The sequence below is a fragment of the Lissotriton helveticus genome, chromosome 11 (assembly GCF_964261635.1).
Source record: "Lissotriton helveticus chromosome 11, aLisHel1.1, whole genome shotgun sequence".
Taxonomy (NCBI): domain Eukaryota; kingdom Metazoa; phylum Chordata; class Amphibia; order Caudata; family Salamandridae; genus Lissotriton; species Lissotriton helveticus.
The window spans coordinates 981,387,337-981,531,515 of record NC_136072.1 but is presented as its reverse complement, the minus strand read 5'-3'; the positions used below and the strand labels follow the sequence as shown (position 1 = coordinate 981,531,515).

Sequence of the window (144,179 nt, the reverse complement as noted above, 5' to 3'; positions counted from 1 at the left end):
CCTCCGTGCCAGTCTAGAGCTCTCAGGCCAGCAACCCGCCATACTGCAGGGGATGCGGGGTGATTGTTACGCCGCTGTCACCAATACAGCCATTATAAGTAACACTGGATGGTGGAGTCAAAGGTTGGGCTTAGCCTGCCAGCAGACTGTCATAGGTGGTGGTCCATTCATTACAGGGCCCCTGCCATCGTTACGTCGGGGAAGTTTGCCCAATATTAGGTGGGTTTCCTGATGCAGACTCCTGTCATGATATACAACACCGGGCCCACTCATCGCTCAGTTTTGAAAAAAGTGCATCCACTGCTCCTTCTCGTTTCTGTTTTAAATCATTACACAATGCGACAATGCAGTATTTCAAAAGCAGATGTAACTACAAAGAGCACATTTTGATAATACATTTTTATTAGTAGACAATAGCAATCTTAAGAGGCATTGCATAGCTTTATGCACACTGTGACCCCATTTCCATCACAGTCTCTCTCTCTCTCTCTCGCTCAGTCAGTCAGTCTCTCTCTTTCAGTCTCTCTCTCTCTCTCTGTCAGTCAGTCTCTCTCTTTCAGTCAGTCAGTCTCTTTCTCTCAGTCAGTCAGTCTCTCTCTGACCATCAGTCGGTCTTTCTCTCTCTCTGTCAGTCTCTCTAGCTCTCTCTTTCTGTCAGTCTGTCAGTCAGTCAGTCTCTCTCTGTCAGTCAGTCAGTCTCTCTCTCTCAGTCAGTCAGTCTATCTCTCTCTGTCATTCAGTCTCTCTCAGTCAGTCAGTCTCTGTCAGTCAGTCAGTCTGTCAGTCAGTCGGTCTCTCTCTCTCTCAGTCTCTCTCAGTCTCTCTCCCTGTCAGTCCCTCTGTCTGTCAGTCTCTCTCGCAGTCTCTCTCTCTCTGTCAGTCTCTCTATCTCTCTCTTTCTGTCAGTCTCTCTCAGTGAGTCAGTCTCTCTCTCAGTCAGTCTCTCTGTCTGTCAGTCTCTCTCTCAGTCTCTCTCTCTCTGTCAGTCAGTCTTCCAGACAGTCTCTCTCCCTCTGTCAGTCTCTCTCAGTTAGGCATTCTCTCTCTCACAGTCAGCCAGTCTCTCAGTCAGTCTCTCTCTCCCTTAGTCAGTGACTCTCTCTGTCAGTCTCTCTCTGTGTGAGTCAGTCTCTCTGTCAGTCAGTCTCTCTCTGTGAGTCTCTCTCAGTCAGTCTCTCTCTGTCAGTCAGTCTCTCTCTCTGTCAGTCAGTCTCTCTTTCTCTGTCAGTCTCTGTCTCTCTGTGTCAGTCTCTGTCAGTCAATCTCTCTCTTAGTCAGTCTCTCTCTCTGTCAGTCTCTCTCTCTGTCATTCTCTCTCTCTCTGCTAGTCTCTCTCTCAGCCAGTAAGTCTCCCAGTCTCTCTCTCTCTCTCTTAGTCTCTCTCTCTGTCAGTCAGTCTCGCTCTCTCCCAGTCAGTCTCTCTCTCTCCCAGTCAGTCAGTCTCTCTTAGTCAGTCATTCTCTCTCTACCTCAGTCAGTCTCTCTCTCTCTCCCTGTCAGTCCCCCTCTCAGTCAGTCTCTCTCTTTGTCAGTCTCTCTCAGTCAGTCAGTCTCTCTCAGCCAGTCAGTCTCTCTCGCAGTCAATCAGTCTATCTCTCTGTCAGTCAGTCTCTGCCTCTCTCTCTGTCAGTCAGTATCTCTCTACCTCAGTCAGTCAGTATCTCTCTACCTCAGTCAGTCTCTCTCTCTGCCAGTCAGTCTCACTCTCAATCAGTCTCTCTCTCTGTTAGTCAGTCAGTCACTATCTTAGTCAGCCAGTCATTCTCTCTCTCTCTGTCAGTTTCTCAGCCAGTCAGTCTCTCAGTCAGTCAGTATTTAGTCTCTGAGTCAGTCAGTCAGTCTCTACTCTCTCTCCACTCTCTCTCTCTCTCTCCATTCTCTCTCTCAACTCTGTCCACTCCATCTCCACTGTCTCTCCACTCTCTCTCCACTGTCTCTCTCTCCACTGCCTCTCTCTCCACTTTCTCTCTCTCTACTCTCTCTCCACTTTCTCACTCTCTCTCCACTGTCTCCCTCCACTGTCTCCCTCCACTCTCTCTACTCTCTCTCCACTCTCTCTCCACTCTCTCTCCACTCTCTCCACCCTCTCTCCCTTCACACTCTCTCTCTACTTTCTCTCCACTCTCTCTTTCTCTCCACTCTCTCTCTCCACTCTCTAACTCAACTCTCTCACTCTCTCTCTCTCACTCTCTGTCTCACTCTCTCTCCACCCTCTCTCCACCCTCTATCTACTCTCTCTCCACCCTCTTTCTACTCTCTCTCCACACTCTCTCTGCACTGTCTCCACACTCTCTCTGCACTGTCTCCTCCACTGTCTCCCTCCACTATACCTCCACTCTCTCTCCACTCTCTATCCACTCTCTCTCCACTCTCTCTCTCTTCTCTCTCTCTTCTCTCTCTCTCCTCTCTCTCTTTCTCCACTCTCTCTCTCTCTTCTCTCTCTCTCTCCACTGTCTCTCTCCACTGTCTCTCTCCACTCTCTCTCCACTCTCTCTCTCCTCTCTCTCCTCTCTCTCTCCTCTCTCTCTCTCTCTCCTCTCTCTCTCTCCTCTCTCTCCTCTCTCTCTCCCTCCTCTCTCTCTCCTCTCTCTCGCTCTCTCTCTCTCCACTCTCTCTCTTCCCTCTCTCTCTCTCCACTCTCTCTCTCCACTCTCTCTCTCCACTCTCTCTCTCCACTCTCCCTCTCCACTCTCTCTCCACTGTCTAGCTCCACTCTCTCTCAACTCTCTCGCTCTCTCTCCACTCTCTCGCTCTCTCTCCACTCTCTCTCTCCACACTCTCTCTCCACTCTCTCTCCCTCCACTCTCTCTCCACTCTCTCTCTCTCTACTCTCTCTCCACTCTCTCTCTACTCTCTCTCTACTGTCTTTCTCTCCACTCTCTCTCCACTGTTTCCCTCCACTCTCTCTACTCTCTCTCCACTCTCTCGCTCACTCTCTCCACTGACTGTCTCCATGCTCTCTCCACTCTCTCTCTCTCCACTGTCTAGCTCCACTCTCTCTCTCTACTATCTCTCCACTCTCTCTCTCTCTACTCTCTCTCCACGCTCTCTCTCCACTCTCTCTCTCCACCCTCTCTCCCTCCACTCTCTCTCTCTACTCTCTCTCCACTCTCTCTCTCCACTCTCTCTCTACTCTCTCTCCATTGTCTTTCTCGCCACTCTCTCTCCACTGTCTCTCTCTCTCTCTACTCTCTCGCTACTCTCTCTCTTTCCACTCTCTCTCCACTCTCTCTCCACTGCCTCATCCCACTCTCTCTCCACTCTCTCTCTCTCTCCATCCTCTCTCTCCACCCTCACTCTCTCTCCACTCTCTCTACTCTCGCTCTCTCCTCTCTCTCTCCTCTCTCTCTCTCCACTCTCTCCCACTCTCTCTCACAAAGTAGTGTGCGTTCCATGGGCATCCGCTGAAATGTTTCTGGGGGGCATATTTTTAACTTCATCTCCATCCCCCTTGCACCCTTCTCGCCCTCCCCCTTGCACCCTTCGCCCCCTCCCCCTTGCACACTTCTCCCCTCCGCCTTGCACCCTTCTCCCCCCTCCCCGTTGCACCATTCTCCCCTCTGCCTTGCACCCTTCTCCGCTCCACCTTGCACCCTTCTCCTCTCTGCCTTGCACCCTTCTGCCCTCCGCCTTGCACCCATCTCTACCTTGCACCCTTCTCCCCTCTGCCTTGCACCCTTCTCCCCTCTGCCTTGCACACTTCTCCCCTCCGCCTTGCACCCATCTCTACCTTGCACCCTTCTCCCCTCTGCCTTGCACCCTTCTCCCCTCTGCCTTGCACCCTTCTCCTCTCTGCCTTGCATCCTGCTCCCCTCGGCCTTGCACCCTTCTCCTCTCTGCCTTGCACCCTTCTCCTCTCTGCCTTGCACCCATCTCATCTCTACCTTGCACCCTTCTCCCCTCTGCCTTGCACCCTTCTCCCCTCTGCCTTGCACCCTTCTCCTCTCTGCCTTGCATCCTGCTCCCCTCTGCCTTGCAACCTTCTCCCTCTCTGCCTTGCACCCTTCTCTACTGTGCACCCTTCTTCTCTCTGCACCCTTCTCCTCTCTGCCTTGCACCCTACTCCCCTCTGCCTTGCACCCTTCTCCCCTCCGCCTTGCACCCTTCTCCCCTCTGCCTTGCACCCTTCTCTCCTCTGCCTTGCACCCTTCTCCCCACCGCCTTGCACCCTTCTCCCCTCTGCCTTGCACCCTTCTCCCCTCTGCCTTGCACCCTTCTCCCCTCCGCCTTGCACCCTTCTCCTCTCTGCCGTGCACCCTTCTCCTCTCTGCCTTGCGCCCTTCTCCCCTCTGCCTTGCACCCTTCCCCCCCTCCGCCTGGACTACAAAACGTAAGCTGATCACTTTCTTCAAACAAAATAATTTTGACCTAATAGACAAGCTTTTTATTTTTAGTAAATGCATGGCAGGTGCTCTACTATCAGTTTGCAGTTTTCATCCAGTATCCATATGTACTCTGGCTATACAAGGAAAGTGCCACCACCCCAAGCCAAGGATACACACTAAGGGCCCGATGTAGGTAAATCCCATTTACCGATTTTGAAATACCGAATCCTACCGATTCGGTATTCCAAAATCGGTAAATGGGATGTAGGTCCCAACATCTGGATTCGTTACCGAATCCTTAACAATTCTTAAATTACCGATTCGGTAAATACCGAATCGGTAATGCCCATTCATTCCTATGGGCTTTGAAGCCCATAGGAATGATTAGGCATTACCGATTCGGTATTTACCGAATCGGTAATTTAAGAATTCACAAGGGTGCAGGGGGTGTCACTTTGACACCCTCTAGCACCCCCAAAACGGGCATGTGTGCAATGTGGCACACAGACATGCCCTAAGGGCACGTCTGTCTGTCACATGGCACATGTGTACATGCACAGATGTGCATGTACACAGGAATCGGTTTTTTACCATGGATTTGTATTCCATGGTAAAATACCGATTCTGTAGGCCATGTGCTGATGGAACATTGGCTACCTACATTGCATTTTCGGTAGTACTACCGAATCGTTATCATTACAGAATCGGTAAATATTACCGATTAGGTAACTTTACCGATTCGGAAATGATAACGATTCGGTACAATTACCGAAAATGTGCCCCTACATCTCGATAGCCCTTTACCGATCGGAAACGGCCGAAAATCGGTATTTTCGGCTGATTCCGATCGGTAAAGGGCTACCTACATCGGGCCCTAAATACTAAGAACTACCAACAATATATCACCCAAACAAGGGTGGGCAGAGAGCACATCACCCTCACATGCATTCATGTTTTAATGCGGATGCTTTTCTCTGACAATAAAATAAATGTTTGTACAAATGCCATGTTGACACCTCTATGTGCTGTACATAACGATTGTCACTGTAACTCAGCTTACCGAACTCAGAGGGAAGGTTGACATGGTATACCGAGAGAATAACAAATGACTTGGAGGACTTAAACAGATGTCAGGGTGAGTGTGAAACTGACTACGATAAAGCAAGCAATTAAAATTGTATTTTGTTTAAAAGAACCATGACTTGTCGGAAAACACAATTTCTATTATGTATAAAAGTTCTTAAAAATGTCACAGTGATTACAAACTATATTACACAGACACGTATGTTGGAGAAAGGACCTACAGGCTGTCTGAACAGAGATAATCTTCCCTTGCTTGCAGGCCCGTTATCCCATTCCACCGAGACCTCTGTTTCACCTTTCAGCAATAAAATGAAACGTACTCACTGTCTCGTTCCTTGTCCCAAACTTGGTGGCTGAGGAAGTGCTTCTGCATCTGGAGCGTTCTTTCTTATAATTATAATTCACCATGGGCCAACCTGTGCACAAGCACATAGCAGAACACTGCGTATTCGCCATATGCCAGCATGCCAGCTCTCCACATTTACCGAGGCCCACTCAAGAGGGGTGTGCAAATCGCTTTCACTTTCGCATGTAAGACATGCGTAGTCGAGCCGGCTGAAATCATTCAGAAAAGGTAAGCATGCTTTTAAAATGCTGATGTGGAAACACAGAGCCATCTTCAGCATTGTAATTGTGTATTTAGATAACTTGTAGGGAGGAGGCAGGGAAGCAGTTTTTTTTTAAGGGTGCCACAATAGTTTTTTTAAGGGTGCCACAATCACATTAAGAGGTCCCCAGTCCATGTAGGCCCCCAAACCCTGACAACCCCTCCTCCCCCACCCCTCACCCATCACAGCCCTGGCCGCCTCCCTTCTCAAAGGAATAGTGCCCTGGGGAGAATGCACTATCTTAGGGCCTCCACCCCCTCCTCTTTCCGGGCCTGGCTCGTGGCTTTGACTGAAGAGAAACAATGGAAGTTGATACTTTGTTTCTCTTCAGTCAAAGGTCAGCAGCGCGAGGAGCGAGGAGCAGGCTGCGACAGCAGCAGCTGCTTTAGAGAGAGAGAGACACAGCTCTCTACCGGAGAGCTTAGCTGGGGGGCCCCCTTCATCTACTGGAGACTGGGGGCCCCCCCGCACCGCGGGGCCTGCGGGGGTGCTTGTTACGCCCCTGAGTCCACCGTCTGAGCAGATAAGAGCGATGTTTGATTGTTTCATTTTACTTCTCCCCTTGTAAGTGCACTCTGCACGCTTGGGGCATATAGCCTTCTTTTACCCGCATATCGATCGCCCGTTCTTGGATAATTTTCCCATTCATGGGGCCCCTTGAGGAACAGGCATATCATAAAGTGATGTGTGCGTGCGACATTTATACCTTGTAGGATGCTCGTGTGACTTCCATCAATTTAAACTCTGAGCACGTTCTCCATTCCAGAGACAGATTTGCTTATGTAACCACACACCATGTTTTTTTTAAACACTACCTGCAGATCACTGCTAGTTATTGGGGTCCTTCTTGGGTCGCTCTATCGCTATACACATGGTAATCGTGACCCATTGATCAACCAACCACAATATCTATGTTATGGAGGTTGAGAGCAACAGCCCCATTACACAATTAATTAAGACGTGCACCCTCTTGCACGTCGATCTCCATTTCTTTCTTTGAGCTTGTCAAATCCGCCAATACTGGGTATTACTCATTTTTAACGCAATAACCATAACTCTACAGGTTGGAACAACGTGTGTATCTAGGGCTAACAGCCCAGGACAGATGTGTCACTCTGCCTGATTTTTGCAGGTGAGTGACGCCATTCGCAGACATTTCGCCACAAGGGCACAGCATGTCTGAACAAACTACACATCTTTTTGTGATATGATAAACTTGTGATTATTTCTTATAACAAATTGATGCTGATGAAGTATTTTAAATTGTTCATTCTGCTAACTTTGGTACGTCACTTATGGGCTATATGTATAGTACATTTTCAAACTGATGTAACTACACGGTCTGTTGTTTATTTCTCATTCACAGGTTCAACCAGTGAATCTGTTCTTTCAAATTTCTTGGATCACTGGTTTAGTATCTGAATATCAAAAATCTGATGCTTTGTTATCATGTTTAATTTTATTACCTTTTTCACACAGCAGTAGCTATAATAGAGATCCTGGTGAAAGCCACGAGACTTGCTAGGTCTTAGGCTGAAACATGTTGATCACTACTCAGTCTGCCTGCATCTAATGTTTGCAGCCGTACTCTGTCTTCTGTTTTTAACCCTGGCACAGGGTAGCAAGAATAAAACTAGTCAGGCTAACCCTGTAGCTAGTTTTACTCACTCACTTTTTTGCACTGCACTTATCCCATCACTCTATTTGCTCTCATTGTATTTTAGGAATACCCTATATACCTGAAAACATCTGGTGTGTGAGGGAAACCTTCCTTAAAAGGGAACCGCCCCCCTGTAAGTCAGTTTGTTTCCTGTCTGTGACATCACTCAGGTTTACGGACCAGAGGGACTTTTTGTGTATTGATTGGGTCTGTACCTCCAATCTTGATGGGACCATGATGACAATTAATAAAAAAATCTCTCTAAAAGTATGCACTGTCTGGACCAAAATAAATAATGAATAGATGTTTTACTGGTTTACTGTTTTTTGATAAATTCTAAGCAATGTTTTTATCTCACATAGACTCACTGTGATCTAATAAGTAAAATGTGAGATTTTTTTATCTATATATGTTCTATGTTTTATGCAGGAAAATATTGTTTAAATTATTAGGAGGGAAATATTGTTGTCCTGAAGAAGGTGGTTTTATCCTGCTATAGCCACCCAAATGCGTCAATGCCTAGTTTTGTTAAATTTGAGGAACGAAGTTTTAAATGTTGAGAAAAAATTTGTTTACAACGTGTTATCCTTAAGGATTCATACAAATTAACATAATTTTATTAAAAAATGTGCATGTCTGTTGTGTTGTCACCTTTTAACTTGTGCACCTATGCTATAATTTTCAATGATTTTTTTTTACCTGTTTATATATTGAATTGTTAATTCTGGATGAATTTATTGAACATATTCTTCATATTCAATTTGATAATTGATAGTTGTCTTTTTGGCTCTTTCAAGACTGGTGTGTACGAGTGTGTGGTATTGAAGTAGTTTCTAAATAATTGAGGTGATTGAATTTAGGTCTCCAAGAGGACATAGCTGTTTGCTGTGGCTTGGTGGGAGCTTTACCGCTCCCGCCATATGACAGCAAAATCTCCACTTCCAGCAAGTGAGAACATTAAAAATGCTCTCACTTGCTGGAAGTGGAGCAGAATTGCTTTTAGACAGATGGAGCTGCATGTTTAGCAGCTCCCTTTGTCTAAAAGCAATGTCACCTCCTGCAGGAGGCAGTAAGTGGAAGGGACTGTGTGGGGGAACTCAGGCTCCCCTGGCGGTCCCCAATGAAATTCAATGGGTGCCCATGGTGGGACCAGGGCACACAGAATAGAGGCCGGGCCCCAGGATATGGGGTCCCCAGGGCTGAAACTGGCAGCCCCCCCTACTTTAAAAAAAATAAAAGGGATGGGCCCTGGGTGATAGGGGATGGGGTCCCCGGGGCCAAGATCGGCCTGGGATGGGGGGCTACGTGGCCGTGCACACTTTCTAAATGCTGTCAACTGATATAATAGATCTTCTGTAGGAGCCATCTCGTGAACTAAATGGGGTATGTGCATTTCTTTTTCCCATTTTCAGTACATATATTAACTCTACAAATCTCTGAGTTAGTGCAAAAGGCTGCAGGCGGCAGAGGTAGGACACATAAGGCAGTAAGGCAGTAATTGCCTCCTCATGTTTTTTAGGTCTTCTGCCTGCTGCACACGCACTAACTTGGAACTTTTTGAGTTCATGTATGAGCTAAAGGTGGAAAAAAGAAATACACTGATACCTTCTGCAGCAACACAACACAAATAATGAGATCATGTTATAGCCCCAGAAATGATTCAGGCTTCACCAGACCATGCTGCTGGAGCTTTTCTGTGGAAGGTGCTATGGTGCCGGCTAGAGGTTGTAGTGCACCAGGCCATAGGAGGAGCACAGAGAAAGGGGCCAACAGGAGTAGACGGTAGGGGCTATCTTTGTCTATTAGAATGCAATATACATATGAGGAGATAAAAAAATATCCAAACACATCTTCATGACTGAAAAGCCTGCACACCTTCTGGGTGGCTTGAAAATGCGAGACTAACAAAGTATCAATTGTACTCTAAAGCCCAAAGGACAGGGCAAAACTGGTTATCTGCAAGGCAGGTCTGGTTTTAAAATGACATCAGACACCACAGCAGTGCTCACTTATGCGTATCAAGGCCACTGGACTCTCTGCACCCATACATGTCCTACCATTTACTAGGACTCACAGGAAAGCAATTTTAGGTCGATCCTAGACAGCGCATACTCTGTCGCAAGACCTGAAGTATTCAGTAAATTGATGTGGCTCCCGCCTTCTGCTTACTATTTGTTCTGGGCAGAGTCGGTTCTTCTTTGCTACTGTGTAATTGGATTAGACATCTAACGTCACTTCCGTTTTTTTATCCCTGCAGCACCAACCAAGTACAGGTTTGTTACGCTTAGACAGTATAACTGTTATATTGGGAACTCTTTTTTGTACGTATTGCATTGCTTCATGCTTGATGCACGTCTGTGTCTTTGCCACCATCGTCACCCCACGCACTGTCACCCGCCCTCTTTGCCACCATCATCCCCCTGCACAGCCACCCGCCCTCTGTGTGCCACCCGTCGCTCCTTGTTTTACATTCTGTAGCGCTAGTGTGCTAAACTTTAACTGTGAGCGCAGCGCTATTGGAACATACTTTAATGTATTTTGTGATGATGGGGGCTCCCTCCCATGCTACCGTCACATCTTTGCGGCGGCCGTTTCTGGAGAGCTTCACTTAATCTTACAAATTGTTTTCTCTTTATTTATTTTGGTTTTAATCGCCGCACTCGCGCTTTAACTGTAAACATCTTAAGCTAAAGCGCAGTGCCACGATGCGTCAAAAGAAAAGAAATAGAAAATAACTTTTTTTTTCAATTTCTTTACTTTTAAACCATTTGCGGCACCCACTTTAGCTTAAGATATTTACAGTTAAAGTGTGAGTGCGGCGGGGCGTGGCTTGGACGGCAATGAGGACGGGCGCCTAGGTCCGATACCTCTGCTTCCCCGAGGGGAACAAAGGCGAATTTTAATAGCGAAACGAGCGCCGTCCAGAAATCCAAGGTGCCACAGGGACGTCGGAACATCTGGGGCGCAAACCAAGAGCACGTACAGTAAAGACACCGAAGGAGTTACCAACTTTGTTCCTCACAGAGGGAGAGAGGGCGAGTGTCCGACAAAATGGCGCCCACACAATAACAGGAGTTCGGCGCGAAGTGGCTGGAGGCTCGGGGACACTGGCAGGAACACGGAGCGTAGCCACGGAACCACCGGACGCGACAAAAACCCCAAGTAACCCCTAGTGAGTGCCAAAAAGCTGAAAGGGGAGGTGGCAGCACTGCAGTAACGCAGCAAGCAAGAACGAAACCGAACAGAAACTGAAGCGCGCATATGGGGGCTGCCATTTTGTCATAGCCACACCCCGCTCCCTCAATCAAACACCGCCGAGCATACACCAGTGCTGCAGAGGAGACGGAATAGAGGCAAAGAAGGTGCACAAGAAGCGCTAACAGGGAGCACAGGGCGAACGAAGGGGAGCCCTCACCAGTGGAAGACCCCATGCGCAACACCGCTAAAAACGAAAATGAAACTAAAGGTGCCGGGGGGGGGGTGGTGCCATCATGTCCCAGAGCCAGACCGCGGCAAACAGCGGTGACAACGATTAGAGTCAGGAAAACCCACCCAAGCATTGCCATGCCGGGAGCCACTAATGCCGGTTAGCGCCGAAGTGCTACTCCTGAGGGGAAGACACCAGAGCATAGCGAACACAGCCCGATAAAGGCAGCACCAAAAGGAGGCACAAACCGATCAGGCCAGAGCCAAGCAACACTAGGGGCCCAGCCTCCTCCAGTGGCCAAACCACCACAGGCAACCGAGCCCCAACTGCGGCAAGAACCCTGTCCCGAGCGCAGACACAAGCCACACAGCGGAGCCCACAAGCACCGACTATTTGCCTAACGAGGATCACAAGCAAGTGAAGCGGGGCCGACGGAAATGGTCGAGCAAGCAAAACGATCACTGCAGGCTGGCTAGTAGACCAGGGGAGGCCGCCCCCTGCCAAACAAAGCGATCCACATCCCAGTCAACTGCAGGCAGTGACCATAGCTTCGACGTAACAACCAAGTACTGACCACGGAAGAGGGGCCTCACTGCGGAGAGTGGCGACACAAGTACGGAGCTGGCAGGAGCAAAGACAAGGACAAGGTCCATCCGGGAGCCAAGCAGGTACAGGCTAGACCGCCAAGTCACAGGGAGAGGACAGCAAGAACTGAGAGGAGAAACAACCATCCCTTAGCCAGACAGCAGAAAGTCGGCAGACTAGATAGCTACCTAGCCAGAAGAGGCTTCGCAACGATGGCAGGACATGAGGGCAAAATATCTAATGAGAGTAAGAAATACAGAAAAGACCCACCAGACTCGCCACTAAAGCAAAGTAAGAAGTTAACTCTGGACTTGATCTTAAAAAAAATTAACGAAGGTAACGACCTGTCCAAATCAACGAAACAGACAATAGACAATATGCAACTGGAGCTGGCAGCCATAAGGGTGGACCAGCACAAAACGAATAGCAGGATAGACGTCGCGGAGAAGCGCATTAGCGACATCGAGGACAAAAATGCCCAATCAAATAAATCTCTGCAATCTATCGCTAAGGTCTCCAGCACCCTCCAGAAACAACTAGCGGATCAGGACGATCGCAGCAGAAGAGGGAACATAAGACTACTTGGGATTCCTGAGGGGGAAGAAGACAAACCTGGCTCCTGCTCAGCCCTCATAGAAGAGCTAATACCGCTGCTAACAGGTATCAAGTTTGACAGGCAATTTGAAGTGGACAAGGCGTACAGAGTGCCAGCAGTTAAACCGCCACAAGGCCGCAACCGACGGCCAATCATCTGCAAGCCCCTAAGAGCAAACAAACTGAGGTGATCTTCGCAGTGGCGCGGAAAAACCCGAACCTAAGATGGAACGGCAACAAAATAATAATTACGCAAGACTTCTCAAGGCAAACGGTAGAGACTAGGAAGGGATTCCTAGCACTAAGAGAAAGAATGCGGAGAGATAACGTTACCTTCAGCTTTATGGGACCAGCAAGACTGAGAATCACAGACAAATGGCGTACACTGGTTTTTGACGATCCTAGCGAATTGAGAAGGTACCTCCAAGGCCCTGCATCAGAGGATATGGAAGCCCAAAGCCAGGGGCGGCAATGAGGAGAGCATTGCCAGACAACCCAGAGGCTGGAGGTGTTGGAGACTAAAGCAACTGAGTCAGGAGAGATGACGGTTGGGGGCAACACACCTAACAGATCAACCTTACGATCAACCACCCAATCCACGGACAAACCGTGGGCATAGGCCCACAAAAAGACCACCAAACCTGCCGTTTGATGCACTGCTAAACGACAGCTATAAGGCTTCCGAACGCATGTATATGTGCTGTCCAACTAACTGACCTACCTCAAGACACGACAATTACCTCAACCAAACATACGCACCGCGCCGGTCCGCGGTCAGGAGGAACTAAGCGCAGCAGGAACAATTATATATCCTTTATGTCTTTTGTGCTCCCCGGTGTTCAAAGGCCACAAACTGAGCTTTAGAAGCATCACCCTTAAAGATGGCCTGGACTCTTCTCACCACAAGCCCTCGGGGGGAATGGGGGGAGGGAACTTTGCTGTTGCACGCCCGTATTGCAATTTATGGGGGGGGGGGGGGTCTCCAAGTACAGTATTCTCTGCTTTCTATGCTTTCCTTTTTTCCTTTTTCCCTATCTGGCGCTATCCTTGCCTTCTCCACGGACAGAGGCAAACGACGACTAAGCCATCCAGCACGTGCAAACATGCACCATGGGGAGGAAATAGTAAAGGGCGGTTTTGAGCCTTATATAGGGCAGCTAGACACACACAAGAGCTTCTCAACAATGAGCGAGACCCACGTTGAGAGATGACACAGCCAACGCAAAACCAACTACTTTCAAACATGAAAGTAGTCTCATTGAATGTTAAGAGAAGGAAAGTGATTGAGTACCTAACCAAACTTAAGAGCGATGTGTGCATGCTCCAGGAAACTAAACTGTCAGCAGAGGACGCACATCGGCTGAGGGCGAACTGGATAGGGCAATCGCTTTGCTCACCAGCAGTGCACAAAAAGAGAGGGGTAATCACACTGATAAACAAGAAGGCCAGGCTAGCAGTGCATGAGAGCTACGCCGATGAGGAAGGGAGAATCCTAATAACCAGCCTCAAATGGGGGAGGAGATGATACACATTGCCAATATTTATGGGCCCAACACAGAGGACAATGCTTTTTGGGCAGATGTTGAGAACAGACTGAGTAAGCTCCCCCAAGATGACCTCCTGATCGTAGTGGGTGACCTCAATCAAGTACTAGATCATGCCACAGACAGGCACCCACAAAGAATCAGCCACTGCTCTCAGGGGCAGAATACCCTGAAGAATCTGTGCGCCAAGGTCCAACTCAGGGACCCATGGAGACTCCAACACCCAGATGCCAGGGACAACACCTTCTACTCTCACCCTCACAACTCCTATAGCAGGATCGATTACATCCTCATTTCAGCCTCACACACACACCTGATAGATCACACAGAAATCGTACCAAGAACAATATCAAACAGCTCACAGATCAGTCTAAAACTTAGTGGGCGGCACAATGAGCGCGTTACCCGCAGGTGGAGATTCAACTGCGACATCCTCAAAAACCCTACTAATGTAGCTGAAATAGAAGAGACAATAAAAGAATACCTAGAGTTCAATGATAAATTCCAGACACAGACAAAGGCACCCTTTGGGACGTCATGAAGGCCACAGTCAGGGGTAAAGTACTTAGCATCAAATCCAGAATGAACAAAGAAAGAAATAAAAAAGTGCTAGAGCTCGAAGTGCAGATTAAAGACATAGAAAGGTGTAATTGTACCAACCTAACAGACAAAAACACCCTTACAGACCTAACTAAGAAAAAATATAAACTCAACAAGATTTTAAGTGAGAGGGCGGGTACGTGGATAAATAAATACAAAGCTATAAACCTATGTACAGCGAACAAAGCAGGTAAAGCACTAGCCTCATATCTTAAGAGCAAACAGAGACAACACACAATTGCAGCAATAACAGACGCTAATAAGAACTCGCAAACGTCAAACAAAGAAATCCTCAAGGTCTTCAAAGACTTCTATGAGGGCCTATACAGAGAGGACAAAAACTTAAACCAGACGGGGGGCAGCCTCCTAGACAAGCTAAACCTACCCAAATTGACGGACGTACAAAGATTATCTCTAGAACAAGACATAACTGGGGCAGAGATAGAGAAAGCAGTAGCTGCCCTCAAGGGTAACAAAGCTCCTGGGCCGGACGGGTACACAGCAGGGCTCTATAAGCACTTCCTCTGCCTAATCAAGCCCACAATGGAAGAGGTCTTCACACACTGTATTAAAAGGGGGAAAATGACGAGTTCAATGGCAGAGGCCAATATAATAGTCAGACTGCAAGATCTATGCAAAGGTCCTAGCGGCAAGATTAAACACGCAGCTCCCAAACCTAATCCACAACTCCCAGATGGGATTCCTCAAAAACAGGATGTCCCAAGACAATACGAGACTCCTATGTCACTTAATAAACCACGCCTCCACCAACAATGAACTAGCAGTCATAATCGCACTCTACGCCGAAAAAGTGTTTGACAGAGTGTCATGGCCCTTCCTTGACCAAGGCATGCAAAAGTTCGGCCTAGGAGAAAACTACAGGAAAATGGTGATGGCGCTCTATAACGAGCCGAAGGCCCGTGTTGTAGTCAACGGGGGCTCTTCCGAGCCGCTAACCCTGGGAAGAGGTACGAGACAGGGCTGCCCGCTCTCACCAGCACTTTTTCTACTATGCCTGGAAACACTACTGTCCATGATCAGGAATAACACTGAAATAAAAGGAATTCCAATCATGGGGAATACGGTTAAGCTAGCGGCATATGCAGATGACGTACTCATTGCAACAGAGAACCCGGGCCCCTCTATAGCAGACCTAATGTCTACCATTGAGGAATATGCGCAGGTGTCGGGCTACAAACTCAACCAGGACAAGTCTGAATGCAAACCTCTTAATGTCCACACAACTAGGGCAGTATTACGAGACTCAGGGTTAACTTGGCAGAAGAATTTCTTGAAATATCTTGGTCTCTACTTCGGTAGAGACCTCAAATCAACACTCAACCACAATGAAAAAACAATACTAAACAAGCTGAAAGAGAAACTAGACTCATGGTCGCCAAAGTTTATCAGCTGGTGGGGCAGGGTGGAAACAATAAAAATGATGCTAACTCCCATGGTTAACTACCTGCTCAGTATGCTCCCACTCATAACCACAGAGGACTTCCACATAAAGCTGGATATCCTGACAAATAAATTCCTCTGGAGGGACAGGAAACCCAGGATCAGCCTTCAGAAATTAAAACTTAGCAAAACCTTAGGAGGCCTCAACCTAACCAACTTCAAAACATTCCAGACAGCTTGCCTAGCCAAACAGGGATACACTGGCTCTCGCCAGAGCAGAAGTACCCACCGGTATGGTTAGAGCTAGAGAGAGTAATCCTTAAAGGTCTCGACCCCGTAGCCCTACTCACAGCTATTAAACACCCCGAGGCCAACAACACCATACTCAAGAACACCAAGAACGCCCTCCTTAAAGTCGACAAAAGAATGGAGAGGAGCATTAAAGATACAAGATGGGAATCTATTTGGTTCAACACTAAAATAAAGAACACAGACAAAATACTTAATATTAAATCCTGGTACGAACGGGGGATATCCACTCCCAACCAGCTAAAAAGCTAGAAAGGCTCAGTACCCCGCTAACATTCGACAACCTAAAACGCTTGCACAACCTACCAGACATCGCATTCTATAGCTTTCTAAGAATAAGGGCGGCGCTCACGAGAGCAGATCTTAACAAGGATACTCCATCAATTCTGCAATACACGGCGAACCTAAACAAAATTGGCCACCAAACGTCGCACCCATACAAACTCCTGTGCCCGGTAGAGACAAGAATAAACAACAAAACATTAGAGTTCTGGGAATCCCAAGCCCAACACAATAGGCACTTCAGTGAGATGGAAAAGCTTTGTCTTTGGACCTCAGCAACCAAAAATAAAGTCATCCCAACCTTAGCACAAACTAAATACCGGCTCCTCCATAAGGCGTACTGGACCCCAAGCCGCCTGGCGGCCGTTGGGCTCCACGATACCGACCTATGCTGGAACTGCCATAAACAAAAAGGAGACCTAGCACACCTTATCTTCTACTGCACCAAGGTCGAAACATTCTGGGGTAAAATAAGGGAATTCATAAACTGCATAATGGGGTACTCACTACAACCAGTCTTCCTAGGGGTAGTCGCCGCCTTCATGGCTCCAGAAATTAAGTCCAAAAATGATAGTGAGCTGATCGACCTCCTACTAACAGCGGCTGTTAAAACTATCCTAGCGAACTGGAAAGACACACGGAAGGCATCCTTCAAAAGCTGGCTCAATTGGATCACCTTCCTAAGAGGGGCGGACAACATAACAGCAAAACACTCAGCCAACCCCACCCCAAAGGGCGAGATGTGGCACTCCCTGGAAAACTACCTGAGCTCGCACAAACCTCCATAGCCAGGCTAAGGGGCTCGGTGCCTCACTCCCAACCTCCTCACACCGCAAACTCTGGAAATATGGCGGCTAACTAACTCGCTAACCAGCCGGTCCTCTTTTCCTTTCTCTCTTTTCCCACTTCCGTTTCCTCCCTTTGAGGGTAATACATAAGACCACCAATGGCAACATACGCCAAGATCGTGATTACCTACTCAAATGTACGCGTGACCAACCTTGCTAAAGATACTGTAACCCCAACGGCGTATAACGACACCAGTATTGCCTTCACTATATCTGTACTGTATATAAAAAAATTCTCTAATCAAATCTTTTTGAAATATTAAATAAATAAATAAATAAAGTGTGAGTGCGGCAATTGTAACCAAAGTAAATAAAGAGGAAAAAACGTGTGTCAGCCATTTTTTTCTCTTTATTTACTTTGGTTTCATTCGTGGCACTCGTGCTTTAGCTGTAAATATTTTTACTTTTCTATTCCTTTACTGTTGAAGCAATTGAGACACTTGTGTTTTAGTTTAAGATGTTTACAGCTAAAGCACGAGTGCCGCGATTGCTTGCAAATGCTAGTTTCTTTTAATCACTCTTTCTCGAGTAGTGCTTGAGCTAAATGTACGATGTATATAGTAAATTGGCAGCATACTAAAAAACAGGAATGTTGCCTAACGAGCGTGGTTTCTGTTAATTGGATTAAGAGGGAAATATTTTTAAATTCTTCAAAAGTTGTGTTCCAGTATCTTGCAAGCATGCAAAAAGACAATCTATGATAACAGAGGGAATTCCCGGTGAAGAAGTTACTGCATCCTGTAGTTTTCCCCCCTCTGTGATTGTATCTCCCGATTCCAAGGTTTGCAGGGATAACTTGTGTCTTTGGTTTTTACAATGTGGTAAAACTAGGTGCTGTTGCTCTTTCTGGCATATTTCCCCATGCAAATCCCTCCTGGGATTTCCTTGAACCCATTTTCAGACCAACCGCTGCTGACTCAGCGACGTGGGCATCAGATATCATGGTGTTGGCAGAGTGGGACGAAAGGTTTGTGTATTCAATAAGGAGCTGTTATTTTTTTACTGTGATTTTGGCCTTTCAAGTGGGCTCTCAAAGACACGGACCAAGGTTCTCAACACATTGTGAGCATGCAGGCAGCAAGATAACAGATGCTAACCACGGAACATAGCTAGATTCGGGTCCCTACAAACCAGTGGTAGTTTTCATTGTTTTAAGAAAATGTGTCAAAAATTCAAGCACTAAACACAAGGCAGCAGCTGCTTACAGATTCCTTCATGCAGATCAGCAGCAGAAAAGTGGTTTCTAACGCATTACACTGATGAAGCCTTGTGTGGAGCTCGTCAATCGGAAAAATAACTGCAGAACATAATAGTATATCTAACAGAAAATGAAAAAAGGAGACATCGAAGACTCATGAACTTATCTGCTGTGGTGAACCCTGGAAAAACAGTGCAGTTTTTATGGGCAGCATGTAGGGGTCAGAGGGGTATGCGTTAAAGGTCACATTTCATCAGTTGTGCTCAATAAATATCAGACCCTTCTCTGAGTCAACCATAAGAAGGGTTTTAGCGGTTAAGGGATACATTTAAACCATATTATGGCAGTAGCATTTGTCAAAGCATGGTTGGAGCTTGGAAGGGGCCAGGTGGTTATCCCAAAGGGTGTTCTATTAAATCTAGATGAAAGCAGTCCATTAAAATTGGCCAAAATATCCTAAGATATATAAAACACTTTAAATTAGGTGGTATATTTAGGGAGGAACCATAGAAAATAGAGCATTTTATTACATAATAATCTGAAAGCTTCATAAACGAGCATTTGCAATGCAATAGGTTTCTCATTTGCGAGAGTTTAAGCTATTGGCATTGTGAACAATAGTGCCTATTATTTATCTGTTTTGAAATCCCACACATTAATGAAAGGCTTTGTCATTTACAACGCCAATAGCTCAAGCTCTCGCAAATGCGAGACCTATTGCATTGCAAATGCTTGTTTTCGGTGGAAGTGGAAAATAAATATTGTAATCCTTCCTAGGCCTGTTAAGAAAAATATAGCATGCTCTGTATAGTGAAATAGCTGTTGAGTGTAAGGGCACAATACATCAAATTTGTAGTTTGGCTTATTTTTATATATGAGCACCCTGCCCAATAGGCTTAAAAGGTACATTGTAGGGGTGATGAATATGTAAAAAACTGCTTTTGATACATGGTAAACGTGTTTTATCTGCAATCTTTCACTGCAGTATATTGAAACTGCCGCACAGCACGAGCAGTATATCTCCTGGCGGACAAATATGTTAGTCATATATGTTGGTGGTGTAAATACACACCACAACTCACATATTACATATAACTTATTTGCCATAGGTGCATTTTTTATGCCATCTACAGTTTCTACAATAAAGTTAAACCAACCAATTGGGTGAAAGCAATTTACTACTGCCTTTTTAAGGCCAGAGCACACACTGTGCAGGAAAGTGGGTTATTAGTTGGTGGGTCGTTCCTCTTTAACTTGCATCTAGCAGAATTGACAATAACTCTCAGCAAAGTAAATACTCATACCCCCAAACTGTCTAGCTTTATTAGCTCACATTTGATGTACACTGACGACATAGTGCTGCTAAGTCACTCTAAGGTAGGCCTGCGGAGGTTAATTTAGATTTTTCACAGCCTGCTGGGCAGAAAATCTGGATTTTATTAAGGACACGGAGGCTAATATTATGCAAATCTCCTTTATTACCACAGCTCAGTAGCAACAATAGAATGTAGAACATCAATGAACATTCTTAGTAGGAATAAAGTCCCTTAGAAACCATCTCCCATCCTTCTTTGTTAGGACTGCGAGGAAAGATCAACTAGAGACAAACTGGAGGATCCAAAAAACTTGAAGATCCAAAATCCATAGTTAAAATCCAGAATCCCATTATTCTGAAAGAAAAAAGTAAACATCATAAATGGGAGGGTATAACAAGGAGGTGGGATAATATTAGCCTCCGTGTCCTTAATAAAATCCAGATTTTCTGCCCAGCAGGCTGTGAAAAATCTAAATTTTATGGCACGACACGGAGGCCATATTATGCAAGTTTAAAGTGCATTAAGAACATTATCAATCACATTAGAAATTGGTTTGAAATAACATGCTCTAAACATAGTATCATTAGACCAATCTGCAGCCCTAAGGATGTCTTGTAATCCTCCTCCTAAACAGAAGGCTTTAGAGGCTGAAGCACCTCTTAAAGAATGAGCACCAAAAACAGAAATATCAACACCACTTTCATGCATGACATTCTTAACCCACCTGGCTAAAGTAGGGGAAGAGACTCCTTTATGAGGAGATCTATAAGAAATTATTAGTTGTGATTCATTCATTCTAAGATATTTAGTTCTTTTTTCATATTCCTTTAAACATTTAACCACACAAAGTCTATCATTTTCAGGGAAAAGGGGATAGAAAATTGAAGAGGATAAGGTCTTCGTTCTTTTCTTAAGGAAGAAACAAACTCCTTCGGGTTGAAAGGCCCTACTAGTAATGTCTAAAGCCTTAACGTCAGAAGTTCTACGAAAAGACACCAGACACAATAAGACAGTAACTTTAAAAGAGATGCGTTTGAGCGATAGAGAAGAGTTATCTCCCCATGACGCTAAAGTCCTAAGAACAAGAGTGACGTCCCACAGGGTGGTATATTTAGGGCCAGGAGGGTTTAAAACCCTCATGCTTCTCATTATCTTTTTAGTAAGAAGATTTTGTCCAACTGATGTTTCGTTAATTAAAGAATGACCGGCTGAAATTGCGGATCTATAAACGTTAACAGTTCTGTAAGAGAGACCTGAAGTAAAAAGGTCCGAAAGGTAGTTGATAACATTGACTAGATCAGTTGAAACGGGATCGTAACGTCGTTGAAGGCACCAGCGAACCCATTTGTTCCATGCCAGTCTATAAGCTTTCCTTGTTCCGGGTGCCCAGGACTCTGAAATGAGTCTGAAAGCATTTGACGAAAGTCCAGGGACATTCCACTGTCTCCTGAAATCTTCCATGCCGTCAGAATTAGAAGGCCCTGCTCGATCAGGGGATGTGTATGACCTTCTGGATCTAGAAGGATTTCCGTGAAGGAAGGAATTAAAATTGGGAAATCTATGCTCATTTCTAGGATGATGGGAAACCATGCTTGGGATCTCCAGAGAGGGGCTATCACTACCATGCTCTGACTGTAACGTCGAGCGTGGAGAAGGAGATGAGGGAGCATTGAAAAAGGGGGGAAGGCATAAGGTGCTAGGTTTGTCCAGTCTTGTAGAAAGGCATCTACTTTCATGGATTGAGGGTCCGGCCTCCAACTGAAGAATTGTTTCAGTTGGGTGTTTATACGGTCTGCAAATAGATCTGTTTTGAATGGACCCCATTTCGCTTGAATGGACAGAAATACATCTCTGTTCAATTTCCAGTTGCTGGAGTCCTTGAAATTCCTGGAACACCAATCTGCAACTTCGTTTTTCAGTCCGGGAATGTGTTCCGCTACAACTGAAATACCTTTGTTCAAACAGTAGTTCCATAGGCCTTTCGCCAAGTCTGTCAGGTCTTTGGAGTGAGGGCCGCCCAGTTTACTGACATAGCGAACTGCAGACACATTGTCCATTCGTAAAGTTACGCAGCATTTCATTGAGTTTTGAGTAAAACAGCGAACCGCAAACGAGCCTGCTAGTAACTCTAAGCAATTGATGTGCAATTCTTTTTCTTGTTGGGTCCAGCGACCCCCAGTGGATAAGTTCCCGCATCTTGCACCCCAGCCTTCTAAACTCGCATCGGATTCTATTATTAGATCTGGCAGATCTCCGAAGATGGCTCTGCCATTCCAAGCTTCTAAATTTTTGAGCCACCAGAGTAGCTCGGTTTTGGATTCTTGATCTAGTGAAATTAGTTGGGAGTACGAGCCGTTGGCTCTCAGATGTCTCGATTTCAGTCTCTGTAGAGCCCGATAATGGAGGGGACCTGGGAATATAGCTTGAATTGTGGAGGAAAGAAGGCCCAGGATTTTGGCTAGGTATCTCAGGGGAAAGACTTTCATAAGAAGTGTTTTCCTCAGTTCTTTACTGACTTTCCTCACTTTGTCGCTGGGGAGGCGGAGTTCTGTCTTTATAGTATCTACCAAGAACCCTAGGAATTGGGTCTGTTGAGAAGGAATTGTACAAGACTTTTTTAGGTTTATGATAAAACCTAGGTGTTGTAGAAGACGTATCGTGAGATCTGTATGAGAGGAGACAGTCTTTCTTGACTGTGCCATTATAAGGATATCGTCGAGATAAATGATCATCCTGATTCCCCTTTGTCTCAACCAGGATGCGATGGGTCGGAGTACTTTGGTGAAGCACCAGGGGGAGGACGAGAGGCCGAAAGGTAGGCTGCAAAATTGGTATAGGTGGCCTTGCCATGTGAATTGTAGAAACCTTTGATGAGGTTCCCAAATAGGTATCGTTAGGTAGGCGTCTTTTAGGTCGAGTCTCGTCAACCAGTCTCCTTTCCCTAACACGTCCCTTAGGAGGTGAATTCCCTCCATTTTGAAGTGTTGATAAATCACCCACTGATTTAGTTCCTTCAGATTTATCACTGGTCTTTGCTCTTTGTTTTTCTTTTCTACCAGAAATATATTGCTGAGGAACCCTGGGGAAAAAGATTCGACTATTGCGCCTTGTTTTAGGAGTTCTTGGACTTCCTGAGAGACTAGCATTTTGTCTTTGCCCGAGAATGTTATTTCTCTTGGGGCTTTCCTCTGAAAAGGAGTAGCTATAAAATCTATTTTGTAGCCCTTTACTGTATTGAGTACCCACGGGTCTTTTGTCACCAATTTCCAGTTTCCAGCAAATTGGAGTAGTCTCCCTCCCACCTTTGGAGGGGTATCTGAAGGGTCTGGTAAGGTTCTTACCTGTGGAAAAGGAGCGTTGTCTCCTCTCGCCTCTGAAGTTTCTTCCACGGGGTCTTTGTCTTTGGGGATAAAATTGTCCAAAGCTGTTGGAGTTGTTAAAGTTGAATCTGCCACCACCACGAGACATGAAGGGTCTTGAGTTTGAGTTTCCTCAGCCGGGAAAACGACCCCGCATTCTCCCGGCCCGGGTAAAAACACAATCTTGGAACACTCTCTTTATATCTTTTTGAGATTTTTGAATGGAGTTAAAGGCTCCTACGTATCTAGCCATATCTTTGATGAATTCCTCTCCAAAGAGGAAACCTTGAGTAGTTTGACCGCCATCGTTCTTAGCTAGTTCGATTAATTTAGGGTCGATTTTGAAGAGGACTCCCTTTTTTCTCTCGATAGATAAGGCGGTATTGGCATTTCCAATTAAACATATAGCCCTTTGGACCCATTCCCTCAGTTCCTTAGGGTCGACCTGTCGGTCCTCGAGAGTAAGCTGTTTCTGCCATCTCAAAATTTTTTGTTATAGGACCAATAGAATCTAGTAGGCGATCCTGGCAAGATCTAAGGCCCTTATCTAGTCCTTTTCTAGGGTCTCGAGAGGTTTTAGATATAAAAGCCACCACTTTGGGGTCAAGTTCGGGGGTTGTGGTTATTTTATTAGGTAGGGAGGGTCTAGGGCATTCAGATCGAAGTCTTGCCCTGACTTCCTGTGGAATCTCCCTCCGAAGCCAGAAAGTTAGGTAATCAGCGACGTGTTGGGAGGGGGTCCACTCGGGTGACAAAGGGTGTTTAATTAGGAGTGGGTCGAACATAGGGTCTCCAAAGGGGTCTAGTAGGGCTATGTTTTTCTCTGGGACCTTAGGTGTCCCTTCTGAGCTCCCTGTTCCTCTTTTTTGGTATTCATCTTCATCGGTGTCGAATTCAGATGAATAGGACAGGTCTATTTCAGGTTCTGAGATATCCTCGATATCCATATTAGTAGGGGGCTCTGGGCCTTCATTTTGCCCATATGGGGTGCCCGAGGCACCATTCTTGTCACCACCCCGAGGGCGTGAAGGGGCGGAGGTTGCCTTATGCTTCTTTGGATCTTTGTGATCTATACCTCCTAATGCCCTTTTTTTGGGAGCCTTTCCTTTTGCTCCGGATTGAGTACCGCTGGTAGATGGGAGGGGGGAATGTAAGGCCTCAAGCCTTTTATTAATATTTTCGTCAATTGAGGCAAGGACCTTTTCAAAGGCCTTATTGACTAGTTTCTCTAATTGACCCTCGATGTTTGGGATAGGTTCTGACATGCTTACCAGAGAAAGAGGGTAGTAATAATGATTATGGTGGAATAAGGTTAGATATTAGGCGGATCGGTAAAGGGATCTCTCGTAGTAAAAGCGCTGTGAAAAACGCTGTTGATTCTGTGAAGGGCACGTTATGTGTGTCGGTAAACTGTCACTTCGTCGACAGTAGAGTAAACCAACGTTTTAAGATGGTTGTTTAATGTAAAAGAATAGGACTTGCCCAAGGTCCTAAAATGGCCGCCACGCACGTTTACGCGTGCGTCTGCCGTTTGTAAGCGTAATTCCTCTAATCCGGCCCCTCTCGAGTAACGTTAGCGAGGGGGCCGGCAAAGTCCGTGAAAAGAATGCAGAGCGGATTGCGAGCGGAGGCGGAGAGGTGTCTACGAGTGGAAGGGGAGCTGGGGGAATCACGGAGGTGAGCCCATGTAGTTTAGATTTACACGTTGTGAGCGGCGCGTGCGTGCATCCAAACAATAACAGTGATTGGAAAGCGGTAAAAGGTATGAAACCGGTCCGAAATAGAACCGGAGGGGGACATAGTGAAAGGTGAAGAAAGATACAAGCTACCAAGGAGGTAAAGCGTAATAGGGGTACATATCTATACAAATCTAGTGTTATATCAAAAGACAAACCCAAAGTATATGAGAATCAATAAAAAACATGTAGTAAAGTCTACAAAGGTATTATAATAATTCCTGATAATAGTACAATAAAAGGGAAAGGTCACTAGTTAAAATCACCAAGTAAGTCAGAGGATAAGGAAGAGCTACTTATCTTTCTGAGCAGCAGCAACAAAGAAGGATGGGAGATGGTTTCTAAGGGACTTTATTCCTTAATCAACACCATGGCAACATATGCGGAAGCATACGGGCTAACTTTCCACATTAAAAAAATTACAATTATGTTGATCAGCACAAGGAGAACTTTAGCGCCTATGTATTATGTGGAGAATGCGGCACTGGAATCAGTGTCTGAATACAAATGCCAGGGGCAATCTTCGACACAAGAGGTTCATTTATAACACATAATCGTTCAAAAGCATGAAAAGGTAATACATTGACAGCCGCTTTTTGTATACTAAGGAACACCGTAAAAGGTCTGTCCATCCAACTTCTATTACAAGTGATTGCAGCACAACTTGCTCCTTCCTTAGTATGGCTTGAAAGCATTAAGGGGGAGGTGAGATGGAATAATTGAAAGTGCAATTATCTGCACCTACCAGTGGATGTTTTGACTGCTGCGACACATTTCTCCAGCCAAATAAACTTAGATGTTGGTCTGCAGAGGCAGGATCTGGCCAGTTTGAGAGTATTTACCACAAAATGAAAAGAAAGCAGGAAGGTTCACTAAATAACGCCCTGTGGAAAGCAATATCTGATACAGGCAATATTCATGCAAATGAATACACGAAACTGGCAATGCAAAGGCTGCAGATTGAGCCACTATGGGGACTTTCTCCTAGCCAGTCGTCTTTTAATAAGGCTGTGAACTTAGTGGTTAGAAAGCATTAGGTGAAGACAAACAAGACCTTGTTGGCGAAAAGGCAACATGCATGGATATCCATTGGATCTTATAGTTTCCTGAAGCCACAAGCCTATTTAGGCGGACGTTTTGGCTCACGGGTAAACTAGTGCTACTGTGCCTTTGTCTGGGCAGTTTTACCACTTTATGGAATGCCCTTGCCTGGTTAAGGCCAGCCACTGTAACTGCCTGACGACTGTGGCAATATGTTAGCGAGGACATAACTAGTTGCGGCCAGTGCAGGTAGGCGTGGTGGAGCGGCGCGGGGCAGGGGTTGGGGTAAGTGACAGATGACACAATAGGCAAAGTAAATAAATAAATAAAACCACATATCTTGCGCTTGCTGCATCAAAGAGTGGGTGATGCGGCGAGTGCAAGGTATGTGGTTTTATTTATTTATTTTATTTTGCCTATTCCGTAATCCATCACTTCCTCCCTTGCCCCACCCCATGTGCTTACCTGCACCGGCCGCCACTGGACATAACACACATTTTATGCACATGTCCAACACTGGGAGAAGTGTGGCTCAATGGTTAGAGCGGCAGACCCTGATGCAGAGGTCTAGCCCGGGACCAGGGTTCAATCCCCTGCCTCCGCGGGTCTAGGGCTCAAAATTCCACGGACCTGATAATTCTCGCCACCGTGCCTATTCCAATCATGGAGTCCCACTCTGCAACTCTGGGCAATAGCTTGCTTAATCTCCACAACGGCCCCCACAATGCTAAGGATGCCTGGCCTCCACCTTGGGGGTGCCCAGGAGTGGACACCTCACAGGGAAAGCCAGGATGGGTTCCACAGCGGTATTCGTACAAGCGCCTTGAGACCCTTGCGGGTGAGTAGTGCGCTATACAAGTATCAATTTACTGGTGGAAGAGAGAAACGGTTTCTAAGGTTCCCCAAGATAAGACTTTCCCATATGGGCGGTCGGTCCTTTTCATTCTTGGGCCCTGTATTGTGGAATGCTCTTTCTCTTTCTCTACGCATGCAATCCGACCTTCTCCTGTTTCGAAAGTCACTTAAAACCTGGCTATTTGGCCAGTAGATTGTTTTTACTCTGCTGCTCCTTTGATAGCGCCGGGAAACCCTTGTTGGGTAGCTGTTGCGCTCATACAAATTTAATAGTAAATAAATAAATAAGGTTCCATTTGATAAGAAAAGGAATACACACCTATCAGCAGGCAGTAATAACTTGCCTCAATAAGAGCACTTAGTGCTCAGTGGAAAAAATTCTGAAGATCATGGTGCTAGCAGAAAATAAATTGACAATGTAACGCCCTCAATTACAACAACAAAGAAATCTGACTATATAAGAAACGTTTTGCATTTTGATGAAAATAGATAAGCTGGAAGGCCGAAGGAGCAAATTTGAGGACAAGTTCGGCATGCAGTTCAATTTATATCCAGCTTACAAACTACTAACACCTGAGAGATTGTGCTCCTAAGGTGGAACTCATGTTTTTATTATTTATGTTTGTTTTCTTTCTTGACGATTGTTAAATTCAATTTTAGAATAACACAACTTAAATTTACTGTCTCTGATTTAGCACTTATTTGCCTATTTAGCTCTTTAAAACTGTGAGCCCAGTATAATCCCTATAAAGTGGGATATACTTAATGTCCTATGATGCATTTGCACAGAACACATTTACAAAATGGTGCATTTACTGTTTATTATGATGTATGCTCTGAACAAGGGCACTGCTAAGCTGTTTCAAGGTGCTTTTCGCACAGCTAAATGATGGTTTTGTGCTCTCTCCAATTTTAAACTTAATTATTGGGTGCTTCTATTAACAATTGATATAGTAGCACTATTTTAGGACTGATGAGTTTGCTAATTAAGAACTTTAAAACTGAGAGCCATTCATAATCCCTGTTAACCAGGACATAAAGAATAAGTCTGGCCGGTGAACTCTGCTCCGCCAGTGGAGTTTGCAGAGTTTTCCGCACTCCACGTTACGCGGAGCGGAGTTTTTTTCCTTGCTCACGTTCGTCAATGTCAAGTTGGCAAGAGTGTGCAAGGAAAATCCACCTCATTGCAAGATTTTTCCTCATTTGCGATTGTCAACATCAAGTTGGCGAGCACAAGCTTAGAAAATCAACCTGCAGGCAAGACGTGGTGATCAGATTTCTCATTGCAAGTGGTCGCGTATGCTCGTGGTGCTCGTGTTGAGAAGCTGTCCGTTCGCGTTGAGAAAGCTACAGTTTGAGTAAAAATCTACTTGAACGGCAGAAAGGACGCAGCACCCTCTTGCACTGTGCATGATGCCATTCGTGATGGTTGCACAGTGTGGACAAGTACCTGGCACTGAAAATCACTGCAAACTGCATTTATCTAATGCACTCCATTGCTTGCAGAGCGCCGTGTAGCGCGGCTGAGTTTTCTTTGCACTTCTCTGCGTACTCCGGCCAGGCCTAATAAACAATGTCGTTAAGGGCATTTAAACAGAACATGCTTACAAAATGGGGCATGTGCTGTTTATCTTGCTGCACTCACCAGGGCACAGCACTCTTATGATTTTTTAAGACGCATCTCGCACACGGCAAAATGACTGTCTTGAGTTCTCTCTAATTTTAAACAGAAGTATTTGATGTTCCTATTAATATTTTTTATAGTAACAGTATATTAAGTATTGATGAGTACTACTGTGTTTTTTAGCTGATGAGATGTAAGTAATGGATTTTAATTGTTAAAGTTGTAATTAACTGATCAATAAATGTATATATTCATTAAAACTGGGTGAAAGCAATTTTACCACTGCCTTTTTAAGGCCAGATCACACACACTGTGTAGCAAAGTGGGTTATTAGCAGGTGGGAGCATTCACCCTCAGCCAATATTAATATCACAATCACTTATAGATCCAGTGAAGACTCAGTAAATTAATCATTGCTCAACCCTTGATTGCATGGCCAATAAGCAGTCAGGGTTAAATTAAGAGATAGTCGAAAGGGAAAAACAAGGGGACCCTACTCACAACGGAACCAGGTTATCACGACCGCGGAGGACGGACATACGCAGTTCCTCAGAGAAGCCCCTTGTACTTAAAAGAAAGAACTCTACGCAGACTGCGGTAACTGCTATCAGCGCCCGCAGAAACAAGGGCTACGACTTCAAGGCAAGCTACACCTGGAAGCAAAAAGGACAGCCATTGACCTTTGCATTGGAATTAACTCAACCCACATATTCACTAGGGAACCCGGCTGGGTTTCTTAGTGAGTATCTTTAATTTTATCTTCACCTGCACATGGTTCCCACGCACTTCACCACCATTGAGCAATTCTTACAACACATGTCCCACACATCTTAAGTCCTGAAGGGACCCAATATCCTTGCTAGGGTCGAAACGCCGTCGACAACTGAGAAAAGTGAACTAATAGAACTGACATTCTATCACTCTATAGATGTTATGTATTTGAAAAAGGAATTGGTCGCTTTCTGTATATAACAAAAATTAACTGAAACCTTGCACATATTGTTTCACAAATGTTTCTGTATGTCTTGGTTCATAAATTCACTTGGGACACAAACTCACAACTGTAAATATAATTATTGCAGACTGTTTTGAATGCATTATTAGTATTATTTTTGTATTTCTTAATTTTGCTTGATCCAATACAAATTACTGTATAAACAAAACCAGTGTACTTGAGTCTCTTCCTATCTGACATCCCACTTGATCCCTGCCTATACATGCGATTCTCGCTATTGGTATTATTAGTAAATAATAAATATTGTTCCACAGGAACCATTGTTTTTTTAACACTTAAATTAAGAAAAAGGCATGTATAATACCACCAAAACGGTATTTAAATAAAAGACACAGCAAAATAAAAATCCAACACCCATTTATAAAAAAATAGGAAATATTTAATTTACTTTAAAGTCACACCAACATGACAAACATCCAATGTAAGTAAACAGAGATATGAGTTTCTAAAGATTAGATAACGAAAGTGTACTTTATAGCGCCCAAAACCTAAAGCGCCAATCGCAATCACAATTACTGGGCTAGGTCCTGGTCAAAGTTTTATCTTGGGACTTCAAATTTTTCTTGAACCCTTTCTTTTGTCCACAATCTCGTTGGTGGGTCCTCGGGCAGGTTTGATCCAAAGTTCAAGTCAACAACAGGAGCCTGCTGCAACTCGGTATGAAGCCGGTAGTTTTCTCCTTTACATCTACCATTGAGCAGATGAAATGAAATGAAAATTGCACTTGTATAGCGCATAGCTACCCGGAGGCCTCGCAGCGCTTGAAGTCAGATGAAGTCAGAGGTTGTGGTAGGTGTCATTGACAGCAGCTTTCTTCTCCAACTAGGTCTCAGTCTTTTCTATCACCTTCGGTCTGAGAAACTTTTCTGGATCTCTGAAGTTTTTCAGCAGGACAAATCTGCTCGGTCAGCCCAACCAGCGAGCTGAGGTCAGCGGCTTCACTCTTAGCATGGAGCCATTCTTCTCCTGGAGCTTTAACACAAAGCTTTGCTGAAAGTGTCAGAGTTTCCAGATCTTGATGCGTCTTGGGTCCTTTGGGGACATAAGTGGGCTCTAGCACTAGCCAAGGGTTATGAGGCTCTGCGATGCCATTTGGGGTCTAGGACTCAATCTTCCACAATGCACTAGGCAATCCTGAGCAAATCCAGTTACAACCGGTCAGCTGAGGTGTCCTCTCTTTGGTTTTCAAGGAACTTCTTCAGCTTTTTTGTACACATTGCTGGTCAGGGAGCCCAGTCTTTTCCTTTTGGAGACAAGCACAGTCCTTTCACAGTGCAATCCTTTATTTGTTGCAGTCAGGGATCCAGCAGGGCAGTCCTTTTTCTCTTCTTATTTTCCAGGCAGTGATCTGGTAAGCTCTGCAGAGCTGCCTTATTTATCCTTCATTTCTCTGCTTGAGGTGGGGGGCACCCTAACCATTAGACACTAAGCTACCTCCCTCTAGTAGGACCACTTCCTGTGATTTGTTCCAGACTTCTGCCTGAGAATGAAACATTCTTCCAAAAATCAAAATGGAGAAAATCTCTCCTTGGAGTGTGTGTCTGTGTAATCCAACCCAGAGGTGTGGTTAAAAACTGTCTACGCTCTTCTTCCACCCTTCTCCTAATCTAATTAGAGGGGGCTCCTCTATGACTAGAAATCAAGGACGTGGAAGTGCTTTGGATACTGTGACATCTGTTTTTCACAGAGGCCCTGTCTTGGAAAGCGAGCTTACTTACCTAGCCCCTTCCTCTCCCTGGCTTCTTCAGGAAGCAAATCTTCTCCCACCAAATGACTGTATTTATAACCCCATGCCTCTTCACACCTACTCAGTAGCAGCTTGACTCAGGCTGTCAAAGGCTGAACAATCAGAAGAGGCTGCTACAGGGCTGCTTTAGGTAACTTCAGGACAGTAAGTTCTACAAAGTTGTGGGGTTTAATGTACCCATCAGTTTGATACTTTAAATGATATGCCTAGCTAGCTCTGATCCAAAATGTGACTTTATTATATTTAATAAAGGCTTCCCACTTGTTAGCCTATGGTGCTAGCAACAATACAATGGGGAAAACTGACTTTGGCTGTTTTTCCTTACCAGAGCATATGAAACATCTTTTCTATTGTCCCTGATTTTTAGAACTATGCACCCTACCTTTGGGGGCCCCATTGAATTTTGGGTTCAGAAAAATGGCATCAAATCTGGGGTGACTAGATACATTTGCCAAAATAAGTTAACACAGAACTTAGTTAGAGGGAAGAACATTTGGTGTCAGAGTGACATATTGGGAGACATCTATAGTTTTATTCCTATAGTGTACTTCAAAAAACTGAATACAATTAGAATGTAATCATTTTTACAATACTTACACCATCAGATTATATAATTTAATAAATAGATTTACAATGCCTCTCCAAACAAACCTCCACCATACAAGGACATCACAGAACTGCGACATTCACAGGACTTGCCATTTGCCAAGTACTGCTGTGTCTGGATTGAGATACCCAGCAACTTTCATGATGCATTGATCTTTGTGTGATAAGAAATCTACCATGCTCCTCTGTACGCATTGGTTTCCTACTACTTTATTTTAGTTCCCCTATTCAATGATGCTTCCAAATTGAAAATTCCAAAATGTAAGTCATATTTAACACTGAACCAATCTTTTGCTGGTGCTGCATCCCGGTAATGGAGGTTCCGACCATTCCAACTGAGGACCTAATTTGATCTCGTCTCATTAAGGAAACAATTGAAAAAAAACACATGTATTCTGATCTGCTCTGAAGGTACTTCTCTTCATGTTTAAGTGGCCCCATCTATCTGACTCCTTCAACTATGCTGTTCTTACGATTCTCACCATTTGTCAATACATTTTAGCACAAAAGTATTTAATTACTGTTAATTGTAGGGCATGCCTAACAACTTTTAAGTGTAGCAGCGGTAGAGAAATATGAAAATATAATATGCACTGATATTCCAGTTTTAAGATATTAACAAGGGTCTCACAATACAGTTCTACACAGACAAGCAGTATAAGTGCACTCAAAGGGGTTTCATATTGAATGACACCCAAATCTCCTACACATTTATTTAAGAAACATATTTAACATCCAAGTGAAATAACTAAAATGGAGTCAGCAAAGAAACACAGTGAAGATTGTGTTCTTCTTATGGTTTTTCAGTAGGCATAGGTACCATAAAGACATTTTAGTTAAAAGCTCTTCAAAGGGAGTTACAATGATTTATATGGATTCACACACTTTTTGGTTCTGTGCCAGAGCCAAGATTTGAATTTATAATCTATTGATTCTAGGGTGAACAAAATAGCCACAATACTGTATCTCAATTTTAAAGTCTGGCAGAAAGGAAACCTTGTCTCTTCAAAACAGAGAACACAGCCTTTGGTCAAGCCCAATTAAAACTACTGATTTGCTTGGGAAAGCCCCGTTCAACTATTTGCTTGAGACATTGTAAATCACATCTTGGATTAGCCCAGAGAAATACTTTAGTCTCACCAGCATGCTATTGGATGTTTTGGTGTATCCCACCACCTTCTGTTTGTATTGTGATGCATGGGGGCCTCTTTTACATCTGAAAGGCATGCTCAGTTATCACACTTTTAGCCACAGTCAATTATTTATTTCAAACACAGGTTGTATAAAAACAATCCTTTTGTTATTACTTTTCTCTGGAAGATAAATTTCTTCACTTTACAGCAAAACAAATCAATTACTATGGATGACTAAGGGACGTTTGTACAATAGATTCCATTAGACTCTAATTGTTAGGGATGGTGAAAGAGTGAGTCAGCCCCACAAGGCTTTCATACAGATATCTGCAGCACATGTGTTAAAACAACTGAGCTATACTACCAACTGTATGCTGGTTGTTGAAATGTAACACCATTAAATGGAATATCTTATTATTTTGGCTACAGATGTATATTTTAAGCACATTTAATAACAGTTTGCATATAACTAGGTCAGCCCTTTAGTCTTAGCAGCATGTTATCACAAAGATCTGCTCCTCCTTTTTATACAAATACAATCTTTTGAGGAACTCTATGGTATGTTACTTTTCTTTTTTAAATTATGTAGGCTGTGACGTGAGTGCTGGGGTATGCTGTTTCCCTATCTTTTATCTATTCTTTATTGAGATATGAACAACTCCAAATCACCACTGAAGTGGAGAGGAGCCGCTTGATTAAATGCTGGCATACCCATATTTTTAGATTTACTATGCATATTACAACGAAGGTTCAATCAGGGGGCGTCAATGTGCTTAACAGTTAAGCCACCAGGATGAAGATATCTCAATTCTCTCTCTCTCTCTCTCTCTCTCTCTCTATATATATATATATATATATATATATATATATATATATATATTAACAAGAAAACATATCTCCAAAAGCAGGGGACTGCGATGGGGGCAGCCTTTATACCCACATATGCTAACATCTACAAGGTATGGTGGGAGAAAGAAGTCGCTTGGGCAGAAAGTAATGCAGAGTATACGAACAAGATTGCTATGTGGGTATGCTTTACTGATTATATGTTTATTTTATGGGAGGGAGATGAAGCATCTCTATATGAGTACATTGCGATTCTTCATGCCAACCCATACAATATACAATTGACTGGGAATTGAAGAATGCAAGAGATTGATTTCCTGGATGTAAAATTACAAACGGCGTTTGACTCATTACAAACCAAGGTTTTTCGAGAAAAGACTGCCTATTACTCGATTTTACATGGAAATAGTGGACAGTCCTGTTCTCTTAAGTGCAGTATCCCATACAATCAACTGTGAGGGCCCGAAGAATTTGTTTCACTGATGAATTATTTGAAAATAAAGCCAAGTTGATGATTATGGGATTTGTAGAAAGGGGCTATCTAATGAGGGTCCTCAGAAAAGCTAAACAAAGGGATTTAACAAAAAATAGAGAACAGTTGTTGAACACACAAGCCTCGTCTTCTCCAATAGTTGGGGCAAATGGAGGCCAGGACCAAACTATATATTGTTTTATGGGATACAACATGGAACACAGTGTGATTTGTTTTTTGATAAATAGGAATTGGCACATTTTGAAACAAGATGAACATTTGAAGGATGTAGTTAGTCAGCACCCCAAGATCATATATCGAAAGGCACCCTCCGTGGGGATTTGTTAACTAGATCTATGTATCATTCAGAATCCAACTGGCTGACCGAAAGGAATTTGGGTTTCAGAAAATGTACCACTTGTAAAGCTTGTAAATTTGGACTGAATTGTATGGAGTACGAGACATTTGTGGGTAGGACGATCAAAATCAAAGAACTGATTACCTGTGAAACAGAATACGTTGCATATGTATTGAATGTGGCTGTGGACTGCGCTATGTGGGCAGCATAATCAATCGGATAAAACTTAGGATTTTGCAGCACATCAGGGAAATTAAACATCGAGATCATACCTACCCCATGGGCAAGCATTTTTGGGATCAGCATCAAGGTTTTATGACCTCTCCAATATTAGGGTTTGAAACACATTAAAGCGCATCCTTGCAGAGGTAACAGGGAATTAGAATTGCGCCAATGTGAATCCTGTATGATTATCCTTCTTGGCACCCAAAGACCATGGGGCGAGAGCATTGATGCTAAACTTCATGTCCATTTATGAGTCTGCCTTTATCTTCACTGTGTTCCATTACCCATTACTGATTCTAATTGAGGGTGTGTGACACACATAAATAGTGAGACTCAGATTGTTTTTGTTATTCCCTTGGAGTTTTTTATTTCCCTAGATGTCTTTATTCCCTTAGATGGTTTTTCCTTTTGATTTTACAGAGAAGGGTAGCTGTGTATATGTATAATTTTTTCCAAACTGCACCGCTGGCACCCCCATTAGATGGTAACTTAGAATGCACTTGCACTTTATACAGCAGTAGATTACAATACAATGGATCTTGCAAAATTGTTGGCACACTAATTGAGTCATTATTATGTTATGAGATGTAGCTATATAGTCTATTGGGGGCATTAGAAGCTGTCTCTCTAGTATATTGTTTTAGGGAAACAGGGATGGATTCATTTACACTTATTGGTATTTTAATATTGCATTGAAACATTTATTGTATGTATTTTTGACTGGACTATCGAACACCTTTAATTTCAAGATATTATTTATTTATATCCCGCTCATGGTGGTTTTTATGATAACTATTGCTTGTTTGCACATGCACTTGCACTTTACATTCCTTCAAGCAGTTGAAGGATTCTGTATTGCGTGAGCAATTTGAATAATGGATGTATTCGATACATGTCAGTGCACTTTAGAGGTTTGTGCATTATGTAGCATGAGCACTTTATATACAATTGTCCCATGTTAGAGCGCTTTATGGGTTTTGAGCAATATGATAGAAGCATTAGCAGTTTATATTTTGGATACTGACACTTGCAGGATCAAGATTGACTGTTTTATGTGATATTTAAATAGGAATAATGTGGTGCATTTATGATCTTCATAGTGTCATGTTTACATGGGACCCTTTATACCATTTGTGTTTACAACCTTATCATTTATGTATTTATAATACCAGCTGGTTGATTTATATGAAAGAATATCCGCTTTTCCAGTCATGGTAATTTATTTAGTGGTGTATGTCCTCCCTCTTCCCTTCCTTCCTAATACAATTGAAAATCTGAATATGTACCTATTATTCATTGGGGACCTGTGAGACTGCTATAAGACTGCCCTTGATAATGATAATTTCAATATGGCCGTCAATCATTAACGAGATGTTCTCTTTCAACATTCTAGATATTGCCATTCAGGAAGTGTAGGATGTGGACACATAAGTCCTTTGTTGCTTTTTAAACACTGGTTGTGGGGTTGTTGGGATAGCCCGGTTGAAGGCGCAAGCCGAAATGCAGAGGCTTTCCATTGTGGGGTGTTGCTGAGACATTTTTTGTTATTCAAGAATAAAAATCACCTAGCACTTGGACCTGTGGCCATGCTGTTGTGTATTTCAATTGTGAGGGAAAGTGCGGCTGGACTAACCTGTATGATTGGATAATCGCTGTGGAGGAATATATATGTATATTGACAATGAGTATCTGCTATTTCTGGATCAATTTCAAGTCCCTTCACAGGAGGAATTTAATGCCATTGCAGCTGGCACCACTTCTGGCTCCCCTATGGACCCACTCCCTCATAAATTTTGGAAACTGTTCGGGGATGAACTTTTTCCTTATCTGTATCAAATTTGCTGTCAGTCACTAAATAATGGTGTAGTTCCGGACTGCTGGAAAAAGGTGGTTGTCTCCCCACTACTAAAGAAAGCTACTCTAGATACCCAGTGTCCCTCTAATTACAGGCCTCTATCCTTGCCACCGTATCCGATTAAGATCCTGGAGAAGGTTGTGAGTAAATCCCTCTCCAAATTTGTTCAAGATAATGAGTTGTTGGACGAAGTCCAGTTTGGATTCCGCCCTGCACATGGGACCGAAACTGCCTTGGTGTCAGCCTTGGATGATCTGAGAATGCGGGCTGACAATGGTCAGACAGTATTTTTAGTGCTGCTTGACATGTCAGCAGCGCTTGACACGGTCAACCACCGGATCCTGGTTAAGAGATTGGAGGAGATGGGAGTGGTGGGTAGGGCACGGGACTGGCTGCAATCCTTTCTGTCTAATAGGCAGCAGGCAGTGACCTTATCACCATTTACCTCCCAGAATAGGGACGTTAAAAATGGGGTCCCTTAAGGCTCGGCTATCAGCCCTGTTTTGTTCAAAATCTATTTCCGTCCACTCATTATCTTGATCAAATCCTCTGGCTTGGATATAATTAACTACGCGGACAACACGCAGCTTATTTTCTCTGTTGAGGGTAGTGAAGCAGTGTCTTTAGAAAAATGTCATAGCTGCATGCGTAGAGAACTGCAGACTGGCTGAAAGAAAACTCATTACAATTTAATGGGGAAAAACTGAAGTCCTGTGATGTACTGCAGGAAAAACTCCGCAGCCTCTCCCTGCGGATTTTTGGCCTGGTCCGGCTAATAACACCCTATTGCCGGCTAAGACAGTGCGCAATTTAAGAGTGATGTTAGACAGTAATCTACAATTAGACTCCCAGGTAAATTAAACTGTGAACACCTGTCTATCTCTGCTTCGGGCTCTTCGGAAGATACTCCCTTTTTTACCATCCGCAGCGAGATCTCAGGTGGTACGGAGTATCGTCCTAAGCAGAATGGATTACTGCAACGCACTCCTATTGGGCACTCCTGCCTCCTCGATAAAAAAACTACAAAGAGTGCAGATTATGGTGGATAGGCTGGCACTTCACCGGCCACGCAGAGCCTCCGCATCACTTGCCTTAAAGGATCTACACTGGCTGCCCATTGCACAAAGAGTCCAATTTAAGGCACTCTGTATTGTCTTTAGAGCAATATATAAAATTGGACCAAAGATGCTGCAAAGGAAATTCACATGGTACTCTTCTGTTAGATGGCTGCGTTCCTCCTGAGCTAATTTGATCTGTGTTCCCTGTGTGACTAGGGCCCGTATGGGCGGTAGATCCTTCTCATTCACAGCATCCAGACTTTGGAATGCCCTACCCTTGGAGCTGAGACGAATAAATACCTTGTCAAGTTTCAGAAAAGCACTGAAAACTAGGCTGTTTCCCAAAAATTTGCTCCCTATTGTTGTGGGTAGTATTCGCAATAGCTGATTGGTACCTCTAAGCGGCAGGATACCCTTTGGGTGATAGTGCGCTATATAACTGTACCTACATTACATTACATTACATTATATATATATAAACCAACAACTAAGTTCGCTCTTACCCAAGCCTCTTGTGACGGTGTTTGCGCGGCGGGGTGGCGAGTACCAACAAATCGTCTCAAAGCAGCAGCTTTTGAGAGGATATATATAAATATTTGCTAGTTACTTGTACTGTGAATCAGAACTCAGACGGGTATTCTGTTTTCCATATCCTGCTATGCACTGAGCACTTTAAATGTGGGGAGTAAATGACAGCACATCATGTGATCAAGGCCTTTCTGAGGCTGAAACGTGTCATGGTGGCACAGCGCACGCAATGAGAAAATAAAAAAATGTGCACAAGAAAGTGGAGTCCGTCACGTTTCTGATTCCGCGTCTGCAGGGATCATTGCAGAAAAGGATTGTTTCAATATATATATATACATATATACACTCCACATGGGTGGTCTCGTCACGACCACAAGCAATGAAGTGCACATCAGGAATATCAAATTATTGATTTTTTATTGCCAACATACTAAAAAGACCAGACAGATTCGTTTTGGCACATTCACCTTTCTCAATGTCGGTGTGACATAATTTCATTCCGCCATTTAAAACAAACAAAACAGAAAAGGAGGCAGTTAATTATGCATTAATGATTGAAATCAACAAAGGGCATGTAAGCAGCAGTATGTTTGTATGTCAACTATCTTAGAATTATTAATGTTTGTATATAATTGAACCGGGCTTGGGGGCAAGGGGCCAGCAAAATTTAAATATACTTGATTGTTTTCATCAGCCCTCTCATCAAATCCCCACTCACAATAGTAATGTAATTCAATTAGTTCCCAATACATCAAATGAAGGGTGCCAAAATGCAACAAGATTACGCTTAGGAGGCGGCCATCTTTAAATGGTCAACATTTTCATGAAAAGAGCAAGTGCATCCTTTTTCTACTTCCTTCCATCAAGGCCTGAATAGGCTCAGTAGTTGAAGGAAAACATAATAATGTAAACTCAATTTTTAATATAATATTTAACATTTCTAAAATTAGAATATATTTCATTGAACAGTCACTACTATTGTGAGAATACACATTTGTTTGTATATATATATATATTCAATGAAAAAAAACATAGGTTTTAGACAAGTTATAGTAAGGAATTACCATTTGAAAAACCTTAGAAATTCACTGAAAAAATCATAGGTTTTAGGGTTGTTATAGTTAGTTGGACATGTCACTCGTACAAAACCATTGAAATTCCCCCGTTATAGTTAGTTGTAGTAACTATAACTCGCGCACCCGCAATCCACTACTGATGATGTCACATATTACATCATTCATGACATGGTCAGTGACATCACTGATGACATCTCAAATGACATCACTGATGACATCATCCAGTGAATGTGGTTTTGTTCGATATTTAAATAAGTATTATATATATATAGCAATCTACCTTGAAGACTGAGTGGATGTATAAGTGTCTGAATGGAGGATTTAATAGCAAGGTAATTGACTATCTAAGTGACGAATTTAAAGTGTCTCACAAAAAGTATGGAATAGTCATTAAACTGTGTGAATACCTGTATTACTCTATCTCTTGTTGTGTAAACTACTACATAAGTTGGTTACTAGCTATGTGAAAGTCTATATTAGTTATTAATTAGTTAAGTGAGTATTTGTATGGGATAGTGAATGAATGTGTGTGTGGTTGGGTGAGAGGTGTGTGACTGTCCACAGATGTGTAAATCGTTGATTTAGTAGGTATATGAGGTTACGACTGTATGTGGAAACAGTTGTTTGGGTGAGTGAATCTCTATATAGGTGTGGTGATGAGTAAATATATTTCTCAATGATACATGTCCAAGAAACTAAAAATATACAAGGCAGTGTACATGACAGTTGTTGTATATAAATAAGTATACATAAGACTCAGTGATCGTATGAGTGACGTATGGATAACTGTATACTTGTAATAGTGATTTTATAAGACACAGTATGAGTTACTATCTATATCAATAAATAAAGTGTTGTTTGTGTAAGTGTGTAGCTTAGTAAATATAAGTATGACCAATTGTTTGCATAACTGAGCAGGATAACTGCATAAGTGAATAGGATGTGTGCTGGTGTGCAATGTTGATGTAGTTGTATAAGTATATTTAATAGTGTTCTATTGATCTGTGCTCGCATGTATGAGTGAATATATAGGTAAGTGTTTAGATGTGTGTGTAGATGTAGGAATCACTGAGTGGGTTTTTAGAAACTTATATTGGTGTGTCAATGGTTTCAAATATGGTACTTCATATTTTATAATGAGTGTTGAAAAGTTATACTAGTGTATGATAACATGTATCGGATTGTCACGTGGATGATGTCATCAGTGATGTCATTTGAGATGTCATCAGTGATGTCATCAGTGATGTCACTGACCATGTCATGAATGATGTAATATGCGACATCATCAGCAGTGGATTGTGGGCGCGAGATTTATAGTTAATGCAATTAACTATAACGGGGGAATTTTAATGGTTTTGTACGAGTGAAATGTCCAACTAACTGTAACACCCCTAAAACCTATGGTTTTTTCAGTGAATTTCAAAGGTTTTTTTAAATGCTAATTCCTAATTATAACATGTCTGAAACCTATGGTTTTTTCAGTGAATTTCAAAGGTTTTGTAAATGACAAGTTTTAAATGTATTAATTGTTATTTTTTTTTTATACTGCTTTTCTACATTTTTTTAAACAGTTTATTTTTAGATATTTTATTTTTTAAATTACATTATAAATACATTATACATTACATTACAAAATATACTTTCTCAGAATGAATTACTTTAGTTTAAATACTTTGCAAATAGGCAAAAGAGTTCTAAGTACAATAGTTACAGTTGTAATGAGCAACCCAATTTCAGACACAAGGCAACATTGATGTCAATGTGAATTTCTAGTTAAATGCAATTAGTTACTTTTTGGATTACTTTTCTAACCACAGGACTGGATCCTAAATTCAGTCCTGAGACATCAGCTGTAAACAGTTGAGTAAAAGCGTGTTGGTTACAGTAGTGAATTTTAAGGAATATTATTGTATTTTAAAAGTTAATAGAAACTTTTTCACATAGAGTCACCAATGTTATCCTATTGGAGGAAATTCACTTAACAGGTAAGTATTGTTATCGTTACTTTTTCTTACTCGGTGGTGGATCCTGGATCCAGCACTGGTGCATCTCCTGTGAACAGTTGAAAGAATGCGTTTAAGTCATACAGGCAATTTTTAAAGAATATATTTAGTTTGTGAAAATAGACAGAAACTTTTTAGGTGAAAACCAGACAATGGATTCCTAAGGAAGAAAATACAAGTTACTGGTAAGTACGGTTAGAATTACTTTTCAGAGTCAGTGCTGAGCTAAAAGATGCAGCACTTGGTTCTCTCCTGATAACAGGTGAGTAAATCGGAATTCGTTGTTCGGCTGATTTTGGATGAATATTTAAAAGTTCTAAAACTCCACACTTATAAGAATTTCCAAGGGAAACCAGTCAATGTTAGCCTATGGAAGGAAATTCAAGTTACTGGTAAGTATGGTTAGAATTACTTTTCAGGATCAGTACTGGGCACAAAGATGCAGCACTGAGGTCTCACCTGATAACAGGTGAGTAAATTGGAATTCGTAGTACATCCAGTAAGCGCCACAGAGCTGCGTAGCACAGAGATGTAAAAAGAGACACGGCCTGCACCACCTCGCTGCAACGCAGCACAGTGGCGCTTCCTGGAAGCACCTGGTGTGCTACTTGGCCCTCATGGTCCCTCATGTTTGAAGTGGAATTTTTTCCCCAACTTAAAATGCGCCACAGGGCGTGTTTGCACACATAACGTCAGGCCCCGTCCCCTCCCTTCACCACTGTGTAAAAGCGCCCTGTCACCGTTATAAGTTGAGAGATTAAGTCCCCTTCAATCCTAATGGTCCCTAGGGTCAAACTAACCCACTAGGTCCCTCCAGTAAGCCATGCGCAATAGAAATGCGTATTCATTCATTCTCTCCACTTCAGGAAACTGCTGAAGACCTTTCTTTTCCCATGAGTAATGGAAAAGTTCTAGCTGTCCTAAATGCGCTGGGATGCCCCAGGGTAGCCATGCGCAATATAAAAGATTATTCATTCATTCATTCAGCAAGCGCCACAGAGCTGCGTTGCAGAGAGGTGTAAAAAGGGGCGTGGCCTCTGGACACCTGTCTGCAACACAGCTCCCTGGCGCATACTGGAGATACCTGTTGGGCTATTTGGCCCTCAGGGACCCTCAGTATTGAAAGAGAATTAATCCTCCAACTTAAAACACGCCACAGGGTGCGTTTGCACAGTGCTGAAGATAAGGGACATGGTCTGAGGTGATATGTCTGCAAACACACCCTGTGGCGCATTTTAAGTTAGACATTTAATTCCTCCTCTATCCTGTGGGTGACTGGGGGCCACCTAGCCCACCAGGTACCTCCAGTATGCTCCAGGAGGCTGCGTTGCAGAGAGGTGTTCAGAGGCCACGCCCCTTTTTACAACACTCTGCAACGCAGCTCCGTGGCGCTTACTGGAGGTACCTGGTGGGCTAGTTGGCCCCCAGGGACCCTCAGTATTAACAAGGAATTAATACCCCAACTTAAACCACGCCACAGGGCGTGTTTGCACACATGTGAACTCAGGCCCCTCCCTTCACCACTGTGCAAACGCGCCCAGTGACGTGTTTTAAGTTGGGGGATTAAACACAGCTCCCTGGCGCATAATGGAGCTACCTGGTGGGATAGTTGGCCCCCAGGGACCCCCAAATTCCAGGGGAATTTGTTCCCCATCTGCAAACATGTCAGGGGGCACGTTTGCAGGGTGGTGCAATAAGGGGGAGTGGCCTCCGGCCCGATCTTGTTTGTTTAAAAGTATTTTATTTTTAAAATTAGAAAAAGAAGGGTGGCTACCCAGCCCCCCTTTTTTTTCTAATTTTTTATCCCTGGGGACCCCATCCCCCAGGGCCTGCCCCCAATTTTTTTTAATCTATTTTAAAATTTGGAAGGGGGCCACGTGGCCCCCCTCCTAAAGCCATAATCTGCCCCTGAGACCCCATTCCCCGGGGCATGGGCCTTTTTTATTATTATTTTTGTTTATTTGGAGGGGGGCTGCCTTGCCCCCCTCCTGTGGCCACTTTTGGCCCCGGGGGATGACCGCCGGGAGAAAAAGCAGACCAAAGCATGTGGCGCTCTTCTGATCCCTGGGGACAACTATGTTTGAAGCGTACATATTCAACAAAATCACGCCGGATGGCTAAAGCTGCAAAGTTACCAGGTGAAATACCTAGGAGCGTGGCATCCAGCTTGGGCCACAAAATGCATCAAAAGCATTATAAAGTCCCGCTTCAAACATAGTTGTCCCCAGGGATCAGAAGAGCGCCACATGCTTTGGTCTGCTTTTTCTCCCGGCGGTCATTAATTGGGTATTTCCCCTTGCATTGGCCGGGTCCTCAGCGGCTCCCTCACTGTTCCCTGGCATTTCCATTTTATTTCATTATTCGGACCTTTGTGCCCACATATTGGTATTAACACCTGGTATATGTGTAAGCTGCACTTTGTGCCCCCGCATGCACCACAATGCGTGTATGCACACCAACTGGCTGATTACATTGTCTTTATTAATTTTTGGCACAATACTTATTGTATTTACATGCGATTTCACTTCATTTGCATTACCCGTGTCCCGTTGTACATATCATTAGATTTCCAGCATTTACGTGCCGCTCGTGTTTCTAAAGCCTGTTTGCCACTGAGACGCTGTGCTGCTGAGCTCTGCCTGAGGTCGTTTGGAGGCGGAGGAGCTGACTTTCGACCGACTCGTCGTGGGAGCATTCGTTAACCCCTGGTGACCGCAGCGGAGAGAGAGGCGCCGGCCCCGGGACTGCGAGGACCAGCAATCACCACCTCTCAGCTGGTCCTCTTCCCGCGTGAGCCACGCCCCCTCCCAGAGTCACACCCCCTGCAAACTCAATAACTTCTCGCGGCCCCCGCTTCGCGGGTGCCGCTCGTGTTTCTAAAGCCTGTTTGCCACTGAGACGCTGTGCTGCTGAGCTCTGCCTGAGGTCGTTTGGAGGCGGAGGAGCTGACTTTCGACCGACTCGTCGTGGGAGCATTCGTTAACCCCTGGTGACCGCAGCGGAGAGAGAGGCGCCGGCCCCGGGACTGCGAGGACCAGCAATCACCACCTCTCAGCTGGTCCTCTTCCCGCGTGAGCCGCGCCCCCTCCCAGAGTCACACCCCCTGCAAACTCAATAACTTCTCGCGGCCCCCGCTTCGCGGGTGCCGCTCGTGTTTCTAAAGCCTGTTTGCCACTGAGACGCTGTGCTGCTGAGCTCTGCCTGAGGTCGTTTGGAGGCGGAGGAGCTGACTTTCGACCGACTCGTCGTGGGAGCATTCGTTAACCCCTGGTGACCGCAGCGGAGAGAGAGGCGCCGGCCCCGGGACTGCGAGGACCAGCAATCACCACCTCTCAGCTGGTCCTCTTCCCGCGTGAGCCGCGCCCCCTCCCAGAGTCACACCCCCTGCAAACTCAATAACTTCTCGCGGCCCCCGCTTCGCGGGTGCCGCTCGTGTTTCTAAAGCCTGTTTGCCACTGAGACGCTGTGCTGCTGAGCTCTGCCTGAGGTCGTTTGGAGGCGGAGGAGCTGACTTTCGACCGACTCGTCGTGGGAGCATTCGTTAACCCCTGGTGACCGCAGCGGAGAGAGAGGCGCCGGCCCCGGGACTGCGAGGACCAGCAATCACCACCTCTCAGCTGGTCCTCTTCCCGCGTGAGCCGCGCCCCCTCCCAGAGTCACACCCCCTGCAAACTCAATAACTTCTCGCGGCCCCCGCTTCGCGGGTGCCGCTCGTGTTTCTAAAGCCTGTTTGCCACTGAGACGCTGTGCTGCTGAGCTCTGCCTGAGGTCGTTTGGAGGCGGAGGAGCTGACTTTCGACCGACTCGTCGTGGGAGCATTCGTTAACCCCTGGTGACCGCAGCGGAGAGAGAGGCGCCGGCCCCGGGACTGCGAGGACCAGCAATCACCACCTCTCAGCTGGTCCTCTTCCCGCGTGAGCCGCGCCCCCTCCCAGAGACACACCCACACTTTCACCAATAGGGTGTTACATTATTATCATAAAAGGAAGCCCTATTACGCGCTCAGCGGGACGCGCGCGGGGCAAAGCTCGGGGCTAAGCCCGGGCAAAGGGCGGGCCGTCTGTGGCCGTCCGGGGACGACCGTGGACGGGACGGGCCATAACCCTAACATCTACGACCAAAGTACATACTGTGACCAACTTTGAGACTAAGCATCGGAAAAAGGTAACATTTTCTCTCTTTCTGTAATTTTCTTCTTCCTCTCTTGCGACAAAAGTGGCTCAAGACATCTCTTTAATGGGTTTAAAAAAACTACGCTCAAGAACTATTTTCATGAAACGATTAGGAACAGAGGAAGCTGTTAGAAAATCCACGGATAAAGGTTTAAAGGCCGGCCGTAGCACCCTGACCCCAGCAATCAGTGAATACTTCTCGTCTTTATCAGTAAAAAAGAAACCGGAAAAAACAATGTCTGCTTCTGAAAATAAAATATCTGGGAGTTTGGACGATCGAACCTGTTTATCGGCATCCGCACACTTACTTCAAAATGTCAGCGAAATCGTGTTTGCTAGCAAGTCTCCTAATAAATCAATGGAACAACAACTAGAAAATCCCAATTCTAGTTTGGTGAAATCATCAACGCCTTTAAAAGAACATGAGAGTCTACACAAAATAGAAGACTTGAGTATTTTCAACTTTACACCGGAACAAAAAAGCGCGAACTCCGATCTACTCCTGTTAAAGGGCATTGGGAGCCCACAAACACTAAAGGATCTCAGTATATCCAACAAAAAATCGGTTGTGAATAGACCAGATCAAAGGTCAACAATCACTGACGCAAAAAAACTTTCTACGTATGAACATGATTCCTTTTTGGATCCCTTTTTAATAGATGATAATAATCGAGAAAAATCTACTATTCCTCTTTCAAAGGCTCTATTCACATTACAAGAGATTCTCGAATCAGTTCTCTCCTTTTTAAGTAACATTCTCGAAAATTCTGATCAAACTTTAGATGTCCAAATTGGCATCTTGAAATTTCTAGTAGAAGAGAAAAGGAAAAAGGAGACCTCAAAAACCAAAGAAGGAAAAATAGAAGACAATAATTCGCGTAAAGAAAATGTATACAAGGAAAGGAACTGTCACTCTTCTACTCAGACATCAGATGACGATCTTAAATCAACGGATAAAAGGAAAAAAACGGAACCTTGCAATGAATCCACTATATACTCCTTAAAACGATTGTTTAGGGAAAACCTTCCAAAAAAACAAAAACAATTCCCGATTTTTAATAAAATAACGAAAAAAGAAAGATCTTATATCAACTCAGTTAAAGAAGTCGAGGAACTGCATGAGGAAATTAACCCAGAAATTCTTTCAGGAGCAATAACACCAAACCTAGTTAAGGATGACTTGATCATAGGAAAAAACAAAAAGAGGAAAAAACCTTTAAGAAGGATTCACAAAAAACAATGCCGTAAACTGAAATTTCAAAAAATTATAATATCACAAAAAGATCTACAGGAGGAAAATGACGAGACAAGTAAGCCATGTTGGAGTAAAAAAGGAGAATCCCCTAAAGGAACAAGCACTGACATAAAGAGATCCTTGAACCCAAAGGCGGATGTATATTTCCCATCAAACACGGTTTTAACGCCAAGACAGGAAAATGCTGATAAAATTGTCTGTGAGGAGGGTAAAGACTGGAAGAGGGTCACTCAATCAAACGTCCTACAATTTGAAGAACTATTTCCAACTGACAACACTCCTTTGAATAGAAGCAGGATCCTTCATCTTTTACAAAACATAAAATCTCTTCAATTTATGACAAGTAGTGACATCGATTTAGTCTCCTTTCCAAAGCGAGGTCTGAGCAAAATCGCAGTGGTCTCGTTCTGGTCTTCAGTAATACCAAGTATTATTCTGAAGGAAAAAGAGATAATACATCGATTTGGTTACGATGTCATTGAGAAAATCGAGCTTAAAGGAAATAAAAATAATCCAATACCCAATATCAACACCCAATTTTTCTCCTCACTGCACCTGAATGAGGGGAAACAATCTTTGGGGACTGTAAGAGATCTGGAGGACATCCCAATTAGTGATATACAACAGGGAGAAGAGATTCTAAAAATTCGTATAAAAAAAGGGCAAAGGGAAGTGTGGCACATAGAATCGAAGGCAAAAAATGCAGACGAAAATAAATTTGAGAACTCCTGGACGTGGCTACCTGGGATGTTAAACAATAACAAAGGCTCAAATCAATTAAAGTACCCTGTTTAACCAAGGTCTAAAAGTCATAACGTGGAACATTGCTGGTAGATCAAGGGAAAAAATGAAGGAAGTCCTCGCTCCTCAGCCAGACATATTGACCCTTCAAGAAACTTGGGAAACCGAGCCCTTTGTACAACAAGGTTACTATGTGTATAACATAAGTGCAAAACCCTCATATCGGGGCCATGCCAAAGGGGGATTGGCAATTTTAATGAGAGAGGATCTCCTATGGGCACAAGAGATAGTGGAAACTAATAGTGAAAATGTGCAATGTATTAAACTGTCTCTGATAGCCAACAATTTGACCTCAACGAGAACAATGTTGCTTTTTAACGTTTATGCCCCCCCAGGGAAAAAATACGACACTTTATATGACGATACCCTGCAAATTATTACACAAATAATAGAAGCCCTTATGTTCCCATATTACTTGATACTAGGTGACTTTAACGGGAAGATTTCCAATTTTGAAATAAAAAAGTGGGGAAAAATTCTGGAAGAAGAAAACTTGGAACCTTTAATCCCTCAATTCCCCAGTGATATCCGATCTAACAAAAGAGGGAAAACACTGTTATCAGTACTGCTTACCATAAATGGAACCATTCTCAATGGGAACGTGGAAGGCGACATCCCGGCCTCTTATACAAGGCAGGGTAATGGGAGACCGTCAATAATAGATTACATCATTTGCAGCAAGGACCAGTTCGAAACTATGTCCCATCTCTGCTCCAACTTCACCACTGATAGTGATCATGCTGTCATGCAACTTAGATTCAGTTGGTCGGTTCAGTCCGCAGAAGAAGGTCCGATGATTCTCGAAAGAAAAGAAACTTTGGTAAACAGCTATCGGAGACGTATCTTTTGGAATCCGTCATCCCTGAGTAAAATAACAAATTTGATTGAGCATCAGCACTTCTTAAGGAACCGATATTCTGAAGATCCTATTGAAAATTTTGAGATCATGCTCATTGAACTTAAGGAGGTAATAACTAAAATGAATTCTCATAAAAACAATACTAATTTACAAAGGAAAAATAACAACAAAACAGGGAATTCATTGATAAGGAAGACCTTAAATAATTTGATACGTGCTCAATACCTTCGCCCCTCTCCTACTTTAAAGAAGGAAATAAACAAAGTAAAAAATCAATTGAGAAGAGGAAAAACAAGTGAGAGAAAATCCTTGCAAGACCAAAACTGGGTCGAATTACAAATTGCTGCCAAAGAATCAAATCAGAGAACTTATTGGTCCATAATAGCTAAACTATCGGGGACAAAAAAGAAATTACAAGCAGTACCTGTTCCTCCCAAAGAGTGGGAACTCTACTTGGCAGAACTCTACAAAACAAATGTGGATAAATCACAAATAAACGGTTCAAATAAAGTGGAGGAAAAAGTCAAGGAAAAAGTTATCCCAAAAACAACAAATATAATGGTGGAAACCCACATTAGGAGGGCAAGAAGTACAGGAGCTTTCGGACCTGATCAAATTCCTATAAAGGCCCTGCAGACAAACTCTAAGGAATGGAGCCTTCTATTAACTCCACTTTTTAACCACATTATGTCCTGTGGTCAAGTACCCAAGTCATGGCAAGGGAGCACTATTATCCCAATTCATAAAAAAGGCTCCAAAACGGTAGCAGGAAATTATCGCCAAATAGCACTGCTGGATGCTACTGGGAAAATCTTCGCAGCAGAGATCCTCTTACAACTAAAAAACTGGGCCTTTTCGTTGGGGTTGATACCTATGTTCCAGTCAGGCTTCAGACCCAAACACTCTGTCACAGATAACATGGCAATTATTCAGTTTTTCCTGGACAAATATGTCACAAGAAAAAAACAGACGGTCTACATGGCCTTTATAGATTTCTCGACTGCATTCGACCGAGTGGACCGTCCGACACTATGGAAAAAATTGAGGAGTTTGGGAATTAACGAACATCTGCTACAGGTCATCATCAGCCTCCATACAACTACTTGGTGTCGAGTCCAAATGGGGGGCGAAAAAGGACTCACGAAAGTAATAAATACCGAAAACGGCCTTAAACAGGGCTGTTTATTAGCCCCCATGCTGTTTTCGTTATATTTATACGACTTGCCAAAACAACTAGAAAAGGGCCTTAGCTTGCCCCCAAAAATTAACCAGCAAAGAGTTCATACGCTGCTTTACGCGGACGATATAGTCTTATTCGATCTCACACCATTTGGTCTACAAAATTCCCTTGATATTTTGTTCGGATACTCAAAGGACAATTTCTTAATTCCGAACATAGGGAAAACTAAAGTTGTAGCCTTTTCTGGGAGGAAGAAAAGTGCCAAATACAATTGGAGGCTAGGAGACGAAAAGGTTGAAGAAGAAAAAGAATATATCTATCTTGGCAGGATTCTTACCAAGAATCTCTCAAATATAAAGCATATTGATAAGTTAAAGAAAAAATCTGACTTACATGCAGGAACTCTGTCCAGACTATATAGTGCCACAGGGAGCAGGCATTTCTCCCCATTAATAAAAATATATAAAGTAAAAATACCTGCAGTCCTGTCATACGCTACAGAATACATTCCCATTCAACAATGGGGCTTCATGGACCGTCAAGAGGGGAAAATTCTGAAAAAAATGATGAGGGTTCCAATTGCAACACCAGTTCAGGTTTTACGGCTGGAATTCGGAATCACTAGTGCTTTTGCCACCGCAGTGGCAAATTTAATTAGATGGGCCTACAATCTTCTTCATGCTACGGAGGGTACCCTCAGATTTCTGCTACAAAAAGAGACTTTCGGCCCAGACGTAGATAAACAGACTTTTCCAGTTAACATGTCTGCGGCGTTCCAAATGGCTGATATTTCTATAGAAATCTTAAAGACTTGGTCCGCGTCACAACTAAAACTCTTTCTAAAATGTTTTACTCCTAGGTTAAGTTATGATTTGGACTATGTACACTGCCAGCGGCTTAAAATATTCAAACCCTTTACTACACTTATAGAGTTCAAGAATATACACCCTTATATTTCATTTTGTCTTTCTCATAGTGCAAGGAGGGTGATTTTTATGTTTCGAACTGGGATTTTACCTGTCCAATCTTTTAAATCAAAATGGGCACTTGGAGATCTCTCTCATCTATGTGGGTTATGTCAAGGGGGTGAGCAGACTGTGGAACACTTACTGTTTATTTGCCCCAACTTTAAAGTAGTAGCAGCTCGCGCTCAGTATATTTCGCCGATATACAGATCCTGTAGGTTAGTAAAAGATTCCGAAATATTAATAGCAGGTATCAACCCCCCGAATGAGTTTGTATGTTATAATTTGTACAAATTTTTTAAATCAACACTAGCTTTATATTAATTTGTGATGTACTTTTCTTTTGTTAATTTTTATCTCATTTTCTACATTTGTGGTCCTCGGTTGAGTACCTACACAAATAAAATCTTTTTGACTTTGACTTTGACTCCAGCATTTACGATGTACATATATTTTGACTGTTCCAAGATAGCTGACACATTTTTCCCTTAACAGAGACCTGAGTCCTATGTTTATTTCGTTACCATTTGTGAGATGTATTTAATTTGCACTCTATATGCACAACACTTACGTGATCAAGGCTTCGTGGAAGCCGAAACATGTTGTAGGTGTTAATAAACACCCTTGGACCTGCTGACTTGTGTTGTGTTTCTGGGAACCCGAGAGCGTGATTTACTGCTTTTGGACTTTGTTGAGATATATATATATATATATATATATATATATATATATATATGCACACGCCCACACATATTATAACGATAAAATATACTATATATAACTATAAAAAAATAGCAATGAACAATGAATGAATAACAACTGTTAAAACCGCAATCATATTATTTGTCAGTGTTGCTCAATATCAGGCTTCTCCAATGAGTAACTTGTGTGCTTGTTGTAGCTCTCCAGCTACCTGTAAGTAGCTCTCCTCTGTGCAGCTCAGCCTACTAAACTAGAAGTTTTTCCTTAGTTTAGATCAAAATTGAGAACCGTGTATTCAAGATGGAAAAATGTTATTTTCAGATCATAAACAGAAAAGTAGTTGCATTTCCAAAATATATTTAAAGCTGATATTTGGGTGATGCATCATTTGACATTATTAGTAACATTATTACCTTGATGACAGGTGCATTGCAACTTTGGCTGATATTTGTTAAATATATAGACTAGAGGCATTCCGAATTGACAAAGCCTTTTTTTACATTTGTCATCCCTAGCAGTTTATTTGTTTGGATGTAAAGTGGAGAAATTTGTCTTCCAGAAAAAAACAATAACAAAAGGATTATTTTTCTTCATGTAGGTGTAAATAAACACTTGGGGCCAGATATAGGTAGCCCAATACCGGTCGGTAACGGCCGAAATTACCGAATTTCGGCCGTTACCGACCGGTATTAGGCTTTTGAGATGTAGGTGGCTACATTTCAAATTTGGTAATTTACAGAATCAGTAATTTAAGGAATCGGTAAATTACCGAATCTGAAATGTAGGGAGCACTCAGATGAGTGCATTGCATGGTTAAGGATTCGGAATTTACCACCAAATAGAAGTTGGTGGCAAATATCAAAAACCTTTGATAAAGCAAATTTGTGCTTTTTCAAAAGTGCCATGTGGCAGACATACATGCCCTGAGGGCATGTATGTCTGCCACATGTGCACCCATGCACTATTCAGGGGTGCAACAGGGTGTCAATGTGACACCCTGACACCCTTGAATGTGTTCCCCCATTACCGAATCGGTATTTACCGATTCAGTAATTCCCATTCATACCTATGGGGCTCCAGGCCTTTAGGAATGAATGGGAATTACCGATTCGGTATTTACCGAATCGGTATTTACCGAATATTACCGATTCGGTAAACTTTACCGAATACTTACCTACAAACCATTTACTGATTCTGAAATACCGAATCGGGAAAATTCTGTATTTTAGAATCGGTAAATGGAATTTACCTTACATCTGGCCCTTAATCATGTATTTAATATATTTCTGAATGTTAGTGCTCTCTCAAGAAATTACAGCAGGACAGAGCTGTTGTTCAGCAGGTCAGGAGGGCCTCAAGCTGCACCTGGGCCGTACTTTGAGTACCACTGAATTAGAGGAAGACTATCACTCCAAACAATCATGCTCTGCCACTGGGGTGATAGGTTTCTGCACACCCAGAAACCTTTCTGTTCCTGCTGCCAGGCCGCAGTTGAAATTCAAAATCAGCACTCTTGGCACTTTTGACAAAGCCAATAGGTTGGGCTTATAACTGAAAGTGCAAACATGGCCAAAAGGCTTTTCCAATGCTTGCTTTAGACAAAGAATGGGTTATAGGTTAATCTTTTCCCATAAAATTACCTCACCTGCACAATTTATTGGCATATAAAAAGAGGTACCATTATGTTACTGACATCAACCAAAGAATCTACAGCACGATATAACAACCTGCGCTCTAGTGTACAAATCCAGTTTCCCTTCAGGTCATCTTCTGTAACTGCAACATTAACCTACTGCAACTTGTTTTTAAATATATTTGGAATTATAAAGAAAATAGTATTTGACCTCTTACATTACCTCCTTCAATGACAGGGTTTGTCCTACAGCGGTCATTTATGTGTTTGTACAACTTACAGTGGGATACTAAAGGCAGAAGCTAACATTGTGATTCATTTTTTGGAATGTGCAGACCTGCTCTTCCTTTACCGAAAGAAATTGTCATCCCTATCTGCCTGCAATTGCTGATGACCCTTTGCTACACCAGACTGAATGCTACCTGGTGACACAAACGCAAGCCAGCTTTACCCTGAGGAAGACCCTGTCTGAACTTCCAAATGTATTGGGAGAAACGTTAATGTCTTAAAACCATCAGAAGCGAAAAGTGATCCCTATCCTCCCTGCCCTCCGAACCCCTCTTTTTCTTTTACTTTATTACTTTATACTTAGGGCATACATATAGGGTTGCCCTGCCATGTTTTAAACTATATAACTTCTTCTTAACGCTTTTGCAAAAAGAAGCCTGGGCTCCAATATTGTACAATGTTCAAGTCATTTTTGATGTCACTCAGTGACTTAGATGTGGCTGCCTGATTAATACATGGTTTTGGCTCTGAATCACAGCAGCAGCGCTGGGTGCGGCATTGTGTGACAGTCAGAGCTGTCCCAGGTCTTGGCAGCCAGAGGGCTGATGTATGCAAACTCCAAATCTCCGGGCCCACAGCCCTCACAAAGGCGGCGGACGCTAAATGTGAAAGCTAATGAAATAATTCGACCACTTGGTGTTTCGTCAAACAATGCACTCGGCGCATCAGCTGAACGACGTGTCCAGGGCGCTGTAATCCAGCATTGTCGCGCTGCATCATGCTGGAAGCATCTTGTAAATAGATTTGGCAACGCTCTGCTCCAGGTTTGTATAAATTCACTAGTTCTCCCTTGGGCCTTTCACTGGGACAAGCGGGTACTGGTGCTACTGGTAAGAGACGCCTCAGTTTCTTTTCTTTCATTTTAAACTCTCGTTTTTATTGTTTTGCGACTTCTGAGTCAGATGTTTAGGCTATATACTACAGAAAGTGACGCACCCTTGAGTAAGAGTGGCACTATATAAAAATCCTAACTAAATAAAAAAAAATAGTCATAATACGTTTCCTAGGTTGCATTTAATATATTGTATTATCTTGTATTTTGCCTTTAATAAAGTAGGCTTAAAAATATTGTACCTTCTTTGTAATATGTATATTAGATCTAAAAATATGGGAATGCCAGCATTTAATCAAGCAGCTCCTCTCCAGTTAAGTGGTGGGTTGGAGTGGTTCATATCTTAATAAAGTTGAGATAAAAGATAGTGAAACAGCACACCCTAGAACTTATGCCACAGTTTACACAATTTAACCAAGAAAAGTAACATACCATAGAGTTCCTTGAAAGATTGTATTTGTAGAAAGAAGAGGTGCAGATGTTTGTGATAATATTGCTGCTTAGAATGAAGGGTTGACCCAGGTGTATGCAAACTGTTTTAAAATGGCGCTTGAAATATAGATGTTTAGCCAAAATAAAAAGATACTCAATTTAACGGTGTTAGATTTCAACAAACCAGCATACAGGTGGTAATTTAGCTCACTTGTTTTAACATAGGTGCTGCAGATGTGTTTATGAAACCCTTGAGGGCTGACTCACTCTTTCATCATTTCAAGGATGATAAAATGAGTACATTAACTAAGGTGAAACAGAGCTCTTATTCTTAACAGAAATGCAGTCTGCATGGCTGTGACAGCAAACTATATGTAAAACCAAGATAGTAAAGAATTCATCTGCTTGAAGAATAATACTTTAGGGATGTATGTGGCTCGACTCGACCGTTGCATTGTTAGCTCGGTCAGATTGGTCGCTGTGAGTTTTCTGCGGGTACCATGAGCAAGACGATGTACAGAAGGACAAGCTGCTAGCCTGATGCTGAGCAGCCAGGTCCTCAGCGAGGGGCCACAGTCTCACAGGGGCCAACCTTGTGTGCTGGAGGACCCGTGGCTAATGGCTAGCAGCAGTGGGAGGGGGGGCGTAGTGTTATGCTGGTGTTTTCCTAACCGTAAACAGAAGCCCAGGTCAGAAACTACTATCTGTTTACAAACGATTACATATTACAAACTATTACAGAAACTATTACATTACTATGTGCGCAAAAACAAGGCCAACAACTAAGGAAAGCTCGTGCTACACTATGGTCGCAGAGTGAAATAAAGCGTGGCTAGATGGTTTTAGTACCATTCACTTCCTGCAATGCAAACAGCCCAGCAGAGGTGTGCACATCTGTAAAATGAATATCATGTTTTTATGGTAAAAGGTACCATTTTTAATATAGATCTGTGTTATTATGTGTGCTTTTTATAAGTATACATTGTATGATTTTAAACACAAAAAGTGACGCATCGGAAGCGCAAAACTGACGCAAGGCCTCATAAATGAGGCCCCCTATTTTTGTGAATATGGCGCATTTCTGATGTCTCCCTTTCACTCAACAAAGCACAGCAAGTTGCCTTATTTTGCTGCGTGTGTGAAATGTTAGTTAATCTGCAGCAAAGTGTTCAAATCCACATCACACAATCTATCTCTGGTATACCGTCTATTACCCTTCGATAGCCCACATGATTTGTGCCAGCAGCCTTCAACTATTACTGGCTAGTGTGTAACTGAGGCGTGGCCACATTTCAAAATCTACTGAAAATTTGTTGGCTATTACTTTCAGAATAGTGGCATCCCAAATAGGAGAATGGAAAGGAAGTTCTATACGAATTTAATGATTTATTCAAAATAGTATTTCCTTAGTAAACTCCATGCAAACTCTTATTAATTGAAAATCCTTCTTACCCTGCGTGGTGCCATCTTGGTCAATTAGGATGTCGTCTTTGAAGTGAGCTATTACATTCATGAATTGTATGCCAAAATTGCAAACTACCTGGTCCTTTTTGAGGTTACATATGCTGTTTGTCAGTCAGTTTTTGTCACTGGTCTTCAGTGGGGGGTATGTTGACTCATATGTTTGCTCTGTATCAAATGTGTTCCTTACTCTGTTTTGCTTACTATTGTATCTTCATTGTTTTCACCGTAATTGAAAGCACCCTGATGGGAATGGGTTAGTTGTTGGAATGGGTTAGTAGTATATAAAAATTGATTAAAAAATGGTAAATAATGCGTGTACGGAAGTGAGCAAGCATTGTTATCTAGGGATCAATATATAAGGCCAAACAAGAGTCTCTTTTCAAAAAAAGTATATTTATTAAATGTATTTGTCCATACATTAACAGCATTTGGTGCATTACATTACACACACACTTGGCAATGATAACATTTGTTGTACATTAAGGGCTAGACTTTCTATTTAGCAAATCTTCTCTGGAAACGATTTTAAACGCAGAAAGCAGCAAGTTATAGCTGTCCAGTTGCTGTATTTATCGTGGCAAGCTGTACAGCACAAATTGTCTGGATGCATTGTACACAGCCTTGACAATCATTGTGCACATTCTATGAATGCATCCTATTGATATATAACATACGTATGTATGCACGTATGTAAATATGTATCTATATATTTATGTGGCATTTATATAGCACAAACAGAGGCTAAAGGCGGTGAAGTTCGCTACGGGATCCAATGCCTGTACACAGTTAACATGAGCTTGTAGGAGTAGCTGCTTTCTAAGAGTGAACGTGAACTGATGCTACATCCTGATGTGGTTTTCTATAAAGAGTTGTGTCTTCTGCTCTTTCCTAAATTAAAGTAGGGTTGAGACTGTCATGATGGACACAGGGATGTCAATTCAGATCCTGCATGTATTGATGTAGAAGGCATGGTACCTTGTTTCTTTTTTGCAATTATTTTGATGGTATCTGGCCTAATGGAGTACTGATAACCATCACAGATGGTAAGCCGGTCAGCCCGATAGACAGGTATGGCGCACTAGGCCATCTGAGTTTACTTTAAGGTGTGCCAAAACTGAAAAAATCCTGAAATTGGCAGGTTATGGCATGCAATGCATATCATAACTTGCTCACTACCATATTTTTCATTTTGTTTGCCTTCTCTTTTTTATCACATGCTAACAGCAAGTTACGTATTATGCAAGGTAGGGAGCATGAGCTATGTGAATTGTGAGTTGCATAACATAATTGGTGAATTGTGGGTGTTTTCTTCATTGTTATGCTCACTCAGCCATAACCAACCCTTATCTAGTTTACTGCCACTTCTACTTGACATTTAAAGCTACTTTCCAAGCTTTAAACCTCCCTTTTATTACATATAGGTCACCCCTACACTAACCCTATGGGCAGGGTGCCATGTAAGCAAAAGCTAAGACATATAGGTTTAATATATACATGCCCTGGTAGTGATAAACACCCACATTTGTTTTTAACTACTGTGAGGCCTACCCCTCTCATAGGCGAGCATTGGGAATTCCTTAATACATTTGTAAGCTGTAATTACTAATCAGAGAGGAGTAGCTTTTTCATGTTTCACATCTTTGGAATGGTAATGATAAATCCTCCTTTCTGGTAAAGTTGCATTTAACATTACTGTTGTAGAAATGCCACGTTTAGAAAGTGTAACTGCAACAAATGATGGACGGAATGCTGAATGATTCAATCATTCTCCCCTAGTCTAGAGATCTGGGCTAAATGCATTGTTCTTTTGTCCATTATGCCACCCCAGTTTGGACCCAACCATATGCAAATCAGTCTTTACCCTGTGCCTATGGGAACAGTCCAGACAGAACTGCCAAGCCAGGTCCTCCCTGGACCGGAAAAAAACATCCTGGGACTGGTTTCAGGGTATGTCACCCTTCATCAGCCAGGCTAGCTTGAATCCAGTGGCACACTGAGCAAGGGATCCACGTCTGGGCATACCCGTCCCACTTAGGGCAAAAAGTGTAACTGCAACAAATGATGGAAAGAATGCTGAATGATTCAATCAAAGCGGACATGTGGACATTTCTCTGTACTTACTGTTCTGTGGGCCTGACAGCCTGTCTCCAATACACATCTGGGGTGGGTGACAGCTACACTTTGTGCATTTCCTCTAGACACACACAACACAGGAAGGTTAGGTGTGTCTGAGTACCCATCTACATACATCTGCATTCTGATGGCCTTGCCTGGGCAGGCTGGAAGGAAGTGGGTAACACTTCACCTGAATAGGCAGTACCCTGCCCCCACACAAACAACTGATTAACCCCCACAGATAGACTGGCAGAGAGGACTTGGTTAAAAGGGATACTGGTGCACTTCAGAGAGCTGCTTTGAAATCACCCTCACTTCAAATACACTTTTGAGTATAAGTACTGAGTGTCTGACCCAATACAATCAGACACTACTGGACTTGTAACTGAAGCTCTGCCAGAGTAACTGCTATGCTGCTTAAAGGACTCAACAGAGCTGCTGATCTGGAAGGTTTGAGTTTCTATTTGTTGCCCTGCTTCCTGCTGCTCTCTGACTCTGCTGAAGGAGAGCTGGACTCTGCCTTCACTCCAAGTGATCTCCAAGGGCTTTTTGGCTACCTCCTGTTGCTTAAGACTCAGGGATATCAAAAACTCTGCCCCTGATCCTGTCCCTGGCTCATTGGAAGTGGCCCAGATACTTGCAACACAGATTATGATGCATCTCCTTTCTGCATGTAGCAGAACTGAGGCATCAACAACGTTACAGGAGTAAAATCAATGCATCACCTCGGAACCAGCACTTTGCCTCCAGAGATCGACGCATCAGATAGTGCTTTAACGCCCCTGCAGCTTGGTGAGATCGAAACATCCCATTGCCTACATGGCAAAATCCGGCAAATCGCTCAACACCTCTCAACTCTGCCACCCATCTTTGGAACTGATGCATTGCCTTCACTGCGTGGAGAAGATCGAAGCATCCTGCAGCTGCAGGCCTCAACATTGACGCATCTCGCTGTATGCCACCAGGAAAGGTGCTTTCTTCACAGGGGCCTGTGTGAGTCCCGTAGTTGGCCTGCGCTTCATCAGGGTTGGCGCGGTCTTTGACTTTGCCCCGGTCCATGCAACCTAGAGCAACCTTTTTAGCGCTACGTACCACTAATCGCTTTACTGCATTTCTTCCTCTAAAATTAAATATCTCACCTCTTTATATTGGATTTTTGTTGTTTTGGTCTTGTTTTGTTCAGAATATATGATCTATTTTTGCATAACCTGTGTGGATTTGTTTTGTGGTGTTTCCAATTGTCTTACTGTGTACATGTGTGTTGCACAAATACTTTACACATTCCCTCTTTTTATGAGCCTGACAGCTCTGTGGCAAGCTACCAGAGGATGAGCAAAGGTTACATTTTCGCATGTATCTAGTTTATCCTCACTAGAGTGGTGGTTCCTGCCTTGTCTGGGTGAATAGGTCAGTCAACCACAAATCCCATTTCTAGCAATGAAAATGCCAAGTCTCTGACAAATTTTATTGCACTTACCCCTTCAGGGTTTCCCCTGTCCTGCTGGATTGGCACAAAATGACAATGCAATAGTATGCCACCATGCTCACAACACCACACAGCTAATGACATGTAAAAAAAGAGTCTGCCTACAATGGGCAATTTATGGTAGCGGAGTGAGGTATGGAGTGCATTGCACATAAAAACAGGTGAATTGTCGGGATTTTCAGGTTTGTGTGTTGCTGAGCCATGATTGACCTTTAACAGTGCTTTTTTCCAATGAACATATATATATATATATATATATATATATATATAGAAGCTCCTAAACTCCCTCCCGTCCTGGAAAGAGGAAAAGCACTCCAGGTTTGACAAAAGGTGTTTTTATTTCTCACACGGCAACGAAGAAAACAGACGCGTTTCGGACAATAGTCCTTCATCAGTGTCGCCGGCATTAAGTCAATGACGCTTATTTGAAGCATATCATAGAAACAAAAGGTGGACTATAAATACATACACCATCGAGTTTTAGCGTTATTTCTGGTGTTTCTTACAGTGTTCAAAAATTGGGTTAACTATGGCAGCCATATTGGACCATACATAATAACAAAAGATATATATGCAGAGTAAAATGAATGCATATCGTAATACTCTCCAAACAATGTTGCCATATATAACATTACTAGATCAATAAAACAGTCATTTGTATGCTACAGACTGATTACCATAGCCAGAGACTTTCATGTATATCGCCGTGGATCGGCTTTGCACTGGCAGTAAAACCCAAAAGAAATAGTTCTTGTTGCTCAATTACCACAGCGGCTTCCAAAAACATAGGAGATGCAGACAATCTAGCCGTGGATCGGCGTAGCTCCGGTAACATTTAAAATGTTATCCGGAGAATAACATGTAAGATAGCACATCAGATAATGTTCGTAAATCCACATTAAAATTGATCAAACAAATTCATGATATTTGTGCATAAATTCATACTCTACACAAAGCAATAAATCTGTAAGTGTACACATTCTGATTCATGTATTAATTCAAATAACATCGTTCTATTTCATTCGTTATTCTAGTCACCACAAATCAATGTGAATTATTTACTAAAGTGCTAAAGTACAACAACAAATAAAACCCAGAATTTAGTTTTGCGAAAATTGGAATAAAGAGACAAAGGAATCGAAAGAAATGCAAAGGTCATACTGTAAGGGATATATATCGTATCAGGAATTTATCAGACAAGATCCCAGCTAAGGGAGATGAGTCAATGGATTATGTTGTTCATTTACCCAGGTGTACTGTCAATTCCTCACCTATATTTAGTCCCATTGGGTGCTTGGTTTGTAGATCAATAATGAATCTGGATTCAAGCCTACGGAGACGGAGTAGTCTGTCTCCACCTCTGGGATTAGCAGGTACGTGGTCAATGCCGTAGTAACGTAATAGCTCCCTATTACTCCCATGTTTCTCGGCAAAATGACGTGCCACAGGATATGTAGGGTCTTTATTCATGATGGCCCTTTGGTGCTCCAGTATTCGTAGCTTCACGCTGTTAACAGTGCTTCCGATATACTGGAGACCACAAGGGCATACCAGACAATACACCACAAAAGGTGTCGAACATGTGATGAATTTGTTGATCATTTTAGGTTTATTTAATCCCGGCACGTTGTAGGACAGGGTTCTCCTGCTCTGATCGCAAGCTTTGCACTTGCCACACGGAAAGAAGCCTTTCATTTCCTTCAGTGTGCCTGTAGATTTGGGTGGTAGTGGCATGAGGTGACTTTGTACCAGGGTGTCTTTGATGGATTTGGACTTCCTAAAGGTTATGAGGGGTTTCTCTGGGACATCTTTGCCTATAACGGGATCTGTTTTCAAGATGTGCCAATTTTTATTCAAAATTTGTCGTAGCTTTGAGACTTCATCAGAGTATGTGGTTATCAATCGAAAATTGTTACTGGAGTCTGTATCACCCATAGAGCGGGGCATTTGAGTGAGGAGTTGTTGTCTGGGAATTCTCAGGACTCTCCTATAGGTGTTATCAAGGAGAGTTTTATCATATCCTCTAGCTAGAAATCTAGCAATGCTTTCTTGTGCCGCTTTGATGAATTCAGACTCCAAAGAACAATTCCGTCGAAGTCTCAGGAGTTCCCCATACGGGATACTCCGAATCAGACTAGAGGGATGACTACTCTCATAATGCAAGGTACTGTTGCCAGCCGTTGGCTTGCGATAAAGGCCTGTTTCCAGTTTGCCTTGATGGATATAAACCCTTAAGTCCAGATAGTGTACTTCCTGTTGGCTAATGTCAGCTGTGAATCTAAGATTCAAATTATTGTTGTTTAGATCAGAGATAAATTCCTCTGCCTGTGTGGAGGAGCCCCTCCACACCAGGAAAAGGTCGTCGATATACCGACGCCAGACAACAATGTGACCAGCCCATTTAAGGTTCCCACCTTTCAGGGCAACCTGCTCCTCCCACCAGCCCACGAAGAGATTCGCGTAGCTGGGGGCGAAGCAGGTTCCCATCGCGGTCCCATTCAGTTGTTTAAAAAGGACATTCTGAAACAGGAAAAAGTTGTTAGTCAAGCAAAATTGCAGACATTCAATCAAAAACTGTCCATGTAGCGCATATTTTGCTGGTCTCATGTCTAGAAAATGTCTGGCAGCCTCTACACCTTGTTCATGTTCTATGCATGTGTAGAGACTGGTTATGTCTAAAGTAATCAACAGGTATGATGGATCCCAAGTGACCTGTTCGATTTGTTGGATGAAGTCTTTGGTGTCTTTCACAAACGAAGGTAGGGCATTGACGAAAGTGGACAGAAACGAGTCGATGTAGATTGATAAATTCTCAGTTAAGCTCCCTTTTGAGGAGACGATGGGTCGTCCAGGAGGTTTTTTGCAGTCTTTATGTACCTTCGGTAGTTGGTAGAAGGTAGGCAATACAGGTTCTGGATTGCGCAAAAACAAAAACTCATCTGTATCCAACATGGATTTGTTGCGCCACTTTGTCAATAGGAGATGGTACAATCGAATGCTTTCTTTGTTTTGTTCCATAGTTGCTCTTAGATAGTATTTCGGATCTTCCAGTTGTTTTAGAGATTCTTGACAATATTGATTGTAACTTAAAAGAACAACGTTCCCGCCCTTAACTGAGGGTTTGATCACTATTTCTTTTTTACTCTGCAAGTTGCTTAAGATCCCTGATTGGACAAGTGTGAAGTTTTTAGTTATGTGCGGTCTTTTGACGGTAGACTGTCTAGCAATGAAAATGCCAAGTCTCTGACAAATTTTATTGCACTTACCCCTTCAGGGTTTCCCCTGTCCTGCTGGATTGGCACAAAATGACAATGCAATAGTATGCCACCATGCTCACAACACCACACAGCTAATGACATGTAAAAAAAGAGTCTGCCTACAATGGGCAATTTATGGTAGCGGAGTGAGGTATGGAGTGCATTGCACATAAAAACAGGTGAATTGTCGGGATTTTCAGGTTTGTGTGTTGCTGAGCCATGATTGACCTTTAACAGTGCTTTTTTCCAATGAACATATATATATATATATATATATATATATATATATATATATATATATATACACATATATAAATAATTTTTATTAATTTAAAATCCATATTCAGGACCACACTCATCATAGCAGTAGAACCGCCGGATATGTCTGAAACAATTGGCTTCAAAGTGCTAAAGACAATTAAGGGCTAATATATTGCTCAGGGGGTTCAAGTAGCGCTCTGTCCTTCGACTGTATGGTTCTAGAATATCATTAGCAATAATATTGCCCCATTGGCGTTAATAATAGAAAATCTGCACTCCGTCGAACCATGTTTTTGTAGATGATAGTTAGGCCACTACATTTATCTTAGATGGCATTTTTATGATCAATAATCTGACATACAACCACTTCATAAGACGCAACTGAGAGCAGCATTTTGTAAAGTTCACAAGCACACATTCATGAATGCACATTAGCACACCAGCCTTTGGTGCACTTGCACTATACAATACCACGTCCTGAGACACAGTGAAGTAAGGCAGAGGTAATTTCAATGATACATTGTAGGAAGGTTGGATCCTTCTGCATGGTTACTCCCACTTTTTGCCTGGTGCTAAGCTGTTTTTGACTAGTCTGACTGGGATCCTGCTAATCAGGTCCCCAGTCTCAATAAAATTGTGTTTACAAAAAAAAATAAGGACCCCATCTCTCTGCTTTCTCCCTTAAATTGTTGTGGTCAGTACTTAGGTACATCCCAGATTGGATACTGAGGTACTCTTATCAGTCCCTAGTATATGGTACTAAGGTACCCAGGGCATTGATCCCCCAGAAGTCCCCTATGGGCTGAAGCATGTATAATGCCACCCAGGGAGGCTCCTCAAAATGCAACTACAGGCGTGCAATTGCATCCTGTGTAAGCTGGTGCTAGCACCACTTACACAAAATATAGGTTTCCTATATCTAAGGTCACTGCACTTAATACCTAAAAGTCACCCCTATAGCATGCCTTATGAATACTGAAGGCAGGGTGCTTGGTTCTAAGTTTAAGGGTGCCCCTGCAAGAGCAGTACACCCCTACAGCCTACGGAGCCCATTCTCCCGGGTTGTAAGTGAAACAGTCATATACTATATGGAGGGGCATCGCATAATCTCGCGATGACCATCTCAAAATTGGCTGAAACGAATCCTATCATGTTTGGTATCAAACATGATGCTAGAATCATACCCCACACTGTAAACGGTGTGGAAGGTATGATTACAAGCACTGGAACGGACCTCCGTTAGGCTCTCAGTGCTCCCTGTGCCAGTCTCTAGACAGGATTCTGCCCTCCTTCTGCTGAGCCAATCTCGAGCAGGGTAAGGCAGAACAATTGGTATTCTGTCACAGGGAGGTGTGACCTTCTCTCAGACAGGATTTTCTGTATTGGGACCGGGTGAGTGCACTTGCTAGCACCACTCAGTCTGCATGAGGGGCACATTTGGTGTCCCCTTGCATAGTTCAGTTCAAACCAGCGCTGGGAGCCGTTGGCTCCCACTCTGGCACAAAACTGGGCAAAGGACATGGAAGTAACAACCCCTGTCCAAACTCTACCCTGGGAGGGTCCCCTGAATTGTCCCAACCCTTTCCTTATGGTACTTAAGGGCTTATCTGAGTGTAGGTTCCGAGGTTCGTCGTGGGACATGATTCAATTTAGACATCACTTCCAGTTCTACCTGGGCACTCTGGACTTTGCTGGACTTTGTTTGGACTCAACTTCATCCCCCTTTCAGTCTGCTGCATCATCTGTGCCTGTGCACCATACAGAAACCTTCCAAGACCTGTGGGCATCCAGACACCTAAAGGAATCTCCCTTGAAATGAAGGAGTCACTTCCCTGCATCTGCAGGCACCACAACTAAGCTAACCAGTCTGCTGATCCTGAGCTCCTACAGAGTTTGTAAGGCACAGCAACACAGGTGATGGTTTTCCAGAGCTCTCAAGCCTACCCCGCCCTCTCACCAAGTTTGAGGGCAGTATCCCTCCTGGGAGCCGCCCGCAACCGAACTCCTGTGCACGCGCCAAATTGCCATTACAAAGACTTGTTGGCTTCCTTCCATCAAAATCTTCAGGCTAAAAGTAGCCCCCACCTCAAGCATCTGCAGTATCCAAAGTATTTGTCCACATCGCATTGTTTGCACCATGACCTGGATCTTTTGGTGAGCTGCTTGAGGTCCTCTTGCGACTCCAGTACCTTCGGCCTGTGGGTCCTGTTGAGGGTCACCTTTGTTTATTTTGGGCTCCTCTGATTGCCTGGGGTCTGACCTGACTTCCCTGCTTGTGGTGTGTCATCTGGACCATGCTGGTCCTGACATTGCACCTTCTTGAACTTCTATGTTGTTTGCAGTTGCCAAGGCTTGTTGGTGCTCTGATGGACACCGACTCCTCAACTCTCGACATCGACGTAGGACAGCTCATACATGGCTCCTGGTGTTCCTCAACGTCGCCTGGTACTCTCATCTGCAGAGTCAAGGTCACCGTTAACTCTCCTGCAAGACCTGACATCGATGGTCGTTTGTCTTCCAGATCTCCTGGTCACTCTTGAGTGACCTAGACTATGTCCCCTCTACTTGCAGGTACTTCTCAACTACAATCCACCTTGATATTCCACCTAACACTTTCTCCTTCTCCAAAGGTGGCACTTTCCTGAAGTCCTCCATTGGGTACGACTGCGGTTACCAACACTAGTTCACACCTATGCACTCGGCTTCTCTGCTGTAGGTAACATGGGTACTAGGGTATCCATGCGTGGGGTGGCTCTCCAACCTTCTGTCTTCCACTGGGTTTCTTCAGGATACACTGGGGAAGGTCCTTAATCTTTAAAATTCCAACCGCCTTTTGACTTGTGCGGAGAACTCAGTTGTGTTCCCACACTACACACGATCTCCGTGGGGCTCCTAGTCTCTTACCTTGGGTGGTTCTTTGGGTCTCCAGCATTTCTACATCCTCTCGACCTTGTCTTGGTCCCAGTCGTGGTTCTTATACCACTTTCTTAGTATATGGTTTGGTCCCCCCTCGGGTCCACTGTGTATTTTGTGCTATTGTGCATATCAAAGTCAAAATACACTTTATTCGATTTTTGTTAAAATCATAAAAGGACAAGATACAGTACAGTACAATGTTTTTTTCTTTTTTAAAACATCAATAAATTTGATTACTAAATTTATGACATAAGTTATTATTTCATTATTCCACATAATTGCAATGATTAAAATTTTAGATAAAACCAAATTTAAAAGTAGGTTAAAATAAAGCTTTTCTAGATGTTTTTTTCCTCCTTAATCTGAAGGCGGCTGTTAAATAACATGCAACGCTAAAGATGGTATGGGTTTCCGCTAGTGATTGGAGGAAAATTAAGGCTGGCCTTACTTGGATGAAGCCAGTAGCTTTTAGAACAGGAAGTAAATATTTTACCCTCTCCCTAGTATACAGGCCACAAAAAAATGTAAAATGAAGAGTGTCCTGAATTGAGAACTGATCACAATCACAGGGTGGTCCGTCTTCAGGTTTTGACCACACGGGGAAATTACCAAGTGAGTAATGGATTAGATTCAGCCTAAATTTTGTTAGCAAGAGTCTGTGGAGTGGGTTAGTAACAATTTTTAAGTACGGTTCCAGAGAGGGAGTGGTAATTAAAACTATGTGGGCTCTTACTGAGGGTTTCCTCAGTTCTAACTCCTCTCTCTCCATATGAGCCCTCTCCAGAAACTCCTGCTTGACCCATCTGATGTCTTCCCTCCTGATGTTAGTTGGATCGGCAAAGAGTTCTAGTCTCCCAAGCATGGCGAAAGTAGATCTAATATATTTTAGCCAGAAAATTCTCATAGCATTGTCCCTCGAGATAACGTCTTTAAGAATGGCATGATTTAATGTTAGCTCAGAATTCAACCATGTTTTAGTCCAGAAAAGAAGTGGGGCTAACCTCAATTTGTCCACAATATAAGGCAAGCCCATTTCCTCATGGATCGTAAAGGTGGAATTGGGGACAGATAAAAATTTCCTGATGAGTCCATTTTCCACCCTCTGGATTCTATCCAAGTTTGCATATTCCCACATAGCAGACCCATACATGGCAATTGGGATACACTTACTATTATATACCTTTATCACTGCCTACATTGGTTTAGCGCCTAATCTTTTTGTGAAGGCCAACAGGGCTGATGTAGATCGAGCTAGACTAATGCTCTTTGCCTTAATCTGGGGGACCCAGGAGCCTCTCTGGTCAAAGAGGACCCCCAAATACGGATAACGGGAACCCTAGAGAGAACTTCCCCCTTGCAAGTAAAAGATTTTGTATGCAACATATTTCCTTTTCGGCCTATAATCATGGTATGTGACTTTGTTACATTTATTTTTAAATCAAGATTCTCCATAAAGGAGCCAAAGCGATTCAAAAGGGCCTGTAGAACAATGCCAGTTCGAGCAATTAACACGGCATCATCCGCGTATAGGAGGGCTGGTATCTGTTCTCCTCCTATACGCGGCACATCAGCCATTCCCGCATCTAAATATTTCCCCAGCCCATTTATATAAATGGTAAAGAGAAGGGGGGCCAGGATACAGCCCTGGCGCACCCCTTTCTCAGATTTAAAACTGTCCGTGCACCTTCCGTCCCTAGTGACCCTTATTTTAGCAGACAGGTCCTGATGTAGGCTAGCAATAAGACCTACTAGGTGTTCCTCTATGCCCATCTCGAGTAGGAGGGACCATAGCTTGGTCCTGTTCACCAAGTCGAAGGCCGAGGAGAGATCCATGAAGGCCAGATATACTGACCCCTCCCCGGCCACCGTATATTTGGAGACCAAAAGGTGCAGATTGGAACATTGTTCAAGTGTCCCCCGTTTTTCTCGGAACCCGTATTGAATGTTTGAGAGCCCCCCACACCGTTCTAAATTTTCCCTCAATTTAGTCAGTAAGACTCTGCCCAAGATCTTAAAAGCAGAGTCAATGAGGGAAATGGGGCGATAACACCCTGGGTCCTCCCGATTTCCCTTCTTAAAAATGGGTACAATGATGGATGTTGCCCATGTTTCGAGGAAGATACCTTCGTTTATTGCCCCAAAGACTCTGACTAATACTTTGGACCAAAGTGTCGGACAGTATTTAAAAAAGTCCGCCGGGACACCATCAGGGCCAGGGGCCTTATTTTTTGTAGACTCCATTATAGCTTTGTGGACCTCCTCCTCAGTAAACTCTAATGTAGCTAAGTTATGGTCCATCCACATTGTGCCTACTATTTCATTACGTTTACCTCCATATACCTTGCTAAAATGCTGCACCCACTTCTCGTCAGGAATCACACAGTCTGTGACCGTATTATCATCCCCCGAGAAGAAGGAATGATTTACAATGTCCCAAAATCGTTTACTGTCTCTAAGGACATCTATGGTGAGGAGATCATTCCATGCACTGTTTTTAATCTCATTTTTCCTTGCCTTAATATTTGCTTTATAGTCATGCCTCAAGTTTGAAATTTCATCCTTGTCTCTTGCCTTGGCCTTTAAGGCCTGTTTCAGGGCTCTATAGGACCGTGAGCATTTGGTATCAAACCATTTGTGAGGCTTTGTACGGAATTTTGATAAAGGTTTTGTGAGGTCCCTAGCAGTTTGTGCACAGATCGAATCAAAAGCTGCTATAATTTGGGGGTTTGGAGTGGTATGATCCATACAAATTTCCACTGATCCCTCAATTTTAGGCAATAAAATGTCCATAAACGTTTCCTCCACAACCCTACCCCATTTAAGACGTCTGCCCTGGTCACTGGGCACGCCATGGTACAAACTCGAGGTTGTCCCACTTGTTTGCGCCATAAGTCACTCCAGTGTAACTTCACCGACAGAGGATTGTGGTCGCTATGGGGTGAGGCAAATGCCTTATAATCTTTCACCTTTGAAGTAAGGCCTGGAGAAATGAATATGTAGTCAATAACCGACCCATTTGTTGAGCCTTTGTAGGTGGGTACCAGCTCATTCATTCCTGTGTTAAAAGGTTCATATAAGTTAAAACTAGCTAGCATTAGTTCAAGTGCCTCCCCTGTTTTGGTGTGTTCAAAGTGAGGAATATCTGCTCCATTAGGAGACTCTGAAACATCTGAGTGGCACAGTTGTTTACATTGGTGACTGTTAAAATCTCCCATCAAAAGGATATCAAAAGGAGTATGTGTATTTTGACTATAGTTATTCATGAGGTTCTCCAAGTGGTCCACGTGTTCTGTTTCTGTTAGTCCTCCCCATGCATTATAAAAATTAATTACAAGTGGGGTGCACCCTGGGGAAACTAACCATTCTATTATCAGGATATTTGGCGAACCTGAGTCCAACTGATTAAAAGACCCCGCTAGCTCTAAGGAGAAGAGTAGAGTAAGCCCCCCTTTTGCTCTCCCTGCACTACTTGGGGTTGCTGGAACTGTAAAACTTGAGAAACCATCTAATAAGAGGGTTGCTGAGGTATCCCAGGTTTCTTGAAATGCTATCACCTGGTGTCTAGAGATATAATTAACCCAAGTTGGACTGACCTTTTAGCTCTCGTCCCTGCGACGTTCCAGGTCAGGAATGTACATAGGGATGGAGCCGCCACCTCGGGGGGTACTGATGTTGAGATGACTGGTGAGACTGGTTGTCAGTCGTTAGTGTTTAAATCGGCTAATCGTTCAAAGCGATTAGCTAGAACCAGGTTTAAGCCTTAACTATTGGGTGTAGATCTATTTTGACTTACATTACTAGGTACTGTATGCCACCCATCTCCCGCTGTCCCTGTATTGGGGATTGTGTTTGCATGTGTGTTTGGTCGGATATACCCTCTTAGCGGGGGATAAAAGAACCCTAAGGGGACTGCTCTAAGGGTGTCGTTTTCTCGTATATCTGACCCATCCCAGAACAAGCTATTCGGGCAATGAGCGTTATCAAAATTTATCACCACACAGTCACCTTTCACGGTTTTAGCTCGTTTCCCCACCCAACCCACCCTTCTCGCTAGAATAATACTGGAGGAAGTGTTTGTTTCTCCACTACTGGAGTCATCACACCATTTTTTTGCCTTCCTCATAAGAGTAGCGGTAGATTCAGCCTCTCCTTTTCTTAGCGGGGCAACCCCTATAAAAACTGCAACAAAAGGTGCTACTACTGGGGGCAGATTTAGATGAATCTTACATTCTGTATGCGTATTCTACCTTGCTGAAAAAGGAGGAACCCCCTGAGAGAGATTGGATATAGGTGGTTGGGGTTTCTCATTCATACCTGGCCCAACGCTATTTACTACCATGGTGTTATTGATGGGCGGTGGTAACACTGATTTTGGCCGCAAATTTGTATGGCATTCAGATCCCAGTGTGTGACCTTTGTGGGCGCTATCAAATTTTTTAACTAAATCGTCTATCAAGACACACTTTTTTAATAGTCCTTCAAGGCATGTATGTATTCATGGTGTCGACAATGTCCTTCGTAATACCCACTTATAAAGGTTCAATCTGTTCCTCAAAAAGAGCATCAAGATGATCCTTTAAAGTGTCCTCCACCACTTTTCTGACTTCGGGATACCCCTCTCCTTTCTTCCTCTTTTTTGATGTCGATTTTGAAGTTACAGGTGGGTCCAGAGTCACTATAGGTTGCAGTACTTGTGGAGTACGTACTTGTTTCGAACTTGAGGCAGAAGTGGGATTTGTTGTTGTGACATGAGGCTCTAAAGGGATGCCTTGCACTGTAGCTAGTTCAATTGTGGTAGGAGAAACGCCTACTAAGCCCAGTTCTTGCTGTGCCATAGCGATTTCTTTTGACAAAGCCCCAACCGCAGTAGTAAGGTAAGACATAATAGAGTCAGACTGTTTAGCGACTTTTGCCTTTTTCCCCCCTTCATCCACAGTTGCACCATTTTTGCGCTTACCCATCTTGTCAGCGAATGTACGATGGGAGGCCCAGCCCTGCCTAGTCCTGCCGTGGACTGCCGTAGACTGTACCGCCCTTGTCCCGGGCTTCTCCCGGACAGCTCCCGCGCGCGACTCGCGGTGCGAGAGTAGCCTCTGCCTTATGTAGCGCCTCCAGGCGTGCTGGTCTCGTGGCAGGTGTGCGGGGTGGCCGGGGTTGCTGGGAAATGTAGTTCCCGATTGGAACTACTGCCGTTGCCCTCACGGCTCTCTCGGGTGTCTGGCCGTTCCCCTCACGGCGTTCAGGTGAGAGTGAAGCTGTCCCCTGAGATGTCCCCCCGAGTTCGGACTCATCTCCGGTCTCCCTGGAAAGGATCACAAACTATTGTGCATATATCCGGTTAGGAGATATTTGTATGTGTTAGAGAGTATTATATAATGAATACATATTTTTATAAATACCTTGTGTGGTTCTTTTCCACTTAATCTATACATATATGATTGCATTCTGGTAAAACAAGCTGCTTTACACTCCTTCTGGACTAAGCCTGATGGTTGCTCTCCACAGCTACCACTTAGAGAGCTTTCTATGGTTGTCTAAGACCTCTTAAATCACCATAAGTGTTCTCTGGACTGGTGCAGGGTGCCCACTCACATAAGTGGACATCATATACAAGGCCAGCCTCTCACATACATATTGTAATATTGAAATCACACCTGTTCATGCCCACTTTTCTAGTGAATCCTTCCTTGTACTCTTTCTAGATTCTAGATGTGTCCTACATGTTAGTTAGTTACTTTCTTTCTAGACAGTTATAACATCCTACTTTACTGAATAAATGAAACATGTAACCTGTATTGGCACTGAAATAACAAGACCTCCTTTGTATGTTTTAATTCTTGAAGAAGACCAACCTATTTAACAATGGCATCTGACCATCAAGCCCCAGCCTCCAAGCAACAGCAACCGGCCTCTAAGGTTAGTATGCTTTTTTAAAACATTTTTTCTTTATTTTGCGTGGTTTTATAGTGGTGCAGAGAAGGCATCAATGTATGTTAAGTGCTTAAATCATCAATATCAATCAATAAATATTTGCTTTATTCGATTCAAGTATTAAATCATAAAAGCACAAGAAGGATCATTCAACGTTTAAAAATAAGCATTCATAATTTAAAAGTTTATCAAGCTAAAAACTGAATAAAATCCATTACAATTACCATAGATATGAAATAACAGACAGATTTTAAAGTGTTAGCCGCATGCTCAGGTAGTAACAAAATCATCATGTGAATCAGTTACTTTCAACAAGAGTTGGACCTTGCATCGATGACCTTGTTCTGACCACCCCTTTCAGATATTTTGCAATGTGACTAGTGACATTTTCATCAGCTAGAGATTGAAGCCTTATAAATGTGGGTCAACATTACCTCAAGCCTAGCATCTTCAAATAAGGCACAATCCATCTTCTCCTAAGTACAGTATAACATTTGCAAAAAAACTGAGGGGCCGATTAGGATGGCGGTTTTTCCGCATCCTCCGGGCCGGCGGAAGTGTCCGCCGGCCTGGAGGATGCGGAAAAACCGCTGCGGAGCCTCCAAAGACCCACCGCCAAATTAGGATGGCTGGTGGGTCTGGAATTCCGTCCGCCGCTTTTCCGCCGCGGTCGGCTTCCGACCGCGGCGGAAAAGCTATAACATGGCAGGCGGTGTCTATGAGACACCGTCCGCCATATTAGGATGTTCGTAAATACATGCTTTTCCACGGCGGCTTTTCCGCCATGGAAAAGCATACGGACATTCACTTTGGGGGCCCGTTGCGGGCCCCCTGGGTGAATGGGGGGTGGGGGGTGCACATGGGGGGTACCTATGGTACCCCCCTGCATTTGCGTGCACAAAGCAGCAGGCACCGTGCGGTGCCGGCCGCTTTGTGCATGTAAATGTAAAACATGCTTTTTTAACATTGCGGCGGGTGCAGCTTGAAGCTGCACCCGCCGCAATGTTAAATATAGAGGATGTGACCGCCACCCTGGCGGTCACATCCTAATCAGCACGGAGGGAACGCCGCAGCCCCTGCGGACGTTCCCTCCTCCTCAAGGGTGGCGGACGGACGCAAGTCCGTCCGCCATCCTAATCGGCCCCATAATGTGGATTGTCGACTGATTAGATACATTGTCACAAGGACAGGGGCAGGGAGAACGTGACCAGTCGTTTAATGGGGGAAATGTAACCAGGTTGTAAAAGTTGCCTAAGCGTAGGCGCGTCAGTAAGAACCTATCATAATAACTTGGGGGTATGTTAGAACTGGGATTTCTTGTTTGCTAAGGCTTGTGCCAAAGCCAGGCAGAAACCACCACTCTAGCAAGGGCAAGGGAGTCACCCCCTTGGTAGCTTGGCACGAGCAGTCAGGCTTATCTCGGAGGCAATGTGTAAAGCATTTGCGCACGCACACAGCAACAACATCCCAGGCACACTACAAAAGGAACTCCACACAAGGTTATATAAAAATAGCCTTTGTATTCTCAAAACACATCAGATAGTAATCCGACAATATGCATTGTGCCAACTGGCAAGGGCAATATTCACAAGGGATTATTTACACTGGACAGGGCCATGTGGGCCACTGTCAGGATCAACACTTAGTAGAAATTGGTACAAGTAAATATAGATCATAAACCTACAACCAGTAGCCACTGGTAATCACTGTACTCCACCTCAACCTGTAACATAACTTTACATTATGCACAGCCACATCAGGCGAGAATTATATCCTGCGCCAACCTCACCAGCATAAACACATTATGCAATCTCTCACTAGTCTAAACACCTTAGACCCTACCTCCTAAGTATAACTCACATTAGGGGCGTACATCACACAGTGAAACATAATCTCAATAGCATAACCACATGGAATGCAAAATAACCTCATAATCATAATTCACAGTTTAGAGGTATAAAACACAGGGTGCGTAAAACATACTAAATGCATTACATTTCCTAGCACCACATTCTCTTCAGCACATAAATCACATTAGGGCCTTGCGCCCTATACATCTTCCAGCCCCCTGGCCAACTGACCATCCAAGAAGGGGCTCAAATGCCCTGTGTCCAGAATGTCAGGGCACGCTGCCAACGCAGCGCCAGTCAGGGGTGAGCCACTTGCGCAAATCTAAACGTTGCAGCTGCCCACTACTTGCTGGGCAGCTGAGAACCATCACATGAGGCCTAAATGCTGCAGCAGGCACTAAGTGCTGCACAGCCGTGGAAGGCCTGGCACCTCTGTGCCACTTCTGTCCCTCAGGGACTCTCTTGAGAATTGCGCCTAAATGGTGCAGCTGCCCACTACTTGCTGTGGAGCTGTAAACACTACAATGAGGCCTGGCACCACTGTGCCACTTCTATCCCTCTCAGGGACTCCTAAATCAAAACTGCGCCACTGTTGGAGCTGCCTGCACTCTCGCAGAGCAGTTGAGATCAACCAAAGACGCGGGCACCACTGTGCCCCTAGACTCCTGGTGCCTCCGCACAGGGAAAAGCATGGGCCCCTCTGGGCCATCTAAATGATTGTGCCCATCTTTGGAGTCATCTAGGCTCTAGAACAAAACATGCCCAAATGCTGGAGCCATCTGGCTCTTACAAGGAATGTGCCCATAACTGGGGCAACCACGGGCCCCTCTGGCCCTGAAAACTAATGGGGGTGGGGGAGCCACCTAGGCTCCTTAAACAAATATGCCCCCGGTCGTTGGGGCATCCCTCTCGCAAGTTGGGCCGCCCGGGCACCAACAAATCGCCCCGATATGGCCACGGACATTGGGAACCCCACGGGGCCCTCTCGGCCTCCATCTCCCCATTGGAGTGGCCCACTGCACACACGGGACCGCTCTGACTAAGCACTGTGAGCCCCACTCACCTGGGCTCTCGTAGGCACTTCTCTGCTCTCCTGGACAGCAGCTGCTCTGTGCTTTGCCCGGTCCCTCTCCTGGGACCGGGATTTCACAGCAGGGCCTGGAGTCTCCATCACTCCTCTCTCCTGTGCTGGAGGGACTCGCGGCATGCACTGGAGAGCCCCCGCTCCTCGGGGACTCTCTTGCTCTTGGTGCATGGCGGGGGCAGTCTTTTCTTCACCCAGGCCCCCTCTTGGGACCCCGTGCTCCTCTTGTGCCCTCACAACGCGGGGTTCTCTCTCCATCACGAGAGCCCCGCAGACCGGCTTCACCTCCTCACCCGGGCCCCCTCCTGGGACCCGGGACACAGTCAGCACTTCTCCCGGGCATGGCGCAGGCTTTCCTCCAGAAACCGGAAGTCCCGCCCGCTGCCAGGCACAATGATGCCTGACTTCCGGTTTTGCCGGAATCCTCCATCCCGGTGCCGCGGCAGTGAGACACGGGGTGGGCCCCCGCTTTAGTTTTAAATATAAACACGGACCAAGTCGCGGGGTGGGCACCCGCGCGCCTAAATAATTGAATAAGTGGGGTGGTACCCGCGTTTAGTTAAAAAAAAAAAACATAAGGCAGGGTGGGCATCTGCACAATCCCAGCAATATTGGGGGAATCCATATTCGGGGGATTCCCTCAGGGCTGCCACGCTCCAGGCTCCTCTGGGAGCCAAATCTCAGCGCTCCCAGGGCGCAAAAAGGCAGCATTTGGTCTGGGCAAAGGAGAAAGCAAGCCAAAGGGTCCAAAAGGTCCTGAAGCATCAAGGGTGGAGCAAGACAGCTCCCAGCAAAGAAACGTTCTCCAGGAATTCAGGGGCAGGGCAGGGCCCAGGGAGGCAAGCCTTCCCCTGGGCCCCAGCGGCAGCACGCCCCTGGTAGTTTCAAGTTGAACACATGAACCTTTTCATGGGGTCACAGCCCCTCTTTTAAACACAAAATCCCTTTGTTTCCAAACGTGCAGGCAAGGGGCGAACCAGATGCAACTGGTTCCTGAGCACTTTGTTTTGCTCAGTCCCTCTGCCTATTCACAGGGTGGGTCTGGGACATCAGACACACCACAGGCGGTAGAGCCAGCATTGTGGAGGGAAGGCCCAGCCCTATTCAGGTCCCAGGTGCACTCCTCCCTCCCATCAACATGCGGATCTCTCCATTCACCACCGGGGCGGACCCATCCTGACTCCTGGAGCCAGGCACACCAGCCAGCTCCAGCCAATCACAAGCCAGACAGTCAATTCACATTTACTGCACAGATATGCCAAATTCTAGAAGTGGCACTTCCACACTAGACACCATAAATCCGTGCACATCATCGCGCAGCATTTAATCTCACGAGTTCGCATATACCAAACTCGCCCCTGCACTCCCCACACATCAGGAACTACCATGGACACACATATTCCCCATGCATTCCTATGGGAGGGCAGGCCAGTCTCACCACACATACACAGAGAGCGCATGCACTTTACACTGGACCACAGTGAAAAAGTGCGCAGAGGCCTAAAATCACCAACACCAGGTTACAGAAACAGGCTAGGTAAATGCAAAAAGTTTCGGGGTGAACCTGCCAAAAGGGCCAAGTCCAACAGGGTACATAATAAATACGGTTGTATCCCTGTTTGAATCACGAGTAATTGATTGGCTCTGACTGACTGTTTCATAATGTTAGAAGGCAGCCTGATCGTCTCCAGATGATTTAAACATAATGTTTTTAGGTCCTTCATCGAGATATGAAGCATGGAGTCAGGATTGTCAAACAACTCAATGTGGTCAAGGTCACAAAAAATGTTTTAATATATCCGTGCTAGCGGATGTCATTTACCTGCTGCAGTTTCAAACAATCTAAAATCACTTCCCGATTTAGGCCTGTAGACACACCTGTCCAGACCTTATGCCATAATAAAATCGGCTGGATTTTAATAAAGTCAGACAGGTATGGCAGGCCCAGTTCGGCATGGCAGATGTAAGTAACTGTGCTATCAGGAACAGCCAAGAGGTATCTCAGAAAAGTATTTTCAACTTGTTGGAGTGGCTCCACATTTACATGATACAGATACCAGCCCATTACAAGGCAACAGAGATACATTTAGCTTTATATATTACCAGGAGGTCATCAACAGGGCGCTTGCCCAACCTCCTTGCAAAATTAATCAGAGCTCCTGTAGCTTTAGCAAAAAGTAATTTTCTGCAGTTGACAGCTTTTGCCCATAAAACCCTATTGTCAAAAACAACCCCCAGATATGAAAAATTATCTACAAAATCAAGTTTCCCGCTATGTATGAATATATTGCGGCACTTTACAATGGGCTTACTACATTTCATGACAAAGGTTTTTGAGGTGGTAACTTTAAGGTTCAGGCTTCACATTTAAGATACGAAACTCGTCACTACTTTTTCCAGGCCGTTCAAGGTGCGAGCTAACAGGACCGCATCATCGGTGTATAATAATACGCTAATTGCCCTGTTGCCAATGCTGGGCAGGTCTTGACATTCCTGTGCTAAAAAGTCTCCCAAGCTGGTTTTATAGAGGGTATAAAGAAATGGTGCGAGCACACACCCTTGCCTTACCCCCTTTCCAATGGGAAAGCAATAACTAAGCTCACCCATTCTGCTGTACTTAAATCATCATCTAGGCATCCTTTCAGAAGCTTATATTCAACATATATAACAATCACATAAGATATTGCACAATATTTGTAATTAACAATAAGACACACCATATTTGTTATTTTGGACAAAAACAGTCATTATCAGTTATTCAGCTCTTTGCAACATTTCAGAAACTTCACATTCTCGTAGATTTTAGTTTACCTTATTAATTATGTAGCACTGCGAAAGCCCACATTTTAATAGATGCATATTTTCTAAATATATTCTTTATGATCAGTAATCAGATGGAATAATTTTCAAGAAGCTTTTAATTATTTTGCTATGTTTCTCTTTGGGCTCCTTGACAATGTTAATCACTTGTCTGTAATACTTATCTCCAGCTACCCAAAATAATGCTCAAATGGTTCCAAACCTCTTCCAGGGGCCAACCTTGTCCCAAAGTAAACAAGGATGCTGCTCACCCACCTCTTCCTTCACACTGTCCTAACAGACATTCAGAGAAAACCAGTTAGCTCCTTCTATCCTGCGTGCCTCTTCCCTCACACAAAGTAATCGTTTCCATGCACCTTTGAAACTCAGAGGCATATGTACAAGCCCTATCGCCACAGGAATGTCACTTTTTGTGACGTTCCCATTGTGATAGGGGTCTTGATAGGGGCCTTGCCTTATGTGCAAGGCAGAGTTAAGCCACTTAACGTGGCTTAATGCTGCCTTGTACATACGGCACCCTTTCACGCTATGCTTAGCGTGAAAGGGGCATGCAGTGGGTGTTGTGGTGGACGTTCCACTGCAACACCCATTGTATTTGATGCTGCCCTCCATGTACAAGGGTGGTGTACATCGGAGGCAGCGCCAAAATTAAGACCAGGAAAACCTTGGTCTTAAGGTGGCGAAATGAGGAGAAATGTTTTTTCCCTGTGTGCATACATAAAAAAAGCAAAATGCCATGTACAGCAAGGTGTCCCTTCTAGTACATAAACAAACCTTTTTAAAAAATGCCATTTTGTAAGTCACATGTGTGCTGCATGAAGCAGCACACATGAAAGTTACAAAATGGCAATTTAGGATTGTTTATGTGCAGGAAGGGACACATTCCTAAACATAACCAATCCTTCCCTGCACACAGACACCCTTGCCCTCTGGTGCAAGGGGGCCTGCATTGGCGCTAAGTTGTGAAACTTAGCGCCATCGCAGGGGGAAATGCAAGGCGGCACCACATTCTTGTAAATATGGTGCAGCCTTGCAATTCCAAAGTGGCGGAGGGTGTCGCTAAGCCCAGGTGGCTAACGACACGCTCCGCCACTTCATCATACATATGGCCCTCAGTTATTAAAGTTACTTCTTAAAAACTAACTAGATAACACATTTTAGGTTTCATGGGCCACAGATGCAGTCTTACACATCTCTGTTTTAGAAGTTTAGAGCACTTTGAAAAAGTGCCTAAACGTGATTGTTTACTTTTAACTATGAAAATAACCACTAATAATACCAACCACTTTGAAACTTAATTAAAATAAAAGTAACTGATTACTGTGTTCAGTTAACTAAACTGTCCCTTTTGGGTTTTCTTATATGATCTACATACACTTTTAGGGAGTTAGTGTTAAGTGTGTCTCCCATAGTAAAAAATACAATTTTCAAAATGTTTGTTCTTGTTTTTTGCATTAGTTGTGTGCATATTTACCATTGTGAGTTGATTGTATATTGCAAATGCTAGCTCAGGTTTTGCACTTTACCTGGGAACAATAATAGTCAGAAAAATGTTTGCACCTATCTTTCCAATCCAGTAGTAGTTTTTACTGAGTGGTCAAACATATTGCAAATCTGATCCAATCTGATCCAACACATATTCCTGCTGTGGAGTTTTACTTGCCAGGTATGGTGGTAAACTGTGAGTTATGAACCATTCAAGAACAACCTGTATTTCACTGTATATTACTTTGAAAAATACTCCAAGAAGAGACTTTCACCAGGAACAATTTGATTTTAGGTGTTGGGAAATCTTGAATCTTTCTTGGTGTTTATAGATAGGGCCGGGCTGGCCGTAGCAGGCATCAGGCCTTTTCCCAGGGGGTTTTGCAGCTGGGGGTGCCGTTTTTGTTACAGCGGGTGGGCAGTTTTGCAGCGGTGCTGCAATATCTGCCCTCAGTAACAAAAACAGCAGTGCTTCACACTTGTTACTCCCCCTCTCACCCCTCCTCCCCTGGGGGGCAGGTCCATCAAATTTGCCAGGGCTGCTTTGGGTTCCCAGTCAAGCCCTGTTTATAGAACTGCTGAGGGATAAAATGTAGTATAATAAATTAATAGGGTATGGCTAGTTTTCAAAAGGGGGTTTACGTTCCTCAGGAATCCAATTGACCTTACTGTTTTCCTCAAATAATAGTGGGAGCACATAGATATGCAGCCTACCCAGTGTGTCCTCCTGCGATGTTACTTCCATTTATAAAGCTTCAAGCAGCTCGCAAAACAGAGAACATTCGAAAGAGCTCAAATGTGTCATAAATAAATATTAATGAGAAATGTATTGCATTCGGCTATTTTAGAATAGTGTTTCCCCAGAGTGCCCTAATGTCAATGTATGCTCTCCACTTGCTTGCAAAACTTTCAGATGGATCCAAAATGTTACCTGGGCTAGCCCCATCGCTGATACACAAATGATTTTGGCTGAGCATGTACATCGTGTAGGATAAAGGTCTGCATCACTCTTCTTTTCAGCCCTTCAACAAAGCAATTGGGGCGTAGTTTCGGGGGGGCTGTTTGGGGTGTTACACCCCCTATTAAATGTATTTTCTGGTAAATAGTTAGGGCCAGATGCTTTCAGTTGGGTATAGTGAGGTGTTGGAAATAGCCCTTTTTGCAGGGTTATGTCCAAACATTTTACTTCTTCCTCTTTTATTTTTCCTGACCTGTGGTTTTTGGCAATAGGACTCTGGGCACTTTACCACTGCTGATCAGTGCTAAAGTGCATATGCTCTCTGTGTAAATTGTTATTGTGATTGGTTATCCATTGTTGGTATATTTGTTTTACCAGGAAGTCCCTAGTAAAGTGCACTGAGTGTGCTAGGGCTGGTGATTCAAATGCTACTAGTGGTCCTGCAGCACTGATTGTGCACCAACATGAGTAGCCCTAAAATGGTGTCTCAGGCCTGCTACCGTAGTCCCTGTGCGCAGTCTGTGGACTGCCATGTCAACCTGGTCAGTGTCCCCACTGACCAGGCTTAACCCTTCCCTTTCTGTACACATTGGACACCCCTATGGAAGGTCCATGGTACCCTCCTGGGCAGGGTGCAGCATATATGAAAGTTAGGGCATGTACTGGTGTTTGTGACATGCTCTGGTAGTGAATTACAGCCATTTTCGTTTTTCACTATTGTAAGGCTATCTTGCCCATAGGCTATAATGGGGAATGCTGTGTACAGTGGTTACCTGCATATCTTCCCATAGGAGCAAGATAGGACATAAAAGTCTGGCATCCCTGAACTCAGAATTTGATAACACATCTTATAGGAAAGGTGTTTTTTAAATCCTGTGTTTGAGGATAGCACTTTTAGAAAGTGGCTGTTCTCTTGTCTGACCTTTCTGTGTGCCTTGGCCTGTTTGTGAATTGACTGTCTGGTTTGTGAGTGACAGGGGCTGGGTGGCTCCCAGAGGCTGAGTGGGCCATCCCTGGGTTGAGTAGCTCCATCTGCATCTAGAGTGGTGGGAGAGGCTAGCACCTGGGCCTGAATAGGGCTGTACCTGCCTTCCACAATGCTGGCTCCACCTCCTGCTGGGCGGCTCACAACCCTGCCCCTCTCTCTGAAAGGAAAGTAGAAGCCAGGAAAACAAAGTGCTCAAAGAACACCCAGAACTGGTTCAGGCCAGGCTCAGAGCCCTCCTGCACAAAGGGAACAAAGACTTTTAGGGGTATAGGACCCCAGACTACAGAAAAATATATCATCCTGGAATCAAGAAGGAACCTCTGCCAAGGAGAAAGCTGGAAGACTGAAGAGGAAGGACTGTCCTGCTGTGTGTTTGTGGGCTGACCTGCAGTTGCTTTGCTGCCAAGGAGAGGGGAAGGACTTTGTTGTTTCTTTTCCCCTTGCTTGAAGAGATCTCCAAGGGCCTGAAGAGAGCTGGCCTCCTGTTAAGACGTCCCAGGAACAAAAGGACTTCACCCCAGCTTCCCGCTGAACTCTGCTGAGAGAGTTCTGCCCTTCCTGGAGTGCTGAATCCGACTGAGGGGGCCTCTGGAAGTTGTGGCCTGCTGTTTGGGAAGCTGGACAAGGAGAAACAAAGACAATTTGAAATTTTGACGCATTGCTCGCTTGCGGAGCGCATCCCCGACAGTGCGAGGAAATTCCCGCCGCCGCAAGGATCGAGATCGTTGCAGCGCCTCTCATCGCTGGGTGAAATCGCTGCACCGCTTGCTTGCAGACCGCATCACGTTGCTTCGAATATCGTCGCAAAGCCATCGCATCGAGGGGCTGCGAGAGGAGAAGATCGACGCGACCCGCGCATCGCCGCCACACCTGAGATCATCGCCATCCCAAAGATCGTCGCATCGTGCCTGTGCGAGACGCTTCCTACCGAACCTGCGCACCAGAATCCATACAAGGTATCGCATCCCTCCCCATACAGACTGGATTCGTCGCAACACGCCCGCTGCGTCCAGCGGGGCTGTCTCATCGCCTCCCTAGGGTCTCAGGAGTGACACATCGCTTGTTTTTCAACGCTGCAGCTTCATTTTGTAACTTTGTTGCATCTACAGGTACTTTGGGCTAAACGTGACGCAACTGTGGATTATTATATTGCAAACACTAGAACTATTTTAAAATCATATTCTTGAACTGTGTACGTTGGATTTTTGTCGTTTTGGTCTTCTTTAGTTTAGATGAAATGCTTCTATTTTTCTAAACTTCTGTGGAGTCCATTGATGGTGTTTTCACTGTGTTACTGTGAGTGTTGGAACAAATACTTTACACGTGGCCTTTGATAAGCCTGTCTGCTCGTGCAAAGCTACCAAGGGGGTGAGCAGGGGTTATCCACAGAATGTTCCCCCCTTACCCTGACTAGCGGCAAGGGTCCCTCTTTGTCACAAGTACCTACCTGTGCCAACTAGTGACCCCCAAATCTAACATGAGGTGTCCGTCGTATTTCACCAGAGATTTTTCATACACACAGATAAAAATGCATACACACTCTCTCCCCTAAAAGTCTTCAAAAATGTTGGTTATTTTACAAAATATTGTGTTTTCTCTAACTTCGTACCTGTATCAATTATCATTAATCTTCCTTTCAACTTCCCCTTTAGCCACTCTCATGTACTCTGCTTGTCGTATTATGTATATTAATATTATATGCCAGTGTGATTGTTAGGAAATCCGAACCTCCCCCGTCACCAATCTTACTGACCAAGCTATGACCCTGAGAGCAATCTGCTATCAAATTGTGTCATGTACTTTTCAATTGTTAATATGAGAATGAAACATTTGTTTGGGCTCTCAGTTAGAAAGGCTTGTTAGAGTATGTAAAAGAGTAATACAGGACTACTATTTTGAGTACACTTTCATGCCTTTTGTGAACCATACCGAAATTTCCAAACTCTAGTTAGTAAAAGTGAAAAATCCTTTCTATTTCTACTCACCGCACATTCATACTCCTTGAACAATCTCATTTTATTCTGGTTTGACATGTTTTGGGGTCAGTTCACAAAGGTATGTATGAGTACGTAAAATGGTACTACAGGAGTACCACTGTACTGTCTCCTTAGCACTGACGCGCTCACATACCTTTCCACCATAGTGCAAAGGTGTCTGAGTCATGTCTAGTAAAAAATACTATGCCTAGACAAACTTTAAAATGTTCATACCATGGATATGTGTTGTATAGTGTGTGCTTTAAAGGAAGGGCAACAGAATCAGCTGAAGTCAATGGCCAAAAGGGGGTCATTCATAAAACTGAGAAAACTTAGTCCAGATATTTCGGTGTAAATCATATAATAGACATTGAATCAAACAATTAGAATTAAACACAATCAAGTGTTTAACCATGTTGCCATGTGGTCCTTGTTGTTTCAATAATCTTGTGCGCATGTTAACGTGTGCATGTTAACTTTTCTGTCAGAAAACAATCAGAAGAATGTATCCATAAGCTGTAGAATTTGTTCTAATGGTAAGTAAATTCGAGAAGAGTAGTGGAGCTGTGAAACACTACAAACTACACACTGGGCATATGTGTGTCTGATTGCTTTTCTCTGTACCCCTACTGATGTGTTTTATTTTATAATTAATTAGGGCTCCCGGTTTTATGGTATTTATTTTTTTGCCATTTCCGTCGCAGAATGTCCCAAATATGCTTTAAAAGTGCTATCACAAGCCATTTGTCTCAGAGCCTTGCAGTTTCTGTCATATGCAAAGAGTGCTACATCCTCTCCCCCACTGAACCCCATTCTGCCCTTCTAAGAGAAACTCACACTCCCTTCAGCTACAACCCAATCGCGTCCTACTATAAACACCTAAAAGCAACTCAATTCAAACTATGCACTAGACAAGAGTAATTTGCTGCCCGAAAAAAAGTAACAACATTCAGGCAAAATTAAACACTTATAGGGAATACAACTTAAAGCTTTTACACTCATTATTCAGAAAGCTAAGGACATGAAAAGAAAAGTAGCGCTTGACTGGCAAACTCTGTAAGGTGGCGCTAATGTGTTTGGGTGTGAATAAAACCAATCTGGCCCCTTTGCAACTACTCTGTCTTGTTTTATTTAGTTATGTATTTAATATCCGTTTTTTTAAACCCTTTTTCTCTCCTCCGGAGGCCGCGTTTTGGAATAGAAAAATGTCAGGAAAAGACTTTTGTAAGACAAGTGTCCTTTTTTTGATCCATTTCACTGGGGAATGAATGACAGTAAGGAAAGGAAAGAACAGTCACGGTGTTCTGCAAGTGAGGAGCGCAACAAAGAGAGGGAGTAAGAGGAAGAAAGAAGGGGGGGCAGCAGAATTTGACACTGCCCTTGTCATGTACGGGCAAAAAGGAAGAGACAGCAATAGTTATGGGCTATGCAGTCTGGCCACAAACTCTGCAAATACTCTGCTTCTGAATCTCACTTAGTTACACCCTCTTCCCTGGGTGTGTCTGACTGAGCCCTGACTTCCAGCGCAGCCCGGGCTGAAAATATAGAATTGGGTTTCTTCTCTCCAGTGCCCAATCCCCCCTGTCCACCCCAGGAGTGAGATCGCAGCCCGAGACAAGGGAAGGGAGGGGGGGCTGAATGCCGTGAGTGTGAGAGTGAATCACCTCTCAGAGGTGGGGCGCTGAGAACAATGCAGGCCTCCTGGTGCTGACAACCACGGATCACCTGGGAGCTCACGGCACTGTGCCTCCTGCCACGACCCCCCATTGTGCAGGCACTTACTGAGTGCTAAAACAATTAACAGGATAGCAGGCATTGTGAGAGCGAGACGGAGGGGGGCTGCACACAACACAGTCCGACAAGCTGATGAGCTGAACCGGACAAACAGCAGCACCAGAGTGAATTATTTAGAAGTGGCCCATGTGATTACGCTCGAATCTGTGTGCCTTGGGCTCAGCTCTATGCGCTACCTTCCGATTCCTGCTTTTTGACACCCCGCCCCCCCCAACAGCGTACGCCACTGACTCCAGCCCAAGCCCCCGTACTTGCCTTTCTTTTGAAACGGCTGGCCAGGCTCACTCGAGGGACTTTGCTAACAAAAGGCCAGCAAAACTAACGCTGGTGTTTCGCTGTAGTGAAGGCAGCCACAGCCCTAGAAGCAGCAAGAGGGCGTGACAAGGCAACTCTGCTGGAGCACAGCAGCGCGTAAAATGTGCTAGTATTTTGCCGTTTTTACATATAAATAGAGACAAAGGAAAACATGTTTTCCGTCTGTATTTATATGTAAAAATCCGTTTAAACGGAAAACCGTGAGCCTTATTTATAATATATATAAAGTGAATGAAATAACTTTATTTTTCTACGCCTGTTGTTCATTATTTTTTTATTCATTTTGTTACCCATGATTGTTTTTTTATCCGTTCAATTGATTTATTTATCTGCGTTTATGATTTGATTCAATCCGCTATATCAAAGACGCTTAAATATCTGGACAGTGTACCCTGTTTCATGGATGCAGTATGATGCAGCACACATGCAAAGTTAGATAAGTTTGGAGAAATAAAAGCATTTCTCTTTTTTACGCCTGCCTCAAAGAGGTATTATTCTTTGGTGTTAAACCTGCTCTACTATTGTTACAAGCTAGGGCTTTGCAATCAAAAACCATTGGTGGTTCCATGGGAATACCCATGTATTACCCAGGGAACTCCCCCTTAACCCAAAGTAATGCAAAACAATGCAAACGCTGCCTTGCATTACTTTATGGGAACTTTCCAGCCTAAAACACAATTTGCACTGGAAAGTAAATTCCAAATAAACATTATGCACAAGTGATGCAAACCCGGTGCAAACTGTTAGTAGATCTGCCCCAGTATATGAAAACCACAGTCGTAGCCTCTTCCCTTCGGTTTGCCTCAGTGCAAACAGTTAACTTCTGCAGCCAATAAGAGCTGTTCGCCAGATTGCCAATTCGGTGCTTTCAGATGAGCGATAGAGTTGACCCCCAAATCACCTTTGATGAACAGGATGAGCGCATACAATTGGAACAATGCAATAGGCAGCACAGAAAGTCGACTTCATCGATGAAAAATGCCCGACTCTGCCTACATTCTCTCACTGTGCATCAAATACCAGCTGGATGAAATCCCGTCTGTGTTTTCAAAGAAAACTGCTGACATTTTAGCTTCGGCTCGCTAACCTTGCCACTGCACGTGACTTTGCTGTGTCCACGCGAGAGCCTCTTTTTTTAAAAACATTTGTAATTCATTCTGGTATACCAGTCCCCCTATAGAATAACATTGTACTAAGTCAAATGAAATGAAACACATTTGTTCTCATATTCAGGGACAGACTGAGAGAGAAAATAGGCACTGGCCCCAAAATAAAAGTGGTCCCATAAGTAAATTAGAAAGCTAAAAAAGAGATAATGCAATAGTGTTGCAGTAATCCACGCCTCCATGCTTCCCAATGCCTTCTCAAATTTACCATGGCTATTCTGCTAATAAACACCACAGTTTCCATAAGCCAGTCTAGCTTGCCACACAACTGATTCAAACAAGAATTTGCAATGCAATAGGTCTCCCATTAACAAGAGTTTAAGCTATAGGCAATGGAATAGTTTAAACCCTGGCAAATGCGAGACCTATTGCATTGCAAATATTTGTTTTTTTCACTAGCGCCCATGCAGCGCTTACACATTCATGAAGGCTGCACCCCTTTCTTTAAACAAGCCACGTCTAAAGAAAGGGGCGTGCTCACCGACTTATAAAGCATACCATGTAACAACACCAGTAAAAGGTCCAGTCGTTATGGGAGGTAACAAATGCAGACAAGGCGGTACCAAGGAGGACTAATAAGCCTAATTATGACTCGGAAGTCAGCGTTTACAAAGGACAATGACGCAAGCCAGTTACAAATATGGGCACAGAGCGCTCGGGGCTTCAAAGCCATACTCCACTATTGCACTATAGGTCTCACCATATAGACAAAAGGGTCAGTGTGTGGGACATCCCCGATCGAGTGCCTGCAGTCTCATACAATTGTCTCATTACACGCCAACCAGTACTGTTGTATTTGAGCCATAATAGGTGGTAGAATGTGCCATTTGATATCCTTCTGATTTGAAATTGGATGAGTGTAAAAACACTTTTTTTTATCCACTTCTGTCACATCTCCACACAAAATGGGAAATCATTACCCTAAACCTACCAGCATTTCCCTAAGGATTCAAGAAAGCGCATGTGGTGTCCGCACGCACAGAGGAAAGGGGGAAAGTGAAGAGGAAAGACCATAGGGTAACATGAGCATGATACTTGACAAAACATGAGCAACATATTATAGCAGCTTAAAACGCTAACTCATGAAGATATTACACCCTCCCTGATAGCACCTTCTTTCGGACACATTAGAGCCTCCTGTTTTTACTGCAAGTATAGAAGTGCTGAAATGTATTGTATTGGGAATGCATTTAAGCATTTTATTGAGTAAAAAAAGAAAGAATTATTTACAAAAATGAGGGCCTCCTGTTAGTCCTCCTCATTAAAGCCCTCCACTTCTTCTTCTACTGTTATACCTTCTGTTTTACAATACTGCCTTGGTCATCACACGTTCAAAAGAAAGATTATTCTACCATGGGGTATATTCCAGAAAAGTCTCCCTGTTGTGACATGTCTATTTAGGGTACAGCGTAGCTCAAAGTAAACCAATAACTGTGTCTTTCACACCTCATGCTCCAAACTCAACTTGAATAAGGGACACACCCCACACATCTCTCAACCTAGATAAAATCACCAGGTCTTATTCCCTGAATCCATTCCATGAATCCCTGCAAACCATTGAAGTCTTTCATGAAGTTCCCAGATCACAATGGGGCTTCCCCAGTTATTCGCTGTCGCCATTCAATATGGTAGGTGGCCACATTCCAGGCTTTAATAAAAATTCTGAACGCATAGTGTGCATATCACCCATGTCTCATCATTTACTAATACATTCTCAAACATGTTTCATCCTTCACCTTGAAGGCCCATTTATTAATCTCTGGCATTAATCACTATCAAGCGTGCCACCAGCAAATAATTACATAGGTTACGTAGGGCAAACACCCAACGGTAAAAGTGCAATCCTGGGCACACTGCCTTTCCACATTAAACTCCATAAGACAGCATCCACTTATTTGAAAAAAACATATGAGATCCAAAAGAGAGCATTTTTTGAAAAACTAATGACAGCTCAATAGTTTGGTCATTTTAAAAAGTGCTTCTGGTACAACCGGGAATAGTGCAAGGATTTCCCACCTAGCTGTCTCTGTCCAAAAACGACCCATTAACGAATATTGTTTGCTTTCATAACATTTATTTTGATCCCTGCTTATGTATATCACCGGATATATAAATCCCTCTGATTTTAATCTAAGCAGGGTTGCCACATTAATTGCAGGTCAACATTCAACTACTAGGTATAATACAGACCTCTGCCTGTAAGTGACTTGTACTACATCCTTAATAGATTGCTTTACTCTTCCATAGCTGCCACACTTCTGATTCCTCAACATATGAAGTGATGCTCGGCTGGGCGTTCATTCTTGGTTAAGGCCAAAAAGAATAAATGGCCTTCCACTTGTCCTTAGGTTGGAACCAGACCATCTGGCCTTCAATAAATCCCTTAAGTCTTTGCGCTTTATTGCACTGTAATTGATTCTTTCTTTCCCGCAAATGTTTTTTTATTGCAGATGTTCTAGCATCAGGACACCCTTCTGAGTAACAATTCCACTGTGCAAATAAATAATAATTCTAAATCCCCAAAATGGCCAGAAATATTAAACACCTCCAATAATGTTATTATAGTATGATTCGGATCTTTAATGCATAATAAAATATTGTCAATGTATTGGGGGATCCTGTATTCCCATCTTGAACAACAGCTGACTCACTTAAAAGGTGGGCCACCTGATACTAATGGATCGAGTATTAAGATAAACAATATTGGAGAGAGGGGAACCACGGTTGGTCCCTCTTTGTAGAAGGAAAGTATGTGACAACATTCCATTCACCCTAACACTGGCCAATAGGGAGTTACACAGGAGTTTGATCCATGTCAGGATATTAGGGCCCTGGCCCACTTTTTCCAGCAGTGGGAATTTAGCAACCACTTGAAAGGGTCCAAGCCTTTGAGCATCACTGACAATATTGTCATTGGTTCAGTTACCCATCTAGTCAAAGCAATTGTGTAGTCTTCCAAATGTAACTGTAAAGGCTCTATTTGGCATAAACCTCGATCTATCAGGGCTTATCAGAGCTTCTACCACTCCTGCGGGAGGATTGGACACATTTTGGTGAGGGTTTCGGTTTCAAAATGTGTTGGAAAATTTGTCAGTAGGACTCACATCTGTCTTTAAATTAACTTTTTCTAAAGATAAGAACCACAGTGCTCATTCTTAGATCTTCTTGTATTATTTCCTCATGCAGCACATCACAGAAGGCCCTGGTAAGAAAAGGCACAATACGGCTATGCATCTTCTTAAGTAGCTCCAATGGGAGACCATTGAGCCTTAAGAACTTCCCCAATTGAAGGTTGGAAAATGTCTCCATAACCTCATCGTATGTGATTTCTGCTTCAAATCTTTCTCTATTGCCCTTTCCCAACACTAGAAGTGCATCTACAAAAGTTGAAATATCATCATTGTTTTTATGGGATTTTGGCGAATCATAGAAGAACCAGACATAATCTGCGGATATGCACAAAAATGTATCATTATTACCAACCCCTACTTATCCACTATTTCTTAAATTCACCTGTTCGCCAAATCTATCCTGCCAGCCACATCCAGCAGTTTGTCTGCCTTATTTATTGTATTATATTGATGTCATTGTGCATTCATATAGTCTTCCATAGCTTCATTTTCTGCTAGCTCACTGCTTTTCTCTCATTTCACAGTTATACATTATCAACTCCTCTCGCTTCTCTTTTGATATTTAGATCGTCATCTTTGAACAGGAGAATTTCCAAGGCCGCAGCCACGAACTTAATGCCCTCTGCACCAGTTTGAAGGAGGCTGGAATGGAGAAGGTTGGCTCCATCTTGGTACACTCTGGACCGTATGTATCTTTCCACCTAATGTATTTACACAGGCTAAGGGAAGAATTGCATATTTGGACAGATTGTGTTGAGAAGGCTACTACGGCTGATGTGCAAAGACATACAATGGAATAAATGTCATCCTAACTGGAACCAAATGTAATTGGCTGGGTATTATGACTCAACATAGACTGTCTCTTGACAATTATATAATTGAATGTATACTTTCAAATTCAAATGACATTATACCACTAATTACAATTGAAGGAAGAGGCTGTGGTGCTCTGTCACCATTTCTCTAGAGCATCCATTAGCGGGTGTGCCTCGGATATCGAGGTAGGAATCTCTATGTCACCAAACATGGACACAATATCGAAGCATAAAATACCAAAAGATAAGTAAGTATAGATTTTCCATGCCTACCTCCACATATATGTACCTTGATGATATGTATATCCTAAAAGTGCATGGATGTGGAGATAAGAATAGCAAATCTCTACTTCCTGTATATGCACTTACCTTTCTATAATTTCTCGCTAGATATTCTGTCCATGATATTAGTATATCTCGATATTCTGAGCATCGATATTACATAGTACAGTCCATTAGGGAAGAGCCATACTTCAGATTTTTGGGGGATTGAATGATCTATGCAGCCATCTAAAATATCAAAGTGACATGTGCCTCTCTTCCACTTGAGATGTGCCATAGAAAGGCAAGAAGATAGAAATATGTTGGCTGACTAGTGGTAACTCTCTGGTGTCAAAATTGGAAAAAATTGGAAAACAATTAACAGAAATGTTATTGCAACAACATAACTGGATCAGTATGGGAATGTGTACTGTGGTCATTTAAGGACCCAAGAAAATGTGTTGGGTGCAACCTTCCTTTCAGCTTTTTTTGGATGGGAAGTCCTGCCTAAAAGATTGGTTATCATGCCCTATTTCTGAAGCCTAAATACACCCATGACTAGAATTTAAGTGGTAAATGACTTCCACGAAGAAGCATTGAAAAAGTAATTCATTCTGGCTTTAATGCGCTAACATACTAATTGCAGACATGCATATTACCATTTGTCATTTGACTTAGCTAATACTTGTTAAAGTACAACAAACTCCTTCTTTGACCTTCATTCTCTAACTTACTAAGTTATGTCACCTGTACCCCAACAGATATAAAGTAATTTGTTTTTCTTTAATGAAAATATATCCAAGGTTCTTGAAGAAATGTTCTGCTTGATTCATTAGCAGCAGAAGAGCATTTTCACATCTTTTGAGTAAAACTGAATCATCAGCATACAGTACTACTTGTATTTGAATGCCATTTACTTTTGAGAAGGCCTGTGCTTCTTCCCTAAGTATATCCAAGGGTCGTTGATAGACAAACCGTAGAGCACCAGGATTAGCAAGTATCCTTGCTTGACTCCCCTGTTCATCTAAAATCTCCTGGGTACAGTGCTTAATTTGCAAAAGAATGAGTGCCGATCTCTGGAGCTCTGCTCAGAAGCCTGTGTGTGGTTGGTGCAATTAAACATTGGCCCGCCGAGTACCGAGGCTGGTAGTCAGCATACATCAATAAACGATTAACCTTCCACCAACTGACCAAACACCTATGAAACTCCTCCCTATTCCTCACAGACTCCCCCCCAGGATCCGCAGAGGCAACAGTGGAGAATGCTCCTTCTCACACCTGGCAGTCAAAGCTTGGCATGACCTTGCCCTGCAGGTTAGGGCCACCTCATCACTCAGGGAATCCAGGAAAGGAATCAAGACGAGGCTGTTCAAATGAACAGATCACCACAAAGCAGCTAGCATTTCCAGTGCCTTGAGACCCTCATGGGTGATTTGCAGCGCTTTATTAATCCTGATTGATTGATTGATTGAGTCTTGAATCCACTGTATTCTTCTATAGCGAACTACCAGACATTGCCTGCACCTTTATCTCAGTCGTTCAGGTCCCTGCTTTCTCCCTTTGTGATGTTTTTGCCATCCTTCTTTTCCTCCGTCTTCTGATCTTGTGTGTTTTCCCTCTCTTGCACTCAGTAAATATCTGAAAATTATGTGCCGGTCCCCAAAAATAAGTACTGGTGCCCCACACTGGAAGCCACTGATTCAAATTAAAAACTGCCTGGGTAGTAGCCCTGGTTTTTTTTATCAGGCTTATACTGTTTAGGAACGGCACATCACTGAAATGAGATGAACTAGGTGAGCAGTCAAACCGCATTTATTTAGCCTTTCCCAGAAATGTTTTCTTTGGACCGACTGAACGGTTGGGAGAATTAGAAGAAAGCAGCATAACAGGGCCTTCTTTCTGATGGCATATTTGTTCATCAAGAATTATAAAATAAAACTTGGTCAACGGTGGCGAAACTTTCCCTGAATCCACCTTGTACCAAGGACAGCACACGTTCGTCTTCTGTCCATGTGTCGACTCAATTCAATATGATTTTAGTGAAAGTTTTCCCTTCTTTATCTATGAAATGTATGGGTGGGTAGCACTGGGGATCATGTACGTCTCCTTTGTTATAAGGGGACATTAGTGTTCCATCCAAAAGGTTGAAAAGATTAGATTTGCTCAACTGTAATGGAATATTTATTCCAATATTTGGGTCCACTAAAGGTGATTTTATTTAAAAAAAGGTATTTGGAATTAGATTTCCAGGTTCATATTCATTTCACCTCTAGAAGAACATGCCTATCTAAGTCATCGTTAAAAAAAAGAAACCGTGCACAGCCTTTGGGTACTTTAGAATCGAAGAGAGGAAAAGAAAACCGAAATGAATTGAAGTATCAGAAAAATCGACCTAAAATGATAAGCCATTGGAGAATAAAGAAGGAAGAAGCATTACATTAACTTCCCTTTTCTTGAATTATTAAAGTTATACGAGTCTGTATTTTAAAGCACATGAGTCCTATTGTGCCACAAAAAGGTGCAACCTTAGTTATATCGCTGAATATTGAGTAATTTACAGTTCTTTGATCACGAAAACGTTTGGCATTTATGTGAAAGAAACAAAGTCGTTCAGTTGTTTTGTACATGGAAATGAATGAATTAAAATGTCTCTTCTCTCACAGCTGGGTCGGATACGAACATGCAAACTGCAAAGGGGAACAGTTTGTGTTCGAAAAGGGAGAGTACCCGCGCTGGGATTCCTGGACTAACAGCCGAAGAAGCGACAGCATATCCTCCCTCCGACCCATCAAAGTGGTAAGGAAATTATAACTAAATACACACAGTGGTGGCTGCTGAAAGAGGCGGGCGCCTTACTGTCCTCGTATTACCATAAATGAGTGCATCAGGCATGACGCATGATCTATTTCTTCTAAAAGTGTGAGGGAAACATTGGGTCAACTTGCGAATTTTCAAACGCAGTTTTCACAGAAATTGAAGCCATGGGCTCTGAAAGGGCTCTCAATAAATAATCAGGGGCATATTATCAAGGGGGTTTATCTCCGCTTTTTTGGCTTTAAAAGCCAAGAAAGCGGAGATAAAATTATCTCCCTATTACCTAGCTGTCGCTAACACCAGTTAGCGACAGCTAGTAGGAGATAGCGACCATCTTGGGCCCCACTTTGCATGTCAGTGATATTTATCACTAATGACATGCAAAGTGGGCGTGCCAAGATGTTAGCGACTGGAAACAGTCGCTAACAGCGCTATCTCCTATTACCAACTTTTGGAGATATTCGCGCTAAGCGCGAATATCTCCAAAAGCTAACACCTGCCCTGAGCAGTTGTTAGCCATGTTATCCAATGGGAGGTGGATAACATGGCTAAGAGCATTAGCGCGGTACTGCATGAATATCGCGGACTTTTCAGCGATATTCATGCATTGCGTCCGTTTTTTATCGCATTTGCGATAAACCTTGGTAATACCAAGGTTTATCTGCGATAAAAATCACCGAAGCTCAGCTGTAAAATTTTGTCTCTAACCAAGCAATAGCGATAATTATCGCTATTGCTTGGTAATATGCCCCTCAGTACTTTAACCTTGTCGCAAGCCAATGAAGCCTGTCGCTTCTCTGGAGTTGACCACATGTATTCAAAATATGCATTGGGTACCCCACATGTTATGTTATAACAGATTTCTTGAGCGCACTGTCACCATAGGTTTCCTGGCGCTAATCGGATTTAGAAAAGAAAGGGAAAAGGCAGGGGGAGAAAAAAAATTAGTGGGGGAAGAGTAGTGTTTTTAGGGATTTCCTAAAAGAAAAAAGGGAACAAGATGACTTGAGTGAGAGAGGGAGGGAGTTCCATAGCTTGGGGGCTAGACAAGAAAAGCTGCGGCCACCTGATCTGGAGAGTTTGAAGCGGGGAACGACGAGGAGCAGGAGGTGAGTGGACCTCAAGGTACGAGGGGGGCAATAAGAAGTGATTAGAGACTTGAGAAAAGCAGGGGCAGGACCAGTGAGAGCTTTGAAGACTAAACAGTGAACCTTGAAAGTGATTCTTTCGTTCACTGGTAACCAATGAAGGTGGCGTAATAGAGGTTGGGCCGACTGCCATTTGGGGATTTTAAAGACCAGGGGAGCAGCCTGGTTTCGGACAATCTGCAACCTAGACAACAGAGATTTAGGGAGACCGTGATAGATTGAATTTGAGAAGTCCAACCGGGACATCACCAGGGCTATTAGGACTTGCAACAAGGCTTCAGGTGATAAGAGGTGAGCGACTTTCCGTATCCTGTAGAGCTGGAACATACAGGAAGATGTTACTGCGCTCACCTGCGCCTTGAGAGTGAGCCCGGAATCAATCAAGACTCCGAGGCTCTTGACACATCCAGCAGAAGAGGGAGGTGTTCCGAGCGCAGTCGGCCAGTACTGAGGACCCCAAAAATGGGCACTTCTCCCCGGGAGGAGGAGCTCAGTCTTGCCCGGATTGAGCTCACACATGTAAACAATTACCTACACTACAGTTTGCCAGGAGCAAAATTTGGCCCCTCATCTCTCCCATATGTCCTGGTTGCCCTCTCGTATGCCAAGAATTGCCTTCACTATTTAAGTGACAGCCCATTGGTGCCTCCACCAGACAAGAATTGCCAGTATGACAGGGCCAGCAGCAGTCTCAAAAGTATAACCCACCCACCAAACCCACACCCACCAACCCATACACACATACATACACACACAGTCTCATTCACTGTCTAACCCACACACTGTCTCATACGCTCACACACTTTCACTCACATGCTCACTGAGTGTCTCACTTACGTCCTCTCTCACTGTCTCATTCACTGTCTCAAGCTCAGAGTCACTCACACTAAATCAAATATTAATTCACACTTCCCCAACACCACACTCTCTCATTCTCTCACAAACATAAACATTCTCTTTCTCATATTCTCCTAAACACTCAAGCTGTCTTTCTCACACAGGTGCTCTTAAATACCCTGCTTTTTCACTTCCCCCTTCTGACTCATTAAGAAAGGGTAAGGTGATGGGCAGAAGGGCACAAAGCCATGGCCACTGCAGACCTGAGCCTAAAGCTCGCTGGGCTACCTATAAATATGATGTCAGAGCGCATCATCAGAGGGGGAGACTCGAGACAACACTGCCTTACACTGCTTGACCCTCGCTCACAACGAAAGTCGATATTTTTATTTTTATTTTAGTGCTAGTGAATAATAGTTTATTCTTTACTATTAGTTTAGTAGAAAAACGGGACAGAAAATAGGGAGCGGGAGCCCCAGCGCTACATAGTGTAGCACTCTGCAAAGGTGAAATGCAGTTTCCTGTTGCAAATACACTATTTTCCAAACATGGGAAGAATTTTGATTCCTTGGAGAAAGTTCCTCACCTACACCCTCAGTAAATCTGGGGGTGTAAACAGAGTGCATGGGTGGGGAGGAGTTTGAGAATTCCCATAAACATATATGTTTGCGGACAATCACAAACTTCCAAGGCAAGCATTGTTTAGAATGCTTATTTCCGACCCTGTGATTGGGATTTACTAATGCAGGATTCTTTTCAAATGTGGTGCAGAAATCTACAGTAGTAAATGCATTTACAGGTGCCAGTAATCCCTGTGTGAATAAGGTATTTTCCAGTGGCGGCCTCCACAAAACGCCAGTAGGGGATTTGGGGGAAATAAGGGAGATGCCATTTTTAAAAAACATACCAGTCCTGCCGCCCACTCGTCGGTGCTCCTCTTCACTCCTGATGGTGTCCCAGCAGTCCCTTGGACACCAGCACAGGCTCACCACCCAATCCAGATGCTGCTCTCACAGCATGAGAGCAGCACCAGGCTTGGTCTGAGCAGCCGTGTTTGCCACTCAGACAGTGCCTTAGTGCTTGTGGCATCTCTACAACCCAGCGAGAAATCTAAGTGTGCATGTCTGTTTGGCCAGCCTAAGACGGCTAGCCAAACCGACATGCGCACTTTACAGTGCACACTACCCCCCTCCTCCCAGCCATGCCTGGTCCGCTGAATGACCTAGTGGGGCGACGTTCCTCTGCCATTATGGAGGAGCCACCCTTGGTATTTTCAGCTGTAAACTTCTGTTTATGGCCGAAGATACCTTTGCAAGTAGGGCCACATGTTTTTACCGTGGGGATACGTACTCACCTTGTGACTCAGGGAGAGGTGTGGCGCCGCGGCCAGGGTGACTGACGCTGGAATCTGGGGACCACGGTTCGATCCCCGGCTCCGGCGGCAGGTTAGCCCAGCACCATGTGACTCTGGGCAATAGCTCGCTTAATCTTCCCGACGGCCCCCAGCGCCTATAGACCCTTACGGGTGATTGTGCGCTTTACAAATGTGGACTTTACTTTACTTTACTCTTGCCTTAGAATTTAGTATTGTAAATGCAACCGCTGAGCCTATTCCAGGCGAGGTCGCCCCCACCCACCGCTGCTCCTGCCCGCTGACCACCAGTGCGCTGCCTGCTGCCGGCTGACTGCGTTGCCTTTCAGTTCCCCCCCTCCTGCTGCCTCCGTTTTTCCCCTCTGCCTGTTGGTTTCTCTGGCTCTCTGCCTCCTGTCTCCTCCTCGCCTCGCCTCCTGTCTCCTGTATTCACCTTCCCCTTGCCCCTTGCCTTCTGTACCCCTAACTCCCTATTCCCTATTTCCCCCCCTTCTGCTGCTCTCCCCTACCTGTTAGCCTCCCCCCAGCCGCCGGACGACCCAGCCGCCGCTGAGCCGCCCTCGGCCCTCCTTCCCGCCACTGACCACCAGCCGACTCCGCCCTCCCCTGCCCACTGGCCGCTCCGCTCCCGCCACCCAGGTGACCCGCCCTCCCGGCGCACTACTTATGACGCCCCCTGAGCGACCGCGCAGCGGACACGCGCAGCGGGAGCACCGAATGAGCGCCGAAGGTGCGCCAAAGGTAAGCCCGTCTGCGCCCGTCCGCGCCTGGACCGTGCCCAGCGCTAGGACCCCTGGCCCTCCCCGCCGATGCAAGACGACCCGACTGACCTACGACGCCGCCACTCTCAATGCACTCAATGCCGGCCAGACCCACGCCTGCTGCCAAGCCACCCCGAGACGCACCCACGGACCTTTCACCTGCCGCACCTGCAAGTTCACCTGCCTCCGAACCTGCCCCGCACCCGCCAAGACTAACACCAGCAGCAACCACCTGAAGTGCATCCTGCTCAACACCCGCTCCGTCCACAGGCACACCGTGGACTCTGGAACCTCCTCGACACTACTTCACCGGACGTCACCTTCCTCACGGAGACCTGGATAAACGCCTCCTCTGCACCCGACATCGCCATCGCCATCCCGGACGGGTACAAGATCATCAGGAAGGACCGCATCAACCAGACCGGAGGAGGCATCGCCATCATCCACCGGAACACCATCCGCATCACGACCGACGCCAACGACTCCTTCGCCGCAGCCAAACTTCTCCACTTCCAGATTCACACCGACCCTAAGACGACCCTCAGAGGCACCCTCGTCTACAGACCCCCGGGACCACGCACACAATTCAGCGAAGACATCGCGGACTTCATCAGCCCACACGCCCTCCCCTCCTCTGACTACATCCTGCTAGGGGACCTCAACTTCCACCTGGAGAACAACAAGGACCGCAACACCACCGCCCTGCTGGAAAACCTCGCCAACCTCGGACTCAAGCAACTGGTCAACACCCCCACCCACTACGCCGGCCACACGCTTGATCCCGTCTTCTCTTCCAGCAAGTACATCACCTTCAGCCACGCCACCGAACTCCACTGGACCGACCACAGCTGCGTCCACTTCAGCTTCAAGAGATCCACGACCCACCACCACCCGCAACAGGTACCTCACAGGAATTGGAGCAAGATCACCGCGGACCAGCTCACCACCTCCCTCAGCCAGAGCCCACCCGCCAACACAACGGACCCCAACGAAGCAGCCCGCAACTTCACCCAGTGGCTGACCGCCTGCGCCGACGACCTCGCGCCACTAAAGAACCCTCCCAGCAGACCCAGAAGCAAGAAGGCATCCTGGTTCACCGACGAACTCAAAAAATCCAAGAAGACCTGCCGAACCCTCGAGAAAGCCTGGCTCCTCGACCAGACCACCGACAACATGACCGCCCTCAAACACGCTACCCGCAAGCACCACCAGCTCATCCGCACCACCAAGAAGAAATCACTGAAGGAACGACTGGACAACAACGCCCACGACAGCAAAGAGCTATTCAACATCGTCAAGGAGTTCTCCAACCCCAGCACCGGCACCAACGACATCACTCCGTCACAAGACCTCTGCAACTCCCTCGCCTCGTTCTTCCACCGCAAGATCGCCGACATCCACAACAGCTTCTGTGCACCACCCACTCACCCAACCGTCGAACCAACGCCCCCCACCGCCACCCTCCGCACCTGGACCACAGTAACCACCGAAGACACAGCCCGCACGATGAACACCATCCACTCCGGATCACCGACCGACCCATGCCCTCACCACGTCTTCAACAAGGCCGACTCCACCATCGCACCCAAACTCCGGAACATCATCAACACCTCATTCAACACCGCCACCTTCCCGGAGAGCTGGAAGCACGCCGAGCTCAGCGCCCTCCTGAAGAAACCTACAGCGGACCCCATTGACCTCAAGAACTTCCGCCCCATCTCGCTCCTCCCTTTTCCTGCTAAAGTCATCGAGAAGATCGTCAACAGACAGCTGACCGCCTTCCTCGAGACGAAAGGATCCCTCGACCCCTCACAGTCCGGATTCAGAGCCAACCACAGCACCGAGACCGCCCTCATCGCAGCCATCGACGACATCCGGACCCTGCTCGACAAAGGGGAAACAGTGGCCCTCATCCTCCTGGACCTCTCCGCTGCGTTCGACACTGTCTGCCACCGCACCCTAGTCCAGCGCCTCAGCAGGATCGGTATCCAAGACAAGGCACTGGAGTGGATCATCTCTTTCCTCGCCGGAAGAACACAAAGAGTCCGCCTCCCCCCGTTTCGCTCCGAGGCCACCGAAGTCATCTGCGGCGTCCCGCAGGGATCTTCTCTCAGCCCCACTCTCTTCAACGTCTACATGAGACCGCTTGCAGCCATCGCATGCCAGCACAACCTCAACATCATCTCTTACGCCGACGACACTCAGCTGATCCTTTCCCTCACCAGAGACCCCGACATCGCCAGAACCTGCCTACACGAAGGGATGAAAGACGTCGCCGAGTGGATGAAGGACAGCCGCCTGAAACTGAACTCAGACAAGATGGAAGTCCTCATCCTGGGATCCTCGCCCTCCGCCTGGGATGACTCCTGGTGGCCCCCAGCCCTGGGCACCGCACCCAAGCCAACCGACCACGTACGCAACCTGGGCTTCATCCTGGACTCCTCCCTCTCGATGACCAGACAAGTCAACGCCGTCTCCTCATCGTGCTTCAACACCCTGCGTATGCTTCGCAAGATCTTCCACTGGATCCCGACCGAGACCAGGAAGACTGTCACCCAGGCACTCGTCACCAGCCGACTAGACTACGGAAACGCCCTCTACGCCGGAACCACAGCCAAGCTACAGAAAAGACTCCAGCGCATCCAGAACGCCTCCGCCCAACTCATCCTGGATGTCCCCCGACGCAGCCACATCTCCAGCCACCTGAGGAACCTGCACTGGCTCCCCGTCGACAAGAGGATCACGTTCCGGCTCCTCACCCACGCACACAAGTCTCTCCACGACCTGGGCCCCAAGTACCTCAACGACCGCCTGACCTTCTACACGCCCACCCGCCAACTACGGTCCACCAGCCTCGCCCTCGCAGCCGTACCACGCATCCGAAGAGCAACCGCCGGAGGAAGATCCTTCTCTTACCTGGCTGCCAAGACGTGGAACTCCCTCCCCATCCACCTTCGGCTGACCCAGGACCATCTCACCTTCAGGAAACAACTCAAGACCTGGCTGTTCGAGCAGTAGCATTCCCCCTCCCCCAAGCGCCTTGAGACCCTCCCGGGTGAGTAGTGCGCTATACAAATGGTATGATTGATTGATTGATTGATTGAACTTGTGAGGCCCTATTCACAAAGATTAAATGCAAAACCTTAAATATAAAGGTTAATGGAGGGGCAGGGCTTACTCAACCATTTGTTTCTTTGATGTCAATCAGAACGGCTGCTTAAGATGTTATTATTGGACTGTAGTCTATATTAGTTGAAATCAGAAATCCCTGAAGGCTAATCATCTTACAGTATAGGGGTCTAGACTAGTGTACATCAGAAGTAACCATTCTACACCTACACAAACATTTAACTGAAACCAGTGGCATTTGCACAAACAAGATCACTATTGAAACCCAAGGCACATTCTAATGACATTAACAGCATACTTCAACTTTCTTTGAGTGATTCTATTACCTGTAATTGTATTAGTCCAATGCTCTCTCTCTCATCCCATACCTTATTTTCGTAGGACAGGGAAGTGATTGCTATGCTTTTTAATTTAATAAAATGCCTAACTAGTTTTGGGCAAGTCTATAAAAAACACATACTTGCAAACTTAGGGGAAGATGTTCAAAGGTTTTATGTAATGCAGCAAGGAAGCTTGCTATGCTGTGTGAATAGGAGAGAGCAGAAATGACCCATACCCACTAAGATATCACACACTTCTGCTCCCTCCTTGTGGCATGCTGCAAGGGTTCCTGCATTAAGAGCAATATTGTTTTTGTGCAGGAAGGGGCACCTTCCTGCACAAAAACTTTCATGAAAGGCATTTTCCTCTTTGTAAATCTGCTGCAGAATGCAGCATGCCACCAAAGAGGAAGTATAAAAGTATTTCCCCTTGTTTCGCCCAGGTCCCGGAGGTGCACCATTTTAGTGCAATCCCAGGTTTACAGACCTTTGTAAGTCTGGGATTGAGTCAAATTCCATGGCTGAATGCATGGGAACGCTCAAACTCCACCCATGAAACACGTCCCTGCTGCAAGGTAATGCAAGGCAGTGATTTGCGCTGCCTTGTGTGACTTTGGATTCACTAAACCACGCAGAGCCACGCAAGGTGGACTTGCATGGCTTAGAAAATCCCACTTAAGGAATTGCGTTATATTGCAACCATTTATGTCATACAAGGGCAATGCAAGCCGTTAGTAAATCTGCACCTTCCTGTCTAGGTTTCAGTGCTCCACAAAACAATACAATCATCCCTTAAACTCACTGGTCTAACACTATGCTGATCAGGCTGTGCTAGTGAGCTGATGTATGCATGCATGTATGTATGTATGTAGTTGTAGTTGTTCAGCGCATACAGTGCTGAACAGAGGGCAGGTTTCCAGGGTGGCAATGCTGGTGTTTACAGAGAGGTTAGTAATAAGAGGTTCCTATTGCAAATCCCTACGCAAAGTGAGCAAGGGACCCACGTCTGGGCATACCCTGCCAACTTAGGGCTAACAAATCTAAAGAATGATGATGGATTCAACCTAGACCTGTGACTGGGGGTGAGTGTTCTGTGCCCAACCCTCATCTATCCCCAATAGTTTTTCCTTTGCAGAGACTGCATGAGTGGTAGTGTCATTTAAAGAAGGGAAAGCACCCGGGTTGGATAAAGTCTCTGCAGACCCCTTCAAATCAGACACTTCCATCTGGGTCCCTTATATTAATGCAGTTAGAAATGGAATTGCAGCTAAGGCAGCTCTACCTGTCTAATGGAAAGGTGTTGAGATTGTTACGGTTTTAAGAAGGGGAATTCTTGCATCTCCTCAAACTACCATCCAATCAGTCTAATAGATACCCTTGAAAAGGTTTACTGTAAATAAGTGTTGGAGCAACTTTTGGATTGGTGTGATGAAAATAAAATCTTGTTGAATCGACAGGCATGTTTTAGGACCAAAGTAAGTGCAATCGGTCAGGACTTCCATTTCTTTCTGGCCAAGTAGAAGATTATAGATATAGGAGAGGGAGAGCTTTTTGTGACCTCCATGCCGTGTTCGATTTGTTCACCAGAAAGAAACTCCGGGAGGTTCTGCGAGAGATGGGATCCCTATAATTTGCTGCATATAATCAAGCTTCTCCGTGGGGGGAATTCTGCAAGGGTTTGGAGTGGCACAAGAGGAGACCTGACTGAGGCTATTCCTGTTGAGCAGGGTGTACCTCAGTGCTGTGTCCTTGAGCCTACCCTGTTTCTTTGTACATCAATATTTGTGCCAGATATTTGTTTAACTGTGTCAATGACTCCCCTACCTTGGCAGGACAGAACATCCCGACCCTTTTATTTGCTGACAGCATTCTTTTACTGGCTAAAATTAAGAGGGGGTCTTCAAAATTTGATCAATAGCTTTATTCTGTTTCGTCCTGAGTAGGGCCTCTAAATTAACATCTTTAAAACTAAGAAGATGGCTGACTCTAGGAAAAAAGGTAAAGGGTGTTGTCACTATAGGAAAGGAAGCCTAGTAAAGGGATGGGGAGTTTGACCATTTAGGAATTCGGCTGGCAGAACCTGGATCTTAGGACCCGCAGATCCTTAAAAGCTCATTTACAATCAAATATAGAGCAGGGGCGATATGTATATTTGCTAAAAGGGCCTCTTGGTTTCCAATCCTCCCTGCTATGAAAATGTATAAGTCACAAGCCAGGGGTGCAGCTTTGTATAGAGCTGAGCTACAGGGTCACTGTAACATGAGCACGTTGAGTGTTGCTGAAAACCACTTCATTAGAGCCCCTACCGGTCTCGGAAGACGCACGCAACTAGTACCTCTACGACTGGACTTAGGTATCAGTATAATTGCAGAATTGGCTGCACTCAGACCACTACTACATTGGGTGTGCATTTGGGCTACAAATGAATTGGACTTTTATCAAGAGGGACTTGCAGAGATCTTAAAATTGCATTCAGCTATAAAGATTAAATGACAGGGTTTTATTAAAAAAGCTATGCTTGATCTCAGTCTGAAACGTTTGAGAAGATCATCAAGGGAGTGAAGGAGGAACTCCTTGGGCATGAAAGAATCAGGAAAAAGAGAGCACTTTCTGCTTCCCGTGAAACACAGGTGTCACTTCTGGCACACACTCCCATCTTGATTCAGGAAAACTCTCAGATACTGGGAATTAGTGATAAGAGAACCCAACTCTACCCATCATCATCAAAATATGCTACATTCTAACCTCTCTAACTGGTGAAAAGGAAGGCAGCGGGAAGGTAGTCAGAATCAACAAAGATTTCTACCTAGCAGTTGGCAAATTAGGGCCTGATTTAGATTTGGTGGGCGGGTTACGCTATCACAATGGTGATGGATATCCCGTCCATGGAAATATAAATCGTATTATATCCTATTGGATTTATATTTTGAATGAAATGAAATGAAATGAAATGAAATGTATTTTTGTAGAGCGTAATTGCTGCCCTGAGGCGTCCAAGCGCTAGCGGCAAGTATGATTTGCTTAACAGAAGGAAGTCGCTAAGAAATTAATGAGGAGCATTAAAAAGGAAAGTCTTCAGCTGTTTCCGAAAGGAGGAAAGGTTAGGGTTGGACCTGAGTTGAAGGGGAAGTGAGTTCCATAGCTTCGCGGCATTATGAGTGAACATCCTGCCGCCAGCTCTTGCCTTTTTTATTCTAGGGACTATAGCCATAAACGCCTGGCTAGAACGAAGATTTCTACTAGGATGATACTGTGTTATTAGATCACGGACGATAGCCGGTCCTGTGTCCCAGAAGGCTTGGTGGGATATACACATAGCCTTAAAGGCAATACTTTGTCTTACCGGTAGCCAATGCAGACTGCTCAGTCCAGGTTTGGCTGACAGTCTGCGCGGCAGCTGGAGCAATGTGCGGGCTGCGCAGTTTTGCACAATCTGTAACTTACGCAGTGTGTATTCAGGGACACCGAGATAAAGGACATTGCTAAAGTCCAAACGGGACTGAATTAGACCCTGAATGGCCACCTGCTTTGCCTCCATAGGCAGAAGGGGAAGAACTTTCTTCAACATCCTAAGGAGACCAAAGCAGGTAGCCGAAAGTTGTGTAGCCTGGGTATTAAAAGATAGAGCTTTGTCCAGCCAGACCCCAAGCCTCTTTATGTTGTACTTGGGGGTTGGAGGGGTGCCTAGGCATGGGGGCCACAGGGAGTTGAAAAATGTGGGGTTCGTGGGACCCAGGAGCATCAGCTCCGTTTTGTCCCCATTAAGTTTGAGGGAGGACAAAGTCATCCATCCCTTTACCTCCTCCAGACACTTCATCAGCCCCACTGATGCTGATAGACCATCCTCCTGCGCCAAGGAGACCACTAGCTGAGTGTCATCCGCGTAAGAGATAATTTAAACGGACGGACAACCTCAGCCAGCGGTCTCATGTAGATGTTAAAAAGCGCAGGGCTTAGGGAGGAGCCCCGCGGGACTCCACACCTCAGTGGCCTACTCGTGGATACTGTATCTCCATCAAAAATTTGGAAGGACATGTTGCTCAGAAATGATTTGAGCCATAGCCATCCTCCGCCTGCTATTCCGACATTCGAGAGACGGCTCAGCAAGGTGTCATGGCTGACCGTATCGAATGCCGCGCTTAGATCAAGGAGGATCACTGCCACTGATCCCCCTTGATCCAGGATCTTTCTGGTTTCCTCGGTGACTGCCAGCAGAGTGGTCTCTGTCCCATGTCTGGGTCGAAAGCCCGTCTGGGTGGCATCTAACAGCTGGTTATTCTCGAGAAAGTCCACCAGATAGGTATTGATGTGCCTCTCGAGAATTTTGCTCACCCAGGGGAGCAGGGAGATCGGACGATAGCTACTGAAGTCACCGGGGTTCAGATTGAATTTTTTTAGCAGAGCACGGACCATGGCCCACTTCCAAGCAGGAGGGACGGTACCGGAGGTGAGGGAGGCATTCAGGAGGTTCATGATGGGTGATAGAACGACCTGAGGTGCCAGCATCATACCTTCTGGGGGAGCTGGATCACATGGAGATGCAGATTTTACCTTGCGGGCTATAGAATCCAGAGATTCGGGGTCTAGCAGTGGAAAATGATCCAGAGTTATCGGGGATTGAGATGGGGTATCCCCCAAGTTTGTCTGTCCCTGAGCTGGGGGTTCTGGTGCTATGGAGGGAAAAGATGAGTAGATTTGGTTGACTTTGTGATGGAAAAATTCTGCCAAGTCATTGCAGTGGACTACAGTTTTACCCGGGTGCATGCCAGGGGAGGGAAGTTTGGTGAGACTTTTCACTATTTGAAAGATTTCCTTCGGTTTAGACTTGGCTCGCAAGATTTTATCCGAGAAGTAAGTAGACTGGGCAGATTTAACCTCAACCTTGTAGGATTTAATTGCCTCTCTATATTGGGTTTTCTCATCCAGTGAGTAACCCATGCGCCACCGTCTTTCTAGTTTCCTGCAGTGGCGTTTCTTTTCCCTAAGGGCCTCCGAATACCAAGGGGCGGTTTTTTGAGAGCGTTTCGATGTGATTTTACACAGGGGAAGGGCGGCCTCAAGGGATTGTACAATCCATTCTTCATATTCCTGATTGGCCACACATGGGTCCCCGTTATAAGGGGGCTGGTCAATCGCGAGTCTACTAGACTAGATTTTGGCAGACAGGATATCCATCACCATTATGATGGAGTAACCCGTCCGCCTAGATCTAAATCAGGCGCTTCGTCATCAGTGAGAAGTAAGAAAAACCCTTTGGTAACTACATAGCATAGGCCTGGTGCAAAGGGAGCATGAGATGGGCCTGCCTATCACCATTGTTTGAATCAGACTGTCCCAGATTAACCTTTGCTTGCAAGAATTGTAGACCATGGGATGACTCACAGACTTTGTATAGTGCAGGCAGCTTTAGATAACTGGGCTGCGTATAACACCAGAATTCTATGCAAGGGGGTAGGGGAAACAACAATTAAGTGTCTTAAGGATTGAGCGCAAATGTTTGAAATGCATTCCTTCATATTGAAAAGCTAGGAGAGGAATTTGAAGGCTTGAATAATGTGGTCAGAGACATAGAAAATGATGAACAAGTAAGTCTTAATATAATTGCATTAATCATACCTGGAAATCTGAATTGGAAGTATCAAGGCATTTTTGTGAAGGTGTAATACAGGCAGTACTCCATGGAACATAGTTCTGCCTGGAGGCCCTTATGACTCAGAATGGGTGAGAGGAAGTGGTGATATTCCCTTAGGGCCAACAAGCAGAACATAAATTGTATGCCCTTTAACTCAGCACATTCAAGCTTTTTCCATTAGGCGGTGAGTTCCAGATACTTCTAACAGGAAATGGATTGGGTTGGCATCTCATGCTGAGACAGCAGATTATCTAAATTATAATTGCCAGGAAAGCTCTAATGACAGGCACATCACTTTTCTGTACTACTGAGATGTGAGCAGTGATCCCCAGATCCTAAGTCCAAGTACCACTTAAGGGACCTGCCATCACTCTTATCCATGGCCATTTTATTCCCTGGATGGCATCTAATCTGGAGCCATGACAATAACTGAAAACCAAAGGTGCTGTGGTCCCTGAAAAGAGAACAAAACGTAAGCGGCTTTGGTAATGGACACCACCCAGCCATTTCATTCACTAGCCAGATAAAAGCAGGCATTTTACGAGGCAGGTTGCTTCTTTAAGTCATCTTTTAATAACAGTGGCAGAGATAAACATGTTATATAGGTGCAAGGTGATGCAAGATCACCATGGAGATGTGGACACACCTCATTGAGAGGATGGTCTTGGACCAAAGAAGAAATTTGAGAGGTAGTGGCCCTTATCCTGCAGACGAAAAGCATAAGTTGTCAGTGTTGCAAAGTATCAACACGAATCAAATTTGGGAATTTCGGTATTCTTGGCTAATGCTCAAACCACCTCCTTACACATGCGGTCTTCCATTTTCAGGATAGCCAGGAGCATAAGATTGTGCTATATGAAAACCCCAACTTTACTGGAAAGAAAATTGAGATCATAGACGATGATGTGCCCAGTTTCCATGCCCATGGATACCAAGAGAAAGTGTCGTCCGTACGTGTTCAAAGTGGCACGTAAGTAAGCCATACCAAAATCCCCAATTGAAATACTTAATAGTAGCGTGATGATGTCTTTATTTTATATGGGCATCGAATGCTGTGAATGTGAAAACATCTAAATATTGTACTTGAAAATAACTGTAATGTTGTTTGATAAGATTTTATATAATTCTTGTGCGAGAGCAGTCAAGCTGCGGACATATATAGATTGTAAATGGTAAATCACATGTCTATAAACCAAACATGGAGGATTGAATATGCAACACAAAATATCAGTGCTTCAGAAACACGAACGTCTTTGAAACTACTTAAAATTATCTTTGAACAATTCCAATCCTGTAATATACCTAACGAAGCATTAACTATGTAGTTTCTTGGATTGGGGGTATGTTTAGTAGAGGGTTTATTTGGCCAATTCACAGCTCCTTAAGAGGAGAACAGCAAATAAAAATTCCCCAAGGTATATTTAACATATGCTTCAATAATCTAATAGGAAATCCTAATACTTGGTTGTGCTATTTTGTTTCACTCTAAGTAAGCTCTAGGTTGTTAAAACTGCCAGTAGTGATAATGTTTAATTATTGCAAGGCATTAAACCTCGCAAACTACTGCAGGAGATTATACAGTTTAGCAAAATGACATCTGTGCCCAAAATTTGAGTACCCTTTAAAACATGATAAGGCATTTAAAGCCGGTCGCATGCATGGGAGGAAATTATTTAACATGCACATTCTTTATCAACTCCGTACTTATGAGCAATAGTCCTATTGAATTATTCAGACTAATCGGTGTTACAAATTTAATTGCAGTACAGCCCAGTAATCTCTGGTTCTCAGATGATTTAAAAAGTCTGGGACAAGAAGGTTTTTAACTTGATAGCAAACGGCTAAGGCCTGTCGGTAGCTCTAATTGTGATGGGCGACATAAACCAATTAATCTGCAAATCACAAACTGTGTGTTTGAATAGTTGACACATATGTACAATTTGTGTGATGGGGAAAAGAAGAATTTAAAGAGGTTATAGGTCTTTTTTAATTTAACCACCACTAGACACGAGTAAGTTTTGAAATATAGAAATAACAAGTAGAGTTCCTGAATTAAACATCTCAACTTCATTTATGAATGCAATTTATTTTTGGGTGCATATTCCCATTTTACAAGATGAAATGTTCATGCATTGACTCAAAGCCATAACATACTCAATTGTGCAGGCGTACCTTATGCCTTGAGTAAACTGGAATATTTTTTAGAACTTTTTTAATTGGTATAGTGTTTTCTTTGTTGAGCTAGCAAAGGTCATGTGCTGTCTCTTGAATATTCATTATGAGATATGTGCATGAGGTGTGGTGCATTGCACCTGCCCTATCAATCACAGCTAGCCGCGGGTGGTAGTGGGAGTACCTGCCGGGCGGTGACGTGGGGAGTGGGAGGGGCAGAGTGGGGGGTAGTAATGTATGGATTACGGAGTTTAACAGGTAGGTAAACATATAAATAAATAAAATGAATTTCGTTGCGCGCACTGCATCACATTTGGTGATGCAGTGCACGCAACAAAATTCGTTTTATTTAACTATATGTTTACTAACCTGCTAAGCCTCGTAATCCATACATTACTACCCCCCACCCTGCCCCTCCCCCTCCCCACATCACCGCCTGACAGGTACTCCCACTACCGACCACGGCTGATCACAGCAACTGAGCTATGGCGACAACGTATTCAGTCTATTTAGTTTGGCACAGCACTCTTATTATTTTGAGTAAACTAGTAAACTCTTTTCAATTAGTCCTCATGGAACTTTCTTTCATTCTTTATTTAGGTACTTTAGTATTTTGACAGTTTATTTTTTATGACGTAGGCACTGACATTATAACTAGCACTATTATTTCTTTGAAATCAGATCAGAATTTAAGCATACACAACACTGCGTCACTAAATCCTCATTTCCTTTTGATCAATTGGTTTTAACTGCATTCAAGCTGTGATCTGTGCGTTTTAGACCTTGGACTAAATATGTCAAGTGGAAAAAACACAAGGGTCAATCCACTGGTTATACTGAAATTCTGACTTAGACCTGCAGATGCTAGCTCTAAGATGCAACTAAAATGAAATGGAATGTTCTTAGCAATGCATTATTTAGTCAAAAGGCTATAGAGCAGCAGCTGTATCTAGTAGAAACCATTTGTAACTGGAAAATGGAATTTCGTCTTTGGTCTGAGAAAGCAAGAATGTGCATAGATTAATAAACCTCATGTATCAACTAATTTGAGCCAAAATAAGAATCTCAAACAATGCTGCATGAAGCTACAGCACTACTTTCATGAGCACTTCTGTGATTTGTCAATCTTTCTCTTCTCAGGTGGGTTGGGTATCAGTACCCAGGCTACAGAGGTTACCAGTACCTGTTTGAAAAGGGGGACTACAAAGACAGTTCTGATTTTGGCGCCCAGCACCCCCAGATCCAGTCTGTGAGGCGCATCCGTGATATGCAGTGGCATAAGAGGGGAACTTTCCATCCCACCAACTAAGACACACACCTCCTCCTCGAATTGCCGCTGACGCGAAGGAGAAATGAAGATGCTTTCAAGTGACCTGCTGCTGCTTTCTAACTGCATGGGGATCTGCCATGCCACTGTGTGATTGAACCTGCTAAAGCAACTCAATAAAGCTTTGCATTCCAAAAGCAGTATTGTCCTTGTTCTTGCAAGCCACAGTTAACAGATGTTGTAGTAACAGGGTTTGGGAGGTAAACCTCAGCAAGAAAGAAAAATGCACATAACGAAATGGTCAAGAATGGTGTACTAGTGGTTACACTTCCTAGTTGATATCAGCAAACGTGATCATTTAGGTACATTTGTAAGTTTTAGGACCCTTGTGTAAGTCACCCCAATTACATTTAATGTAAATTAAAATTTGTATTATCAAAATCATAAAACATAGAGCCACAGTCATAAATGCACAAAGCCAAAGAAAGCAATCACAATCTAAATATTAGAATAATGTAGAAACGAAAATACTTCTAGAAATATTCGCAATACTAGGTTGCATAAATGGGCCTATTCAAAAAGTATTTTATTCCTGCTAGTTGAACTTACACATGCACACAGCTTGACATACAGGTACAAATTCACTTTTGAAATCAAAGAAAGGTGAATTTGCGCTTATAAAGGATAATATTACTTTATAATGGATAATATTACCACTGTATGGTGTTACACCTGAGTAAATCTTCTCTTTGGCCTGGTAACAGTATTTAAGGGCAGGGAATCGTTGAAAAGCTTGGGAGACCCACAAACTAGTGTGCTTATGGGCATTCACAAACTACACCACACACTTCTATCCTGGAAACAATTGGGGATTTTGTATTATAAAAGGTAGGAGCAAATTTTTGGGGGGCGTACCTCTGGTAAGGGAAAGCCATCAGAACTGGTAAACCTTTGGGGTTTAAGTGAAGGCAAAAAAAGATTTTGTATGAGAAGAAAAAACTAAAAAAATACAGCTCTACTTATCGCATGCAAAGTTGTGCAAGGTGTACAGTTACATATACAGATCTGTGATCTAATGTATGTAATTGGGAATTTACAAAATAATTTCACGAATACACCTGGAATATGAAGAATTTATGAATCTGCACCCAGATGAGAGAGTAAAGCAAAGACTACAGATTTATTACATTTCTTTATGAATAGAGCCTAACATATTTGTTTTACAGAATATCATAAGGCAATGTGTCCTAATGAAAAAGGGATTAGTGATATCTAGAAAAGTATCTCAGGTCATATTTAAATTTCTATGACTATGACAAGCCGTACAAGACACTTGTTCCAGATTGCTAATGTAGACATTTAAAACAACCAATATTCTTCTTGTAATTTCAGGGCCGACTTCCACCATTTTATTGTTATTGTTGTTTGTTGAATATCCTTTTTTTATTTATTAAATGAGCACATATCAAGAGAATTCACCCAAATACAGAAACAATTTGTTTGACCACCAACAATTAATGTAGATTTTCATAGACTATTAATCAATTCAGTAAAAAAAAGAAAATCATTTTTTTTAACATTTTCCAATCCTGTACACACATTAGTTTATCTATTAAAAAGTAAATCATTGAACTGGATTATCTATTACATTTCGTCAATGCAGTGTAGCTAGACTTTAAATGTGATCATGACAAGAAGATTCATCCACGTGCAGAAACACACATTTTCTGACTCTCAACAATTCATGAAATATTTCAAACACCATAAATTCAATATTTAAACATTCTCCAATTCTGTAATATTAAGGAATCCATCTTAAAGTTGGATCATCTCTTGCTTTTGGCTATTTTAGTTGTGACAAAGCTTCAACCTTAATCAGGACAAGAGAATTTATCCACTTACATACAAAATCGTATGTATAATCATCAATGATTAATGTAGATTTTTGGATACTCTATATTAGTTCAGTACCCAAAATTATTCATCTAGCTCCTACACTCAAATCATCCATTGTGTAGTGTTCATACAGATACAGACAAACTTTAAACTTGATCAGACCTCGGACCCGGCCCACCTGTGTCTAATTCCACATTTATTCTCGACCCACTTCACCACTGGTGCCCATATCGGGGCCCCCCATTTCATAGCCCTCTTCCCTTTATAGTTATAGAGGGTTTTCTCCAGATTGTACATGCTTAACAAACGCAAAAACTGTTGCTGCATTGTTGGTGGTTCCATAGTCAGCCAAACCGCTCCTATAGGAAGACATGCTACACCCATTGCAATAAATATAAACATTTGTTAACCCCTAGAAACCCTTGTTCGATACCAAATAGCATCAGCGAGGGAGTGAAGTCAACATCTACTTTGAGTGCTGCATTTAAGAATGCCCCAATTCCATCTTTTAATGCCAGTAGCTACTCCATTATATTTGATTAATACATGCGCAAACATATGGGCCATATCTGCGGGGGACTTCCCACAGCGAGGTCAGTTATCATTGGGTCTTTTCAGCCAACTACACAGCTTAGTAGGGTTATAATAGAGATTAAAAATAGTCTTGTCCTGCTGACTTCTCAAAATTGCAGTAAGCAAAATTTCCTTATCAACCTCAAGCGATTTCTGCATATTTATCCTCTAGATCCCCAACCTTTCCTCCCATCTACCCACATGAGACTCGAGATCATCCGATGCCTGTTCCCTCAGCACTTTATAAATTCGCCCAGTCCTATTTGCCTGTAACATAAGTTCGAGAAGCAGGATTTTTTCAACAGAAAGTAACCCGCTCCCAAGTTTTAATACAAAGTCCCTAATCTTCAAGAACTTAAAAAAAGTTTTCCCTCCAAGACCAAACTTCATCTGAAGTTCACTAAACGAGTGTAAGTGGCGAAGGCTAAATAGATTGCCCAGTCTAATCATTCCTGGTTGCTGCCATGAGTTGCAGACTCCATCATGAAAAACCTAAATAAATTAGGTGACAGAAGGGTATATCTATTATATCTTGTAACCCCTGTTTTGCTCTTAAGCTGCTTCCAGATCTTGAAAGCTACTCCTACTGTCTTAAACTTAACCTTCTTGTAACTATGCTCGATGTCCCTCGCAAAACAACCACTGGCATCTTCTCCTAGAGTCAATTCATAGGTAGACGGCAGCTCTGATCATGATAGAATAGATTCCTCCTTATCTTTGATGAGAATCCCCATTACTGCAGCAGTGTTGCCCAATAATAATGCTTAATAATACTTAAAGTTAGGGGTTGCCCACCTCCCTCTGTCTCTGGGGATCACCATATATTTCAGAGCCCACCAAGCTCTTTTATACTGCTATAGGAAATTAGTACGGAATACATCCAATTGTTTGAGCCATAGCAATTCCAGCTCTAGTGGTACAGCTCTAAATAAATATACGACCTTTGGCAATAGAACAATGTTTGTCACAATAAATGTACCTACTAGTTAGGCGTAAACTATTGACTCTTAGATCTTGCAGAGATGTTTCCCAAAACTTGAGTACTGTTTATTTCAATTATTATCTCTACATTAGCAGTGATCTTAATTCCTTAATATAAGTACCGCTCTCTACTATTTGGTTGTCTCTCATTGCAATATTACTACTACAAACAATCTGGGGTTTCCCTTTATTCAAATAGTAACCTGATGTTACAACTGGGGGTTTCTAGTTGGCTGAGGTAAATACCTTAGTCCAAATAGGGACCCTTGCTACTAGTCAGGGTTAGGAGGGACACACTCTTAGATAACCCCTGCTCACCCCGTGGAAGCTTAGCCAGAGCAGCCTGGCTTAGCTCCAAGGCAATGTGTAAAGTATTTGCAACCACACTTCCGGTAACAAAGGGATAACACCACAAATGGACACCACACTGGTTTCATAAATATAGCGGTATCTTTATAAAAAGGAATATGATGAGACCAAACGCTAAAAATCCAACATATGCGTATTCGCAATATTTCGCTTTGCCGGTTATTAGGCCAGCAATCACTTGTAGGTTCTTGTGGTATTAATGAGCAATTCACGATCTCCAATGCAGTCCTAATGCAATATTATGCAGTTCGTAATGCAGTTCGTAATGCAGTACTAAGACAGTCCTTAATGCAAGAATCAGGATGTTTGTAATGCAAGAATAGTGTGATAAGTAATGCACAAATCAGGCAGTTCGTAATGCAAGAATAATGCGGTAGGTAATCTGCGCTGTCAACTCGGGCACCACTAGGCCTCAACAACAGAGACAGCGGTCAGATGCTTAAAAGTGCGGCCCAGTACCACTAGGCAGGTACGGGCTGCTCGGGGACTCAGCGCGTCTGACGCGGAGCAGCAGGAGGGAGCTCGGAGCACTCCTGTACTCCTCCTGCATGCCTCCCCAGGACACACGTGCTTGCGGCTCCCGACCGGAGTCCAAGCCTTACCTGGGGGGTGCTCTGCCTCGCTCTCGCCCTCTGCTCGTCGGACGTCCTGCTGGGCGATCCCGATCACGTTGAAGCTCTGTTGCTAGGCGACACTGTAGCCAGATGGGTTACGACGCTGCCTTCTCCTTCGTCGGCGATCTTGGGCAGATTCCTTTCAATGAACAATGATCTCTATCCCTTTCACCTTGTAGCTTCCCTAGCTTCAAGAAATCCTTTAGCACGTTGCGGCTCGGGCGATCTTTCCTCACTTCCTCAGTTATGATGACAGCTCGGGCCACAAGCAGCTGTGTAGCAGCATGGACGATGTTTCACACTGCGGGGGCAATGCGGTCATGGAAACCTCGTAAACAGTACTACGGACCACACGAAAGTCTCAGGCGTGCAAAGAGCACACTCACACAGCGTCGCTGAGACACACTTGGAAACTTTTATGTTCCTCGGTTTCCACAACAGGGGACCAGCTCTCCTCGGGCCCTTGGAGACAAATTACTTCAGGACACAGCACGCAGCAAAGTCCTCTCAAGCAGGGGGATACAGCACATAGCAAAGTCCCTTATCCTCTCCTCAGGTAAATCAGCAAACTGCAGGACAGCCACAGAACACACAGCAAGGGCAGTCCTTCTCTACAGTCTCTTCAGCTGTTCTTCCTTGGCAGAGGTTCCTCTTGACCACAAAGTAGTTTCAATCCTTTTCAGTGTTGATCAGTCCAACGTTCAGGGGTTTCAGCTCTCATAGTTATACCCCAAAAGTCTTTTACTTTGTGCTCAGGGGGCACTGACCCCTGTCCAACCAGTTCTGGGTGTCTCCCCGCCAGTGACACCTTCTTCCTTTGATTAGTGGGGGGTCTGGTTCCTCAATGATCAGTAGGAGGTGGAGCAATTATTTTATGGCAGCTGCCGAGGCCTCTTCACCTCCATGGGCTACCCTAGACAGTCAATCCACAACCAGGCAGAAACTCACAGAATTGTTAGAACAAAGAAACCAGCCACTTCTAAAAGCGCGGTTTCTAAACACACAATGCAAAAACCACCTTCACAAAAAGATGTGTTATTAAATTGAGTTCAGGCACACTAAACTGCACCTCTCCATCTTAAGCCTATGGGAAGATAGGCTGGAAACATATTACACAGCCCGTCCCATTCTGTCATATGGGCAAGATGGCCTTGCAACAGTGAAAAACGAATTTGGCAGTATTTCACTGTCAGGACATGGTACACACCTCAGTACATTTCCTACTTTTCACATACACTGCACCCTGCCGATGGGGGTACCTTGGGCCTACTATAGAGGTGCCTGGTGTGCATAAAAAGGGAAGGTAAGGCCTAGCAAGTGGGTGCACTTGTCAGGACAACAAGGCAGTTAACACACTGCGCGCAGGCACTGCAGTGGCAGGCCTGAGATCGCTTTTTAGGGCTACTTGTGTGGGTGGCACAATTAGTGCTGCAGGCCCACTAGCAGCATTTGCATTACCAGCCCTGGCACACATCGTGCGCTGTCACCATTCGAACTGGACGCCACCTGTTTAGCCTTAATGTCCAGTTCCCTCATGCTTAACTCATGAGCTAGGAGAATCTTCTTCTCTTCCAAGGAGAGAGCGTTCTTGCTCTCTTCTGCTCGCTTTTCACTTTCAATGAGCAGATTTTTCTCCTCTGCTTGAGCCTTAAGTTTTAGAACCTCCAACTCATGCTCTCTGACCCTTTGGTTTTCCTCCTGCTCCTCTGGGGAAAAGCTCCTCCCTGAATGGTTACTGCCAGCCCCTGAGGCTGGTCTTTCCACCGGCAAATCCTCTGGACCAAATACATTCCCTGGGTCATCCTCATCCACCTCAGCATCACCTGTCTCCTAACCTCTATGGCTTCCAATTAGGCAGCTCCTCCTTCTTGGCGCTACTTTTCATTGGACATGCCAAAGCTCTGCAGAATTGCCTCAAATCATCAACTTTGTAGGTAAGCAATGCCTCAATGTCGAATTCCAATTCTGCAGCCTCACTGGCTACTTGACTCCTTTGAGACATGATGTGTGGCTTAAAGGTCGCTCAAAAATAGAACCAAAAATCAAAAACACAATATGTGGTTGCGCCGTGGTGTGCACTAAAACTAGTGATGTATACCAATCACTGTGAGTCAGTTGCAAATACACGTTCAAATCCTCAACCGCTGACCACCAATGTTAGAACTGGGGGTCTCTCGTTGGCTGAGGTAGGTGCCATAGTCCAAATAGGGACCATTGCTTCTAGTGAGGGTAAGGAGGGACACACTCTTCGTGGCGGCGATCTTTCCTCACAGCCTCTGTTACGATGACGGATCGGGCCACAAACAGCTATGCAGCAGTGTGGACAATATTTCACGCTGTGGGGGCAATGCAATCATGGGTCACCTCGTAAACGGCACCACGGACCACACGGCAGTCTCAGGCGTGCAAACAGCACACGCACACAGTGTCGCTGAGACACACTTCTTAGTTTCAAATAGGCCTTTATCACGTTGCAGCTCGGGCCGGCGGCGATCTTTCCTCACAGCCTCAGTTACGATGATGGCTCGGGCCACAAACATCTATGCAGCAGCATGGATGAGGTATCATGCTGAGGGGGCAATGCGGTCACGGGCATCTCGTAAACAGTACCACGGACCACACAGCAGTCTAAGGCGTGCAAAGGGCACACGCACACAGCATCACTGAGAAACACTTCTTGGTTTCAAGTAGCCCTTTAGCACGTTGCGGCTCGGGCCGGTGGCGGCGATCTTTCCTCACAGTCTCAGTTATGATGACATCTCGGGCCACAAACAGGTATGCAGCAGCGTGCACGATGTTTCACGCTGAGGGGGCAATGCAGTCACGGGCACCTCGTAAACAGTACCACAGACCATAAGGCAGTCTCAGGCGTGCAATGAGCACACGCACACAGCGTCACTGAGACACACTTGAAACTTTCATGTTCCTGAGTTTCCACAACAGGAGACCTGCTCTCCTCTGGCCCATGGAGACAAATTACTTCAGGACACAGCACACAGCAAAGTCCCTTATCATCTCCTCAGTCAAATCAGCAAGCTGCAGGCCAGCCCCAGAACACACAGCATGGGCAGTCCTTCTCTTCAGTCTCTTCAGCTGTTCTTCTTCGGCAGAGGTTCCTCTTGACCACGAAGTAGTTTCAATCCTTTTTCAATCTGGATTTCAGTCTTGCATTCAGGGGTTTCAGCTCTTACACTTATACTCCTAAATGCCTTTGAAGTCTTTGTGTTCAGGGCGCTCTGACCCCGGTCCAAACCAGACCTGGATGTCTTCCTGCCAGTGCATACCCTCTTCCTTTGATAGTCAGGGTCCGGGGCCCAGACGCTCAGCAGGAGGTGGAGCCATCCTTTTGTGGCACCAACACAGCCCTCTTCACATCCAGGGGGCTTCTCCTCCCCCCTCAGTCAAATGCAGGCCAGCCTGTTGCTGTCTCACCTTCTCCTCCCTGGGGTCAGGACACTTCCCAGACCCTGTCATATCCAAAGCCAAATGGCCAATACACAAACAGGCAGAGGCATACAGGATGGTTTAAGACAAGAAACCAGCCACTTTTAAAAACGTGGTTTCTAAGCACACAATTTAAAAAACATCTTCACACAAAGATGTGTTATTAAATTCTGAGTTCAGGCATACTAAACTCCACCTCTCCATCTTATGCTATGGGAAGATATGCTGGAAACATGGGACACGGCATTCCCCATTCTGTCCTATGGGCAAGATAGCCTTGCAACAGTGAAAAACAAATGTGGCTATTTCACTGTCAGGACATGGTACACACCTCAGTACATGTCCTACCTTTCACATACACTGCACCCTGCCCAGGGGGGGTACCTTGGGCCTATTACAGGGAACACTTGCACTTTGATACTGATCAGCAGTGGTAAAGTGCCCAAAGCATCTAAGTCTGCAACATAATGTCAGAAAAAGGTCCAGGAGGAAGGCAAAACATTTAAGGAACTTTAGCCACAAAGGGACAAGTCCAACACCTGAGATCGAACCATTTGGCCTCTTTCTCTACTTCGGCCAAAGCACTTTGAGGTTCTGGTGTTAACAGAGCTATCAAAAATCAATTGGGGAGAATAGACCACTTGTAACTACGTAGCCAGGGTTTCTTATGGTGCTGGTGAACTCTCATAAAAAACCCTCATAAACGCACGTAGATGGGATAGCGGTATATCTTGATTCCCCGCTATGTTACGTTGCGTTAGTGCATCATCATAGGGTTTTTGTTTTCTTGTATGCAAAACCTCCACCCGGAGGTAAGCACTGGGTTCGTAGTAGTGTCCAGAGAAAATACCTAGTGCTCAAAAATAGTGAATTAAAATTCTTTGAATCATCTCAAAAAAGCGTATTTTTATTAAAAAGAAGGTGATTGAAGAAAAGTAAAAATGTTTGTGTGTAGTTGTGGATTTTATTACTGGATCCTCTACACCGCGTTTGTAAAACTTAGGCCGCCATGTTTCAGCCCCACTGTGCCCAGCCGGGTCTATGGGGCTTTCTTCAGGACATTGTTATGCATACATTCCTAGACTTGGGTTCCCAATTTAACTTTGCATACGTTTTACTCCTGAGTAACGTAAAGGGGGACTAGTCCATAACTACTTTAACAATAACATACAGGGAAATACAAACCTCTATGCCAGTGCAAGCATTTCGCTTTTGGTAAGTGACTAGACTTGTAGACTGCTGTCACTTCTCTGCAAACCATCTGTCTTTTATTCCCCAGACCACAAAGTTACTGTAAGATGCACATTAGAAACATTTATTAATTTCATATTGTGGCAAAATTACATATCATCTTGTCAAAAATAGTAACAGAAAGAAAAATACCCACCAATATTTCTCACCTCATTGTTCTCAATACTCCTCTCCCTTTTTATCTTTGTTTCTCTAAGTTTATACTCCCCACATTCTTCAGTAATAATTCATGGAGAATATCTATTCCAGAGTTCACTCATTGTCTCAGTCCTTATAGTAGGACATTGTTCAGTGTAAGATAGACCTATTTCAACTGTTTGCCCTTTGACACAATGTTGGTTACACCGTACTGTAAAGTAAATACAAAAATACCGCTTTTAAAGAAATTGTAATGCAAATTTCACATACATTTATTTTTCCAATTAAATTATACTAGATTTCTATCTATCTTGCTGAGGGCTGCATTCTGACACATGGCCAAGACCATTATTTCCAAGGATCTGTGTTATGTGAGAAAAATACGATATCACCTCTTGGTAATTCATTTATGCAAATGACCCTCTGCACCCGAGCAAGCACCTACTCAATGTCAAGATATCATGTCAGTATTTTTCATAAATGTATCCAGGTCATAAACAAACAGTAAACGTAAACAAAAATGTGAATGCGATGAATCTGAATTTCAAGTTTATCTTCTGATACCCACGGCAATCTCAAAGTATTTCCAAGGAATAATTTGCATACACAGCAACACCATCTATTTAACACATATCCAAGCAGGTTTTCCTAGACTTATTCTGACAAAGACATGCTATTACTGTGTGAGTTGCTCAAAGCAGGCATAGCTTCCAAAGGAGATTTGGCAATTACCCTTTTGGCAAATATAATTTCCAAGCCGGCAGCATAGGTGTTTCAAATCCTGCCTTCCTGTTCCTCTATGTGATGGTTGGAAAAGCTTTTGTTAGCTTGGCTTCCTCTTGGGAATAAGCCTAATCAAGTGGTGGTTCCGATGCCACCCTGCAAAATCTTTTTCTCAACTAAGAACCTCAGAAGCATACCAGTTATTGCCTTGGAGATATTATATGTATCCGACATTTCCCGACCTGTATGGCCCATCTCTCTTCTGTTTGATTTAATGTTGTATAAAAAATATGCGACAGGATTTTCAATAGACTAGTTTGTGGCAGCTTTATTGATGCCTTTTCATTTACCTCTAATTCACAAGCACTCATGTCTTCATTCAAACAATTCTTTACTTAAAGTTTTTCAATCATATAAAGCAGCCCAGTTCAACAAAAAGACACGAAACCTTGAAAAATAACAAAGGATTATCCACAAGATAAATAACGACGGTCTACAGTTTGTTAATCCCCCAAAAAGCTAAGAAAGGGGGCCGATAGGGTATGAATGGAACAGATAAAGGCAGCAAAGGAGAAATAAGGGTAGGAGAAAGAACAGTAAAGGGCAGATATATCAATATTCCACGCAGCGCAGCAAGCCACCATGCTGTGCTGCGTGAAAGGGTAGGAATGTGCAGTATTTAACATCATATGGCGTATTCCTGTCTTTTCCTTGCGCTGGAGCACAACGTGCTGCCTAGCGCCAACACAGACACCCTTGCGCTATGGTGCAAGGTTGCCTGCGTTGCAGGTAGGATTGGTTTTATGCAGGAACGGACACCTTCCTGCACAAAAACAATCCTCTGAGTATTTTTTCTCTTTCTTTGCACACATAGAAAGTGGAAAAAACAAGGTGAAATAAAGATATTTCTCCTTGTTACGCCTAACCTAAGGAGGCCCATCATTTTGATGCATCACCCAGTCTACCAGCAATGGTAAATCTGGAAATGTGCTAAAATCCATGGGTGGATGTGTGGGAACCTCCCAAGCTCCACCCATGGAATGGCTCACTCCGGCCTAGTAACACAAAGCAGTGATTTTTATCCCAAGTAACTTGTCCTAAGCAACCTGGAAATCTTTCAACAAATATTCTCACCTTAGATATCATAATTATATGAGATCAAACGTATACAAAGCCTCTCAAAATGTGATTTGTCTGTCTAACCTAGAGTTAATAAGTGTTGTTTCCACCCACACAAGGGCTACAAAGGACCCGCACTCTCGTGTGTCAATTAATATCTGTATTTGATCCAACTCAAGTTGTCTCTGCAGACATAGAATTTCAGGAATTCATGTTGAACTCCCCTAAACAACGACTATGGTTTGTGAAGTAACCCGGAAAACCCTCCAATCTAAGGAACACTAGACTAGCTTGGTGGATATTTTTACCATAGGATACTTTAATCTGGCTGATGTCGAACTATGAGTTGCATAAATGTGGATAAAGGCTACTGATCAGCACAGTCTACCCATTCGTCTATTTTTGGACCTTAGCTGAATCCTTGTGCCTCAGCTCAGTATTGGGTGAATAGAGGTTGGATTTGCAAACCTGAAATGGAGGAGTCAGGAGTAGAAACCTCTCCTCTTGGAAAGTGACCCAGAGATACATGCTTTTCAAATAGTTATTATGGCTGTGTTGTGCAGACTGGAAACTCCTCATGTGGTTGTGCACCCTGAATAGTGAACACAGAATATCCTGAGATGTAAATTTTGACAAACAAAATATCGAAAACAAAAAGATCAAAAGGTAAGTATAGATTTAATAATAATAGATCTAATATATACATATAGCGTTGTTTGACTTGCCTATATCTTTGGCGCTAGTTGATGAATCTTCATGAAATTTTCCCAAAAAAAGTGTGACAGCGGGTGTATGGAAAGTTTTGGGGTGATTCATCAAGCGGGGACCGAGAAAAAGGGGAATTAAAAAAAGTGAGTTTCCCCATGTTAATTCCTATAGGGATTTTAGACAGGACTACAGCCCGATCCGCTGGATGGAATTACACCAAATCTGGTAGAAAGGTAGCTCTTGGTCCAGAAAGAGCCCTTTTTGTTATTTGGTGTAAATCCGTTCAGCAGTTTTTGAGATATTTAAAGAAATCCAAATTTGTATATCTAGTAGCGTGAAGCCTCCATGAATATTGACAATCTCGTGCAGAGATCTGATTGGCTGCCAACACTTCAACCAAGAAGTATTGGCAGCCATCTTTGGATTCAGTCACAGACAACTCCCAAACAAAACCCCATGAACATAAAGAAAAAAGGGGCAGGGTAGGAATACCGTAACCTCTAGTCCTGGTGCCGGGGTTCCACAGGGATCCCGCCAGGTGCAAAAAGCATTATGTTTTACAATTTTTTGCTGTGAAAACGTGATGGACTTGCAAATTAACAGCACACATTAAAAGAAAAAGAAAACTCCTTTGTATGGCAATTTGTTGCACTGTTCACCACGATTAATAACAATTTATTGGTGCTGCATGGATTGCTTTTGTCTGGATACTGAGTTGCTGCACTTGACAAAGTCATTAGGAACTGAAGTAAGCCTCAGCTTTTGTAACATGTCTGTTTTGTGATCCATGATTCAAGTCATACGTACTTACAATTAAAGTACTCAATTAGAGGCGCTCTTTGTTAGAAATTTAACTATCCACATATGACTTTAACAATAAGCATGTATTATTTTCTAATATGTTTCCCCATTGACGGCTGTTCTGGCATAGGCCTCAATATTTTACAATAGTGTAATCAGTTGAAACAATGTTGTAGTATAGTGCGTAGAGCTTGTTTGCCACTATTTGCCAAATACATTGGACACAGCTTGTCTTTACTTTACTCTGTTTAAAGCCTCTTCAGTGCCGGCCGAGTTCCTTGATACTGTCCTAAGTCGAGACACTGCTGTAGTTTTAACTATTATCCGACACAGCTGATCCTCTCCCTCACCAGAGACCCTGACACCGCCAGAACTAGCCTACACGAAGGGATGAAAGACGTCGCCGAGTGGATGAAGAACAGCTGCCTGAAACTGAACTCCTGGGACCATCACCCTCCGCCTGGGACGACTCCTGGTGGCCCCCCGCCCTGGGCACCGCTCCCAAACCAACAGACCACGCACGCAACCTGGGCTTCATCCTGGACTCCTCCCTCTCGATGACCAGACAAGTCAACGCCGTCTCATCATCTTGCTTCCACACCCTACGCATGCTCCGCAAGACCTTCCGATGGATCCCGACCGAAACCAGGAAGACGGTCACCCAGGCACTCGTCACCAGCCGACTGGACTACGGAAACACCCTCTACGCCGGAACCACAGCCAAGCTACAGAGAAGACTCCAACGCATCCAGAACGCATCCGCCCGACTCATCCTGAACATCCCCCGACGCTGCCACATTACCAGCCACCTGAGGGACCTGCACTGGCTCCCCGTCAACAAGAGGATCACGTTCAGGCTCCTCACCCACGCACACAAGTCTCTCCACGACCTGGGCCCCAAGTACCTCAACGTCCGCCTGACCTCCTACACACCCACCCACCCACCAGCTACGATCGACCAGCCACGCCCTCGCCGCCGTTCCACGCATCCGAAGAGCCACCGCCGGAGGAAGATCCTTCTCCTACCTGGCGGCCAAAACATGGAACTCCCTCCCCATCCACCTTTGACTGACCCAGGACCATCTCGCCTTCAGAAGACAACTCAAGACCTGGCTGTTCGAACAGTAGCAGACCCCTTCCCCCAAGCGCCTTGAGACCCTCCCGGGTGAGTAGCGCGCTATACAAGTGGTATGATTGATTGATTGATTGACTTCTGTTCTGTGTTTTTTTTGTCCATGACTTGTTTGTTTTGTCTTGCCCCCTCATTTACAGATGGTGTTGGGACATATTAGTTAGATTGTAATCCCCTGCTTTGCGAAGAGCTTGCCATACACTTGACTCCCTAATTTAGGAATTTATTGCACTTTTCACCACAATTAGTAATACCAGATTATTGCTAAGGATTGATTTCCGGCATAGTTTGCTTTTGCTAAATTTATGGAGGCATTGCAATTGACACCATCGTTAGGAATTGAAATTCTGAGAACAGCAGCATTAGTAAAGTCCCCGATTGTGCTTCGTAATTCAAACCATGAATGTTTGCAATTCGAATGCTCAATTGAGGCACTTTCCATCACAACTGTAATTACCCATCCATGGCTTTAACAATGAGGGAGTGAAATTATCTGTTGTCCTTAATTGCCACAGGAACGGCTGCTCTGAGGCATCCCACGTGCTTTCACAGTAATGTTATTAGTTGAAACAATGTAACAGTATTGTGAGTTGGACTTGTCCAAATCCTTTTGACAATTGCCGTGGACACAGCTTCCTGATGCACACATACCATCAAGTCTCACCGCGAGTGTCAAGTTTAAGTGTCATAGTTCCTGGCCCCGTATCATTGCCAAATACATGATGCAGTTGTTTTCAGGTTAGTAAGCAAGGGGCGACTGCAACATGATTTATTTCAAATATGGTGATACAATGTTGCTCACCTTAGGGAGAACTCTCATGGGCACTCGACCATGCACTGATGTATAAGTGAAATGTGGGGCGCAGGCGCTGTAATTATCTTGTAGCAATGCGGACAAAAGAAGCAGCACGCTCTGCAAGTTGGCGCCAGTGTCCGATTGTTACCCCAATTTCCACTCTGATACAAAGGTATTCGGCACTCCAGGTACTTCAGTTTTTATAAGAATCTTTGTAATTCAAGACATTCACACTGACGCTTTTCAACCCAACTGGTCTTTGCCAAGGGTGGTGAGCCTCTCATTAGTTTCAGTTTAAATAGTACAAGAAGCGCTGGCTTTATATTGTTAACAGGAAGGACCTTTGTTTGGGGAGATTTACCTCTTTGTAGTCTGGTTGTCTTCTCCATATGAGGATTCATGTTATCACAGATTTCTGGATGAAGACTGATGAGGAACAATCACATTGCAGAAATGCACACAAGCCCACATTTCCTCATGAGACATTTTCTCATGGTCCATTACACAGCTGTAGTGTAGAATATGCACTACACATTTACCCAACAAAGAAGCACTTACTAATTAACCAGTAGAAAGTACTCCAGTTGGGTAGACCTTTTTCTGCAAAACTGTGGAGTCTTGTTGGAGACATGGGCAGGTGATGCTTTGATCTAGCCAGTCACTCACACAGCTACTGACACACCCACACAGACACTCTAACACCTACTCACACACCCATTCAGACAGTATCACATATACTTACAGATCCACACAGCCACTCACACACTCATACAACCACTCACACATCCACAATACCACTAACACACCCACTCTCACACCCATACAGTCACTCACACACCCACTTACAGATCCATACAGCCACTTATACACCCATTCACAGACCCATACAGCCAATCACACACCTACTTACAGACCTATACAGCCGCTCACAAAACAGGTCACACACCCAGACAGCTACTCATGCACCCACTCACAGATCCATGCAACCTCTCACAGACCCACTCACAGACCCATACAGCCACTCACACACCCACTCACAACCTATACAGCCACTCACACTCCCACTCTGAAAGGTTAAAGGTTACAGTTAGGAAATAAAACAAAAAACCCTTAATAATTTTCCCAAAAACCCCACAGGTTACAAGGATGTTATTGCTAGGAAATAACATTTAAAAAACTGAAATCCACTGAAAACAACAACAGTACAGACAGTACACTTCTGGTCCTGTGAAGAACTCTGCTACGAAGAAGGACTGCTGTGCTTCTACAAGGACTGCCACTCTGCTGGACTGCTGCTCTGGAGGAACTGTTTTTCTGCTCTAATGGGCTGCATGTTACTTGCTGCTTGCTACCTTCTGCCCTGCTGCTGAAAAGGACTGAAACCATCTCACTTGTACCTGAGTGACTCCAAGATCTTGTCTCAGGGACATCAAAGACTTCCTACAACCCTGCAACAACACCTGTGAGTCCTGCCCTGCCAAGTGGTGCCTATCCAGTCATGGGACCTTGAAAGTGAGATTTTGCAGCGCTGAATCAACAAAACTGATGCATCAATGACTTTGAGCCAATCGGAACCGACACATCTCCATTGATAGTGATGCAATTGCTGCTTGATGACATCACTTCAATAGACTGCGCGGCTCGATTACGAAGCATGCCCGGCATTCAAAAGGGGTTAGTTGACAAAACCTTGATAGTGTGTGCGGATTGGAACCGATGCATGGCCTCCATCCACAGGATCGATGACACATTGTATTCTCTGCTCCTCGCATTGACTCTTCAATGTTTCCTCCATCCAAGGTAGTTTTTCAGAGGGACTTGCGTGAGTCCTGTAGGCGGCATGCACTCCATCATGATCGGCCTGAACTTTGGATGTACCCCGGTCTAGAGCAACCAGATACCCTAGGTTGGCGCTTTAAGACTCAAAGCACTATAATTTGATTTAATCTTTAAAAAATCGTAACCCCGGTTCTACGTATTGGATTTTTGTTATTGTGGTCTTATTTTACTCATACTATTCTTATCTACAGTATGAGAAGCGTGGCTCAATGGTTAGAGCGGCAGACCCTGATGCAGGGGTCTGGCCCGGGACCAGGGTTCAATTCCCGCCTCGGTGCCTCTTGGACTCAATCTCCCCGGACCTGATAATTCTTGCCTCGGTGCCTAGTCTAATCATGGGTCCCACTCTGTGACTCTCGGCAATAGCTTGCTTAATCTCTACAACGGCCCCAGCAGCGCTTGGATGCCTGGCTTCACCTTGGGGGTGCCCAGGAGTGGGCATTTCACATGGAAAAGCCAGGAAGGGTTCCACAGCGGTATGAGTGCAGCGCCTGGACGCCCTGTTGCATGGGCAGCCGTGCGCTTTACAAATACAACACATTTACATTTTGTCTAATCCTATGTGGAGCATTTTTGTGGTGTTTTCATTGTGTTACTGTGTGTGTGTGTGCTGCACAAATACTTTACACATTGCCTCTTTAGATAAGCCTGATTGATCTGTGCCAAGCTACCAGAGAGTGAGCACAGGTTATCTTTTAGTGTGTATTTAGTTTACCCTGACTAGAGTGGTGGTTTCTTCTTGGACAGGGTGCATACCTCTGCCAACCAGAATCTCCAGTTCTAAAAACGGTGCAAAATCGCCAAACACTTTTGCACTATTTGTTCAACTGATGGGCACGAGAGCTAATGCTCTATGCCCTTGCCTAAAACTGAACAGGTGGCAGTTGGCTGATCACTGTCTGCACCTGCCACTTCCCTCCTTAGACATATCTCTGGGTTTGGACATATGATTACCACAATAGGCATATTTGTAGAATATATGTTCAAAACTCAGAAGGCCTCTTGGCACTATTGACAGATAACATGTTTACTTTTACACAAGTGGCACTCTTTTCATCATTTTCAGAAAGATGAAGGGCTAAGTGGACCTCCCAGGAATTAAACCTGTTACATGGGGCTAACCACAGATCGCTGGGGTGGAAGAATTAATCCACTGTACCACCAAACCCAGAGGGTGGAGTAGGTAGTAGGTCAGTATCTCTTGATATACAGGATGAATTGTAGATTCTGGAGGGAGTGATCTGCAAAATCCACTGGCATAGGGTTTAAAGGCATAATTGTAAAAGTGGAAGGGCAAGCGTGGTGAAGAGTCTTGGGGCTAATGAAACAAAAAATACTCTTTCCAACAGATATTTTCCTAAGTAAGCTGAATGACTACGTGTAATTGTACCCACATCAAATGTCAACACCTGTGGAAATACAGAGCTTGCTAGACCAATCCATTTAAGCCTCTCTTCCTGTTGCCAAGTATTGTCCTGACCTTTCGGGCAGCCCGTCACTGCCACATGCACTATCTTGAAAGTGTTAGTTTGTGGGCTGATTGTTTTGGCCCAATCACAGCCCAAAAACTAAAAAAAACTTAGCCCAAACAGTGACTCTTTCAAGCTGGTCCATCTGGGAGTGCCAAACTTACCGAAATGCCATGCCAACACTGCCGGTTAAACTGTCATTTCAGTTGTATACTACTGAAGGCCCTCTGTTAAAAAATGTTCCAGCAGGGGCATGCCTGTTGTGCAATTTACAATTTTTTTCCTGAATTTCAACTCCAAATAAATTGCTATTTCTAACTGGTAACCTCACATCCCAGTGAAAAAATTGTGACAAATGTGTCACTTATGAAAATAGTTGCTTTCTCCTAATGATATCACAGTTTGTTTTATTCAAGATATTTCTTGAGTTCATAAGGTACAGTTAATACACATGACTCTCTAAGGGGCATATCAACAAGGCGGCGATAAAAAATTATCGCCGCTTTTGCGGCCATTTTTGGCCAAAAAGCGGAGATAATTTTATCGCAATATTAGCAAGGTCACACCACCGCGTGAATCCTTGCTTTAGCACCCTTTCCTGTAACGCCCACCTTTGCATCTCTAATGAGATGCAAAGTGGGGGTTCCAGCTCAAAATAACTGGAGAAATGTCGCTAACCGACATTTCTCCAATTATCAATGGGCACGCTAACAAGCATAGTGATACAAATAGTAGCGCTAACCTTGGTTATCGCTACTTTCCTTACGCCTGCTTTTCCTTTGACTAAACAATGTTAGTCAATGGGTAGTGGATTATAGGGCTGAGACCATCCAGCCCTATCAACAAGGATGTCGCCGTTTTCCATGGAACATCGCTGGAATAATTATCGCCATTGCGCTATGCGTTGGTAATACAGCGCTAGCATGGCGATAATTATCTGTGATAGCAGGTGATAAAATTCCTCACGCTATGGGCAGCCAGCGATAATTATCGTTGCCGCTAGTTTATATGCCCCCAAATCCTTTAGGTTTTTTGAAGATGTGATACTTTGAGGGAGATTTACTAAGATTTTGCTCTGTGCTCTTTTTTTCCTAATTTACTTTCCAGCGCTAAACTTGTTTAGCACTGGAAATAACGTAAAAGTAATGCGAAGTAGTGCATAGCGCTGCTTTGCATTACTTTGCGCCATGGGGGCGTACCAAGGGTGGAGCATGTGCATCTCCATACAACCACCCAAGGTTTCTCATGCTAAACTCAATTTACTAAATACAGTAGATTGGGTTTAGCATGAGAATACTGCACCCTTTTAAACTAGACGCACGAAAGGAAAAATGCATTAATTTCTCCTTCCTTTTACTACTTTGTATGCGTGCTGCACTGTGCAGCATGCATGCAAAGTGGGAAAAGCTTTACCTCATGTCTAGGCATAGTATTTTCTACAGGAAGGGTACCCTTCCTGTACCAAACCCATGCTAGATTCACACACACACACACGCTATGGGGCCAAGGTGGTGCGTGATGCCCGGCATCTGTAATCAGCGTCGGCAAAAGGGAAAGGGGCGGAGAGAGCCATAGCTTTGAAAATATGGCGCTCTCCTGCTCCTTCCTTGTTGCGCAACACAGCGCAGCCTCACGGGAGGCTGTGCTGCGTTGCATGGAGAGTTGGTAAATCTCCCCCTTTATCTGTAGCAAGTGACAGGAAGTAGAGACAAGGGGCCATATTATCAAGCAAGGGCGATACATTATCGCCACTTTTATCGGCAGGAAACTGCCGCTAAAGCGGTGGTAATGGGCTTGATAATATGCCCTTGTGAATTCCCATAGAAGCCCAGGTTCTGGTGTTAACCTGGGCTTCTATGGGAATTCACAAGGGCATATTATCAAGCCCATTATCACCGCTTTAGCTGCAGTTTCCTGCCGATAAAGGTGGTGATTGCTTGTTAATATGGCCCTAGAAGTATTAGAACATTAGGAATATACATATATAGTGATGTCACTCACCACAGTGAAATGGAAACATTTTAATTTCACACTTCTACATGACTTTATCACCAGTTTACTGGCGTAGCACATCAGTAATAGTCAGTTATAGTAATCATTTCAGTTGTGTGGAAGGATAGGGGTTCTTTAGCAATGAATACTTAGCCATTCATAGTCCTCTAGGAGTCATGTGGGATTGCTGTAGTCCAAAAAGATATGTTTCAGGAATGGAGAAGCTACCATCCACAGTGGCTCTATATTTTAGTTTTTTTGCAGAATGGTGCAGTTTTTGGAACTGTTCTGAAGAGGCCAAGGAATCAGGCTGAAAAGCATTAACAACAATTTTAGGAGTTCAGAAGTACTACTGATGATTAATACAGAGCTAGTCAAATCAATATTAGATTACTTCAGTTGTTATCAGCTCTTTCAAAATCATATTCATTTATTAATCTCTAGCTATATTTGGCTATTATAATATTTTTGCGCTTTCACATGTATAGAAGCATCATTTAATGTTACTCTTTCCCTTCTCCTCCTGTCTCCCTTCTTTTCTTCTACTTTTTGATTATATTGAGCATTCATTTTAATTTATATATTGTTAGACCTGTCAGCTTTAAGATGGTCTTCCCCAAACCTTTTGCCTTCCTCCTCCATTTTTGCTGATCTCATTTTTGTTGGCCTTAGCACAATACAACTGCTAACTAGTGCTAAATTGTATGTGCTCACTTCTCAAAACATGGTAACATTGGCTTATCCCCAGGTAGAATATTTATTTTATTTATAAGTCCCTAGTAAAGTGATACTACATATACCCAGGACCTGAAAATTAAACACCGCAAGTGAGCCTGCAGCACGTGTTGTGCTACCTACTAAAGTAACCCTTTAAACAAGTCTCAGGCCTGCCCTTGCAGCTTGTGTGTACAGTTTCTAACTGCCATTTTGACCTGGCAAGATCAACCTTTTGCCAGGCCCAACCTTTCTTTTTAATACATTTAGGTCACTCCTAGGTAAGACCCTAGACAGCCCAGAGAAGAGGTACAGAGTATTTAGTAAGTAGAACATGTAATTTTAAGTTGTATATGCCCTGGCACTGAAAAACTCTTAAATTCGTTTTTCACTACTGCAAGGCCTACCTCTCCTATAGGCTAACATTAGGGTTACTTTATTACATTTAATACGCTGTAAATTCCAAATGGTAACAGGTGACCAGTTCATGTTTTGTGTCTTTGGAATTGTAATGCAATGATTTGAACTTGCAATTTTGAATATGCCACTTTTAGAAACTTCACAACACACACAAAAAATTGCCCCCTTCTCACATCTACTTACAATTTGATTTTAGCAAAGACCAAATAAACAATTTCATTAAGTCTGGTCTGGTACATTTATTTATACCTATTATTCATATGTTCTCTATAGAGACTAGTATCCTCTAGAAAGGTTTTTTGGCGGTAAAAGAATACGCACCTCAACAAAGCACTTACATCAACTACCATGAAATATTACAAAAACATTCAAGGAAATAACATCACAAGAAAAACATCAAAAGAAAAAACATCCAACAAACATTTACAAAATCATGTTCATCAATTTGAAATACATTAAATCATTTCATTAATCGCAAATCTTAAAAGAACATAATTCACAACAAGAGCAACAACAATTGTTTTTGTTAGTCAAACAATACTTAGTGTAATGATTGGCTCTTGGTTGTTTTGCCGATGCGTTTCAGGTTCGGGTCATTGCTCCCCAAACCCTCATCAGGCCTCTGCTAATAATCTGTTAAGGATGCAAGAAAACATAAAGTTTTAATGACAACCTGTTTGCCTCTTCTCTAGCTATCATGGCGTATGGACAAGGTTTATCAGTACCTGTATCTTCTTATGTAGGTGACCTCCGTCGATAGATGTACCCTCTTCTTTTAGGTCTTGAATGGCACACCTTTTTATCTTGGACTCTGGGCACTTTACTTCTGCTGATCCGTGCTAAAGTACATGTGCTCGCTCCTTTAAACTTGGTATGATTGGTCTACACCTGTTTGGCATATTTCATTTACCTGTAAGTCCATTGTGCAGTGGTATCCTAAATTCCTGGGGCCTGTAAATTAAATGTTTCTAGTGGGCCTGCAGCGTTGCTTGAGCCACACACAGAAGTAGCCTTTCAAACCTATTTCAGGCCTGCCACTGCAGGGCCCGCATGAGTAGTTTACTGTCAGAGTGACTTGGCATTTAAAGTTACTTGTCAAGTCTGAAACTCCTGTTTTACTGCATATAGGTCACCCCTATGGGCAGGGTGCTGTGTAGGTAAAAGGGAGGACATTTGCCTACATTATGTGGCATGTCCTGGTAGTGACAAACAGCCTATCTGGTTTCTCACTGCTGTAAGTGCTGCTCCTCTCATAGGATTGCATTGGGAATTCCCTGGTATGTGTTTCAGTGGTAATTTCTGATCTGGAAGGAGTAGTGTTGCCATGTCTGGTATGCTTGAAATAATGGTGCTAAATACTGCTTATTGATGATAGGGGATTTTTCATTACTATTTTAGAAATTCCACTTTTAGAAAGTGGGTTTTTCAATGTGCATATGACTCTTGGTGCTTAGCAACCTCACCCCATTCAATGTTTGGTTTAGACTGACATGGGCTGTTTGTGCATTCACTCTAGACAGTCACACAAAGGGAGCTGAGGTATGCCCAGCATAACCTAATGGCCCATTGCCTGGCTGATGGGGCGTCCTGAGCTAGGCTGGTGGGAGTAGCTGGCACTGACACCTGAATAGGGCTGTGCCTGTCCTTTCAGAGTGCTGTCTCTACCCCCCTGTAGTGTGTCTGGAGTCAGGGCTGGGATTGAATGGGGAGGTTTTGCACTTCTATAGTTTGTTTGAATTTGCCTCCACATCAAAGACATTTTGACTATTAGTACTGGGACTCTGACCCCATTATTTTAGACATTGTGTGGGACTTGTAACCAGATGCTGCTGGGTCTAAATACTGCACCAGAGGACTATTGTGCTGTTAGGAGAAACCACCACTTGGACTTTGATTTGTTGTGCTGATCTGCTGGAAGGACTGCCTCTTTGCCTACAAGGACCCTGTGTAATGGTTTGCTGCCTACCTTCCTGTTTGTGTGTCCCCCAAGTTGTCCGCAAGGGAACGGGTGGCTTGCCCTCTTCCTGTTTTCACTGTCTAAACCCCACTTCTCCAGAAAAGAGCAATGTGTCGGAGAGCTTTGGTAGGAAAGGGCATGTGGAGCACTTTCCCCTTTCAGAGAAAAGCTGGCTGGATCTGTGCGTGTTGAGCGATTTATTTTCCCTTTAGTTTTGTACCAAGCAGTGCGTTGGGAGTTCTGCATGTTTCACTTTCCCAACATGTGGTGAGCATTTTTCCTTTTTCCCTACAATCAACACAGGCTGAGTGCTCCATTTTGCATCTTTTGGTAAGCACCTTGAGTTTTTTGTTATTGATTGCCGCAGCTGTGCCCGGGCCCTCTGTTTACCTCTAGGGGCTGGTGACCGAGGCTCGCAGCCTCAGGAAGATTTCACAGCAGAGTTCTAGGAGAGTGCCCTAGGTGTGAGAGCTCCCAAGAGGAAATTGCTACCAGTGAGCATCCAGTGCTGTGTCTCGTGCTCAGGACTAGCGTGGACCTAGAGTGCTCCCTTTGGTTCCTCAGTGCTGTCCTTTCCAGCTGGAGCAAGGCACCGCAGCTGCAAAGGCTGCATGGAGGAACTTCGCTGATGATGAGTGGTGGGCCTGGTTTCCAAGAGAAGACACAGCAGTACCCAATCCGCTGGTAGAATTACCAGTAGCGTGTCTCCAGGAGCCCAAAGGCCCGGTCTCCCTCAGTGTTTGGGGGCTGGTCTTCACTGTGTTGTAGCTGCACCAGGCACTTGTTGGCAGTCACCTTGCCTTCCCTCAACACTGTTGTCTGCAGTGCATGGGCCCTACTCCTCCATATTGCCCATAACTCACGGGCCCTGAGAAGTTAAATCAAGCAGCAGGATGGGAGGGAAATCCTCAGCAGAGTTCCCAATCTTGCTGAATCTGCCTGGTTTACTGTAAGCAAAGTAGTAGGAATGCAGGTGTCCCTATAACCAATCTTGGTGCTCACAGTACCACCTAACGTATAATAGAGGTGCAGGTGCATAGTGTGTAGGTGTTTAGAATGGCATGTTTGTACTCCATTACTGTGTGATGGACATAGTGGGTGATTAATGTACAATGATGTTTTGGTGATTCATGTGCTTGCTCGGGCAAATCTCCTCACTTTTGGTTCTTTGACATGAACCATGGGGATTAGCAGTCTAGCTGCACTACCTTCCGCCTACTTGGGCTAGATGGCGGTGCTGATGCACAACGGGTGTGCCGATCGCATGTAGAAGGCAAGCCAAAGGCAAGCCCTTCAACACCCATCCAAGCCCGACCACTGCCAGGAGCTAGGACCCCTGCACCTTTCGCCCCAGAAACGAGCAGTCAATCAATTAATCAATCAGGAAATTTGTAGAGCGCGCTACACACCCGCTAGGCGCTGGGGGGGGGAGAGAAGCAGCTAGTGGTCGAAGAGCCAGGTCTTGAGCAGTCTTCTGAACGCTGGGTGGTCAGCAGTCTGGCGTAGGTGGAGGGGGAGGGTGTTCCAGGTCTTAGCGGCGCGGGGGAGAAGGATCTGCCTCCGGAGGTGGTTCTGTGGATGCGTGGGACGGTGGCCAGGGACAGGTCGGCTGAGCGGAGATTCCTGTTGGGTACGTAGAAGGATAGTCTGCTGTTGAGGTAGGTGGGCCGGTCTTGTGTAGTGCTTTGTGTGTGCGTGGATCATGAGTTTGAAGGTGATTCTTTTGTTAACGGGGAGCCAGTGTAGATCTCTCAGGTGGGGGGTGATGTGGTATACCAAAAATCACCTATTTAGCGGAGGAACTCATCCATATAAGCAACCAAGCTTGTTTCAACTGTCATTTTTAAAGCCTCACCCTGAATTATGAAGGAAACCTGCCCCTAAACCTTATCGATGAATCCCTAACCTCTGGGGATGACCCATCTCTAGTGGCCCCTGCTGACCCTCTCCCTTGGTCTGTGTCATGCCTGTTGTATGCAAGGGGATTAATTATACGAGCCTTCTGTGAGCGGTATCAGTTTCAAGTCTGAGACCGTGATTGGCAATGGTTGGCAAATGCTGTTACAGGAGTTGGTGCACATGCGCAGTGTTCACGCATGCGTGGAAAGCGGAATAACGGAATTTAACCCGCCCCATAGAATCAGGAAGTGCTTCGCGTTAGCTAAGCTGTTTCCTGTTCTCGTTCCGGGTCACAGTGTTGGTGTTGGCGTCCGAGGAGTCAGAGGGTCGTTTGGTGGTTCGTTGTTTCCTGGATTCGGGCAGTTAGTGCTTGACCTCGCTTTCTAGCGTTTCGAACCGGCTGGTTTCGGGACGATTATTTCCTTTTGTTTATTTGAGCCTCCTTGTTTGTTGTCCCGAATGGTTTGGTCTGCCACAGGGGATTTGTATACTGTGGCTTTGTAGGGTATTACCTGAGTGGTTACTTGATATTAGTTGTTTCGTCTGGTATCCTGATTAGGTGAGTGTTAGAGTAGTATAACACTATTCCTTATATTTATGTTAGGGAACCCTGCCTCATATTATTTTTTTCCTTTTAGACGCTTAGTGTGCTGAAACACTCAAGACAGTCATAAGAGGTTTTCCAAGACGATTTCAGATATTTTGGTTCGAGTGGTTCCACACACTTGGGCAGGTATTCTCTGTTATATGTCATTTATCAGCATTAACTCTTACATACCATAAAATAGGGGGGGGAATTGGTTTTCACGTATCTTCCTTTGTATTCCTTTGTAGATCCAGGTGTTGAAGTTAGATTCCATTTTACACAGACCAAAGAAGACGGAGGAGGCCTGTTTCTTTTCCCTTCCTACCCTTGTTTTGTTCCCCTGTGTTCCCCTGTGTTACATCTTGGGATTCAGTGTTTCTGCCTGTGTTCCGAGGGGTGACAAGGGGAATCAGGGTGGTTAGCGGCGAGAATCCAGGACACTTCTGAGACAAAGGTGCGTGCATGACAGAACGCGAAGCCCTTATCAAATTGTCTCCCAGGTGCCATGGATCTCACCCTACAAGACATAGCTAGCATGGTTGGTAATTTACAACGTGAAACCCAAGCTATAGCCGAAAGACTAGACACATTAAGCCTCAATAGAGGAGATGGAGCAGGAGCTGGTAATCAGAACCCGGTAGTGCAAGTAGTAACACTACACACTATCCCTCTTGCTCCCCCTGAGAGATTTTATGGGGATCCTTCGAAATGTGCTGCTTTTCTAACACAATGTCAGCTGCACTTCTTATGTAAGGCCCCCTGTTTCCCAAATGATCAGGCCAAGGTGGCTTTTGTGTTGTCATATTTAGGGGGTTCAGCAGCAAATTGGACAATTCCTTTAATAGAGAAGGACGATCCGTTGTTGCTAGACTATGATGCCTTTCGTAGGGAATTACGGAAAATGTTCGACAAACATTCATTTACACACGCTGCAGACACCGAGTTGCTATATTTGAAACAAGGGTCTAAGGATTTGATCACTTATATCTCAACTTTCAATAGATTAGTGGTAGAAGCTGATTGGCCCACCGAGAAGCGCAGTGCTTTATTTTATAAAGGTTTAAGGGATGAACTTAAGGATGCGTTGGCTCATGTGGTGGACCCTCCTGCTACCTGTCCAGAACTCATTGATCTGGTAGTAAAATTGGATCATAGACTGGGTGAAAGACGCAAAGATAAAGGAAGGTATGAGTACCCTAGACTCAACACTAAGGAAAGAAAAGTAGAGTCCGAAGCAAGAGTGGAAGAACCAGAACCTATGCAAATAGGTAGTGTTAGAGGACCCTTGAGTGAAACCGAAAAACAGAGACGAAGGGACAATAAGTTGTGTCTTTATTGTGGCAAAGCAGGCCATTTCCTCAGAGAGTGTCCAGTGAAACCCAAGCAGTTTCGTAAGACGGAAAACTAACAGACCCGAAGGTAACAGAGACCTTACAGTCGGGTCCTATGGCACACATGGTCTCTTCCATAATGGCGAATATCGGTCATTTCTTTATACCTTCTACGTTATCATGGAGTGCCACTACTATCACCCAGCACATCATGATAGATTCAGGGGCCTCTGGCAATTTTATGGATAGTAAGTGGGCAAAGACATATAACATCCCCAGAGTGCAAAAAGACGCGATAGAAGAAGTATACACCATAGATGGGAGTCTTTTAAAGAACGGACCCATTACACATGTCAGTACACCTTTGGACATGACAGTAGAGTCCACACACAAAGAAACACTTGTATTTGACCTGATAGAATCACCCCAGTTCCCGGTAGTGCTGGGACTTCCCTGGTTGCGGTTTCATAATCCCCAAATTGACTGGCAAACTTCCAAACTGACTTTTGGAGTAGGATGCGAGAACCACAACAGCATTGGGAGGATGGAGAATTTGGTTTCACCTGCATCGAATCAGATCACAGCGGTATCCTCACCATCTATGGTAACCCTGAGTAATCATGAGTACTCTTTGACTACCGATCAACCTGATAGTACCTTGCCTTCAGTATACCTAGACTTCAAGTCTGTTTTTTATAAGGAAAAAGCAACCTGTTTACCCCCTCATCGTGTATACGATTGCCGTATAGATTTGCAACCTGGGGCACGTATACCTACCAGTAGGGTGTATTCCCTTACAGAAAAGGAAAACGTCTATTTAAGGGAATACCTCGATACCATGCTAGACCTCGGTTATATCAGACCATCTAGGTCCCCTGCCTCTTCATCGCTCTTTTTCATTCCTAAACGGGAAGGGGGCCTACGCTGTTGCATTGATTACAGAGCCTTGAACGCTATCACAGTAAAAAACAAGTACCCTTTACCACTCATCTCCTCTCTTTTAGACCAAATAAAGGATGCCACTTGGTTCACGAAATTAGATCTGCGTGGAGCCTACCACCTAGTCCGAGTCGAAGAAGGAGATGAGTGGAAGACAGCGTTCTGTACCAAATTCGGTCTGTATGAGTACATGGTGATGCCCTTTGGGCTGTGTAATGCTCCTTCAGCATTTCAATACTTCATCAATGAAGTGCTGAAGGAGTTTCTTGAAAGGTCTGTCATCGCCTACATTGATGACTTATTGATCTACTCGAAAACCCTTGAAGAACATATAGGCCATGTCAGGGAGGTTCTGCAGTGTTTACAAAACAATTTCCTGTTTTGTAAACTGGATAAATGCTTCTTTCATAGGCATCAGGTCTCTTTTTTGGGATTCCTAGTGTCGGCTACAGGTTTGAGTATGGATCCACAGAAGGTCCGTGCTGTCTTGGATTGGCCTCCCCCGAAAAAAGTCAAAGAAATCCAACGGTTCATTGGTTTCTCGAACTTTTATAGGAGGTTCATCCATCAGTTTTCTGAACTAGTAGCCCCCATTACGCATTTATTGAAAAAGGGGGTTCCCTTTATATGGACTGCAGATGCTCACAGAGCTTTTGACACCTTAAAAGATGCATTTACTAAGGCTCCTATCCTGAAACATCCTGATCCTACTTGTCCATATGTGGTGTGGTGGAGGTGGATGCCTCTCAGGTGGCAGTGGGAGGAGTACTCTCACAAGTTGATTCCAAAACAGGGGAACTCCACCCGGTGGCCTACTGTTCACATAAATTGACTCCTGCCGAAGTGAATTATGCTGTGGGGGACAGGGAACTCCTGGCAATTAAGAAAGTGTTAGAGGAATGGAGACAATATCTGCTGGGCACAAATCATACAGTCACTGTATTGACAGATCATCGTAATCTACAATACCTCAAATCAGCTAGAGCCTTGTCAATGAGACAATTGAGATGGACACAGTTTTTTAATGAATATGATTTTTGTATACATTTCAGAGCAGGCAGACAAAACGGCAAAGCAGATGCTTTATCCCGTTTGGGTTTTGCTCCTTTGATTATTGATGAGACACCTCCTTGCATTATTGCCCCTCAGAGGATTATAGAGGGACTCACTACTGAAGCAGATTTTCTTTTGCAAGTCAAGAGAGCCCAACAGGAACCCGTTGCACTTGATGTATTGTCCCATCAACAGTCTACTGTTAGGTCATATTTGCAGTACGTTCAAAATGGATTGTACATCCCCTCTGTACCCCTCCAGAATTAAGTAATGGAATGGTGTCATTCACATAGTGTTGCGGGCCATCCAGGATACAAACGAACCCTTGAATTAATCAGGAGATACTGTTGGTGGCCTCAGCTAGCTAGAGATGTACAACAATATGTCCAGACGTGTCATGTATGTGCCCAGGGTAAGGCGTCACATCGAGGCTATGTGGACCTACTGCTTCCTCTACCTACTCCGGAGACCCCCTGGCAGTCTGTGTCTATGGATTTTATTGTTGAGTTACCACGTACAAGAAAAGGACATAACACTCTCCTTGTTGTTGTGGACATGTTCCCGAAGGCTTCTCACTTCATCCCATTACAAAGAATACCGTCCTCATCCGCCCTGGCAGAGGTTTTTCTGCAAAACATAGTCTGACTCCATGGTCTTCCTACTGTCCTAGTCACGGATAGAGGCTCTCAATTTGTTTCCAAGTTTTGGAAACAATTATGCAAGACTCTGGGTATTGAGGTTCATCTCTCTTCCAGTCATCATCCCCAGACAGACGGTCAGACCGAGAGAGTAAACCAGAGTCTAGAACAATTCCTAAGATGTCAATTGTTACATGAACAAAGAGAATGGGATGAATTGATCTGGTTGGCTGAACTGTCATACAATAACAGTCATCATTTTTCTACCTTATTCACGCCCTTTTATGCCACCTACGGGTTTCATCCTAAGATCTTGCCCTTCTCTCCATTAAGACCTTGTGCCATCCCGGCTGTGATGGAACTAGTAACACATCTTCAGAAGGTGCATTCTACCATCCATGATAATTTGGATAAAGCCAAATCAGATTACAAGAAGGCCGCAGATGCACATAGACATACAGGTCCTACATATCAAGAAGATGACAAGGTATGGCTTTCTACCAAATATCTTACTCTCAAAGGGAAGTGCAAGTTCCAACCTAAATACATTGGTCCTTTTTCCATCCTTAAGATCATTAATCCTGTAGCTATGAAATTGTCACTACCGCCTACTATGAAGATACACCCAGTGTTCCATGTTTCTTTATTGAAGCCAGTTACACCCGATACTCGCCTTCCAACAGTCCCGTTCCCTACGGTAGTTGATGATGATGACGAATATGAGGTTGGTGCTATCATTGATTCGAGGAGAGTGCGAGGGCGGCTTCACTATCTTATTCACTGGAAAGGCTACGGCATTGAGGAGAGATCCTGGGAACCGGCTGGTCAGGTTCATGCACCGCGCCTATTGAGAGCGTTCCACAGACGATTCCCCCATAAACCAAGACCTGTGGAGGGCACTGTGGGATGGGTGTTCTGTCATGCCTGTTGTATGCAAGGGGACTAATTATACGAGCCTTCTGTGAGCGGTATCAGTTTCAAGTCTGAGACCGTGATTGGCAATGGTTGGCAAATGCTGTTACAGGAGTTGGTGCACATGCGCAGTGTTCACGCATGCGTGGAAAGCGGAATAACGGAATTTAACCCGCCCCATAGAATCAGGAAGTGCTTCGCGTTAGCTAAGCTGTTTCCTGTTCTCGTTCCGGGTCACAGTGTTGGTGTTGGCGTCCGAGGAGTCAGAGGGTCGTTTGGTGGTTCGTTGTTTCCTGGATTCGGGCAGTTAGTGCTTGACCTCGCTTTCTAGCGTTTCGAACCGGCTGGTTTCGGGACGATTATTTCCTTTTGTTTATTTGAGCCTCCTTCTTTGTTCTCCCGAATGGTTTGGTCTGCCATAGGGGATTTGTATACTGTGGCTTTGTAGGGTATTACCTGAGTGGTTACTTGATATTAGTTGTTTCGTCTGGTATCCTGATTAGGTGAGTGTTAGAGTAGTATAACACTATTCCTTATATTTATGTTATATGTTAGGGAACCCTGCCTCATATTATTTTTTTCCTTTTAGACGCTTAGTGTGCTGAAACACTCAAGACAGTCATAAGAGGTTTTCCAAGACGATTTCAGATATTTTGGTTCGAGTGGTTCCACACACTTGGGCAGGTATTCTCTGTTATATGTCATTTATCAGCATTAACTCTTACATACCATAAAATAGGGGGGGAATTGGTTTTCACGTATCTTCCTTTGTATTCCTATGTAGATCCAGGTGTTGAAGTTAGATTCCATTTTACACAGACCGAAGAAGACGGAGGGGGCCTGTTTCTTTTCCCTTCCTACCCTTGTTTTGTTCCCCTGTGTTCCCCTGTGTTACATCTTGGGATTCAGTGTTTCTGCCTGTGTTCCGAGGGGTGACAAGGGGAATCAGGGTGGTTAGCGGCGAGAATCCAGGACACTTCTGAGACAAAGGTGCATGCATGACAGTCTGCAGTGGTGTGGAAGGGCTTTCTATGCAATGTTAGATCATTAAAAAATCCAGTTCGTTGAAACCTTCTCTGAGGATTGGGCAGAGATATTTTTCTCCTCTGACCAGCTGGAAAGGAGCTGTTGCATATCACCCCCCAGGAAATTTTAGTCACAAAAACATGGAAACTATTGTTACTCATAAGCTGGCATTAAAAAACTTTATTTTACTTGGAGACTACAATGTGCATATGAAAGACCCTTTAACTTCAGAGGCCGTGCAACTTCATGCTGATCTCATCACGTTAGGTCTTAAACAAATTGTCAAAGGTCCCACACATACTGCAGGTCAGCCGTGGCCCATGCAGGCAAGAGTGTTGGGGCCGGGTGGGTGGGATTTCAACAGAGACGATGGTGAGGGAAAATTAATTATTTATTAAAATTTACCTCATCATCGTTCGTCGGAATCCCACCCCATCAGGTCTCACCACCCCACCGCTCTTCTGCACGGGCCGCTGCTGCTGCAGGCCACACCTTGGATTTGATTTTTAAGAACTCCCCCCCAATGTCCTGTGAGTTCCCTTACCCCCTCCTGTGGACTGATCATTCACGAATTGATTTTTAAATCGCATCAGCTTATGTACCTGAACACTCTGAAAATAAACCTAAGCCTAATCACAAGAGACAATGGTGTAAAGTCTCACCAGATGCTTTCACCAAAGCATTTACTACTCCAAACTTAGAAAAGGCTGTAGATGTTCAGGACGCACCGGTGGAGTATCAAGCATCTTTAAATACAGATATTAACAATCTAGCCCCAATGAATAACTATTCTTCACCTAGACAAGGGTCCCATGCCCCTTGGTATACTCCAGAATTATGCAGGGAAAAAAACCTTAATACAGTACCATTACAACGTTAGGAAAGCACACAAAACATATATTTCACTGCAACTCGGAAAGGCAGATAACTCCTGTCAAGAGTTATATAAAATCTTTAATTCTTTCATTAACCCAGAGGCCTCCTTAACAGATACCTTACCTTCACAAGCTTTGTGCGATGCCATTACAGACCGTCTGGCGGACAAAGTAAGTCAGATCTACAATAATCTGCTAATCTCTTTTAACCTTGTAAGTTTGGATTCCATAGGCTCTAAAGCTAAGGCCACCAACACTTGCACCTAAGAGAGACTGGGTCTTCTTAGGCCTAATTCTGTTTGCAAAGCCTTGAAGGCTATGAAATCAGGATTCCCACCAGGTACTTTTCCGGCCAAGATACCAGCTACTCTGTCTAATCAGCTTGCTCTAACCTTCTGCTCGCTACTAGATCTTTCGATAAGCACTGGCAAGATTCTGGAAGACTGGAAAGCCGCTACCACCCCATTTTCCTTTATTTATTTTATTTGCAAAGTTTTATATAGCGCTGGCTAGACCCGGAGGTATCAGAGCACTCTAAATGAGAATCAGTGAGTTACAGGTTCCATAGTTACATAGACAAGTATAGATATAGGAGAAAACATGAGATTATACAATATTGTGAGCTTAATAGTGCATACACAAGTCTTATGGGGAGTGAAGAGGTAGAGGGGCAATGGTAAACAGGGGTAGGGAATGCAGGCGAGGAAAGCAATGTCTGATGTCCGGCCGGGTAGGTGCAAGCCAAGGTGTGAACCAGAGCCAAACTCCTGTATAGCTGCATATGACAACTCCACCGGGCATCAGCCAAAGTTTCTCGGGTACCGTGGCTTTACATGAAGATCAGAGAGTTACAGGTTAAAAAATTGCATCAGTTACAGGAGGCAAGAATAAACGTAAGAAGAAAAACAGTGATTACACAGTAACAAGAGATATTAACGTATCAGCTGGAAAGGGGAGGTAGCCCCCGGATTACGGAGGCAGGAGGTGGTGGAGGGAAGAAACACACCGGGGGACAAAGAAAAACCATGTCCAATATCCGTCTGGGTAGGTGACGGTCGAGGGGGTGAACTAGAGCCAAACTCCTCTATAGCTGCCTAAACAGCTCCACTGGGCTCCCCTTGTTGAGTAAATATTGGAAAGTCACATTAACAGACAATTTGTGGAGTATCTTGAGCCCAATAGGATCTTAGACTCATCCGAGTCTGGGTTTAGAGCTATGCACATCACCGAAACCACGCTTATAGCAGTCACGTACCATATTAGATGCTCCCAGGATGAAAATCAGCCGTCAATGCTAGTGCTGCTAGACATATTGTTGGACTTAGCACTTTGTGCAGGGTTATCCGCAAATGTTTTGCTTCTTTCTCCCATTTTTTCCTGACCTCTTTTTGTTGGCTATCGGATTGATTGGTTATCCATGAATGGCATATTTGATTTACTGCTAAGCCCCTAGTAAAGTGCACTGAGGGTGCAAAGGTCTGTAAATCAAATGCTAGTAATGGGCCTGAGGAACTGATTGTGCCACCCACATGATTAGTCATGAAAAGGTATCTCAGACCTGCCACTGCAGTGTATGTGCGCAGTTTGTTAACTGCCATATCGACCTGGCAAGTGCATCTACTTTCCAGGCCCTAACATTCCCTTTTCTTACATGTAAGGCACCCCCATGGTAGGTTTAAGGTACTCCCCTGGGCAGGTTGTAGTTTATGTGAAAGGTAGGATATGTACTGGTGTGTATGACATCAGTAGCGGCCTGTGGAGGAAGTTCCTTGGAGCAGAGAGGCGGGGCAGGGGAGGAGCAGGGTGGGTGGTAGTAAACACTGGAATATGAATGAACATAGGTAAGTAAACATTTCAATGAATAAAACAAATTTGATTGCGCACGCTGCATCGCATTTTGCGGTGCTGCACGCACAAAGAGTTGTGTGTTGAGTACAAATAGTTTACACATTGCCTTTGGGATAAGTCTGTCTGCTCGTGCCAAGCTACTCGGGGTGAGCAAGGGTTATCTAAAGTGTGTATC

At 44.1% G+C, this 144,179-nt stretch overlaps 1 protein-coding gene across 1 annotated transcript; it reads left to right on the top strand.

Annotated features, from left to right (window-relative positions):
* The first annotated feature begins 53,982 nt into the window (after positions 1 to 53,982).
* On the top strand, positions 53,983 to 110,158 carry CRYBB2 (crystallin beta B2). The gene is made up of 6 exons (XM_078666076.1): positions 53,983 to 54,002; positions 71,779 to 71,851; positions 90,000 to 90,118; positions 93,173 to 93,305; positions 107,350 to 107,492; positions 109,835 to 110,158. The coding sequence occupies exons 2-6, from the start codon at positions 71,798 to 71,800 to the stop codon at positions 110,001 to 110,003; spliced, it is 618 nt and encodes a 205-aa protein (XP_078522202.1). The 5' UTR covers positions 53,983 to 54,002; positions 71,779 to 71,797; the 3' UTR covers positions 110,004 to 110,158.
* Positions 110,159 to 144,179: the final 34,021 nt, after the last annotated feature.

Bases quoted from the DNA above. Each gene is read 5' to 3' on its own strand.
- CRYBB2 (XM_078666076.1), top strand. From the start codon at position 71,798: ATGGCATCTGACCATCAAGCCCCAGCCTCCAAGCAACAGCAACCGGCC. The intron at 90,119-93,172 runs GTATGTATCTTT...CTTCTCTCACAG, and splicing joins ATCTTGGTACACTCTGGACC to CTGGGTCGGATACGAACATG. The intron at 107,493-109,834 runs GTAAGTAAGCCA...TTCTCTTCTCAG, and splicing joins GTACGTGTTCAAAGTGGCAC to GTGGGTTGGGTATCAGTACC.